The 144,179-nt window shown below is 43.8% G+C and overlaps 2 protein-coding genes across 2 annotated transcripts; one reads left to right on the top strand and one right to left on the bottom strand.

Moving 5' to 3' along the window:
- Positions 1-31,951: 31,951 nt before the first annotated feature.
- trhr2 (thyrotropin releasing hormone receptor 2) lies at positions 31,952-73,274 on the bottom strand. The gene is made up of 6 exons (XM_072386739.1): positions 73,145-73,274; positions 63,159-63,844; positions 55,147-55,279; positions 52,264-52,415; positions 50,005-50,128; positions 31,952-33,103 (listed from the first exon to the last, which is right to left on the bottom strand). The coding sequence occupies exons 2-6, from the start codon at positions 63,539-63,541 to the stop codon at positions 32,522-32,524; spliced, it is 1,374 nt and encodes a 457-aa protein (XP_072242840.1). The 5' UTR covers positions 63,542-63,844; positions 73,145-73,274; the 3' UTR covers positions 31,952-32,521.
- Positions 73,275-83,772: 10,498 nt separating this feature from the next.
- zc3h18 (zinc finger CCCH-type containing 18) lies at positions 83,773-127,273 on the top strand. Its single transcript, XM_072386735.1, has 20 exons — positions 83,773-83,931; positions 84,667-85,601; positions 88,545-88,629; positions 90,496-90,644; positions 90,730-90,825; positions 92,465-92,607; positions 95,897-95,926; positions 96,145-96,259; positions 98,264-98,535; positions 111,064-111,246; positions 115,501-115,626; positions 116,359-116,451; positions 116,660-116,938; positions 120,153-120,269; positions 120,555-120,563; positions 120,654-120,859; positions 121,069-121,283; positions 122,134-122,233; positions 124,242-124,338; positions 126,391-127,273. The coding sequence occupies exons 2-20, from the start codon at positions 84,678-84,680 to the stop codon at positions 126,599-126,601; spliced, it is 3,450 nt and encodes a 1,149-aa protein (XP_072242836.1). The 5' UTR covers positions 83,773-83,931; positions 84,667-84,677; the 3' UTR covers positions 126,602-127,273.
- The last annotated feature ends 16,906 nt before the right edge of the window (positions 127,274-144,179 follow it).

Raw genomic sequence — 144,179 nt, 5'->3', positions numbered from 1 at the left:
TTGTACAGCTTTCTTCATATGACTTCACTTCTTTTGCAGCTCTCTCCACCTGACAGTGATGCGCAGCTTGTATCTTCAGCCATGTCTGCGTCTGAATAATGGATTACATTTACAGCTGACATTTGAATGTGTGCTAAACACACCAGTTGGGGAAGGTATGTCTCTGACACTTCCTCCCTGCAGCCGGGGGAATAATAATAACGACTTCAGCAGAAAAATGTCTCAGTTACACAGAAAATGTCCAGCTCCTCTGCTGCTAATGGTGCCTGTTGTGGCATTCAGTGGTGATGCTTCAGCTTTGAGTCTGCAGCACATAAACACTTAGATCATTTTAGATCATTAGATAACACTCATGCAAGGAATAACCGATTGGAGGAACAGTTTAAGCGGAGGTGCAAAGATTAACTGATGCAAAACGGAGCCTAAATTTAACAATAAAGATGCTATTTCATCTGTATGTGAACCCTGGATTATATAAAGTGCTCTATGAGCCAGTTAATGGCTCAATTCTACCATTAAAATCCGGTTTTTCTGCATCTTTTTTTAGTTTAAACATAACAAACTCATCAGTTTGTTCATTTTCTATCACCTTCAGGGTTGCATTGCTGCAAAAGTGCACTGGTTGCACATCGGAAACGTGACATTTTGGATCCGTCAGCATCTTAAAGGACTGCACCGAGAATAATGACTGGATCGATGTGAACTGCTGAGTTATGTATGTTCACAGTGAGCACGTGCACGTGCACGTGCACACTCGGGATGCAAATAGATTTTGATGACCTGCTGTATGCTGAAGGTCTGGTTCAAAAACGAGAAATTAGGAGAATCAACCACTCTGTTGCAAAGCCATGCTTTCATGGGAACATATTCTATTCAAACTGATGTATGATTCAACATTAGCATGAATTAGCATTAACATTGGATGGCTTTCCTGTGCAGCTGGATAGGGGGGGTCAGGGGAAGCTGCCATATACTCAGGGAAGACATCCAGGATGATCTAATTTCCCATTTCCTAAAAATAATCTGGTATTTTGCAGTAATTTCCAGGGATGTTTTCAACTGTAACATTCAGACAGAAGAGGACACCATGGTTAACTGGTTTCATCTCAGACCTTCTGCTGGTTTATGAAGCTTTAACTGGTTTATGAAGCTTTAACTGGTTTCATCTCAGACCTTCTGCTGCTTTATGAAGCTTTAACTGGTTTCATCTCAGACCTTCTGCTGGTTTATGAAGCTTTAACTGGTTTATGAAGCTTTAACTGGTTTCATCTCAGACCTTCTGTTGGTTTTTGAAGCTTTAACTGGTTCCATCTCAGTCCTTCTGCTGGTTTATGAAGCTTTAACTGGTTTATGAAGCTTTAACTGGTTTCATCTCAGACCTTCTGCTGCTTTATGAAGCTTTAACTGGTTTCATCTCAGACCTTCTGCTGGTTTATGAAGCTTTAACTGGTTTATGAAGCTTTAACTGGTTTCATCTCAGACCTTCTGTTGGTTTTTGAAGCTTTAACTGGTTTCATCTCAGACCTTCTGCTGGTTTATGAAGCTTTAACTGGTTTCATCTCAGACCTTCTGCTGGTTTATGAAGCTTTAACTGGTTTCATCTCAGACCTTCTGCTGGTTTATGAAGCTTTAACTGGTTTCATCTCAGACCTTCTGCTGGTTTATGAAGCTTTAACTGGTTTCATCTCAGACCTTCTGCTGGTTTCTGAAGCTTTAACTGGTTTCATCTCAGACCTTCTGTTGGTTTTTGAAGCTTTAACTGGTTTCATCTCAGACCTTCTGCTGCTTTATGAAGCTTTAACTGGTTTCATCTCAGACCTTCTGCTGGTTTATGAAGCTTTAACTGGTTTATGAAGCTTTAACTGGTTTCATCTCAGACCTTCTGTTGGTTTTTGAAGCTTTAACTGGTTCCATCTCAGTCCTTCTGCTGGTTTATGAAGCTTTAACTGGTTTATGAAGCTTTAACTGGTTTCATCTCAGACCTTCTGCTGCTTTATGAAGCTTTAACTGGTTTCATCTCAGACCTTCTGCTGGTTTATGAAGCTTTAACTGGTTTATGAAGCTTTAACTGGTTTCATCTCAGACCTTCTGTTGGTTTTTGAAGCTTTAACTGGTTTCATCTCAGACCTTCTGCTGGTTTATGAAGCTTTAACTGGTTTCATCTCAGACCTTCTGCTGGTTTATGAAGCTTTAACTGGTTTCATCTCAGACCTTCTGCTGGTTTATGAAGCTTTAACTGGTTTCATCTCAGACCTTCTGTTGGTTTTTGAAGCTTTAACTGGTTTCATCTCAGACCTTCTGCTGGTTTATGAAGCTTTAACTGGTTTCATCTCAGACCTTCTGCTGGTTTATGAAGCTTTAAAGGTTCCATCTCAGACCTTCTGCTGGTTTATGAAGCTTTAACTGGTTTAATCTCAGTCCTTCTGCTGGTTTATGAAGCTTTAACTGGTTCCATCTCAGACCTTCTGCTGGTTTATGAATCTTTAACTGGTTCCATCTCAGACCTTCTGCTGGTTTATGAAGATTTAACTGGTTTAATCTCAGACCTTCTGCTGGTCTTTGAAGCTAATTTCCCATTTCCTAAAAATAATCTGGTATTTTGCAGTAATTCACAGGGATGTTTTCAGCTGTAACATTCAGACAGAAGAGGACGCCATGGTCCCTGCGGTTCTTCTGTATTTGATGCATCACTTTATGGATGTAACACTGACAGCATGCGGTTGTTTGCAGTGGCAGTTTAACAGGCTGAGTGTTGTATTGAGCTGAACTCCGGCAGCGTACTGGAAATGCATCTGTCATTGTGCCACTGCCGGGTCGGCCTTTTAAAGCAATCAATACACGCATCATGTAAAGTGTCACATCATCTACGTCCTGTCGTATCTGCAGTGTTCTGCCTCTCTGACGGCAGCAGACCAACACGCAGAGGGATGACCGAAATAGTCCACAAAAATCCTAAATGTGTCTTTATTCATCACTTCAAGCACAAACAGGAGGATTGTGGCACTAATTCAATGCAACCAACACAAAGCAGAGCCGTCGGAAAAGGGAATATTTACTATGATCTGCAAGAACTCCACATGATGTGTTTCTGTTTGTCTTCTCAGGGCATTTACTCACTCACCTCTTATCGTTTCTTATGCTCAGGGTGCGCTGCTGTGAGCTAAAAGCTGATAAACGTCTGATGGATGAACTGAGTCCACATACAGTTCTACGTCAGCAGGAACCACCCTCAATAATCCCACTGTTATAACGTCTCCTTCTCATGATTCTGATCTATGGACGCCTGTTCTGGATGCTGCACGGCATTTTTCAGGTGGCATTCAGAACCATCCATCCGTTCACTGCCTTTAACCGCCGGCTGGAGCCTATCCGAGCTGCTTTGGGCCAGGGGCAGAGTGGACAGGAGCATCACTTTCCTGTATTATCAGCTGCATCACTGTCAACATCTGGAATGGGGAACGGTTTGATGGTGCAGCTGCTTTATATGTTTTCTTTTTAAAGACATTTTAAAGTTTGTGCTTCTAGTTAGTGGTTAAAAACAAAAAGAAGAATCTGCTCATTTATGTATATTTCATCTCAGACCTTCTGCTGGTTTATGAAGCTTTAACTGGTTTCATCTCAGACCTTCAGCTGGTTTATGAAGCTTTAACTGGTTTCTGAAGCTTTAACTGGTTCCATCTCAGACCTTCTGCTGGTTTATGAAGCTTTAACTGGTTCCATCTCAGACCTTCTGCTGGTTTATGAAGCTTTAACTGGTTCCATCTCAGACCTTCTGCTGGTTTATGAAGCTTTAACTGGTTTATGAAGCTTTAACTGGTTCCATCTCAGTTCTTCTGCTGGTTTATGAAGCTTTAACTGGTTTCATCTCAGTCCTTCTGCTGGTTTATGAAGCTTTAACTGGTTTATGAAGCTTTAACTAGTTCCATCTCAGACCTTCTGCTGGTTTATGAAGCTTTAACTGGTTTATGAAGCTTTAACTAGTTCCATCTCAGACCTTCAGCTGGTTTATGAAGCTTTAACTGGTTCCATCTCAGACCTTCTGCTGGTTTCTGAAGCTTTAACTGGTTTATGAAGCTTTAACTGGTTTATGAAGCTTTAACTAGTTCCATCTCAGACCTTCTGCTGGTTTATGAAGCTTTAACTGGTTCCATCTCAGACCTTCTGCTGGTTTATGAAGCTTTAACTGGTTTATGAAGCTTTAACTGGTTCCATCTCAGTTCTTCTGCTGGTTTATGAAGCTTTAACTGGTTTCATCTCAGTCCTTCTGCTGGTTTATGAAGCTTTAACTGGTTCCATCTCAGACCTTCTGCTGGTTCTGAACCAAACTTTAAGACTTTTCTGCATTTATTGATTGATTTAATAACCTTGTTGTTGAATTCTTCTGTAGAAATTAATGTATATTTTTCTGTTGCAACAGCATATTTCAGGATTATGCTGCAGAACAATTCAACCACCCTCTCTGTTCACTGTGTTTCCTCTGACTGTGTCTGACTGATTTGTTGGTTTTTATAACTTCTCAGTGAAATCAGCCGCCTGCTGCTGCAGGAAACAAAGATGGTGAAAGGCTGAAGGTTGGAAAAGTTTGGAAAACGAGGTTGGAGAACAGCTCAGAGATGCCCAACATAATATATGACCAGTTATTACATTAACTATTCTGCTTTCCAGATTGTTGAAGTTTGTGATCTTGAAGCTTCGTCTCTACTTTTGTTGCTTCTTGATTTGATGATTGAGAGGAAAAATGCTCTCCGACCACCTGGATCCAATCATTGCATCCCTGCTGAAACACCTTTATCCGATTCTCTGATCCGCCGCTTCAGCGTCAGACTGGAGTCCTAAGAGTGAGCTGATGTCTGTAGCCATGGAAACAAACTATGAGGGACACGAACACCCGAGAGCAGCTGAATGTTTGCACAAATCAATCTTTGGTACAAACATTGGAGGGTTTATTTCAGCCATGAGAAATCAGGATTTAAAGCTCAACTAATCAAACGTGAACCCTCCTTTCTCTGCATTATCTGTTTGATTAGCAGATGCAGGGACAGAAATGTATTCATCATCACATATTCAAGATGGTTTTTCCAGTTCATAGCTCCTCCAAGGCTGCCTACAACTCACCAAACTCCTACTTTACTTGTTCTAAAAATAGGATTTTTTACAAATCAACAGGCCATCAGTCTTTATTCTTCAACAGCTACGTTATTGCAAGCTAATACCTGCTTCTAATCAGTTACTCTCCATGTTGGATCCTTCATGTGTAAACAGTGGTTCTTAAGACTGAGTCAGGATCTCAGCTCTTTGTGTTGCCGAGGGACACCGACTGACCGAATGTGTGACACTTTTCAGACCATGTGGACACAGAGTTTGGAGCAATTTAAGGCTAATGTTAGATTTATTAAAAGAGAAAGAACATATTAGAGTAGTTTAGTCTGTTATTCACTTCAATTCAATTCAATTCAGTTTTATTTATAAAGCGCCAGATTACAACAATTTTCATCTCAAGGCACTTAAGTAATAAAGTCCAATTCAAGCCAAAAGGAATTCAATTCATTGTAATCATAATCCAATTAATTTATATGGAGCCAATTCAAAAATAATATCCGAGCTAAGGAAACCAACAGATTGGACCGGAACTTGTCTTCAGTCCAATCTCCCGTCCTGAGCCTGAGGGACTGTGGAAAGGAACGACTCCCTTTAACAGGAAGAAACCTCTGGCAGAACCAGAACCAGGAAGAAACCTCTGGCAGAACCAGAACCAGGAAGAAACCTCTGGCAGAACCAGAACCAGGAAGAAACCTCTGGCAGAACCAGGAAGAAACCTCTGGCAGAACCAGAACCAGGAAGAAACCTCTGGCAGGACCAGGAAGAAACCTCTGAAATAATCTCTGTTCTGGTGTTTTTGGAAGACTTTGCTAATGAGCCATTAAGAAGGGAACCAGCTTGATGTTTCTGAGTTTCTAAGACTGCTCATAAAGCCTCCCTCCTGACCTCCTGACCTCCTGACCTCCTGACCTCCTGCATGGCTGCATACCCAGACTGTGTGCACCTGATGCAGATGAAGCAGGTGTCAGCACCAATTCTGTGGCCCTGAAACCTCCCACAGGTGAAGCTTCTTGTGCAGTGAGTTTAATCTGAATTGACAGCCGTCTAATTGTCGTTGAACAGAGTCTTTGGACAATTGTTGCTGGATCATAAAACTCATCATAAACTATCAGACAATCATAAAACTGTGGCTATCAGCTTCCAGAAGTGGGTGACCTGTCATTTAGACACATATCCAGCTATCCAAATATCCAAATATATCAATCAAATATCACCAGGAATTACACCGGCTTTGAAATCGCTCTGTTATGAATGTTATATAATAGTAAGAGTTATAATCAAGTTATAATCAGTTATAATTACTGATAATTACATAATGAAACCCAGCAGTTTGAATGCTGAAATGTTTGCAGCGAAGCAGGAGGCGTGTGATGTTTGTTTTTCTGCTCAGTAACATCCTCACACTGATAGTAACTTCTTCCTCCTCCTGGTTTTAACAGTCATTGTTTCTGTTGCTGTCATTTCTATAAATCATCTTAATTAACTGGTATTGCTGACATTAAGCAGTGGTTGGCCCAACATTTTCTACATTTAAATGATGACTAAACTGAATACATTGTCTTTGGGGAAACTGTGACGGCTGACTTTAGCACCTTGTCTTCAAAGCTCAGTTCAACCGTCAGAAATCTGGGAGTGACCTTTGACCTTTGACAGTCATCTGAAGTTTGACAAACAAATTAACAATGTTGTCGGGACTAGTTTGCTGTATTTTATTGTTTTGTACTTATTCTTTTCTTTATTTATTATCTGCTGTAGACAAACTTTGGTTACACCGAAATGGATTGTTGTAAAGGGCTGTAGAAATAAATTACATTTACATTTACATTTACTGGTAAGTCATAAGTTAGCAGGTTAGAAGTGGACTGGATGCACACCACACGTGTCTTTGTATTTTTAGCACAAAACGGGAACAGCTTGGACTTAAACCATCATTTAAACGTTTCCTTGACGATTCGTTATTTATGAAATTGTAACGGCAGTTATGTTCAAGTTTCGCCACTAGATGCAGCTTTGATTTTATGACCATAGAGAAGGTCCGTATAACATTAATAATAATTAATAATACATTATTTGTTTTAAGTGTTTTGATGTTTATATTTAATATTTTTAGCAATATTGAGAGGATATAGCTCATAACATTTGGTGTTAGGTAAAAGTCAAAAGTTAAAACTTGATAAGTTTAGTTTAAGGTGACGGTGACGTCACTTCCGGTTTAAAAAAGCGGTCCGATAATCCAATTAAGAAAGACCATAAGCGGTTTCAAGTTTACCGGTTAGTTAGTTTATGTTCGTAAATGATATATTTTCTTTTAGTTGAGGCATGTGTAACGTAATATTTGTTCATCATTTGTGTTTTATCAGCTCTACGGTGTACTTTTGACGATGAAGACCACAGTAAAAATCAGGGAAAAGAACACACAAGTCTCGTATCTGTGAACAAACCGGCATAGACATCATTGTGTAAGTTAAATACAATATGAACCCCCCCCCCCCCCATCCTGCGGCTCATCGCCATCCAGCATCATATCCTGGACAGGCGTCTTCCCCTTAGTTCAGTGGTTATCATCCTGATGTTTCCCTCTGATTGGCTAAAATAATGAGACCGGTGCTGCACGCGGGCCAAAAGTGAATTTATTAATTATCACACTGGCTTCTGTTCAGCTTCAGTCATTTCCTTTGCAGGTCCTGGAACTCTGTGGCATTTTCCATGTTGTTCAGAATAAAGTCTTTTGTTTTATCATCTGAAAAAGTTTATTAGTAAGGTTTCTTGTTTGAGAGTAAAAAAAAAAGACGTTAATCTTTGATTAAAAACAGTTTTAACGCCTCTCAGCTCTCAGGGTTCTGATGCCATCAAAATTTGTTCTGTGGATGGGTTCTATGATTTTATTTGTGTTTATTTTAATAAAAAATGTTGTTAATGTTCTTGAAAAAGGTTGCAAACAAGTATTAATAAATGGTACATCAGTGAAACCTTAATGAAAAGTCTTTATTGTAAATGTAGAAGTTATTGTTTTTAATAGATTAAAACTTAATTAATCATTTAGTGACATTGAAGTATGGTACATTCAAAAAATGTGCTATACTTTAACTTTAATCAGTTAATATATGGCCATATCTGTGCCATATTTGGGCCATATCTGTGCCATATTTGGGCCATATCTGTGCCATATCTGTGCCATATCTGTGCCATATCTGTGCCATATTTGGGCCATATCTGTGCCATATTTGGGCCATATCTGTGCCATATCTGTGCCATATTTGGGCCATATCTGTGCCATATTTGGGCCATATCTGTGCCATATCTGTGCCATATTTGGGCCATATCTGTGCCATATTTGGGCCATATCTGTGCCATATTTGGGCCATATCTGTGCCATATCTGTGCCATATCTGTGCCATATCTGTGCCATATTTGGGCCATATCTGTGCCATATTTGGGCCATATCTGTGCCATATTTGGGCCATATCTGTGCCATATCTGTGCCATATTTGGGCCATATCTGTGCCATATTTGGGCCATATCTGTGCCATATCTGTGCCATATCTGTGCCATATTTGGGCCATATCTGTGCCATATTTGGGCCATATCTGTGCCATATCTGTGCCATATTTGGGCCATATCTGTGCCATATTTGGGCCATATCTGTGCCATATCTGTGCCATATCTGTGCCATATTTGGGCCATATCTGTGCCATATTTGGGCCATATCTGTGCCATATTTGGGCCATATCTGTGCCATATTTGGGCCATATCTGTGCCATATTTGGGCCATATCTGTGCCATATCTGTGCCATATTTGGGCCATATCTGTGCCATATTTGGGCCATATCTGTGCCATATCTGTGCCATATCTGTGCCATATTTGGGCCATATCTGTGCCATATTTGGGCCATATCTGTGCCATATTTGGGCCATATCTGTGCCATATCTGTGCCATATTTGGGCCATATCTGTGCCATATTTGGGCCATATCTGTGCCCATTGTGCAAAACGACACTGGTGGGGATCCGTTTTACCAATTAGGACCGAATCTTTTGGCCCATATCCGGTCCGGATATATTTTGCTGTCTGGGAAAGTTCTCCAGAGTCCTTGAGATGAAAACCTATGAGGTCATGGCTGGTTATCATCTGTGGACAGATGACTGAGGAGGGTGATGAAAGTTAAGGAGCTGGAGGAACAATACGGTGCTTCAGGTCTCCTTTTCCTTCATGTTTATTCTGAGATACACTTGTCTCCCTTCTGATGGGGGCTGTGCAGTTAGCCATTGAGCCCCATCCCAGTTCATTTAACCCTTCAAAAGAGTTGATCCACCGCTCCCATCTTTATATTCTGTTCCTGAGGAGCCAGACTTTTCTATCTCCAGCAGATGAACAGGATCTGAAAGTGATGTCCTTAAGAAAGAGGAAAAAATCCAGCTGTGACCTGACAGGACCTGAGAGATGCATCTGGACCTTCAGCTGATCCATCTACTGTTGGCCCAAGCCTCATCAGAAATGGTCTCCATGGAAGGGTGGCTGTCAAGAAGCCGTTCTTAAGGAAGGGAAACAGGGAGAAAAGGCTGAGCTGTGCCAAATGACACAAGAAGTGGACTGAAAATCAGTGGCAACAGGTCTTATGGAGGGATGAATCCTCCCCAGAGCCCGGACCTCAACATTATTGAAGCAGTGTGGGATCATCTGACAGAGAACGGAACAAAAGGCAGCCCACATCCAAAGAAGAGCTTTGGGATGTCCTTCAAGAAGCCTGGAGAACTATTCCTGAAGACTCCTTAAAGAAATGACAGAAAGCTGGTCTCAGAGGGTTCAGGCTGTGTTGGAGAATAAAGGAGCTCAGACCAGAGATTCACTTTAAAGCTGCTGAGAACTGATAAAAAACTCTGTTTCTGCCTCAGATTCTGGGTTTATGTTCATGTTTCAGTGAATCTCTGCAGCTGCTTCCTGTTTTTATGGAAATATGTAAAGAATTAGGACTTTTTTCTCTGTTTTATATCATTTATTTCATGTTACAGTCTCATAAAAACTTTTATAGATTTATTTTGCATTTAATTTAAGTATTTATTTAATTTTATTTTCAGTAAAGATGAGAACTCTTCCCTCAGGTTTGAGGACATGGCGCCATAAAGTCATGTTAGAACACAGTGAAAGCAACCATTTTCAGCAGAGATAATGATTTACGTCTCTCCAAACTGCTGATATGAGATGTGCAGGCGGGTTATAAACCGACAAATAAACAAGTATTTGGCTGGTGGATTGACAAAGACGTCCATTCTCTAAGTTTTTTGTTGTTCTCACGTTTTTTTTTTAGGTTTTTAACAGTAAAAATGTAATATTTTTTGGTTTGTAAAACCCTTTAAAACCCTGAACATTCACCTCAAAGCATTGATCTAAGACACAAAGATAATCTCTCTGAGATTATTTGTTTCACAGATATTTAAACCTTGTAATCTGTCCCTTAAATATTCATTTCTTTCAAGAAATTGACTGAATTTTTGCACACCTATTGTCACATTTGGATGAGGCCGTACTTATAGTAATAAACAGTGATATCTGTCATGGCTGCAGGGTTTAATTGGGTTTAAAGTTTATTTTGGGGGTTTCTCCTCTTCTGTACTTCCTTTACTTTGCTTTCTGTTATGTGAAGCCACGTGTATCTGCTGCTTTTCCTCCCCTGCTGGGTTTAAAACCCTTATTATCACCCAGTTATCTTCAGTCCTGCTTGTTTCTGTCTGTATTTACCTTCCATTGTTACTCTGTCAGTTCATCTATTTTCCCTTCTTGCTCCCTGACTTATTTGTTCTTTTCTAAGTTTTTTCATCCATTGCTTCTCAGATTTTTCTTTGTATGAATTATGTTTCTGTCCTATAACCGTTATTAAAGTTCAGTTGTGTTTTTTCAACCTCTCCATGTGAGCTCTGAACCCTGCGTTTCAATTAGTCTTCTCTGAAAATAGTTAGAATAACAGCCGGTCCAGTCAGGGCTGCTGGAACTACTCTGTTTTCTTTTTGGGAAGATTTGGGAGTTCTGTAACTGGAACTTTAGCCTTCAACTGTTATCACTATATTAACTAAATATTTGTCAAGTTTTGACTTGATTGAACGAGACGCTTTGGTTTATTAGGAAAAAAACATAAGTTACTGAATATTTCTTCAGGTCATGGTCCTTTTGAAGGTCCAAAGACGGCGGAGAAGCCAAACTCCTCATGGAGCTGGCTTTGAAAACAGTCTTTGGCTCGTCTAATGCGTGGAACTGACTTCTGTGCTGGAGAGATTATGATGACTAAGTCACAGAGTGAATGATGTGGAGAACAACCTAAATGTGAGAACAGCAATCCAGAAGGATAACTGGATTTTATTGAAAGATAAACGATAAAACAACCTGAAAAAAACTACATTCCAGCAGTTAGGTGATCTGGCAAGGACTGAGATAAAGCAACAAGGATAAATACTGAGGAGACTAATGAGGTGGAGCTAAAGACCAGAACAGGAGGAAACTGAGGAGTAATGATCAAAAGCACACTGAGGAACATAGAACCGAAAGAACAACTGAATAAACCATGAAAACACAGAAAAAATAAGGAAAAACTTCAACAAAACTCCAGGTCATGACATACAGTGAATGGGATTATGATTGACTTGAACTGGGTTATGTCTTTGAAGTGTCTTTAGGTGACGTTTTTTGGGTTTTGCTGCTAAATAAAACAGAATTTAGCTGAACTGAAAGGCTTTTATCAATAGTGGTCTTAGCTTTGAGAGTTTAACCCCACAGTCTCTTCATCAGTGTAAAAGCAACCTGCCGGTGCTGCATCCTCTCTCTGGAAACACAATATTTGGGTGTTGGGCCTCTCGAACAGCCACAGAAGTTAGAAATTTAATAAAAAAAAGCAAACTGTCTTACAGTTAAACTAAAACATTTAGTTTGTTTTGTCTTTTTTAAGCTTATTTGTTATCTACATATATATAGTGTATAAAATAAGCAGTTTTATTCTTGTTAGCTTCTTTAATATTACCCAACATGGCTCCTGGAAGCCTCTAAAGCAGGGATGTCAAACTCCAGTCCTTGAGGGCCGCTGTCCTGCAGGTTTTAGATGTTTCCCTGCTTCAAAGCGCCTGATTCAGATTAAATGGATCTCCTCAAAAGATTGTTACATTCTGCACAAACCAGCTAATGAGGCATCGATCTAAATCAGGTGTTGCTGTGCATCTGCAGGGTTCAGACAGATGTGGTTTCACAGCCCACAGCTGCAGGAGGAGCCAACCAGCAAAAAATGGCCAAATCCGCTTTGCTTTAAACATCATTTTCTTCAATTTGATGTGAAAGATGTTTTAAAATGCTTTTGGAAAGTTCTTAATATGATTTAAGTGGTTTATTCAATCTTTTTAGAAGTTTTGTTTACCAAATTTCCACATTCAACAGAGTTGGATTGTGGCTGCTTCATTCTTCAAACATGTTCTCTTTTCATCGTCTTGTTTTAATCTGAAGTGTCTTTCTTGTTGCCTGGGAACACAGATGAGATCTAGAGTCTCTCAGTCTCCACATCTGACCAAGACCTGATTTATTTTAAGCAAACACAGGTCAATGAGAGCTTTGTGCACAATTTACTTCTGTTTTTGTGCAGAAAATATGACTAAAATCATAAAGTTTTGCCTTAGCTGAGCAGCTTGAAGGCCACAAACGGCATCAATATTTATCTGTGCTCCTTTGTGGCTTTATTCCCAAAATCCTGCCTGCAGCCACATGATTGCACAGCAGGAGCAGAAACCAGGGACACCTCTCAGTGCCCATTTTTCTTTTTCCTTTCCTTTGCTACCATTGTTCTCCTGATGCTGAGATTGCTGCTCTCATAATGTTATGATTGGGCAGCTCTCATCGGCTCAGCAGCTGGCTGACTGCTTGCTCGGAAAGCTACAGGAGAGATTTATGTACTTTTAACACTTTTCTGAGAACAACCTCCATCCTATCAACACCTTCAGCTCTTCTGATGGGAGCAGAGAGGATAGAATGAAAGGGGAAGACGAAAGAAAGGGAAGAAATGATCTCCTCCTTGGTGAAAAGGTGCTTTTAAGACAAGTGAAAAATGTTCCCGGCGTGTGCCATTTTAGCGTCAGTTAGCGGCTCATGCTGAGAGTTTTCTGTGTTTGAAACGAGCGCCGCATGTGGGTGGCGAATGTGAAGGTTAGGTGCTGTGACAAATGGCTTTGTGACTTTTAAGGAAACACTCAGAATCAGTCGGAGCAGTCTGGATTCACAAAAGCCCAAATAGCAGAAGATCTGCAGGAGGGTTGTGCCTGCAGCAGCTGTTTGGTGCTCAAACTAAACTGTGAAAAAGCAGAGAAACTCAACCACAACAGCCGTAAATGCTTCGGTTTCAGGGTAATTTGCACATCCCACGTTTATCCAATTAGCCTCCTGTTGCAATCTTTTCTGTTTTCTATTTTTATGTCGGCAACAAATGCCGATATGCCTTTAGAAATGAGATTCATTAGACCACAAATGTATTTAATCTGCTGTAAATACCTTCTGAGAATTAGTCTCAGGTGTTTTTGTGCATTTATTTGAATTCTGCAGCAGCTCAGTCCGTTTTCCCTGCAGGATCAACAAAGTTTCACCTAAAATGACCTAAACCAGCGACCGCGGTCATCACTATCAATTCTTCTTTCTTCTGCTTGCTTGGTTTATCCCTTTTGTTCCGTTAGCAGAGCTCTTTCACAACCTTGTCAGCCCCTCCGGGATTGTGGGAGGTTTTATTTGCTGGCAGTCCAGCAGCTGTTCCATCACTGTCAGAAAGTAACTGCACCTCATTAGCATCATGGTGTCGGTGCTGCCTCCTGACCTGACGGATCTGGGTCAGGAACAGAGAGCCAGAAGTGAGGAGGATGAGTCAGAAATTACATCCTATGGTATTCTTAGGCTCAGCATCAATGTAACACTGCAGAAAGGATGCATTATCATGAGTTTATACATGTGTTAATGCATGAAAGCACTAATTAAATCATGGCAAACCTCGGGAAAGATTCGGCACAGATGTGAATTAAAAGTATCTTAATTAAATTAAATAAATACTTAATCGTATTTATGCCTTTTTCATTATAAAGTCTGCAGCTCAGACTGAATAAAATAAAGCAAAAATAAATGAAGAGGTGTCACAATTTACAACAATGAACAATAGTGTTTAAGGTGTGGAGTAAATGTAATTAAACTACGTTTTTATTCTCGTATTTTATGTATTTCACCCCTAAACCTCCAAATAAAAGGTCAAAAACTGTAAATTACCATGTCTCCATACATGTTTCTACATGATCAGCCGGGTTCATTTGGTCACAAATACTCACAGGAAGCAGAAGGGATTATGGGAGGAGCTAATTCTTTACTTTTCTACTGCACTCGCCAATGAAAATGGTCAAAGTTATGAATGTACAGGAACATGATCTGGAGTTTTGTGTTTGCTTTTCTTGTTTTTTAGTCTTTCTAGTGTTTTCATGGTTTACTCAGCAGTTCTTTTGGTTATAGTGGTTCTTGTTGCTGTTGTTCTTGTGTTTTAATTCTGATCATTGTTCTTCAGTTTCCTCCTGTTCTGGTCTTTAGCTCCACCTCACTGGTTACCACACCGGTCACCTCCCCAGTTACCACACTGGTAACCACACCAGTAACCACACTGGTCACCTCCCCAGTTACCACACTGGTCACCATTCACCACACCGGTCACCTCCCCAGTTACCACACTGGTTACCACACCAGTCACCCCTCACCAGACCGGTCAGCACACCGGTCATCACTCACCACACTGGTCACCTCACCAGTTACCTCACCGATTACCACACTGGTCACCTCAGTGGACACCACTCACCACACCGGTCACCTCACCGGTCACCCCTCACCAGACCGGTCATCACTCACCACACTGGTCACCTCACCAGTTAGCTCACCGATTACCACACCGGTCACCAGACTGGTCACCACACCGGTCACCTCACCGGTCACCTCACCGGTCACCAGTCATCTCACCGGTCACCTCACTGGTCACCTCACTGGTCACCTCCCCGGTCACCTCACCGGTCACCTCACCGGTCACCTCACCGGTCACCTCGCTGGTCACCACACTGGTCACCAGACTGGTCACCACACCGGTCACCTCAACACTCACCACACCGATTACCACACCAGTCACCACACTGGTCACCTCACTGGTCACCTCACTGGTCACCTCACTGGTCACCTCACTGGTTACCTCCCCGGTCACCTCACCGGTCACCTCACCGGTCACCTCACCGGTCACCTCGCTGGTCACCACACTGGTCACCAGACTGGTCACCACACCGGTCACCTCACCACTCACCACACTGATTACCACACCAGTCACCACACTGGTCACCTCACTGGTCACCTCACCGGTCACCTCGTCAGCTACTCACAGCTGCAGTCACCTCCTCATTAGTCTTCTCAGTATATGTCCTTGTTGGTTTATCTCAGATCCTTATTATTGCTTCACTGCTGAAATCTATTTTTTCTCCGCTCTGGTGCTTTCGCTCAGGTTGTTTTATTATTTTGTCTTTTATGTTCTTGTGAAGTTTATGGTTTTCAGGGACATGTTACATGCAAAAATCTACATTTTTATACATTTACACATTTAAATATTCATGAATCCAGTGAACCTCGGCCTACAGACACACATCACCATCTTACAGCTAAGAACCATGGATTGTTTTTTACTTCAAAGAAGGAGCAGGTCACATCTTATCAGAAGAGCCACAAATATCTTCATGATGAAGTCATTAAAATTCTTCTGCTTCATTAATCATGATTACATTAAAATTCACCATATTCCACACACACGTCCATCACTGCTCATCACATAAACTGCTGGCTGGAGTCCTGTCGCTGGACTATGAATGAGACATGGATATTATTAATGACTCATGAACCATGATGATTGAAATACCTTCTTTTTTTTTCATTAATTAACATCATGAAGGTTTACCTCATTCATTGAATTCATGGTCTCCCTTCTCTACATCAAGAGGTCAGAAATCAGCTGATTTTAACCATATTTAATGATTTAATATGACTTGACTGTAGGAAATCTTTGATATCCCTTCTTTTAAAGGCTGTTTTAACTATATGCATGAACCTGAATTACCTGTGAGGAATGATTCACCTTAGTGCTGACCTCACTTTTTCTATAAGCTTTTCCTTAGTTTGCATTAAAGATTTAACTGTAACTGGTTTTCTCTTTGCACCTTCGTGTTACTTGCTGTTTATTTCAGTAGAACTTGCCTCTTTGTGCATTCTTTTGCCCTGAAAGTCACACCTGTTCTTTATCAATCCTCACCTCCTGCAGTATTTCTGCTTCTTGGTTTTCTTCGCTCTGCCAGATCCTCATCAGTGTTGCGTCCATTTTCCTGGGCTGATGGTTGCTCCTTCTCCATGTTTCCTGCACATTTAAACACCTTACATCAGCTACGCATCATGCTTTCAGAGATCCAGACATACGTATTCAAGGCAGAATCTAATCCAGACCTTTAAGGTGAGCAGTGTGACGAACCGTCACAACGAGGATTACAGAAGGGCGTCTTTGTTTGCTAAATCTGCTCCGTGGCTTCCTCAGCAGCAGAAGCAACAACTGCATACGGTCACTTGTCTTGTGTATAAATGTATTACAGCTGCCTTTTCATTCAGTGTAACCATGATCTTTGTACTGAAATCCATTCATGCGTTGACACTGATGTTTGAGACCGTTTCACTCACAGGTTGAGGGCCAGACTCGTGCACTTTTAGAGTTGGAACAGCATCAACGTTTCATAAAACAGTCGGCTGTGAAATGTATTGAACAAATCCATTTAAGCTGTGAATGTTTTTCTGCTTCATGGTGATCCTTAGAGCCTGGATAAGGGCAAATTAACTTGTTCTTCTTGTGGATAAATGTATTATAGCTGCCTTTTCATTCAGTGTAACCATGATCTTTGTACTGAAATCCATTCATGCGTCGACACAGATGTTTGAGACTGTTTCACTCACAGGTTGAGGGCCAGACTCGTGCACTTTTAGAGTTGGAACAGCATCAACGTTTCATAAAACGGTCGGCTGTGAAATGTATTGAACAAATCCATTTAAGCTGTGGATGTTTTTCTGCTTCATGGTGATCCTTAGAGCCTGGATAAGGGCAAATTAACTTGTTCTTCTTGTGTATAAATGTATTACAGCTGCCTTTTCATTCAGTGTAACCATGATCTTTGTACTGAAATCCATTCATGCGTTGACACTGATGTTTGAGACCGTTTCACTCACAGGTTGAGGGCCAGACTCGTGCACTTTTAGAGTTGGAACAGCATCAACGTTTCATAAAACAGTCGGCTGTGAAATGTATTGAACAAATCCATTTAAGCTGTGAATGTTTTTCTGCTTCATGGTGATCCTTAGAGCCTGGATAAGGGCAAATTAACTTGTTCTTCTTGTGGATAAATGTATTATAGCTGCCTTTTCATTCAGTGTAACCATGATCTTTGTACTGAAATCCATTCATGCGTCGACACAGATGTTTGAGACTGTTTCACTCACAGGTTGAGGGCCAGACTCGTGCACTTTTAGAGTTGGAACAGCATCAACGTTTCATAAAACGGTCGGCTGTGAAATGTATTGAACAAATCCATTTAAGCTGTGGATGTTTTTCTGCTTCATGGTGATCCTTAGAGCCTGGATAAGGGCAAATTAACTTGTTCTTCTTGTGTATAAATGTATTATAGCTGCCTTTTCATTCAGTGTAACCATGATGTTTGCACTGAAATCCATTCATGCGTCGACACAGATGTTTGAGACCGTTTCACTCACAGGTTGAGTGCCAGACTCGTGCACTTTTAGAGTTGGAACAGCATCAACGTTTCATAAAACGGTCGGCTGTGAAATGTATTGAACAAATCCGTTTAAGCTGTGGATGTTTTTCTGCTTCATGGTGATCCTTAGAGCCTGGATAAGGGCAAATTAACTTGTTCTTCTTGTCTATAAATGTATTACGGAGAATAAGTCCAGGCTGAATGTACAAGTTGTAGAAAAACTGCCAACATTTCACAATATTTGGACGTGTATTTATATATTCAAACCACAGGCTGTAGGTGGTAGCCTATGAGGCAGGTTGTGTATTGTATGTGTCTGAATTATCAAGCTTCCTTCTGCCGGCTGTGACTGAGGATGAGTGACAGGTGGGCGGCTCAGCGAGTAATAATCCCTGATGGAGAAAGCCTTATGGGACCAACACAGCGTTTTGTTGAGCTGGGTGGGGGGGCAGGCACTTACTTGTAGGGCTGTCATGATTGCACATGGTTGTGTTCTGAGTTCCAGGCTCAGCAGGTATCCAGGAAGTCCAGGACGGAGTCTGGACACCTGAGCTTTCCTCTTGAGGACCTGCAGCAGCCGCAGACTTTGACAGATTGTCTTAGAGTCTCTGTTGTGTTACTCGTAGAACTTCCTATGATTTATTGTGTCTTTATATACCTCTGCACTGTGTCCGGATTACACCACAGCCAGTGTCATCATTACCCCCCTCCCCTGTGTTGGAAACCTTCCTGGAGACATAGAAAGCCCTCACTGTGGGAACTATTATCATTATTTCATTCCTCCTTGGACCCATTTAACCGTTCCTCCTCTCTTCCCAGAAATATTGCCGGACCGGACTCTCTGTGGACCTCCCTTACACCATTAACACTAATAGATGAGTTTCTTTCTCCCATCTCTCTGTTTCAGTCTGCTCTCCTTCTGTATATCACAGCCGTGATGAGGGCACCACCAGGAAATATTCACAGATCACATTAAAAAAAACTCCTGGATTGATGAGTTTTATTGAGGCAAGCTGATTCTTAAAGCATAAAACGAACTAAAACCAGTAATATATCTTGGAATAAAGACTTAGTGCAGCCTCACAGCAAAACAAACTGTCACAAAATAAAATCACTGTTCACAACTTTCAAAGTTTGCATTTAAATGGGAGGTTTCTTTCACGTCTTTGTGTCTTTTATAGATGGACTGGGACTAATCACCCAGTTTTTAACCCTATTTTAAGTTAACTGCACTCCCAAACCCCTCCTATTTCCAAATTCAGACTTTATTCAAATCTTTTAGAACTGAAAACTGCTTTTGTGGCCATATTTATAACTACAGCATCCTTTGGTGCGGTTCATTTAGCTGTAGAGGTTCGGATTAAGCAGAATTATCTAATATTTGTTGTGTGTTTGGGTTGCAACTCTTCACTACTCCTGGCTGGCAGCCAGCGTCACGTTGGCATGAGCTTATCTGAACACCTGTGGCATCACGCTCCGTCACTCGGCCTCGAACACCGGCTCAAAGACACAGATGCTGCAAACAGAAGCCACAGCTATCTGCTGAAACACCAAAATCAAACCCAGGGAACTAACAGGGATTTAGAGCACGTGTGAGAATGTTTATCATGAAGCGAGTATCTTAACAACTGCGGTAAACAAAAAGCATGTTAAACCTAATTAGTTTTCTTTGGGAGTGAACATGCAGAACGGTGCTGCTCTCCAGGAGAGACGAGTGCAGCCTGTCACATAAAGCAAAATGCAATATTCATTCTCATGTACCGGACATAATACCTGTAAGTTATTCATGAGCCATGTAAGGAAAGCATTTCTCTTCACACCTCATGTTTAATATATGATACAGAACCTCCACATGTGTCCTTGCAGCAGCTTGTTGTTGTAGAACCAAGGGGGTTGCCACAAAAAATCTGTAAAAAATGTTTAAATATGCACAGAAATGTGGAAATCTAAGGTTTTTAGTTTAAACTAAATGTCCTTATTTATTACATGTTCTGTCCCATGTGATATTATTCAGGTTTGAACACCAAAAATCTTCTTTAATATTAATCTACGAGGCCTAAATAAGCGTTTTTTTTCCAGAGGAAGCTGACGACCAAAGCGTTTAATTCTCTCCTCAAACATATTCACTAACAGACTTTGAATTAAGGTGAAATAACAGATGAAGCTCAGAGCAAAGACGATTAATTAAAATAACGAAGCTAAAGAGGAAAAGCTTAAATGAAAAGAATAAGAAACAGTAAAGCAATACAAACGTGAATTAGTCTATTTTATGAAGCACATTTAAAAGAGCTGCCAGCTGAAAAAATACATTAAAACAGGTTCATTTAAAGTAAGAAACAATACTGAATAATTAACTATGCTAAATAGCTCATTCTCATTCCATATAGAGTCCTTTTTTTATCTTAACTGTATGATTATGTTATTTTTACAAGGCGTCCCCCAGGCTTCGGTGCTTGGCCCTCTACTCTTCATCCTCTACATTCAATTCAATTAAATTTTATTTATAAAGCGCCAGATTACAACAATTACAGTCATCTCAAGGCACTTAAGTAATAAAGTCCAATTCAAGCCAATTGGAATTCAATTCATTGTAATCATAATCCAATTAATCCAATTAATAATAATTCATGTAGAAAACAATTCAAAGTGCTTTACATCAAATAAAAACATTGCAGCAGGGAGCAGAAAAAACCTTAGAAATATGTAAAAGAATATGAATAGAAAGAAATAGAATAATTAAAATGAATAAAAACAAGCAACAGTCTGGATAAGTTAAAATATATCCTGCAGATTTCATGCATAGACACATGAGAAAAGAACTGTTTTTAACCTGGATTTAAGAAATGTCTCCATTTGGTGACAGTTTAACCTCCTCTGGCAGTTTGTTCCACTTGTTTGCAGCATAGCAGCTAAATGCTGCTTCTCCAGGTTCAGTCTGGACTCTGGACTGGACCAGCTGACCCGAGTCCTTGGATCTCAGAGCTCTGCTGGGTTTATATTCTCTGAACATATCACAGATTCTGGGATTTATAAACCAACAGCAGGCTTTTAAAACCTATTCTGTGACTGACTGGAAGCCAGAGTAAAGACTTTAAAGCTGGTGTGATGTGTTCAGGTCTCTGAGTTCTGGTTAAAACTCCAGCAGCAGCGTTTTGGATGAGCTGCAGATGTTTGATGCTCTTTTTGGGGAATCCAGTTAAAAGACCGTTACAGTAATGGAGTCTCCTGGAGATGAATGCATGGAGGAGTTTCTCCTGGTCTTTTTGGGAGATAAATACTTGTAAAGTGTTTTTTTAACAGCACTATACAAATAGAATGTGTTATTACTGCCATCATTACTGATGTAATTTCTGTTTGTGAATTGGAGCATCAGGGTAAACAGTTGGATATAATAATAATATTATAATAATATATACAACTCCTCCGTTTCTAAAGTTCTATGATACACACAGACGGCTGTTTTTCTTCCTCCTCTCCTCGTAGTTATTATGATGCAGACAAATACAGGCTTCAATCTGCACATGTGCCTCGAGTTATTTCAATTTCCCTGAAATGATGCTGTGAATATAAATGTCCAGGAGTCGGTCTCCCTTAGTCACGGTGCTGACTGGACCAGAAGATGTTCAGATTCTGACAGATTTTTGGGTCTAAGCACCGGGACACACAGGCGCTCCATCCTCTCACACAACATTCATTTATTTCTTATCAGCCCTGAGCCTGTCACCTCGCTGCGTTTTATCTACATCTCTGTCTCTGTGGTGCTGAAAAGCTGCTTTCACTGGCCTCTCGGTCCACAGGGGAGTGAAACCCCACCGAGGAACAACCGGGCCGGGCAAGGTCGCCTGGAAAGAGGGGAGAGATGTTTGTCAAAGGAAATGAAAAGTCATGTGTGCTCAGTTCTTCGTGGGGCATAATGCCGCTCTCCTGGAGGGTTTATTGCATGGAGTGCAAATAGAATAAGTAGGATTTTATATGATAATATAGCTGAAGGCTAATTAGCGAAATAACCTAAAATAAACACCGCAGCTTTTTTATTAAAGCAATTTTTCGTGCTTTTCCTGAGGAACTTTGGTGAGATCTCGACTCTAATTAGGAACAAACAGGATGGAAACCAACGACTGGATCCTGCTGCTGAGGAGCCTCTGAACCCAGAACTCCACATAAAGACAAACCGCTTTAATCCAGAGTGGCATCGAGGGGTCACAGCACTGACCTTTGATCGTCTCACACCTTGAAGCTTTCTGGAGCCTCAGAGATGTTCTCAGAGGATCATGAGTGCTGTGAGGGACTACTTAACGCGGCGGATTGATCACATTAAAATGGTTCAAACATCGCAGTCTGTGGTGTGAATGGAGCTTTTGGAGAAAATGTGGGTTTCTCAGTATTATCTGTTGGCTGCAGACAAATGAAAGTTTCCCTTGTTTGTCGCTGCTGATGTTCTTGGGGCCTCCATCCTCACCTCCACCAGCGAAATGAGACGGACTTACTGTTAATCGTGGTGATAATGCAGCTTCAGAGTAACACTTTGCAGTCAAAAGGTTAAATGAGGTTGAGCTCCAGGACACACGCTGTAGTATATATGATGTTAGAGGGCAACGACCAACATTTTTATTTAAAATGGGAAAAAGTAGAACCATCATTGTATATTCTCCATCCATTCATCTATTATCTTCAGTTTGTGGTCGAGTCTGGGAAGTAACAGGTCCAGGAAGGACATCCAGACCCTCCTCCTGGGGGTCCCGAGGCGTTGCCCGGCCAGACGGGATATATAATCCCTCCAGACAATTCTGGGTCTGCCTGGAGCTGGAGGCTGGCCTCCAGGAGGCATCCTAACCAGATGGACCATCTCAGATGTCTCATCTCATTTCAGCCGCTTGTATCCAGGACCTCCTTCTTTGGGTCAGAACCCAGATCTGTGAGCACAGGTGAGGGTTGGAACAAAGATGGAGCAGGAACCTGAAAGCTTCTCCTTCCGGCTCAGCTTCACCAAACGGACCGGAGCAGCGCCCTCATTACTGCTGACGAAGCCCCGATCCGTCTGTCCATCTCTGATCCAACTCACCATCACTGAGAACCAGGTCCAGAGATGCTGAAACTGCTCCAGCTGAGGCAGAGACTCAGCCCGACCCGGAGGATCAGAACCAGGTCCAGAGATGCTGAAACTGCTCCAGCTGAGGCAGAGACTCATCCTGACCCAGAGGATCAGAACCAGGTCCAGAGATGCTGAAACTGCTCCAGCTGAGGCAGAGACTCATCCCGACCCAGAGGTTCAGAACCAGGGCCTCAGATCTTGAAGAGCCGACTTTCATCCCGGCTGCTTCACACTCAGTTGTGAACCGCTCCAGAGCAGCTGAAGAAGCCAACAGAACCACATCATCTGCAAAAAGCAGAGATGCAACCCTGAGGTTCCCTCCTCCCCCCCGACTACACCTCCAGATCTATGAGAACCACAAACAGGATCTGTGAGGATCTTTGTAGCAAGAATGTGGGCCCAGCTCTTACTTTGGTTATACAGGTCAGAGTCTGGTACTCCCACAGCACCCCCACAGAGTCCCTCCTGCTCTGTAAGCCTCAAAGTCCACAAAACACCTGTAGACCTAATGGTCCAACTCCTAAGACCCCCCCCTTCTTAAAAAAGCCCCGTCTGCCACTCCACAGACTTAGAGGTGATACCGAAGAGGCGTGTCAGCCAAACCAGCCCGAAATGTCCAGAGCCTCCAGCATCTCGAAGTGAATCTCGTCCACAGCCAGCGCCGTGCCGTCAGGAAGCGTTTTAACTACCTCAGTAACCTCTGCCACCTCCCACTGTCCCTCCTTACAGAGGGCAAGCTGGTGGAGATCCTCTAAGTGCTGCTTCCACCACTTCAGCTTCAGCCATTTAACAGCAAATCGGTCTGTTCTCTTTGTTTTTACAGGTGTAGCAGCTGGTTTCTGTTTCTATTTTTGTTCTGTTTCTTCTTCTTTCTTCTTCTTTCCTCTTCTTCTGGTTTTTGTTTCCATTTTTGTTCTGTTTCTTCTTCTTTCCTCTTCTTCTGGTTTTTGTTTCCATTTTTGTTCTGTTTCTTCTTCTTTCCTCTTCTTCTGGTTTTTGTTTCCATTTTTGTTCTGTTTCTTCTTCTTTCCTCTTCTTCTGGTTTTTGTTTCCATTTTTGTTCTGTTTCTTCTTCTTTCCTCTTCTTCTGGTTTCTGTTTCTATTTTTGTTCTGTTTCTTCTTCTTTCCTCTTCTTCTGGTTTTTGTTTCCATTTTTGTTCTGTTTCTTCTTCTTTCTTCTTCTTTCCTCTTCTTCTGGTTTTTGTTTCCATTTTTGTTCTGTTTCTTCTTCTTTCCTCTTCTTCTGGTTTTTGTTTCCATTTTTGTTCTGTTTCTTCTTCTTTCCTCTTCTTCTGGTTTTTGTTTCCATTTTTGTTCTGTTTCTTCTTCTTTCCTCTTCTTCTGGTTTTTGTTTCCATTTTTGTTCTGTTTCTTCTTCTTTCCTCTTCTTCTGGTTTTGGTTTCCATTTTTGTTCTGTTTCCTCTTCTTTCCTCTTCTTCTTTCCTTGTCCCCCGGTCCGGTTCAGTTCTATTACATGTTATATATTGTAAACAGAAATAAATAAATGGGCATCAAGGGGAGCTTTACATTTATAAAACTTCCCTTGGCAAAGCAAATCTGTTCGGCATCAAAGGTATTCAGACTACAATTCTGCTGCCATAAAGCTGAACAGGACGAGGGGCAAATCGGGAGGTTTTCCTGATCATAAATACTTTCCAGTGCCTAAACCTGTGAGTAAAAATGAGTAAAACCAAAGGTTCAGCTTAAAGGAACATTTCTAAAGTGAGACTCTGTACAATGTTCTGGTGTTTTCTACGTTTAAGTGCATGGCAAATAATTTGTGTTATTCCAGATCACACGCTGTTGTTTTGTGTGTAGTTTGGCTTCATGGTTTATTTGTAAAGTGTAACACGCTCTCTCTCCTCGCCTAACTCCAGTCACGGCACAGATGGCGCCTCCATTATTCACATTATCTCACATTACAGGATACATACAAACGGCTTTTGAGACCTGGTTGATGAACAATGATCTGTGAAAGCTGTACATCCAGTATTAGGGATCATTTTCTGACCATCTTCAGATCTGAGTTTGTGTCATTATCTCTTTTTTTAGTCAGTCTTGTGTTCAACTCGCTGTAAGCCTTAAAGTTTGGGGGAAAAGGCATTTATCGTGTTTATTCTCTGTATATAGGTGCACTATATATAATGAAGCAAACATTCAGTGACAATCTGTCCAAGTAAAAATCGTTAGAGCATCTTGAGAAGAACACAGAATGTCTTTTGTGAAGAAGAGCAGTTCATGGTGTGTTTTCTGTGCACAGCCAGCATCTTTGCGGTTCTGCTGGACGTCTTCATCTCTTCACAGAAAGAGAGATTAGCTCTTTACATGTCCCTGGTGACATTACCCCTGCTCCTCTTCAGCTGCAGGACAGAGATCATTTCAGTGAACGCACCATCTGTTAAAAGTCCACATGGAACCAAAGTGCCTTCACTCAAGAGCCCTCTTCACCTGGACACACTTTCTCATGCAAATATGCTCCCATTGGCCGCTGAAATGTCCCGATTTAAATTGTAAATTCGACCACTTGAACAACAAAACAGCAGAAAACAAAAACTTCTCTCAGACTTTACATGAATACTTAAAACGCAGCAGGATTTTACATGCTCTTCTCTTTGTACAGCAACTGTTCTCTTAGGATTCTGCTCAGGGGAAACGGCTGCAGCACAAGACGTTTGCTTTGGCTGCTTTTTTAATTACAGACGTATAAAATCAATGCCGTGCGCTCTGAGATGCATCCCTGCTGAGTAATAATAAGACAGAAATAAACCAGACAGCTGCCAACGAGGAGCAGCCAGCCCTCTTGGTAACCTGTGGCAAAAATGCAGATGATGCAGGGAAAAAGACACACGAGACCACAAGGGACAATATAAATATATGCAAATATATGCAGTAAATAATTGTGATTGTTAATCATGGCTGAATTAATCGTATCCCCCTCAGGGCAGAAGACTTGTTTTCTGGCTGTAAAGAGAGGCTGAGAGGGCAATTAACTGTTTTTATTCCACACAGTTTGTGTAATGTTTAGTAAAACGCACAGAGCCTCGAGCTGTTGGACCCCATCATGCTGTTTAAAGCAAGAAAATGTGCTGAGCAGGGATTTACCCGATGAGTTTGAGTCCCGCTATTTGTAATAATCTACACATCATCATACAGTTACAGGCAGTTCCCCTCATTTTGAGAAAGAAGATGAATGAAGAGGGGGAGCTTGCTTCAAAAGAACTATGAAAAGGTCTGAAACGTCTCAAGGAATGTCTCTGTAAAGCACTTTGAATCACCTTGTCGTTGAATTGTGCTATACAAATAAATTTGCCTTGCCTTGCCTTGCCTTGCCTAACAGCTAACTTACAGCTAACGGCTAACGGCTAACTTACAGCTAACGGCTAACTTACAGCTAACGGCTAACTTACAGCTAACTGCTAACTTACAAATAACGGCAAACTTTCAGCTAACATTTGGTCTTATTTCTTTCTTTTGTTTAAATTTTAAATCATGCTTTTTATTTCTTCTGTTTTAATATCTCTGTAAAGCACTTTGAATCACCTTGTCGTTGAATTGTGCTATAGAAATAAACTTGCCTTGCCTAACTGCTAACTTACAGCTAACGGCTAACTTACAGCTAACAGCTAAATTACAGCTAACGGCTAACTTACAGCTAACTGCTAACCTGTTTCCCTCTGGGATCAATAGAGTAACTTTCTGTATCTGTATATAGAGCTGGAGTGTTTCTGACTGGAGGAACAGCTTCATTATGTCTGTGTTACTGCATTAAATCACACAGCAGATGTCCAGGTGTGGATGACAGGTGACGTACGTGAACACAATGTATGATGTAAACTCGTATCCTTAGCAAGCGTTCAAATATTCAGAAAAACTAACCCTTCACCAACTTTCTATTGAAGCCTTGGTGGTCGAACCTCTCTGGGAGCGCCGTCTTGTTCAGGGTTGCTGAAGGTTGAGATGATCTTACTGTCTCCACGCAGCTAGCTTAGCTGTGTCTTAGCTATAATCGTCACGGTTAGAAGCAAAGGTTATAAACTCAGGTACTCGCTCAGATCCCTGAACAGTGTTAGTTTTACTCTAACAAAGGATCTGAGGCTGTTTGAATGTCAGGAACTGGCTCAGATCCTAACATTTCCCAAGCCTCACAGCTAAAAAGGTTCCTGGTTCAACTCTCGGCCCGGTTCCTTCTGTTCCTGTACCTGTGTGGACTCTCTCCAGGTGACACTGCCTCCCCTCAGAGTTAAAGATTTTTGCCGTTATGATGCCACCTGCCAGTGCAAATCATTTTCTGTTAAATTTCTCTCTTCGTTCTGAATTTATTCACTTTTTTGTTTCACATTTTCTTCTATTTCCTGTATTTTTCTGCCTTCATTTAGCTCAAGATGGCTTAAACATTCACATTTTTCTGCATTGTTTATCATATTTCAGATTTTTTTCCCTTTTAGTTTAGCATTTTTCTTCTCTTCCCTGTACTTTTCTGCCTTCATCTAGCTCCAGGTGACTTAAATATTCACATTTTTCTTCAGTGTTTCTCTTCTTTTTGAATTGATTAATTTTTGTTTAGCATTGGTCTTTTCTTTCCTGTACCTTTCTGCCTTCATACAACTCCAGGTCCTTTCAAAAAATATCTTTCAACTCCTTGGAAGCTTCAGCTAATAACTTTCTGCTAACTTTTCAGCTTTTTGTGCATGTTCAACTAATCCCATTCAACTTAAAAAGCATTCTCACAGCTGTTTTGCAGGAACAGCTTTTTTTCCAGAGGATAAAGTATGTATAAAAAATTAATGGATGGATTAAAAATCCATAAACAATCTGGCTCCCAGCTGAATGGATTACACTGAACTGAAATGTATATAATCAGAATAATTCAATCTACTATAAAGAAAGATTATTACAAAATGTAAACAGCGTAGCTATTAATGAACTATCAGTGATATCCAGCTTTGAAAAAGGGTTTTATCACATGTTTATCACAGTTTGACAGACACAAGAACTGAGAAATACGTTAACAAATGCTTCTTTATTGACTTTTACAAAGATGCTGAAAGAAAGCCACAGTACGGCACATGCGTACCACGAACCCACAGAGCAGAGCACGTTGCGTTTTTCTTCCAGACATCATCTCACTGCAACAATACAGATAAAAGCTACATTTAAAACCAATGCACGTGAAAATCTGTGATTACAACACACTCAAGAACACGAACCAGCAGCTCTCCAGGGCCGAATAATTACAGAACACACACAGTCATCCTCACACACACATAAGCTTGTTGAGGGAGATATAAATCACTGCCACTATCCAATCCACAGAGCATAATTATCCAAAATGAGAACATGTAATATCCAGTGTATTTTCAGGGCTATTAACACTTTAAAAATCATTACTGTCATTCCACTGCTGCTCCCCCCGATGCTGTCAGACTCCATAAACCATTAAGCTAACCTCCCCTCTGTTCATGCCTCCTGATCATAGCCTCCCTGTAAGAAATGCACACACACACACACACACACACACATCCAGTACACCAGCACAAAAACATTTAAAAGTACATCGACCAAAGAGTCAAAGAACACATCACAATTCACAAAGAAAAGGTCGTTTTCAACTCAGAACATCATATCTAATTTAGCAGTGAATTATTTTCTCCAGCTTTACATCAAGCAGTCATGCTGAAGCCATGAGTTTCCAACACCTGCAGCTCATATATGTTATTCAGCTCGATTTACAGCCTCCATCCAAAATCTGCACATCCAAAACGTGCATGTTGGGCGTAAAGGGAATGCACTGAAGTGCTGGAATGATGGGCTGGAAACAACAAGCTGGTGTCACCCTTAAAGCTGCATTTATCTTGTAAATGTCACGTTACAAGCGAAAAAAACCCCAGATCATTTCCATGCATCATTCAACAGTTTCTGTTGTGATGAACCAAAACCTAATTTCATGTGCAGGCAGCTGCTGAGATAAAGTCGCCACCACAAGGCGGGATTATCTGTTGGATAAGTGGGTGAAAATCGTTAAATGCAGCTTTAGGTTTTAATTAGCCAGCAAACGTTTTTACACATTTATTCTTATAAATATAAAGTCATGCAGCACATCCTGGAACTTTCTCAGCTGTTTTAAAGCAAGCTTTTGGGAGCATGAAACCACAAATTAAATGATTTTGTAGCAGGATCAGTGTGTTTTAGATAAAGTAAGTGAACCCACACCCTGACATCACAATCCAGTTAACAAAGAATTAATTAAGTATTTACACTCTGTATATCTACATGAACATCTTCATACTTATAAGATGATTTTTTTTCCCTATCTTTTGCAAACAAACCAGAACAGGTGATTAAAAAAGGTTGTCATAGCAACCGTGATGGGAAAAGTTGCACAATGAGCACTGAACACGTCGTTTGCAAAGTACATGCTAACTTACAAACGTACCAGCATGGCAGAATCAGTTAAAGGGAAAGCAGACTTACAGGTTCGTGGAAGCAAATAATTCCCTTAAATATTTATTTACACGAGAAACCGAATACCTCATCACACAATGAGCTCAAACATGGAAAGTCAAGTGTTCAAACTGAATTTTACTCGGTGAAATAATCTAAACCGATGGTTGAAATCATCACAAAATAAACCATAAATTCAACGTTTCTAACTCAACGCGATGAAATACTCAGTTTCTCGTTAAAAAACAAATATTTGCTTCATTATTTGCTTCCATACAAGTTCTCCAACAAAGTTCTGATAAGAATTTACAACTTAAAAAGTGGCGCTGTTGCAGTTCTACACTTTTTAAAGGATATTTACATTCTCAGGTGGTGCAGGACCTGGTCTGTGAAGCTTTTTGTTGCTTGCTCTAATTCACTGGTTTTAAAAAGCAAAGCAAAAGAAACCCTAATATATATACAAACCTAATTAAACTAAATGTTTTTATAATTCCTCATCAGTACAAAAACTAAACTATTTCTGGTTATGAGACGGCTTTTCTTTTTCTTTACAATCATCACGTGTTGAAAATTATCAGAACAAACAGACCATCTGAACATTTCGAACACCTACCTGAGAGTCTTTTTACTTAAAATATGGACCTTTTTGCTCAAGTATGACACATGTTGCTGTTCCTTTTCTTAAAGCTGGACAAGGAATGACTAGAAAGCATCAGCAGAGTCTCTGGATCCGTGGAGCCCCTTTAAGACCTGTAACTGGGACCTAAAGTATGTCCGACTGACGCCTCAACAGATTGATGAAGTCATAAATGTTCCATATCTCATATCTGAAAGTGCTAATTTACACAACAAATAATTATACCTTTGCATTTAATGCACAGAAGCCAGTGCATGAGCTCACTGGTTCAGCTCGACACTGTTGTATGCAGCTCTTATGAGAAAACGTAATCCTTGAGGTGGCATTTTCTTGTAAAAATTGATTTTTACTGCTGGAATTTATATTTTTGTGCCTGAATGGTTTATTTACTGATTTATTTCTTCCTTTAGCAGCAGCTAACGCTAACAGCTTAGCTAATGAAGATGACGTACACAAACTTCTAAGGAGTTATTGCTGTTCCTTTCTGAAAGATGAACATTATTGTTCCCACATTACTCTGTTAGCTGAAGCTAACGCTAACAGCTTAGCTAATGAAGATGACGTACACCAACTTCTAAGGAGTTACTGCTGTTCCTTTCTGAAAGATGAACATTATTGTTCCCACATTACTCTGTTAGCTGAAGCTAACGCTAACAGCTTAGCTAATGAAGATGACGTACACCAACTTCTAAGGAGTTACTGCTGTTCCTTTCTGAAAGATGAACATTATTGTTCCCACATTACTTTGTTAGCTGAAGCTAACGCTAACAGCTTAGCTAATGAAGATGACGTACACCAACTTCTAAGGAGTTCCTGCTGTTCCTTTCTGAAAGATGAACATTATTGTTCCCACATTACTCTGTTAGCTGAAGCTAACGCTAACAGCTTAGCTAATGAAGATGACGTACACCAACTTCTAAGGAGTTACTGCTGTTCCTTTCTGAAAGATGAACATTATTGTTCCCACATTACTTTGTTAGCTGAAGCTAACGCTAACAGCTTAGCTAATGAAGATGACGTACACCAACTTCTAAGGAGTTACTGCTGCTCCTTTCTGAAAGATGAAAATTATTGTTCCCACATTACTTTGTTAGCTGAAGCTTTCTAGCTGAACGGTTCCGTTCTGTAACTCAGACAACCTGCAGCTGTGTTTAAGGTGTGTTTCCAACACAACACCGGTCCTCTCCTCACTCTCGCTGTGTTAACGTTACATTATCGGCATGTTTCTGATAAAGATGTAGGTCTCCAGGTACAATTGTTTAATGAGGTATTATATAGGTATTATATTATATATTAAATATGTTTAAACGCAGTTATTAACGGTTCACATGCATTACTACGAGTTACGCTGTGCACATCTCCGGCTTGGTCCATTACTGTTGATGAGAAAGCATTGTTTGCTTGTTTACTTTCAGCTAAATGCTAACTTTCAGCTAACATTTGTTCTTATTTATTTCTTTTGTTTAAATTTGAAATCATGCTTATTTCTTCTGTTTTAATGTCTCTGTAAAGCACTTTGAATCACCTTGTCGTTGAATTGTGCTATACAAATAAACTTGCCTTGCCTTGCCTACCTGCTAACTTACAGCTAACTGCTAACTTACAGCTAACGGCTAACTTACAGCTAACGGCTAACTTACAGCTAACTGCTAACTTACAGCTAACTGCTAAACTGTTTCCCTCTGGGATCAATAGAGTAACTATCTGTATCTACATATAGAGCTGGAGTATTTCTGGTCTGACTAGAGGAACAGCTTCATTATGTCTGTGTTACTGCATTAAATCACACAGCAGATGTCCAGGTGTTGATGACAGGTACGTGAACACAATGTATGATTGTAAACTCATATCCTTAGCAAGCGTTCAAATATTCAGAAAAACTAACCCTTCACCAACTTTCTATTGAAGCCTTGGTGGTCGAACCTCTCTGGGAGCGCCGTCTTGTTCAGGGTTGCTGAAGGTTGAGATGATCTTACTGTCTCCACGCAGCTAGCTTAGCTGTGTCTTAGCTATAATCGTCACGGTTAGGAAATTCATTGCATTTGTCAACAACAATCCCAGGAAGGACGTCAGGACAATGTTGCCCACAGTCTTCACCCCTGAACAGCCGGTTCTCAGCAGAGCTGTTGCAGGAGGGAAGAGCCACTGTGCTTAAACCAACACATATTTTGACCAAAGCCTGTCTCATACACCTCAATAAGACCTCATAAATGGTGTCAAATTGATTAAAAAAAGGCATAATACGTCACATTTGAATTAAACATGTTCACCTCTCTTAAAGAAAACCGTGAGACATGAACATTTTCAGAACAACACTCCCAAAGAAATAATCTTTACATCGACTTTCGTCTCTGTACATGTGACCTTTTGTCCATGCATTTCCGTGGTATTTGCACATTAATATTTATACACTTTTACACAGTATTTACATGGTTTCCTGCTGGCTGTTTCCTGTATGTTTGTCTGCAAAATAAACTGTGGTTTTATGCATCGTGGGCTGATCTAACTCCTCATGAACAGCTGGCGACGTCTCGTTTGGAGCCTCTTCTGATCTGAGGGCACATGGGTCAATATCAGTACGAAAGTCAGCCGTCGTGCCGTTAACCATCGCCGTCTCCTGATGTCCACTTCCCTTCTGCTTTGTGGTTAGATCAGGCCCCAAGATGGCTCCCCTCGCCTTTTCATCCGTTCCATTGCTATTAGCCTGGGCGGGGCGCAGGTCTCGGATGGTGCCGAAACCAGACTGGGTGGTTGACAGAGTCCGCTGATTTCCATCGAGTCGCTGGCAGCTGTAGAGGCCACGAAATGCCGAGCGGAACTTCTGAGACATGGCGTTGTATATCACAGGGTTTATAGCGCTGTTTGCGTAGATGCACGTTCGACAAAACAGGAGGAACCAGGCATCCAGATAGGGTGTGGACACAAAAGAGTTGATCAGAACTAAGGTCCGGTAGGGCATCCACAGCAGAGCGAAGAGGATCACCACCACAGCAAGCATCTTGGTTACCTGCAGGGAAGAAGCAGAGACAAAGCTCATTAAAACTCAGCTGGGAGAAGAGAATCAAACTTGGACTTAAAATCAGTTACAGACACAAACAGGGGGCATAATGGATGCTTAATGGTTTTCTTTATACACTATACTGCCAAAAGTGTTCACTCACCCATTCACATAATTAAATTCAGGTGGTACAGTCATTTCCACGGCCACAGGTGTATAAAATCAAGCACCTCGGGAAGCAGACTACAAACATCTGTGAAAGAACGGGTCGCTCTCAGGAATCAGCGAATCCCAGCGTGGTACCGTGATGGGATGCTACCACGGCAACACGGTACCATGGGCAACAAGTCCAGTCGTTGCTAAATATTCCACAATCAGCTGTCAGCTGCATTATAACAAAGTTATAACAAAACGGCAGCATCTCAGCCACATAACAGAGCGCACAAAGCAAGGTCCATAAAGACATGGACGAGCCAGTTTGGTGTGGAAGAACCTGACTGGCCTCGGCCCGATAGAACACCTTTGGGATGGATTAGAGCGGAGACTGCGAGGCTCACAAATGAGCTTCTGGAAGAATGGCCAAAAAACTCCCATCAACACACTCCTGAACCTTGTGGAAAGCTTTCCCAGAAGAGTTGAAGCTGTTATAGATGCAAAGGGTCATGGTAAACCCTCTGGATTAAGAACGGGATGTTACTGAAGTTCATGTGTGTGTAAAGAAAGATGAGCCAATACTTTTGGCCGTATGGTGTGTTTGCAGAGGTCTACTCACGGCCCATCGAGTCTGTTAAAGGTGAAAACCCTCTGATCTGTCATTAAAGCGCCTGTTTTACGGTCATTTACAGAATCTCTTGGGCTGAAACTCTGGTTTAGCTCCTGTTTCGTTAACCCTGAAAACCGCAGTCAGCTCTGAAAGATGACCTGGGTTTGAGAGCAGAAACCGAGAGCAAAACTCTGCAGGGTGCAGCCACTCCAGCGTCATCTCAATTTCAAGTTAGGTGGAGCTACAGATGGAGGAGTCTGGATAAGTTTAACGAGTCTCCTGCGAATCAGAACAACTCGCAACAACTTGTTGCATGTTGTCAGTTATCTTTAAGTGTCCATATTGCTGCTACCTTTCATAGCCAGGACACAAATATAGATTTAATGATGAAACCAAATGTTTCAGAAATGTTGAGCTGGTAGTGAATAAATGCTCTCAAGCACAGATCAAAGTGATTTTCCATAATTGGGCTCTTTTAAGTTGAACATAAATCAGGAACAGCTCATTTACATATTCACAGATCCAAGAATATGAAATTAGAGCAAAACGCAGAAATGTAGAATCAAAGCCCAAAAGGATTACTTTCATGAAAAACTCTAAATATGAAATTGAAGTTTAATTAATGGCAGAGAAAGACTGAAGGCAGCTGCTCCAACCCCACAGACTCTCCAGCTGAAAGGATGCTTCCTGCCAGCAGCAGCAGGGTTTGACATAAGCAAATAGTTGGTGATTAAAGCTGAGCATTTATACGAGAAAGTAAGAGGCAGCGAGCTTTCAGTCCAAAGCTTTTGAAAACTGTAGAGGCACTAGTAGCAGATCCACAAATAAGAAGGAAAGCACATCATCGATCTTCCAGTGACCCGCATTAACTCAACCAAAGGAAAAGTGGAGAGAAAGGGAAAAAATGAATGTGTTGAGATTTCTAAAGATTAAAAGTCCAAGCTGGTCAGTCCAAAAGGAGAATGACTCCAAAAGGGAATCTCTGCTAATCAGAATCACTCGTTAAAAAGCGTCAGTTAAACTTCACACATCAACTCAGTTGGGAAGTTAAAGTTCCAAACGTCCTCAAACAAAAGCCCTCAAACCGAGCCCTCTAACGGCAGCATCTCAGCCATGTAACAGAGCGCACCGGCGCACAAAGCAAGGTCCATAAAGACATGGACAGGGAGCCCTCAAACCGAGTCCTTAAACCGAGTCCTGAAACCGAGTCCTGAAACCGAGCCCTTAAACCGAGCCCTTGAACCGAGCCCTTGAACCGAGCCCTCAAACCGAGCCCTTAAACGGGGCCCTCAAACCGAGCCCTTAAACCGAGCCCTCAAACCGAGTCCTGAAACCGAGTCCTGAAACCGAGCCCTTAAACCGAGCCCTTGAACCGAGCCCTTGAACCGAGCCCTCAAACCGAGCCCTTAAACGGGGCCCTCAAACCGAGCCCTTAAACCGAGCCCTTGAACCGAGCCCTTGAACCGAGCCCTCAAACCGAGCCTTTAAACCGAGCCCTCAAACCGAGCCCTTGAACCGAGCCCTTGAACCGAGCCCTCAAACCGAGCCCTTAAACGGGGCCCTCAAACCGAGCCCTTAAACCGAGCCCTCAAACCGAGCCCTTAAACCGAGCCCTTGAACCGAGCCCTTGAACCGAGCCCTCAAACCGAGCCTTTAAACCGAGCCCTCAAACCGAGCCCTCAAACCGAGCCCTTAAACCGAGCCCTCAAACCGAGCCCTCAAACCGAGCCCTTAAACCGAGCCCTCAAACCGAGCCCTTAAACCGAGCCCTCAAACCGAGCCCTTAAACCGAGCCCTTAAACCGAGCCCTCAAACCGAGCCCTTAAACCGAGCCCTCAAACCGAGCCCTCAAACCGAGCCCTTAAACCGAGCCCTTAAACCAGGCCTTAAACCGGTCCTTAAACCGAGCCCTCGAACCGAGCCCTTAAACGGGGCCCTTGAACTTACATCTAATCAGTTTAATGAAATAATTATGGTATGTTTAACTTTCTCATTCGGACACCACTTTGGATCGGACTCATCTTTCCGGTGGATTACATCCACATTCAGAGTTTATTGTTTGACTGGAAACAACTGATGAGTCACGCTATTTCAATCTCTGCAGGTCAGATGAGTTTAAAAGAGTTGTTTTCAATCCCCTAATGTGCATCAAGTCTCCTCAAATTAAAGTCTTTAACAGTTTCCATTCACCTTTTCCTGTTGTCATGCTCTCAATGCAAATAAAAGATGGCAATGGAAGCCCAGATAATAGAAATAAAGACCTGGCCCTCATAAAGGCACTTGTCCTTGGTCTTTTCCTGAGGATTACATGTTATGCTAATCGGTCCTGCTCCCATCCACTCTCTTTTCAGCTTCACAGTATTTCCAAACAGCTGACATTGTGCAACATAATTCCAGGTCTTTAACTTTGCAGGACTTGTTTACGTCTGAATCATCGGCTGCTGTTAGTTCCCTGCTGGTACTTATCAACTTCTCTTCTCTTTGCTTTTGTGCTGATCCGCTAAACTCCAACAGTGCATTATAAATGCAGTGTAGATACTGAGGGTGTTGCCAGGTAACAGTGACATTTGCCTGTGTTTGTAATAATGTGTCATGATTATCTGATGTGACAACCACCAGCTTTCTCAGAGAAAGACACGGCCAGAGGCACAAAAGGTTTACAGCCTATAATTGGTGAAAACAAATACACAGAGATCTGGAGATAGTCTCCACAATGATCAGAAAAGAGCAAGGAGCTGCTCATTCATGGCAAACCTCAAAGGCCCAGTGCAATATGGCCGCGGCGACCTTATAATTTGTGTGATTAGCTGTGATTGCTTCATGATTATTGGAGTCAGCAGCATGTCACGAGAAGCAAAAGCAGGCAGAGTTCTTGTCTGTGTGAAGAAGTTTGACACCAATTATTGATGTCCTGTGTGTGTGTTGAGAGGTGGTTAACTGAGGTTTATTGGTTAATTGAGTCATTTGGAAAGCTAAAGACAGCAAAGAGGTGAGGTCAAATTTGAGGGCGATAAAGTAAATTAAATTTAAATAACAGGTGCGAAATGAAACCAAGCATCTATGAAAACACACTCATTTATCATCAGAAGAAACACCAACAGGTATTTGTTTTCTGGGGTCTAAAGAACCTCTCAGTTTCTGGAGCTTGCAAAACCTGACAGGTGTGCATGAATCTCTGATGACCCTTCGAACCGAAGCCCACAGGGGCCTCAGAAACACAGACAGATGTCAAGATGGTTGTTCCAACAAGACGAGGAGGCATTGCACTAATGATTTGGGCTGGAATACTGGGATGGTTGCTCCCATTAGGGCCACAGCACGGATGAATTTCACAGGAACTAAACTAAGATCGGAAAAACAAACTGATGAAGGAGAACAATAAGGCTAACGGGCTCAAAAAGCAAACATTTTGGATCAGATTTCATGCACATAAGGGTTGATATAAGGCCTTATAACAGCTCATTTGAGTACCAAGGCCTTGAACCGGTCCTTAAACCGGGCCCTTAAACCGAGCCCTTAAACCGAGCCCTTAAACCGGGCCCTTGAACCGGTCCTTAAACCGGGCCCTTAAACCGAGCCCTTAAACCAAGCCCTTGAACAGGTCCTTAAACCGAGCCCTTAAACCGAGCCCTTAAACCGAGCCCTTAAACCGGGCCCTTAAACCAAGCCCTTGAACAGGTCCTTAAACCGAGCCCTTAAACCGAGCCCTTAAACCGAGCCCTTAAACCGAGCCCTTAAACCGAGCCCTTAAACCAAGCCCATGAACAGGTCCTTAAACCGAGCCCTTGAACCGGGCTCGTAAACCGGTCCTTAAACCGAGCCCTCAAACCGAGCCCTTAAACCAAGCCCTTGAACAGGTCCTTAAACCGAGCCCTCAAACCAGGCCCTCAAACCAGGCCCTCAAACCGAGCCCTCTAACCGAGCCCTTAAACCGAGCCCTTAAACCAGGCCCTTAAACCGAGTCCTTAAACCGAGTCCTTAAACTAGGCCCTTAAACCGAGCCCTTAAACCGGGCCCTTAAACTAGGCCCTTAAACCGAGCCCTTAAACCGGGCCCTTAAACTAGGCCCTTAAACCGAGCCCTTAAACCGGGCCCTTAAACCGAGCCCTTAAACCGGGCCCTCAAACCAGGACCATAAACCGAGCCCTTAAACCAAGCCCATGAACAGGCCCTTAAACCAAGCCCATGAACAGGTCATTAAACCGAGCCCTTAAACTGTTTCCACAGGCTGGACAGTTTAAAAATCCATGAACATCACATCTACGATACTTTAAGTACATCAGAACCCCTGATTGGATCAAATGTGCAACAAACTGCTCGATGGTGTAATTCTAAAGTCAAACTGAGATTTCCTCATCAACGTCAGAATAAAACGGTTCTGACCCATTTGTACCCAGAGTGAGAGTAGTCTGGCTGCCATTTAAACAGTGTTCCAGCCCCCCAAAGGTGCCCCACTCAGATCAAACAAGGACAGCAGCATATAAGCCTTCAGCAGTTTCATTCAGATTCTAATTTCCATCAGAGATCTGTGCTAGAATGAAATCAGAAAAGTACCTGAAATACTGCTATCCTTTGGTGAGGATCATACTTTATCTCCTGGGTTTGTTCAGCTGAAACATTTGAGTTCATTATCTGTTCATGCTTCTAGCGGAGTCCCCCAGGGTGCTTTACTGGGCCTCCTTATGTTTACCCTCAACCTTTTCATCACATTTTCAATAAACCTGTTTTTTAATATAATTTCTAGACAGATGACACCCGGCTCTCCCTCTATAAAGCTCACCTACAGAACTGTTAATTCCACCACAGCTAAATCCTTCTGTTTAATCTTGAGGGCCGCCATGTTCTTCCTCATCACTGTACCTCCACCTGCACAGCACCCCCTGCTGGTATTGATTAACTTCACACGACTGGGACCAGTGTCACCACGTGAAAAGCAGATAAGAGTGTGGAGCTCATTCTTAACAGCTAGCATGAATCATCCATCTATAAAGAATAATAGTCTCTGCTTTCGTCTAACAGCACCATCATTCTCACACATGCACTGATTACATCCTGTATTGATTATTGAAATTCTACCCTCCAATCTTCCGCTGTCAGTACCTTTATAAACATCCTCTGTATGGGTCATAACCCTTCCACACCTTTCCCTGCTAAACTCTATATTGAATTGAGGATTCAGCCCCTCCATAACTGAGGTTCTTTACATATCGATTCACTTCTTCATGTGTACTTGTGCTCCTAAACTGTTCTTCTGTAATATTAACTCATTGCGAACCTTCAAATCTTGTGTCAAAATGCACCTTTTTGAAAAGTCTGAACCAAGTTTCATACTGGTCTTGGTTTTAAACCCCTTTTTATTATATTAGGTTGAGAAATACTATGTGTTTTTTATATTTAGTATGAAAAATGTTGTGTTTGACCTCTATGGGATGCACACGAGTGTCTTAAAATGCACTGATAACTTAATCATATGTGTTATTATCATTATTAATGATAATAACAGATAAATAATGCACAGTCCAGTGGAATAACACGGCTGCTGATCCCTGAAAGTAAGAGACAATATCTCCAGTCACAAGTGGCCTTTTTGAATGATGTTTGATGGTGTTTGAGATACCACAAAGACCAAAAACTAGATCAAAAGGCGATTTTATCATCAAAGATGTGATTGAGGTGTTACATTGAGCCTTGGCTCAAATACGGTGCAACATAAACCTGTTGATGGTTCAGTTTTATATCTAAAAATCAGCTCGTTTATGCTAGCATGTAGCTACCATCTGCCAGTCTTCCCCCGTGCACAGTGAAGGATTGTGGGTATCCAAAGCATGTTTGTGAAGCACCAACGCAGAAATGTGCTGCTGATCATCTGTCGTGTCAACAGAGTGAAAACAGAGCCGTTACTGCACGAGATGAGTGAAGATCTCTGGTGGATAATACCCCATGAGGTATACAGGTCCATGTTTCCCACTGTGCAGCAGCCCCTCTTCTTCTAACAACATCTGCAAACATCTGGAGCTGAGGAGACCAGACCAGGGGACCTTTGGGAGAGGAATGTTGTCCCGGGTCTCCGGGCTGTAACCATGTTCGTCTTTGTGTATGAGCGAGATTAAAGGGGCTAAAGCTGCAGTTTGGCTTATGATGTCAGCACAGCGCCATTAGGCTGTTTGCTGCGTTGAAACATCTGGACTGCAGGCAGGTCAGTGCAGCACCTGGACTCTTCTGAGGAATAGATGCAGGACGTGGTTTAACTTTGTCCTGCTGAAATATGCAAGGCATGGCGTCTGGCTGGGAGCAGATGTCGCTTTAAAACCTGTTTATACCTTTCCAGGTGTGCAGATTATATACCACATAATCTCAGGTAAAACTATTTTCTTTTATATTCCTGGGAAACATACACAAACAGGAACATTTGCACCTATAAATAGTGATTATTTTGGGACAAAAGCCAAGCAGCAGCCGTCAGCTGTCAGCAGTAAGTGGACAGCAGAGTGACAGCACATTACATCGCTCTGCGTGCCATGACCCTCCTTCTGGTCCTGCATCTCCGCTGCCCGGTGACCATGGTAACGGCGAAGACATTTCTGAACTCCTGCGAGACAGTGGAGGGCAGAATAGAGCCAGTCAGCCGGTAAGACTCAGGTGATTAGTCTTATCAGCTTCCAATAATGCAGCACACCTTCTCCCTCCCATCCCCAGCTCCCTCCAGCCTCCCTCCCATCGCTCTGTGGATATTTCTACTGCCTAACAGCTCTGTTTTCCACACAAGAGCAGGGAAAACAGAGTTTATTCCAGGTATCATGCACACACCTCTCGGCAAAGTGCTGTTTGAGATAAGGTCCATGCCGAAAGCTGTGAGCCAGTGGATGGAAAAATTGAATCTCTGCGCAACAAACCGTTTAATTGCTAAGGAGGCGGAGAGGACAGGTTCCTAATTATCTCTGTGCTGCGACAGTGAAGCAGTGATGGCATTTTCACTGACATACTTGACTCCAACATTACAAACAAGTTTGTTGCCCCGCTGAGCCGGAGATTTAACCCTCGGATGCGATCAACTCACCCCGTGTTACAGCTGATAGCATCCATCTCTATCAAGATGCATTTAAGGAGATCAGAGACAAGCAGAAACTCCCAGAGATTAAAAGTGTTCAGTAATCTCACACCCCGCTGTATTAATCTACCATCATAAAAGAGCCATTCTCTGGCAAACACAAGTTTATCAATCTTCTATCAGATTTAGTTGCTTTATCAAAAGAGTCTGAGAGGCTGAAATCATCCGCTGCATGAAGCACACTTCAGTGTAAATCCTGGAGCACATTATGCAAATCTTTTGCTCTTAGATGGAGCCCCTTGAAGAGCCGAGATAAGGATCTTCTCTGCTCTCGAGTTCGGTCTCAAAGACGCCGCGTTCAAGCCGGCAATCACACACAGAAACAGCCCTGTAGTAGTTTGTAGGCTGTGGGGGAATGTGAAGCACTCAAGGCCCATTAGAGTCAAGGACTGCTGGTTTTAATGTGCCCCTGAGCCACAGACGCAGCTTGTATTCGCAGTATATGACGGATGCTAATTGTGTTTTCAGCGAGAACATTTCTAAGGATCAGCTGAGGTTGTTTCATATGTGCTGGAACATAAAACTCACCCAGCCGGACCGAAAAGCTGCCGCTGCAGCATCTGCTGTGTTCAAGCCCTCATCAAACTCCTCATTCAGCACTGATTCGGCCCCTGAGTGTGGCGGAGATCTGAGATTTAAATCTGGTGTCTGTGATGGAACTTTGCTGCTGTTTTCATTCAGAGAGCAATGATGGGAAGAAGCATTATAAATCAGAAAAAGACACATTTATATGTACATTTGAGCAGGTTTTGGCCAATAATTCTCACTGCCAGAAGGGTGGAAATAGTTCTATAGCTTTGAATTTAGGTTTGTAATATTTCCAGCATATTAAACTCTCTCCAAAAGCCATGAACGGCACTGTCCTTCAACCAAATGGCACCGCATTGTGTGCTGCGTTCACTGCTCCAAGGTTGCCTAAAATGGAGCCTTAATGGCATAAACTTAAACGTTCAATGCGTTTTGAGCCAAGCCAGAACATTTCTGATGAAGTTACAGCGGTTAAATACTGCTTATTATTTATTCTAAATCTGGGTGGAATAGACCTGATATTGTCTTTCCTCGTTGGAAAGGACTTGAGCTGCAATGAGAATGAGAATAAAGTGCTTTGGATACTTCTAATGTCACATTATCATACCGTTACACAAAGGTTATCTCATAAATTGGAGATAATGTAGAATATTACCTTATCAAGGCTTGTAATTAAAATGAAAAGTGAGTTCACACAGTGAAAGATAGCATTTCCGTGGGTTGCTCACCCTCCTGTGCTCACATGAATACAAATGACATTAATCACATTTTGTTCGACTGGATTAAAATAATCGAGTGTTGCCATGAAAGTTACAGCCACAAGGAATGGAGGGACGGCTTTATCGCCTTTCTTTCACAAAGGATTGTCCGCTGTGCTCATTCCACATGCTGCAGGACACATTTGGAGGGTTCAAACAGCTCTTATCTTGGCTGCTGCCCGGAGGAACGTTACTCTGATTCCTCAACGAACAGAACATTCGACTGGACCCCATCTTTAGCTTGTCTACGGGCTTTTATTTTGGTGGTGAAACCGTTAACTTCCTGTCAGTGTCTGGGGCTCTTACATTGAAAATAAGAGGAAGAGGAATAAATAAGAGGAAGAGGAAGAGGAGGAGGAGGAGGAGGAGGAGGAGGAGGAGGAGGAGGAGGAGGAGGAGGAGGAGGAGGAGGAAGAAGAGGAGGAAGAAGAGGAAGAAGAAGAGAGGAAGGAAGAGGAGGAGAAGGAGGAAGAGGAGGAGAAGGAGGAAGAGGAAGAGGAAGAGGAGGAGGAGGAGGAGGAGGAGGAGGAGGAGGAGGAGGAGGAGGAGGAGGAGGAGGAGGAGGAAGAGGAAGAGGAAGAGGAGGATGAGGAGGAGGAGGAAGAGGAGGAGGAGGAGGAAGAGGAGGAAGAGGAAGAGGAAGAGGAAGAGGAGGAGGAGGAGGAAGAGGAAGAGGAAGAGGAAGAGGAGGAGGAGGAGGAGGAGGAGGAGGAGGAGGAGGAGGAGGAAGAGGAAGAGGAAGAGGAGGAGGAGGAGGAGGAGGAGGAGGAGGAGGAGGAGGAGGAGGAGGAGGAGGAAGAGGAAGAGGAGGAGGAGGAGGAGGAGGAGGAGGAGGAGGAGGAGGAGGAGGAGGAGGAGGAGGAGGAGGAAGAGGAAGAGGAGGAGGAGGAGGAGGAGGAGGAAGAGGAAGAGGAGGAGGAGGAGGAGGAGGAGGAGGAGGAGGAGGAGGAAGAGGAAGAGGAGGAGGAGGAGGAGGAGGAGGAGGAGGAGGAGGAGGAGGAGGAGGAGGAGGAGGAGGAGGAGGAAGAAGAGGAGGAAGAAGAGGAAGAAGAAGAGAGGAAGGAAGAGGAGGAGAAGGAGGAAGAGGAGGAGAAGGAGGAAGAGGAAGAGGAAGAGGAGGAGGAGGAGGAGGAGGAGGAGGAGGAGGAGGAGGAGGAGGAAGAGGAAGAGGAGGATGAGGAGGAGGAGGAAGAGGAGGAGGAGGAGGAAGAGGAGGAAGAGGAAGAGGAAGAGGAAGAGGAGGAGGAGGAGGAAGAGGAGGAGGAGGAGGAAGAGGAGGAGGAGGAGGAGGAGGAGGAGGAGGAGGAGGAGGAGGAGGAGGAGGAGGCTGATTCCAGGTCAGATGGAGCCATTATTAACTGCCCACAGGATTCTGATGGCTCCATTTTGAAACATTTCAGATGTTTGGCTCCTTTGAACACTGAATATACTGAGCCGCTCCCTGGAGCCGCTCCCTGGAGCCGCTCCCTGGAGCCGCTCCCTGGAGCCGTCTCTGGAGCCGCTCCCTGGAGCCGTCTCTGGAGCCGTCTCTGGGCCTCTTCTTCCTGGGATCTGTTGGAGCTACACTCCCAGAGTGCTCAGATTACCCCCAACTTCCTCCTCCGGCCCTCGGGTTTTCTTGAGCTTCTCGTCTTCTTCTTGATGTCTCCGTCACGTAGAATAACTCCATCTATCACTGCTGCCCCCTTCCGGCTGGTCGTTCTTCACTTCCTTTGTGACTGTCTCCTATTTGACTTTGGGATACTCGGCACAGATGTTCCTGGACAGTATTCCTGCCTCTTGGTTATGCCCGACCTCTCTGGTCTTTGTGCTTTGGCGTCTTATCGGGTGTCATGTGTCTGTTTATCTCATTTAAGCGGTCTTAGCCTGCCTACCTTTGCTGCTTACACTTTTAATCCACCTCCACTCCATTTCCTCTTCCCCGTGCTGTTTCTGACCGTCTGTCATCATATCTGCCATCAGTGCCTCCCTGCTTCCTGTCCCTGCCTCTGACCCCGAGCTCATGGAGGTGCGAGCAGCTCCCAAAGCAGAGAAAGAGCACCAAATGTTTTCTTCTGCAAACTGAAACGTGTCGAGGACTCACTCTGTGCCGCTTATATATTTTTCTTTTAGTTCAAACAGGAACTCGTGAGGAAAATATTTGGTATTTAAATGTTAAAGCAGCAGCTTCAAAGCATCGTTTGGTTCAGGGTCAGAACTCTTTAATCCAAAGAGTGTCCTGCTCTTTATTATTTCAAAGGTGTGCAGGGAAGCATCTCCACTTTCATGGAATAATGTGCAGAATTCACCGTGTTTACCGGCCCCCTCTGGGTTTATTATGGCAGACATGAAGAAAAACACAGAAGGAATGTGCTGCAGCTCAGGAGTTGGGTTTCTACCGACTCCCTGCCATCGGGTCGGCTTTAAAGCTGTGGTTTGAGGTCATATCTGCCCTTAAATTCAAACAGTTCTTTCAGCCACTCAGCAGGTGGAAATGTTGAGGAAACCATTATATATTCATAACTTATAATACCATTTGTGAACAACTTAACACTGTTAAGTGTGTGAAACTTCCTGCATTTATTATTTCCCCTTTAAGCATCATTTAATCTCCTGAATCGCAGGCTGGTTTCTGCAGGACAGGAACACAGTGATGTGCACTGTAACTAATTGCTGTAAAAATACTGGATTTTTTGCACAGTAGTGTACCGTTTTCCATTAATACAGTTGAATACTGTAAATTCTGCAGGACAGGAACACAGTGATGTGCTCTAAGATGTCTCTGAGCTAACATTGGGGTTGGTTTGCTGATGTTTTTATGTTCTACAGGACAGAGTGAAAGGTTTTATCTAAGTAAATGTTTGTCAGGTCTCACAGAGGCTCTTAGGTTTTTGTACCTTGTCTTGTCACTTCCTGTTTTATTTTGAAATTAACAACTCCTCTCGTTTCAGGTATCTTGCTCTTCCTCCTGTGTCATGCGTCTCATTGTCTTCCCTGATTCCCAAAGTGTTTCCACCTGTTCCCCTTGGTCCCTCAGGTGTATTTAGTCTGCGTTTCCCGTGTATTTAGTCTGCGTTTCCCTTGTATTTAGTCTGCGTTTCCCGTGTATTTAGTCTGCGTTTCCCGTGTATTTACTCTGCGTTTCCCGTGTATTTAGTCTGCGTTTCCCGTGTATTTAGTCTGCGTTTCCCGTGTATTTAGTCTGCGTTTCCCGTGTGTTTAGTCTGCGTTTCCCATGTATTTAGTCTGCGTTTCCCGTGTGTTTAGTCTGCGTTTCCCGTGTATTTAGTCTGCGTTTCCCGTGTATTTAGTCTGCGTTTCCCGTGTATTTAGTCTGCGTTTCCCGTGTATTTAGTCTGCGTTTCCCGTGTATTTAGTCTGCGTTTCCGTGTATTTAGTCTGCGTTTCCCGTGTATTTAGTCTGCGTTTCCGTGTATTCAGTCTGCGTTTCCCGTGTATTTAGTCTGCGTTTCCCGTGTATTTAGTCTGCGTTTCCCGTGTATTTAGTCTGCGTTTCCCGTGTATTTAGTCTGCGTTTCCCATGTATTTAGTCTGCGTTTCCCGTGTATTTAGTCTGCGTTTCCCGTGTATTTAGTCTGGGTTTCCCGTGTATTTAGTCTGCGTTTCCCGTGTATTTAGTCTGCGTTTCCCGTGTATTTAGTCTGCGTTTCCCGTGTATTTAGTCTGCGTTTCCCTTGTATTTAGTCTGCGTTTCCCGTGTATTTAGTCTGCGTTTCCCGTGTATTTAGTCTGCGTTTCCCGTGTATTTAGTCTGCGTTTCCCGTGTATTTAGTCTGCGTTTCCCGTGTATTTAGTCTGCGTTTCCCGTGTATTTAGTCTGCGTTTCCCGTGTATTTAGTCTGCGTTTCCCATGTATTTAGTCTGCGTTTCCCGTGTATTTAGTCTGCGTTTCCCGTGTATTTAGTCTGCGTTTCCCGTGTATTTAGTCTGCGTTTCCCGTGTATTTAGTCTGCGTTTCCCTTGTATTTAGTCTGCGTTTCCCGTGTATTTAGTCTGCGTTTCCCGTGTATTTAGTCTGCGTTTCCCGTGTATTTAGTCTGCGTTTCCCGTGTATTTAGTCTGCGTTTCCCGTGTATTTAGTCTGCGTTTCCCGTGTATTTAGTCTGCGTTTCCCGTGTATTTAGTCTGCGTTTCCCGTGTATTTAGTCTGCGTTTCCCGTGTATTTAGTCTGCGTTTCCGTGTATTTAGTCTGCGTTTCCCGTGTATTTAGTCTGCGTTTCCCGTGTATTTAGTCTGCGTTTCCCGTATATTTAGTCTGCGTTTCCCATGTATTTAGTCTGCGTTTCCCGTGTATTTAGTCTGCGTTTCCCGTGTATTTAGTCTGGGTTTCCCGTGTATTTAGTCTGCGTTTCCCGTGTATTTAGTCTGCGTTTCCCGTGTATTTAGTCTGCGTTTCCCGTGTATTTAGTCTGCGTTTCCCATGTGTTTAGTCTGCGTTTCCGTGTATTCAGTCTGCGTTTCCCGTGTATTTAGTCTGCGTTTCCCGTGTATTTAGTCTGCGTTTCCCGTGTATTTAGTCTGCGTTTCCCGTGTATTTAGTCTGCGTTTCCCATGTATTTAGTCTGCGTTTCCCGTGTATTTAGTCTGCGTTTCCCGTGTATTTAGTCTGGGTTTCCCGTGTATTTAGTCTGCGTTTCCCGTGTATTTAGTCTGCGTTTCCCGTGTATTTAGTCTGCGTTTCCCGTGTATTTAGTCTGCGTTTCCCTTGTATTTAGTCTGCGTTTCCCGTGTATTTAGTCTGCGTTTCCCGTGTATTTAGTCTGCGTTTCCCGTGTATTTAGTCTGCGTTTCCCGTGTATTTAGTCTGCGTTTCCCGTGTATTTAGTCTGCGTTTCCCGTGTATTTAGTCTGCGTTTCACTTGTATTTAGTCTGCGTTTCCCGTGTATTTAGTCTGCGTTTCCCGTGTATTTAGTCTGCGTTTCCCGTGTATTTAGTCTGCGTTTCCCGTGTATTTAGTCTGCGTTTCCGTGTATTTAGTCTGCGTTTCCCGTGTGTTTAGTCTGCGTTTCCGTGTATTTAGTCTGCGTTTCCCGTGTATTTAGTCTGCGTTTCCCTTGTATTTAGTCTGCGTTTCCCGTGTATTTAGTCTGCGTTTCCCGTGTATTTAGTCTGCGTTTCCCGTGTATTTACTCTGCGTTTCCCGTGTATTTAGTCTGCGTTTCCCGTGTATTTAGTCTGCGTTTCCCTTGTATTTAGTCTGCGTTTCCCGTGTATTTAGTCTGCGTTTCCCGTGTATTTAGTCTGCGTTTCCCGTGTATTTAGTCTGCGTTTCCCGTATATTTACTCTGCGTTTCCCGTGTATTTAGTCTGCGTTTCCCGTGTATTTAGTCTGCGTTTCCCGTGTATTTAGTCTGCGTTTCCCGTGTATTTAGTCTGCGTTTCCCGTGTATTTAGTCTGCGTTTCCCGTGTATTTAGTCTGCGTTTCCCGTGTATTTAGTCTGTGTTTCCCGTGTATTTACTCTGCGTTTCCCGTGTATTTACTCTGCGTTTCCCGTGTATTTAGTCTGCGTTTCCCGTGTATTTAGTCTGCGTTTCCCGTGTATTTACTCTGCGTTTCCCGTGTATTTAGTCTGCGTTTCCCGTGTATTTAGTCTGCGTTTCCCGTGTATTTAGTCTGCGTTTCCCGTGTATTTACTCTGCGTTTCCCGTGTATTTAGTCTGCGTTTCCCGTGTATTTAGTCTGCGTTTCCCGTGTATTTAGTCTGTGTTTCCCGTGTATTTAGTCTGCGTTTCCCGTGTATTTACTCTGCGTTTCCCGTGTATTTACTCTGCGTTTCCCGTGTATTTACTCTGCGTTTCCCGTGTATTTAGTCTGCGTTTCGAGCGTTCTTCCTCCAGCCTCCAAAGTGACCAAAGCCTAAGTACCAAAGATCTTGTTTATTGTTGATTTCCTCCTTGAGATTGATTTTCTGTTGTAAGTTTTCCCATAGATTTAGCTCAAGTGAAGTTTTCTTTGTCTTTGTTATTTATTCAGTAGTATCTCCGGTAGAGGAGTGTCTTTGATTTATAATTATAACTTTCATAGTAACTCCATTAGAAGGAGTCTCTTTCTGTTTATTGATTTGTTAAATTTCTATAGAGCCTCCGACAGTTCGGAGAGGAATAAGTTTATTTGTAAGATTTATATAAGATTTATATATTTGTAAGATTTATATTTGTAAGATTTATAATAATATAATAATAAATGTATATATTATAATTTATATATATGTATTTATATATATATAATAATTTATATAATTGTTTTTTCCTCCTAGAGTGGAGAGAACTTTCTTTTGATAAGTTTTATAGTCTCACTCTCCTCTCCATAGGTATCGAGGAGAGTGAGTTAGGAATTTATAATCTATTATTTTGCTCTTCAGGTGACTATCATTATATAAATAAAATCTGATTATTGATGCTACCCTGCATCTGAGTCCAGTGCTTTCAGGGATCGTGACGCTGTTAACCCGTAAAATGATTCATGGTTCAGTATCACATTAAAAAAATCTCTTTGCTTGTAAACTATTCAGAGTTCTTCGAATTGTTCCTTCAGATCCACGATGAAGCTCAGTCTGACCACTGCCTGCTGGGATCAGGCCTGGTTTTAAAATAAAAAGTCATAAAGTTTTAGTTTATCCTGCCATCAGCAAAAAGCCAGGACTTTGGTGCCAACAACAACAACCAGAAGTGGCTCTGAAGCAGAGCTAGAAATCCATACAGTTCACAGTTCCAGGGTTTCTATATCAGGACATAATAACCAATTATCTGGTCCTTTCCAGGTCTCGAAATCATGTAAATCCAACTTCATATGAACCACAATGACACATCCCACTGTGTCGGTATTTATTGAACAAAAAATTAGACCAAATACAGAAGCAGTGTGTGGAAAACTGAGTGAAAACTGTGTAATCTGAGGTTGGATTGACTGAGCTGTTTGCTTTTCTTTATAATATCCTGTAACAACCACAGAATTTAAAAGAAGGTGTTTCTCTTTATATGACTGTAGGTCCAAAGGGAATCACAGGGAAGCTCATCAACCACAGTCAGAACAGAAAGCAGGTCACTGCACAAAACTGAGGCACATCCTTCATTTCTCAGAGCACAGAATCAACAACTGAGACTCAGCAACGTTTCCCGCTCAGAAACCTGATGAACTTTCTGCCAAGACTTTTAAATACAGCATGAATAATCATTCAGAAGTTCTGTTGGAATAACACATGACTGAAGTCTTTATAACTATTCAGCTGAATTCACTTCACTTTTCAGCTACTTATAAAAGGAAATTTTAATTTAAAAATACATACAAACATATAAAAAATGTCGTGGAGCAAAACGTGGATCCCTTCTGGATCAAAACCCTCTGAACCCAAAGTGTCTAAAGGCACATGATGGCAGATGCTTTCAAGAGCAAAAAGCCTGAGAGAATAAATGTATTCGAAATGCAAGAGACAAAGCAGCACTGCAGAGCAAAACCAAGCAATCTGCAAGAGAGAGGGCTCTCTCCGTGAAAAGCCTCTTTCAGTGCTATCCAGACGAAAAGAAGCCATTAGAACCACGACTGCCTTCAGGGTTCAGAACAGCTGGGACAGAGTGCTGACGACACAGCACTTTTCAGGGGGAGGGACATCGTCCACGTGCTGTTAGGAGGAAATTATGGCCAAATTTAACTAAAGGCAACACAAAGCAGTTACTCGAAGGCTCAGGCGAGATGGGACAACAGGAAAGAGGGCACAGAGGGAAGCAGCGGGAGATGAAATGAGACTCAGACCTGTTTCCTGGAGGAGAGCGCGCTCTTCGGCCGACCCTGGCGACCTGTCCTCGCTGCCTCAGAGGAGTCCCGACAGCTCCGGCGAAGTGTGGTGGCGCTGGTGTCCGGGTGGGTGGAGAGAGGGCTGGGGGGACATGTTCGGATTCAGCAGATGAGTTATCTTTAAGTCCTGAAAAAGCATCTCTAAAATCTCTGTAATCTGTAGTAAACATCTGTGAAAACATCTGTGATGATGAAGAGCCATGAACAGCATCTCTATAATCTCTGTAATCTGTAGTAAACATCTGTGATTAATAAAATACATGAACAGCATCTCTATAATCTCTGTAATCTGTAGTAAACATCTGTGATGATGAAGAGACATGAACAGCATCTCTATAATCTCTGTAATCTGTAGTAAACATCTGTAGTAAACATCTGTGATGATGAAGATGCATGAACAGCATCTCTATAATCTCTGTAATCTGTAGTAAACATCTGTGATTAATAAGATAAATGAACAGCATCTCTATAATCTCTGTAATCTGTAGTAAACATCTGTGATTAATAAGATAAATGAACAGCATCTCTATAATCTCTGTAATCTGTAGTAAACATCTGTGAAAACATCTGTGATGATGAAGAGACATGAACAGCATCTCTATAATCTCTGTAATCTGTAGTAAACATCTGTGAAAACATCTGTGATGATGAAGATGCATGAACAGCATCTCTATAATCTCTGTAATCTGTAGTAAACATCTGTGATTAATAAGATAAATGAACAGCATCTCTATAATCTCTGTAATCTGTAGTAAACATCTGTGATTAATAAGATAAATGAACAGCATCTCTATAATCTCTGTAATCTGTAGTAAACATCTGTGAAAACATCTGTGATGATGAAGAGACATGAACAGCATCTCTATAATCTCTGTAATCTGTAGTAAACATCTGTGAAAACATCTGTGATGATGAAGAGACATGAACAGCATCTCTATAATCTCTGTAATCTGTAGTAAACATCTGTGAAAACATCTGTGATGATGAAGAGACATGAACAGCATCTCTATAATCTCTGTAATCTGTAGTAAACATCTGTGAAAACATCTGTGATGATGAAGAGACATGAACAGCATCTCTATAATCTCTGTAATCTGTAGTAAACATCTGTGAAAACATCTGTGATGATGAAGAGACATGAACAGCATCTCTATAATCTCTGTAATCTGTAGTAAACATCTGTGAAAACATCTGTGATGATGAAGAGACATGAACAGCATCTCTATAATCTCTGTAATCTGTGAAAACATCTGTGATTAATAAGATAAATGAACAGCATCTCTATAATCTCTGTAATCTGTAGTAAACATCTGTGATTAATAAGATAAATGAACAGCATCTCTATAATCTCTGTAATCTGTAGTAAACATCTGTGATTAATAAGATAAATGAACAGCATCTCTAAAACGGAAAATGAATCAAACGGCATCAAATTAATTGCTTTGGTTCATGCCGAGTGGATATTTTAGAAAAAGTTTTGGGCCTGAAGGATATGATGTTTTGTGCCGCTACTTCTCTGAATATCCTCCGTATTTCATCTTTGGGAACACACTCTGAATTAGGAGGAGAAAAACTCAGCATCTCCAGCTTAGTTCTGTAAAAGCGTCACTTCAGATAAAAACATCCCTCAGTTTAAGACTTTCCTGCATTCGGAGGCCTGTGACAGTCAGACAGAAATGAATATTCAGCACCAAGCAGCCTCTGCCACAGGAAAATAGTCTTAAAATACGAGACCTGCCGACACTGGCAGGGTGAACAGATGCGACTACAGCAAGAGAGGAAAGTGTGTCTGCAATTCACCTGAAGAGTTTCAGATCAATGGTAGATGAAAATACACTTTTGCATACTTTTTTTAGTGGCAAAGGTCGTGTTTTAGTTAGTGATGCACCCAACACAGTCTTTAGAAATGATTAATCATGCAGAAATACAGGAGGAGTGGTAATTCAGGCCCATTTTGTGATGGCCGAAACCCCTAAAAGAGAATCCCAGCTTTGTAAATTTGGTGATTTTATGCTTTTTTTGCATCTGTTCTTCATAAATGTGTTGGTTGCTTGATTCATCGTGTGTTTTAGGAGCAGCAGAAAGGTGAGTGACACTGCTGCCGCTCCAGCTCTCTGCTTATTTCTTCGGTGAACTTAAAAACCTCCTAAAAACCACCCAAACAGCCAAGAATTCATCAGCTTATCATACTGAATCCACAGAAGTTTCACGCTGTACCTGAGGTAGAGGATCCGCGCTATCAGAGCGTACAGCACGATGGCGAGGAGCAGCGGTATGACGTAGAAAATGGCGAAGTCGATGAGGTAGATGGGCAGGTAGAGCTCCCGTTTCACTTTGTAGCCACACAGCACATGACCGTCCTGTTCGACCTGAACATCACAGACATGGAGAGGTAATGATGTGTCACATCTCAGCAGAATAATACGGCAAAGAGCTCCTAAACACCCTGCAATTTAGGCAGTGTTTGTATCAAACAGGTCCTGGAAATCACAAATGTTTCACACGTCTGCTGTAATAACTGAGTTTAGTCTGGAAAGCACAGCAATTCAAAGCACATCTTGTTTTTTATCGAGTTATATATGAAAGACTGAATTGGTCTGAGTCTGAATGTCAGATTTCTTCCTTTTTTTTAGAGGAAAGTTTTCTTTCTCAGTTATTTCCTCTGAAGTTTTAGCCACAGTGAGTGAGTTGGGGTTCACAGAAGGGAACAGGAATGACTTGGACCTGAGCTTTTAGAGCTTTTAGATCAACAAACAGATCCCAAGATCACTAAAACTCTGCTCCAGACATTAACTTTCTGCTGAGCTCATATATTCTATATTACTCTCATGACTTTTGGCTAAATCGCTTAAAGACTTACTCAAAAGATTTTCTGTTAAATACACATTTTGAGAGGAAGCAAATAGTTTGTCCCTCTTGGGCTACAGTAGAAAGATGGCAGCTCAACACGATGGGCTGTAAGAAGGAGGACGTGTCTATGGACAGAAAAGGCTCGTTTAATTCTAATTTGACGTAATTTTACACTAAATTCCCCAAAATACTACACACTGGAACTTTAATGTACAATAATGTACGTCTACTTTTAACCCATTGTGTGTCTTCACATGTCATTTCTTAAAGGGGAACTCCGGTATTTTTAAACCTGGACTTTATTTCTGACATGAAATACGTTCATCTGCTCACCGAGAACAGTTTGGTGAAAGTCGGCGTCCTTCGGAAGATATTTAGATAACTGGAGATCCATATAACGGAGTGAACGGGGCTTAGAGGATGCAGCCTCTAAATAAGGCATTATCTGTCTTTATTTCACCAATACTTTAAGAAGAATGAATGAATGAACGTGTGCTATAGCTCTGTTAGCTCATAGCTGCTGTTATGTGGCTACTTGCAGCTATAGGAGAGCTAACGGAGGGATTTCTACACAGGCACTCTACTGGGACCACTTCATCCACACGCCCCCCTGCAGCACAGTTTATTCACTCCGTGCTCTGTGGCAGTCGGCTAACTTCACACAGAGTTTGCTGCTGATAGTTTTGTGCAACATGGCAGGATATTTATCAGATTTTGACAAAGTGAACGACGACTTTGAGTAAGATGGACGTTCTTACCGGAGTGAATGAGCTGTGCTGCAGGGGGGCGTGTGGATGATAGCCGCCAATAACAACAACACAGCAGCTATGAGCTAACAGAGCTATAGCACACGTTCATTCATTCATTCTTCTTAAAGTATTGGTGAAATAAAGAACGTATTTCATGCCAGAAATTAAATCTAGGTTTAAAAATACCGGACTTCCCCTTTAACTTTCAGAGTAACACCAGCTGTCACATTAACTGCAGTAAAAAGTACAACATATTGTATGTTTGGTTGACATTTATGATGAATTAGAGTAAAATAGTTGAATGTTGAGTGTTTTCCTGTAAGTAGATATTTAAATATTGTGTTGGTTCAAAGAATGTTTGACATGACAAGAGAATATCGTCATGTTTAAAGAGGTATTTTCGACAGTGAGAGTTAGTGAAATGCTGTCATACAAGCTCACGAAAGAGAAAAGGCCTTTTTTCTGACGGCAAAGTTTTAAAGGACTCACAAAGGCAGCGAACTGGTAGATCTCAGCTGCCCAACCTGTGGCCCTTTCATCAAGTCATTATGAAAAAAAAAGCATCCCCTCAAGAAATCATCTATATTATGTGGAAGAAAACAAAAATACCTCCAAAGAACATGTTGAACATGTGAAAACTATATTAACTAAATGATGATATTACAGCTAACAGTGGCTCTAAAGTGCAAAACATTTCACTTTTATGGAAAAGGCTGGATCCTGGTTCCTTTAAGGCAACAATAAAACCGTGTTTCTGACTTATTTTGAAGCTCACTGAGTTTTCTTAAGCTGGTTTCAGGTCCTAAAACCTGCTCTAGAGTCCCCGGGGGGCGAAGATACTGCAGTTTACAACTTTGGTTTCCAGCCCTGCACGACACTATTTTGTTTTACGATCACTTGACATTTTTGTGGGCTTTTAATGGTGTCTTTGTGATCGCTTCAAACGTGACACCAAGCTCATGTGAAAGGCTGTGCGAGTACAGGGCTCACACAGACCTTTTTGTTTGTTTTACGCTGGTGTTACATCCCACAGTGGCCAAATTCTCTCGGGTTACTTGGAAAACACTTCCCTTGAGCCGTTGTTGTCATCTAAGATTCTACCTTGAATCTGGCTTCATATTCACAGCTTTTGATTGGACAGTTAAGGCAGAAAATGGCGATTATGCAGCAGTACTCAGACTTAGACCATCTCAGAGGAGGTCCAGTTTAAAACCACCAAAACCACAACTGGAGATGAGCACAAACGTACCTATTTCACATTTTCTAAAGCAGGGATGTCAAACTCCGGTCCAGGTTTTAGATGCTTCCCTGCTTCAATGCAGCTGAATCAGATCAATGCATCATTAGCAGGCTTGTGCAGAACTTAACAATCTTTCGAAGAGATCAATTTCATCTGAATCAGGTGTGTTGAAGCATCTAAAACCTGCAGGACAGCGGCCCTCGAGGACCGGAGTTTGACATCCCTGCTCTAAAGGGGCCGGGCTCATTATTATCATCTTACTTGAATGTCCACCAGGAAGAACCACTGCATGCAGTAGACACAGGTGAAGATCCAAACCCCAGCAATGATCCGCTTGGCGCGTGACACCGTGCACACGGTGTGAGCTTTCATGGGATGGCAGATGGCGATGTACCTGACGAGGAAGCAGGAGAACATTTTTATATTTCAGTTTCACACCGGTGAGCTGCTAATGCTAATGTGGTGTTGTGTGAAAAGTGTTTCATCTATTATTCATCCACACGGGAGGCATGAAAAACTAAAATGTACAGAGAGGTCAGGTCATTACGGTGGTGGTATGAGGATTTCTCTTTAATCTCTTCGAGTTCCGCTCACACAGAGACAATCAGCATGGAAACCGATTGGATATGTGAGGTGTTTCATAGTTTAATCATTTCTTATACTTTCCAGACTGGAGCTGTTATTCAACCGTTCAAAGATCGTAGGTGAGCAGATGTCACTGACCAGCTCTGGAGAGCCGTCACGTTTCAATGTGCATTTTTAAAACAGCAGTATAGGGCTTAAGAGCTTAACCTGCCATCAAATTAACAGGAAGGTTTAGTCTATAAAAAGCCTGCAGAGTGTGGAATACGATGTTCCTTTGTCATAGATACGATTCAGATTGGATTGTTGTTCAGTGGCCAGTCATAAGATTTGTTTTTAGTGGTAAAGCCGGATTTTTAAGGACATGACTGGTATTTTTTCATGTTGCTGCATCATGGAAAATGTTCGGCCCTTAACACAGACATTCATAATAATGAATACATGGATTAATAATAATGTATTTACCCTAATCTCTTCACCACAGATATCATGGCTGCTTTCTTTACTGTCAGTATGAGCTGATATGGCAGAAATGCAGCAGTACACACAAATACTCAGCTGTTTACAATGTTCTGGCTTTTTAAAACATACCTAAAATAACTTCTATTCAAATTAAACTGTTGCAATATGTTTTATTTTCTGATAACTCAGTTGATAAAAATCTGGGAAACTTTGTTTTAGATCTTCTGGCTTTTATTAGAAACAATATTCTCCATCACCGACGTTCCAACGTTGTTGTTGAGCAGCTGATAGATCGGCTCTCTGGTCCTTTACATCAGCCCATATCATCAGAGATGGAAGGAGAACAGAGTCCACCTGAACACCTCCTCTGGTCCTTTACATCAGCCCATATCATCAGAGATGGAAGGAGAACAGAGTCCACCTGAACACCTCCTCTGGTCCTTTACATCAGCCCATATCATCAGTGATGGAAGGAGAACAGAGTCCACCTGAACTCCTCCTCTGGTCCTTTACATCAGCCCATATCATCAGAGATGGAAGGAGAACAGAGTCCACCTGAACACCTCCTCTGGTCCTTTACATCAGCCCATATCATCAGAGATGGAAGGAGAACAGAGTCCACCTGAACACCTCCTCTGGTCCTTTACATCAGCCCATATCATCAGAGATGGAAGGAGAACAGAGTCCACCTGAACACCTCCTCTGGTCCTTTACATCAGCCCATATCATCAGTGATGGAAGGAGAACAGAGTCCACCTGAACACCTCCTCTGGTCCTTTACATCAGCCCATATCATCAGTGATGGAAGGAGAACAGAGTCCACCTGAACACCTCCTCTGGTCCTTTACATCAGCCCATATCATCAGAGATGGAAGGAGAACAGAGTCCACCTGAACACCTCCTCTGGTCCTTTACATCAGCCCATATCATCAGTGATGGAAGGAGAACAGAGTCCACCTGAACTCCTCCTCTGGTCCTTTACATCAGCCCATATCATCAGAGATGGAAGGAGAACAGAGTCCACCTGAACACCTCCTCTGGTCCTTTACATCAGCCCATATCATCAGAGATGGAAGGAGAACAGAGTCCACCTGAACACCTCCTCTGGTCCTTTACATCAGCCCATATCATCAGAGATGGAAGGAGAACAGAGTCCACCTGAACATCTCCTCTGGTCCTTTACATCAGCCCATATCATCAGAGATGGAAGGAGAACAGAGTCCACCTGAACACCTCCTCTGGTCCTTTACATCAGCCCATATCATCAGAGATGGAAGGAGAACAGAGTCCACCTGAACACCTCCTCTGGTCCTTTACATCAGCCCATATCATCAGAGATGGAAGGAGAACAGAGTCCACCTGAACATCTCCTCTGGTCCTTTACATCAGCCCATATCATCAGAGATGGAAGGAGAACAGAGTCCACCTGAACACCTCCTCTGGTCCTTTACATCAGCCCATATCATCAGAGATGGAAGGAGAACAGAGTCCACCTGAACACCTCCTCTGGTCCTTTACATCAGCCCATATCATCAGAGATGGAAGGAGAACAGAGTCCACCTGAACACCTCCTCTGGTCCTTTACATCAGCCCATATCATCAGAGATGGAAGGAGAACAGAGTCCACCTGAACTCCTCCTCTGGTCCTTTACATCAGCCCATATCATCAGTGATGGAAGGAGAACAGAGTCCACCTGAACACCTCCTCTGGTCCTTTACATCAGCCCATATCATCAGAGATGGAAGGAGAACAGAGTCCACCTGAACACCTCCTCTGGTCCTTTCCATCAGCCCATATCATCAGAGATGGAAGGAGAACAGAGTCCACCTGAACACCTCCTCTGGTCCTTTACATCAGCCCATATCATCAGAGATGGAAGGAGAACAGAGTCCACCTGAACATCTCCTCTGGTCCTTTACATCAGCCCATATCATCAGAGATGGAAGGAGAACAGAGTCCACCTGAACACCTCCTCTGGTCCTTTACATCAGCCCATATCATCAGAGATGGAAGGAGAACAGAGTCCACCTGAACACCTCCTCTGGTCCTTTACATCAGCCCATATCATCAGAGATGGAAGGAGAACAGAGTCCACCTGAACACCTCCTCTAGTCCTTTACATCAGCCCATATCATCAGAGATGGAAGGAGAACAGAGTCCACCTGAACACCTCCTGCTGAGGTGATGCTGCCATCTCCTCTGGTCCTTTACATCAGCCCATATCATCAGAGATGGAAGGAGAACAGAGTCCACCTGAACACCTCCTCTGGTCCTTTACATCAGCCCATATCATCAGAGATGGAAGGAGAACAGAGTCCACCTGAACACCTCCTCTAGTCCTTTACATCAGCCCATATCATCAGAGATGGAAGGAGAACAGAGTCCACCTGAACACCTCCTCTGGTCCTTTACATCAGCCCATATCATCAGAGATGGAAGGAGAACAGAGTCCACCTGAACACCTCCTCTGGTCCTTTACATCAGCCCATATCATCAGAGATGGAAGGAGAACAGAGTCCACCTGAACATCTCCTCTGGTCCTTTACATCAGCCCATATCATCAGTGATGGAAGGAGAACAGAGTCCACCTGAACACCTCCTCTGGTCCTTTACATCAGCCCATATCATCAGAGATGGAAGGAGAACAGAGTCCACCTGAACACCTCCTCTGGTCCTTTCCATCAGCCCATATCATCAGAGATGGAAGGAGAACAGAGTCCACCTGAACACCTCCTCTGGTCCTTTACATCAGCCCATATCATCAGTGATGGAAGGAGAACAGAGTCCACCTGAACACCTCCTCTGGTCCTTTACATCAGCCCATATCATCAGAGATGGAAGGAGAACAGAGTCCACCTGAACTCCTCCTCTGGTCCTTTACATCAGCCCATATCATCAGTGATGGAAGGAGAACAGAGTCCACCTGAACACCTCCTCTGGTCCTTTACATCAGCCCATATCATCAGAGATGGAAGGAGAACAGAGTCCACCTGAACTCCTCCTCTGGTCCTTTACATCAGCCCATATCATCAGTGATGGAAGGAGAACAGAGTCCACCTGAACTCCTCCTCTGGTCCTTTACATCAGCCCATATCATCAGTGATGGAAGGAGAACAGAGTCCACCTGAACACCTCCTCTGGTCCTTTACATCAGCCCATATCATCAGAGATGGAAGGAGAACAGAGTCCACCTGAACTCCTCCTCTGGTCCTTTACATCAGCCCATATCATCAGTGATGGAAGGAGAACAGAGTCCACCTGAACACCTCCTCTGGTCCTTTACATCAGCCCATATCATCAGTGATGGAAGGAGAACAGAGTCCACCTGAACACCTCCTCTGGTCCTTTCCATCAGCCCATATCATCAGTGATGGAAGGAGAACAGAGTCCACCTGAACACCTCCTCTGGTCCTTTACATCAGCCCATATCATCAGTGATGGAAGGAGAACAGAGTCCACCTGAACACCTCCTCTGGTCCTTTCCATCAGCCCATATCATCAGTGATGGAAGGAGAACAGAGTCCACCTGAACTCCTCCTCTGGTCCTTTACATCAGCCCATATCATCAGAGATGGAAGGAGAACAGAGTCCACCTGAACACCTCCTCTGGTCCTTTACATCAGCCCATATCATCAGAGATGGAAGGAGAACAGAGTCCACCTGAACTCCTCCTCTGGTCCTTTACATCAGCCCATATCATCAGAGATGGAAGGAGAACAGAGTCCACCTGAACACCTCCTCTGGTCCTTTACATCAGCCCATATCATCAGTGATGGAAGGAGAACAGAGTCCACCTGAACACCTCCTCTGGTCCTTTACATCAGCCCATATCATCAGAGATGGAAGGAGAACAGAGTCCACCTGAACACCTCCTCTGGTCCTTTACATCAGCCCATATCATCAGAGATGGAAGGAGAACAGAGTCCACCTGAACTCCTCCTCTGGTCCTTTACATCAGCCCATATCATCAGAGATGGAAGGAGAACAGAGTCCACCTGAACACCTCCTCTGGTCCTTTACATCAGCCCATATCATCAGAGATGGAAGGAGAACAGAGTCCACCTGAACACCTCCTCTGGTCCTTTACATCAGCCCATATCATCAGAGATGGAAGGAGAACAGAGTCCACCTGAACACCTCCTCTGGTCCTTTACATCAGCCCATATCATCAGAGATGGAAGGAGAACAGAGTCCACCTGAACACCTCCTCTGGTCCTTTACATCAGCCCATATCATCAGTGATGGAAGGAGAACAGAGTCCACCTGAACACCTCCTCTGGTCCTTTACATCAGCCCATATCATCAGTGATGGAAGGAGAACAGAGTCCACCTGAACACCTCCTCTGGTCCTTTACATCAGCCCATATCATCAGAGATGGAAGGAGAACAGAGTCCACCTGAACACCTCCTCTGGTCCTTTACATCAGCCCATATCATCAGTGATGGAAGGAGAACAGAGTCCACCTGAACACCTCCTCTGGTCCTTTACATCAGCCCATATCATCAGAGATGGAAGGAGAACAGAGTCCACCTGAACACCTCCTCTGGTCCTTTACATCAGCCCATATCATCAGAGATGGAAGGAGAACAGAGTCCACCTGAACACCTCCTCTGGTCCTTTACATCAGCCCATATCATCAGAGATGGAAGGAGAACAGAGTCCTCCTGAACATCTCCTCTGGTCCTTTACATCAGCCCATATCATCAGAGATGGAAGGAGAACAGAGTCCACCTGAACTCCTCCTCTGGTCCTTTACATCAGCCCATATCATCAGTGATGGAAGGAGAACAGAGTCCACCTGAACACCTCCTCTGGTCCTTTACCTGACATCAGCTGCTTCTCTTCAGCCGCTGTGAGCTGCTTTTCTTCTCTTCAGGTGTTACTGATGCTTTACTTTGGCTTCTCTGGATGGAAATCCCATTTCCTTCAGCTGCTTTCTTACAGTTCTAACACAAACATCGACTCTTTTCTGTTTTTAGACATGTTGCTTTGAGTTTCCTGTCCTGAATCTTTGACCTGGCACAGCAGACTGGGAACAACCAACATCTGTTGCCACACTGCTTCTTGAAGGAGTTCCTTTCCATTGTTTCCACTGACAGCTTTCTTTCTGAGGCCATTTTTCCTGTTAGTCAGCAGCAGCTGCAACACAATGCAGCTCATTCGGCTCTGAATTAACTCTCTTTTAACTGCAAAATCGTTTGCATATTTAGACTTAGCAGGTATTTGTTTTTGAGATGTGATTACACAGGGATTCCATCTTTTTTTCTTTCTATTTCATCTGAAAAAAGGATATTAAAGGTACATTTTACAAAGCTCAAGTGTGAAAGTATTAAATTATTTTGTGTAGACCTGTTTTTGGTTTATTTTTACTAAAAAAGAAAAGCTGAATGAACATCCTCAGACAGCAGTGATTCCAACATCTGTATCCCACGGTGAATTACACTTAAAAACCCTGTTATACTGTGGTCATTTTGGGGGAAACCGTGACAGTCCCACAGCTACAGTTTTCCCCTTTCAAAGCAGAAGGAATCCTACACTGACTGCGCCTGCATGATATTTGTAAGATACATTGACAGTGAACACTTTCATACTGAAAGCTAAATCTAAAAGAAGTATGCAGCAAAGTAGATTAAAAGCTTCTGTTCTGTAAGGATCTCTCAGTGTGACGCATCAACGCATCGTTAGCTTTAAGCTGGGAGGAAAAGGAAGCTGCATATTTGTAGCTAAATTAGAACAAAAAGCAATTGAAACCGGAAGCAAACACAGTGGAAATGAAAATAAGGAAGTGAAAAATGGCGGTCCGAAGTTGGTTGCCTCATGGACTTCCTCGTGAGGGTGTTGGTCACAGCTCCAGAACCCTGTTTGCTTCATTGGTGTCATGGTTGTCACTGAAGTATATCTTGTGCTTACTCCCAGATGCAGACGCCAAAGGCTTATGATAAGACAGCATCTTCACCAGGGGAATGAGAACCTATTGCAGTGTTTCTCCCTGTACTGACATCATCATTTTTTGACAGACATTTAGGGGTTTTGGTCTCTCAACATAAAAGTGTATCGCTCACAGCTCTTCTTCAGCCTCGTGGTTCTGCTAAGTCATCAAATCATGCAAAAACAATTTTAAAGGGGAACTCCGGTATTTTTAAACCTTATTTCTGGCATGAAATACGTTCATCTACTCACCGAGAACAGTTTGGTGAAAGTCGGCGTCCTTCGGAAGATATTTAGATAACTGGAGATCCATATAACGGAGTGAACGGGGCTTAGAGGATGCAGCCTCTAAATAAGGCATTATCTGTCTTTATTTCACCAATACTTTAAGAAGAATGAATGAATGAACGTGTGCTATAGCTCTGTTAGCTCATAGCTGCTGTTATGTGGCTACTTGCAGCTATAGGAGAGCTAACGGAGGGATTTCTACACAGGCACTCTACTGGGACCACTTCATCCACACGCCCCCCTGCAGCACAGTTTATTCACTCCGGTAAGAACGTCCATCTCAATCAAAGTTGTCGTTCACATTGTCAAAATCTGATAAATATCCTGCCATATTGCACAAAACTATCAGCAGCAAACTCTGTGTGAAGTTAGCCGACTGTCACAGAGCACGGAGTGAATAAACTGTGCTGCAGGGGGCGTGTGGATGAAGTGGTCCCAGTAGAGTGCCTGTGTAGAAATCCCTCCGTTAGCTCTCCTATAGCTGCAAGTAGCCACATAACAGCAGCTATGAGCTAACAGAGCTATAGCACACGTTCATTCATTCATTCTTCTTAAAGTATTGGTGAAATAAAGACAGATAATGCCTTATTTAGAGGCTGCATCCTCTAAGCCCCGTTCACTCCGTTATATGGATCTCCAGTTATCTAAATATCTTCTGAAGGACGCCGACTTTCACCAAACTGTTCTCTGTGAGTAGATGAACGCATTTCATGCCAGAAATAAGGTTTAAAAACACCAGAGTTCCCCTTTAAGAAATTCTTATCTTGATATTTGCAATGGTTTAAATAGATTATTGGCTTGTATCAGATGACAGGTTTGACATTTATACTCATGGATGTGACTGAATCAACTGTTTTATCTGTCAGTGATCGCGTTGCTTCGCTCTTCAGCGTATTTTCCAGGCCTAAACACTTACCCTATTACATGAAATTACAACTCAGAACATTTCAAAATGAACAATAAATGCCGACTACTCTGAGCCAGTAAAAGCTGAAGCAGCTCCATCCTCACCTCTCCACGGTGAAGGCAGTGATGGAGCAGGACGACACGTTGATTCCCAGGTACTGAAAGTAGGTGATCCCAAGGCACCCGGCATCTCCAAATATCCATGTGCCGGTCAGACTGTCGGCCACATTTGGCAGCCCAGCCGCTACCAGCACCGTTAGGTCGGCTATGGCCAGACTCACCAGGTAGCAGTTGGTAGGCGTCCTCATGTGGCGTGTGGTCAGGACCACTGCGACCACCATGATGTTGCCTATGATGCCCGCTCCACATACCAGCAGGACCAGGAACACCGACACCGTCTTATACTCGAGGGAGTCGGAGACGGCGATGTTGGAGCTCAGAGAGATGTTGGTTGGGGTGTCAATTCTGGAGCTAGCGTTGTCGGTCATGTCTGCTGTGTTTCTTAGTCACAGGTGAGATTCATTTGATAAGCGATGAGGGCCCTGACCTGTTTTTTCTTCTTCATTTAGGACTATTTTTCTCATTTAAAGTCAGATTATGAATTCGATTGTTGGGAGCTTTAATGTGTAGCAGATAATATCTGATGTATTCCAGCTCAGGAAGCTTGGGATCGCTGCTTGATCAGTGGAAAAGTCCTGTTCTGGTTCTCTTGTCTTGCTCCATCACTTGCTTTCACTGGACCCCTCGAGTCGATTTATCCCAGAACTTCCAGGCTTAACTCAGTCTGCCACCTAGAAATAAAAAAGGAGTTTAATTAATTCACACAGAAAAACAGTGGTTTCTTTGGCCTTGAAGGTCTCTGGGTTTAAGCCTCTTTTGGAGAAGCACAAATGGATGAAAATGTTACATAAACAAAGGTTTATCCTGTGTTTTCAGATCCAAAGCGCTGAAATAAATAATTTAATACAGTAATACTCCAACAATATTCAACTTGTGTGCACAATATTTGTGGCTCTGTTAGCTGCACTAAAGCAGGAGAAAAAAGCAAACAAACAAAGCAAAAACTGAAAGTTCAGGTTGAGAAATATGTGGAAGTCTTCAGATGAAGAGGAAACAGATCTGAGGGCAGTTGCATTCAGGGGCGTAGCACCAAATTCTGGGTCCTATGCACAAGCCCCAAGCCCCCCCAACGCTGAAAGCATCCAACAACAAGGGCTCACTACCAGTCCAGTTGTCTAACCACACATTAATTTCTTAAATGTACAACAAGAATATTCTAATCACACAAGACTTCACTGAAGTTTTGTTTATTTGCAGGATGATTAAAAGCTGTAACAGTAAATGCCACCAAAGGCTGCCTAAAAACTAATTAGGCTATAGCCAAACATAGGATACAGTAAAACACAGAGCATGACTTTGGTGTTGTCTGACGGGGCTTGTGGTGGTTTATTACTATTAAGTTACCTTTTTAGTCCAAGAAAAGGTTTATATTTGTCAGTTTCCATTTGATGCTGTAGCCGAAACGTCGGGCTTTAACATGGGGGCTCGTCCAGGATCATTTGAAACTTCTTCTGTTGGTTTATTAAAAGTTGACATGGTAGCGTTCATCACCCTTTAACTTTGCCTCCTTCAAACACTTGTTACTTACTTGTGCTTTGTCTCTGCTCATCACATTTTTCTAATCATCCCAGCTGAGGTTTCGCTTCAGAGTTTGTTTGTGGATTTTACTTCTGATCTGCTGTTTCCTCTCGAGTTTCGTGTCTCTGGTGGCTGTGAGCTCGGGTGGGTTTTGTACCTTATCTTTAAATTCAGACATGCCCAAAAGGCCGAACCAGTGCCAGTCTTCCTTGAGCTGTTTCAGAATTAGGTTTTATATCCACCTTTGAATTTTTGGGGGGTTTTAAGCCTTTATTGTCACTGTATGATGAGCTCAGAGCTCTTTCAGGACCAATTTCAGGGAGTTAAAATCTATCCAGAATCTACAGAATTCTACATTCTCTTGTCAGAAATAGTTTCAACGGTATGAAAAGCATCATCGGTTCTTAGATCTACTTTGACTATTTCCTCTCAGACAGTAAGAAGCCAAGATGTTTCATGTTTTGTCTCATTAATTTTTCTTAATTTGCAAATAAATATCATTTCTACACCTCAGACCTGCAGCATCCCATAAAGTCAGTGAACCTTTTCCCACTTTGTTTCCTTCTGCCAACACTTAAAGCCGTTCTGACTCTGAGGAAACCAGGTGATGCAGAGTTCCAGCTGTTATTTTGAAATTAACTCAAACTCAGGTGAAATTACATCTTATCGAACTATTTGTTCTGTCTGAAACTGAAATAATTTACTCTAAAATATTTAGTTTTTTCCAGAAAAAAAAAAATCTCACATTTAGGTGAAGATTTTGGTGGTTTTATTGGGAAATGACTGGATATAAAAACATGAAACAAACCATCTGTAAATTCATTAATGTTCATATTGTTAAATAAAACCTTCATTATGGTGGTTTATTTTAATTTAAACTTAATGGAGAAGCTGATTGATAAATTACAAATCAGAAAATAATGGAACAGCATAGAAAATACAAATAAAATGAATAAATAAATCTTAGACTTTTACTTCCTGTTCAGCTTCATTTAATCTGTGAACAAACATAATTTCTACACCTCAGTCAGTGAACCTTTTCCCACTTTGTTTCCTTCTGCCAACACTTAAAGCCGTTCTGACTCTGAGGAAACCAGGTGATGCAGAGTTCCAGCTGTTATTTTGTCCCATTCCTCCTTAAACAGGTCTTAAGGTGTGCAGCAGTGCGGGGGGGTGGTTGTTTCTCTGCTGGGGACAGGTCAGGACTGCAGGCAGCCAGTCCAGCACCCGTACCTCTTCTTCCTCAGCCAGGCCTTTGGAATGTGGCAGAATGTGGTTTTCCATGGTCTGCTTGAACAATGCTGGGACGTCCCAGGAAAAGATGTGGCCTTGAAGGCAGCATATGTTGCTGTAAAATGTCAGGGAACTTTTCTGCATTAATGCTGCCGTCACAGAAGTGGAAATGAGCTTTGCCCCCTGATCCAACCCCATACCATCACAGAGCCTGGCTGCAGGGACTGGTTGCTGACAGCAGGCTGGATGCTGCTTTTGCTCTTTGCTCCATTTCTTCCAACAAAGATGTGGAATACTGATGGGTCTGACCACAGCACACGTTTCCACCGTGTGACGGTCCATCCCAGACGCCTCCGAGCCCAGAGAAGTGGACGAGGTTAACATCAGGCTTCTTTCCTGCACAGTAAAGCTTGTGAATGGAACTCTGTATTGTGGTGCTGGACAAAGGTTTCCACAGTAATCCCTTGTCCATGTGCTTCTATCAGCTGCTGATGAATGACGGTTCCTGATGCAGCGTCTGAGGGGTCAGAGGTCACGGGGTCCAGCTTAGGCTTGCTCCCTCGTCCTTTACACTGAAACTCCTCCAGATTCCTTGAATGCTTTAATGATATTCTGCTCTGTAGAGGCAGAAATATGCAGATCCCTTCCAGTCTTTCTCTGAGGAACATTGTTTTAAACACAAACTGGAGCTCCTCTGAACATCTTTGCTGCTCAGACTCAGTCATGGAGGCTGCTTTAGGACCAGATCAGGGTCACAGTCACATCTATATCTTTTTAACTTCAGTACTAACCCTAAATCCCCCGTTCCAACTTATCTTGGAATGTGTGACAGGCCTGAAATGGAAAAATTGATCGAGTTACTAAATTAAATTAAGTTGTTAAGAAAAAAACACGAACCGTCGGATCCATTTCCTCTGAAATGAAATAAACGTAAATCGTCCCAACATTTTCTGATTTGTTGCTGTGTTTTTCCCCCTCTGGTGTAATAAGTTATTATGATTGTGACATGAATACAGCCTTTTCATTCTGACCCGGGTTAAAAAGTGTCTCAGTTCTCGGTTGGGAACCTTCCTTCATTCTGCTTCATGTTGACCTGATTTGGAGCATTTCAGCACATTCCTTCACGCTGCCAGTTCCCTGTTCTGACACGCACCCGAAGATATTTAAGATCAGGTCCTTGGCATGTTCCTGCTCGAGGAGGCAGCCATTACAGGATGGTAAACAGCATTCATGAAGAAACATGTGGTGACATTTAAAGGATGATTGACTGTTATTGACGATCTGTCAGCTTCAGCCGGTCAGTGCACTCTTAATTCTCATCAACAGCGTTTCCTTCTGCAGAGAAAGGCTTTAGTTTCCTCCCCACTCTGTGTGAACTCAGGAGAACATTGTGGTTGAAGTTCAGGGGATCGGATTCTGCAAACAATAAGATGCCGCTCAAATTAACAGAGATAATAAACCTCTTGACCTGCATCTGCAGGCAAATGACTACAATAGCTGTACAATTCTTCTCAATCTGCAGGTGATATGTTGCTCTGAAGCGTTAAACTACAGAGTGCACGAAAGGAAAGGAAAGCTTCGTCCAATTCTGAGTCTGTACGTGTTAAATTTCACGGTAATCTGACAGAATAATGGTGCATAAAGACGAGGAATTCTCTCTAATCAGTTAAAAACATCAGGACACGATGGAAGTCTCGTCATTGCATTTGAATCTGTATTTGGCTCCATTCTTTGGGCCACAATCCATCATTAAACAGAATCTGAATCATTAATCTGAACAACTTTTTCCTCCTGATAAGACACCACTCAGAAGCTGGGATTAATGCTCGTCTAAAGAATCATTTCAACACTTTACCGACATGAACATTCAGGCTAAAAGGTGGCGTGAAACCTTCTGTTTGTGTTCTTCTGTTCATCTTCTGAGTCATGGTGGAAATCCCCTAATGGACTCCTGAAACACCTGCCCTGTGGAAATGTGCTGGAGGACTCTTATTAATATTTACAACTACTTTAATGGAGCGCAGGGTTACTAATGTTCCTGTGTTTCTAAATTTTCTACAGCATTTAGCAAAGGAAACACTAAGCAAAAATGAGGGGTAGGACCTTAAGTAGTAACTCAGGCTTTGATTGTGCAAAAGAGTCCTGATCAGCCCTCATTTCTGTCTGTTTCCTTCCAAGCAGCCAGACTTTCTTTAATATTTCAACTTTCCAGCTTTCTGAAGGTATTTCAGAGTTTTTCTTTGGACATTTTCTGCTTTTTCACTCATTTTTTCCACTTAACTCTGAGCTATGAAGCATTCAGGCAGGAAAAAGGCTCCTAACTCAAGGGATGAACCAGTGTTGTGTCGACACAGAACAGACAACTTAGTAAAGAAGCCATTTTAAACTGGATCTTTAGGCACTTTGTCACAAAGACACATCATTTGTTCCCATTTCTTTAGCTGCATCTATGAAAAATAGCAAAGAAAACACAGTTTGACAGACAGAAAATAGGATTTCTGCAGCAACAAGGTGATTCCCAAAGAGCTATTAGCTGAAAACTTGGCATATCTCATTTGAAAAAGCTGGAAATATTGCCTATCAATGCAATAAAGAAATGAGGAATGAGGAAATCATCTTTTTACAGGAATCCTGCAGAGCTCAGATTCAGAACCAGAGCAGAAACTGGCTTTAATGAGATCTGGAGTGCTTATTTATTAAGATGCAATATTCAAATGTGGCTTTTAGGCACCCCAAATAGTGCACTCAGGGTATAATCAAGCTCCTTTTGACATAATAATCTGACAAAACACAGAAAGCGTGTGATAATTTCTCCTCTCATGATGCACTTATGATGCCTCCTAGTGCATTTCTCATACAGTTACAGCCACATTTCTGAAATCCTGGATGGCAGGAAGAGAAACTCCTGAAAGCCGTTTCTCACCCTGTCACTGCTGGAAATGTTTCTCAGGTTACTGGGGAACAAAGTGTTGTCGTTTAAAGACGTTTGTGTGGAGGTTTTTACGCAGCTGAAAGCGAGTTAACCAGGATGCGTTGCACTTTTCTTCCAGCCAAACACAGGCACTGGACCTGCCCTGCTCAGGGCTTCCTTCAATAAATTAAGGTGGACATGAAATGAAAAGTAATCTACTTCCACAACCACTCTTTGTTCCATTATACGTGCACACAAGGTGATTTCCTCTCTATTTCTAACCAGCGGAGGTGCTTCAGGAGCAACGATTGGCTCCTGTGGTTCAGCAGTTTACACACAGGAGAGAGGGCAGCTTCATTTATGGATCTCACATAAACCTACGCTGTGCTTATTGATGGCTTTATGTCTCATTGTGAAGGCAAAGATTGTGAAGATAATTCCACTGGGAAAAGAAAAGCAGCTTCAGGAAAAGTCCTGCCAGAGGAAGGCCGTCTGGTCATGTCCCACAGGACCAAATTCGGCTCAAATTCGGCTCAAATTCGGCTCAAATTCGGCTCAAATTCGGCTCAAATTCGGCTCAAATTCGGCTCTTTACAGGGAATAGACAAAAAGCTACTGACAATCAGAGATCTGTGGCAGTGAGGCACAAAAAGGGAAGTTAAACTACTGATTGGGCTCATATTTACGATGCTGTGATGTCATTTTTCGCCTCCTTCTACCTCTCTATAAGCAACAACATGTTGTAGTCGAGCAATAAAACACTGGAGACACTTTATGCTAAAGAATCTGCAGAGATGTTAATGTTACTGGAGCCGTTAAAATGTAGTAATTTACGATCTTTCATTGCGTGTGACAGTTTAAAGCTGCACTAAACATCGAATGTTTCAGTTTTATAATATAGGTACGAAAGGAGGATTTTTTAGCCCATTTTTCACCGGTTTGTGAACATGTATTAACTCTTAAATCTGCACCCGACTCCCTGAGGTCGAGCAGCAGAAGATGAGAGACATCGTGTGACGCCTGCTGGACCATAGCAGGGTGAACTGAATGTGTCAGAGTGGTTCGTGTCACTGTTTATGAGAGCGGCTGCTTGTTCTTTGTTGGACACACAGCAGGCTGCAACTTAAACCTGATTAACGGGGAGAAACAAATCTGAAGCCATCTTTTGGAAAGCTGAAAAGAAAATAAATCTGAATCAGCCGAGTGGCTCTACCTGGTTTCCAGAGAATAAATATGTAAAATATGGGGTGTCATCAGAGAGCTGAAGATGTCAAACAAGCAACTGTGGTGGATGTCCATAAGAGGAATATCTGGAATATTATATCATATCTGAAATATTGTATCATATCTGGAATATTGTATCATATCTGGAATATTATATCAGATCTGTAAAATATCTGGAATATTATATCATATCTGGAATATTGTATCATATCTGGAATATTGTATAATATCTAGAATATTGTATCATATCTGGAATATTGTATAATATCTGGAATATTGTCAAATATCTGGAATATTGTAAAATATCTGGAATATTATATCATATCTGGAATATTGCATCATACCTGGAATTTTATATCATATCTGGAATATTGTAAAATATCTGGAATATTGTATCATATCTGGAATATTGTATCTCATCTGGAAGATTATATAATATCTGGAAGATTATATCATATCTGGATTATTGTATCATATCTGGATTATTGTAAAATATCTGGAATATTGTAAAATATCTGGAATATTGCATCATATCTGGAATATTGTATCACATCTGGATTATTGTATCACATCTGGAAGATTATATAATATCTGGAAGATTATATCATATCTGGATTATTGTATCATATCTGGATTATTGTAAAATATCTGGAATATTGCATCATATCTGGAATATTGTATCATATCTGGATTATTGTAAAATATCTGGAATATTGTAAAATATCTGGAATATTGCATCATATCTGGAATATTGTATCATATCTGGATTATTGTAAAATATCTGGAATATTGTATCATATCTGAAATATTGCATCAGATCTGGAATATTGTATCATATCTGGAAGATTATATCATATCTGGAATATTGTATCATATCTGGAATATTGTATAATATCTGGAAGATTATATCATACCTGGAATATTGTAAAATATCTGGAATATTGCATCATATTTGGAATATTGCATAATATCTAGAATATTGTATCATATCTGAAGATTTTATCATATCTGGAATATTGTATCATATCTGAAGATTTTATCATATCTGGAGTATTGCATAATATCTGGAATTTTATATCATATTTGGAATATTATATCATATCTGGATTATTGTATCAGATCTGGAAAGACTCCGGTGAGTCACAGAGTTTATTGTTTGTTATCTGATGATATTTTAATCTTTGCCGGTCAGGTGAGATTATTCCATTTATTCTAACATGCATCAAGTCTTTGAAACAAAGAGAGTATGAAGGTTGTTTTTTTCTCATTTCAGTTAACTTTTTCTTATTGATATCTTCTACATGTGAGTAAAAAATGGGGATGGGATCCAGTCCACTGCTGTCAAAGGCTCAAAGTGACCTAACCCAAGACCATTCAAATGATTGTATTTACTCAAAAACTGTGTTGCCTGTAGGTCTTGGACTTTCTCTGCGTAATTCCCTGAGGCCACGCCTCGTAATCTATAGCCTCTTTCACACATTGTTGTGCCTTACAGGCCAAAATGAAGCCAACTGCTGTTAATCTAAGCAGAGGAAGCTCATCCCCGCACCACAGATGCAGCATCTGGGAATCAGCTGAGTGACCACAGCAAACTGTTTCTACCTTCCTCACCATCTCAGAAGTGTTTCAGGACAGGATGAGCAACAGCGGGGCACCAGTTCTGCCTTGAAAAGGCGCAAAGAAACATGTGGAAGAGGCCAGTAATTAACCCTTTACTGTCACTGTGCTAATCAGAAAAGATAATGAACTAATTCACTGTTTTTTCCAGAAACTTTCCTGTTAATGCCGGTCTTTACTGGAAAGCCTCAGCAGGCACAGATGATCACTTATTGCATCTCTAACTCTCAGAAACCTGCAGCTGAGACCAAGAAAATGGTTTAATTTCTTTATCCAGCCCTTATTTCTTTATGTTTTGCTTCCAAGCAGCCAGCCAGGCTTTGTCTAATCTTTAAAAGTTGTCTTAAGGAATAGGTCGAAAAGCCTTCTGAATTTCCCTCAAGAAGCCTGGAGAACTATTCCTGAAGACTCCTTAAAGAAATGACAGAAAGCTTGTCTCAGAGGGTTCAGGCTGTGTTGGAGAATAAAGGAGCTCAGACCAGATATTCACCTTAAAGCTGCTGAGAACTGATAAAAAAACTCTGTTTCTGCCTTATAAAGTGCATCCATATTTATTTCAATAAATCACAGCATCTATTTCCTGTTTCCCTGGAATTATATAAAGAAATGAAGGCTGGATCAGGACCCCTGCATCATTTTATCAGGTTTTCATCCATCAGAACCAAATTCAGATAAAACACAACGATGAAAGATCATGAGTCATAACTAAACTGCTCCGTAACACAGTCATTAAAACACTTTAATACAAGAAATAATAACATGATATGTAGGATATACACACAAATTCCCCGTTGATTGATGAAATCTGAGCTTTTCTGATAAACATTTGCAGGTTACAGCATATTTCAGCAAAGAGGGGACACAGACTTCTTCTTCATTGTTTGGTGAAATAACCAAAATTACACAAATACATCAAACTGGGAGGAAAGACTTGTTCTCTTCCTTTAGTTCCCAATTCTTTCCTCCTCGCTGTGAAAAATGAGACTGAAAATCATCACTCGGCTGCACTGTTTCCTGCCTGAGTTGAAATAAGATTCACTTATCTCCTCTCTGGAGAGGGTGATGGAAAAGAAAAGAAAATTAGAGGCGCAGCAGCCCGGGGTCAGCAGCCAGGCTGAGGAGTCAGAAGCAGGTTACCGAACCTGCAGCTGCTGCACTGATCAGCCGGAGTGACAGAGAGGCAGCTGTGTGCTCGATGTTTAGTGAATTTCACTGAATCAGCATGGAATCAACAGGAAGATTTGGGCTGAAAACTTACAGCCTTTGGGGGGTAAGTGGGTAGATCAGCTAAAACTAACCCTCAGAATAAAAAAAACTCTTTTTTTTTTATTTTACTAATAAAAACTTATCTGAAAGAACAGATATTTTTAAATAAAATCATATTTTTTCCTCCGCAGAGGCAGGAGATCAGACCACCAAACACTGCAAACTTCTTCTTTCTCTTTCAAGGGAAATAAAAGCAACTTACCTTTGCAGCAGCTCCATCCAGGATCTGTTTTAATCCCCCTCGTGAGGTAAATCTCTCCAGCGTGGGAGTGAGTGTGTGGCTTCAGTGGCTGTTTACAGCCTGGTCGGCAGCAGAGCCATGCTTTAACTGTGCAGAGCGCAGCTACTACAGACCGTCACACTCACTCTGGAGGCAGCACTGCTGCCTTCAAGATAAAAGCACGCCAACACGGATTTGGTGATGTCACATAAATCATGCTCTGGAAAGGTGTCGCACCAGTGGCTGCAGCCTTGGACATGTTGTTTACTTCTCTGTATCTTTTTAAATCTTTCTAATGAGGTTGTTTTTCTGTGGAAACACACATTTTTATCTTATAATGCTGGTTTGGCTGCTGTGCTGCTGGATTTCTGCTTGTAAATATGAAAGTGGACTCAGCTAACTGAGCTTTCCAAAGCCTAAGCAATGACTGGAATAAGAACCCAGGTGCAGATGAGTTGAAGAGGAGACGTCTGGGATGTAGAGTAGGAACAAAATGGAGAAAAATGAGGAGGAAGTTTAAAGCATTTCTTCCTTTGATCATCAGGGGAAATGTGAGATCTCTGGTGGATAAAATGGACGAGCTTGGAGGAAACAACAGGAATATCAGGAAGAGACGTTGAACTGCTGGCTGTGCGTTTCTGTCCATGTTGTCTGCTGAGAGTTCACCTGAGTTACCTGCTGACGCTGTGTGTGACATCATCAGCTGAGCTGTTGCTAAGCAACAGAAACAACAGCCCAAGCCACTGATGGAGACCTCTGAAGGTTTCTACCTTCCTCTCTGCTGCACTTCAGCTTTCTACATGTTTGTCAGCTGATTTATTTTATTTAGTTGTCTACAATCTGTAATAATATATATCATATATGTTATATATTTATATGTTTTCACACACTTCACTCACAAAGCAGTGAGCTGGAACATGTGATCACTTTATCGTGATATATTTGCTGAAACTCAGCCAGTCTCACAGCGCAGGGACGTTAATTAGTGGAAAATGTGATGAAATACAGCTTTAGTGTGGCAGAGCTGAGAGCAATAAGGTGGAAATACTACAGATGGTCACGTATGGATGCATGGAAATGTCTCATCTCTGTGGTTAATGCTCATCCAAAGACACGAAATAGGTGTGGAGGTGGACAGAGTGACACGTAAAAGCAGCTGAAAGCTGCCTGAAAGCTGCTCACGCTTTCTTAGCTCTGGTCAAGAAAGGCAGAGCAGCTCCAGTCATCTCCGTAAACATGCTCCCGTCAGACTTCATCCAAATCAGAATCACACGCGTATCTGTCATGTCGAATCTGTTCAGTAAAGCCTTCCAGCCTTTCATCAGAGTCCGCTGCAGTATGTGTGACCTCTTGTTTCCGTTTCATTCGGAGGATTTTCTGCAGACAGGTTTTTCACCCCACTGGACAGGGTTGGAGTCCATGTCTCACTTTGCATTTGGGTGACTGTGGAATCTGTTTTCATGTGCTGTGGTTTGAGTTGTCACAGCTCTCTGATCTGCCTGTTCCTGTGGATCGCTCCATGATCCTTTACAGAAGAAATTAAATCTTCCTCTGTTTTTAGACGCCATCATAAAACAGTTAAAGGGGAACTCCGGTGTTTTTAAACCTTATTTCTGGCCTGAAACACGTTCATCTACTCACTGAGAACAGTTTGGTGAAAGTCGGCGTCCTTCGGAAGATATTTAGATAACTGGAGATCCATATAACGGAGAGAACGGGGCTTAGAGGATGCAGCCTCTAAATAAGGCATTATCTGTCTTTATTTCACCAACACTTTAAGAAGAATGAATGAATGAACGTGTGCTATAGCTCTGTTAGCTCATAGCTGCTGTTATGTGGCTACTTGCAGCTATAGGAGAGCTAACAGAGGGATTTCTACACAGGCACTCTACTGGGACCACTTCATCCACACACAGTTTAAAATAGTTCAATCAAAGTGGAATTTAGTCACATTTTATATGATTAAAACACACATTCAGAGTCACAACAGTTCAAAGCGTAAGAAGTGAACACACCACATTAAAGTTAGTTTCCTTCTGCTTCACTCGGCTCTAAATCGAGGCGACGATCACAGAGATTTAAAGGAAACGCATTTCTGAAACGTGCAGCATCTTTGGGAAAATTAGAGTATTAAATAAAGGTTGCAGCCTGATTCATTTTAACTAATGGAGGAGACCTGCCTCAAATCTGCTCTAAGTTACAAAATAATTCTGTAAAGTCGAATCACTGCTTAAAAAGGATCATTTGAGGTGCTGCTCACTCCGGTAAGAACGTCCATCTTACTCAAAGTCGTCGTTCACATTGTCAAAATCTGATAAATATCCTGCCATGTTGCACAAAACTATCAGCAGCAAACTCTGTGTGAAGTTAGCCGACTGTCACAGAGCACGGAGTGAATAAACTGTGCTGCAGGGGGGCGTGTGGATGAAGTGGTCCCAGTAGAGTGCCTGTGTAGAAATCCCTCCGTTAGCTCTCCTATAGCTGCAAGTAGCCACATAACAGCAGCTATGAGCTAACAGAGCTATAGCACACGTTCATTCATTCATTCTTCTTAAAGTATTGGTGAAATAAAGACAGATAATGCCTTATTTAGAGGCTGCATCCTCTAAGCCCCGTTCACTCCGTTATATGGATCTCCAGTTATCTAAATATCTTCTGAAGGACGCCGACTTTCACCAAACTGTTCTCAGTGAGCAGATGAACGTATTTAATGCCAGAAATAAGGCTTAAAAACACCGGAGTTCTCCTTTAAGAACTATTAAATGTTGGTGTGTTTTACTATGGAAACCCAGAGACAAAGATGAGGCTTAAACAGTCGTAATATGTGGTTATTTATAGTGTTTCATTTGTCTTTTTTACAGACAAGCAGGTATTCTGAATATATGTCTGCTGAAGGGAGGATTAAGCTTTTCTTTGGCAGTGACAACATTGTTCTCCATCATCAGTAAAACAAAGAGGACTGACTGCAGACAGGAGCCCGGATCAGCAGGGGCCCAGAACCTCATAATGAAAAAGGATGGGAAGGGTCAGCGACTCCTTTCCTTTTCCTTTACTTTGGTGCTGGCACTCCTCTTCTCTTTGGGAGGCACACTTCTTTTGTCTTAGATTTTTCATCATTTTTTTGTGGAATGATCCACTTTTCTGCCACATTTCTGCCCATCAATCTGCTTCTGTTACTCAAAACCTGAACTTATGGCTCAAGTCTGGTGACAATAATGCTGAATCTTAATAAACAGCTGCAGCATAAACAGTACTGAGGGAGAACAACACCTCACATGTCTCATTTTAAACGTCTTTAAGCTGGACATGAAGTTCGTGCAGCCTCACCTGCACAGAACCTCACATTCCTCTCTGAGCTGAAGCGTTTCTGAGGCGAAACAGAGGTCATCACGTTTTTTTCCTGCTTTCAAATGACCTGGAACACAAAGACACGGGTCAGGATGGAGCTGCTATACAGTATCTTCACAGTTAGACTGAACAAATGAGCACTGTGGCAGCTGCTGTTAGATAATGTTGATGATGCCATCTGTCAAATGCACCCTCAGACTGAGGTAATTAGGATGTTTGCTGTTAAAACCAGGCCATACCTCCACAATCCACTGAAGGAGCCTTTGTCTCACTTTGCCTCTCGGTGGGTTTACAGAACTTAGCCCACAAACCGTGGGCTAAAATAAAGGTTCTGTGTAACTCTAGCTGGAAATGTGAACCCCTCTGCTCATCAAGAGTCAAAACTTTAGGCTGATATCCCACATGCAGATGCACTGCTGAGCAGCAGTAATCTTTCCCAGCCCAAGAACCGGTATCAAATGCTCCTGTGCAACCGGCTATTTCCTGACAGCAACAATCCCAGACAGACGGACGCCACTGGCTCTGTGTTCGTCCTTCTTTTCTTTCAAAGAAAAACAACAATCCTTATCACTCAGAAGATGTCATGAGAGAAGAACGAAAGGACTGAGGAATGACTGATGACAGAGCGGGTTAGACCCATCGATATCCAAATATTACTTCCAGAAAAATCTCAAAAATCCAACAAAAACTTGAATCTGAAAGTTGGTCATTTGTTTAAACTTGTAACAGGCACAAGTCCTCATTTTATTGAGAAAATCACTCAGTGAAAGTTGTTCTGGAGCCAAAGAAAGACAGAAAGTTTATAGAATCTACAGCAACAGCTTCTGGAGCTTCTCCAACCAGCAGGTTACCTGCAAAAAACTAAATATGTCATTAGTTTATCAGTTTGAACCTTTATTTAACAGACACAAGACCAAAAAAATGACCAAAATGTTCAGTTTCTTTACTGATAAACTGCTTTCTGTTTAGAAAATCACTCAGTGAAAGTTGTTCCAGAGTCAAAGAAAGACAGAAAGTTTATAGAATCTACAGCAACAGCTTCTGGAGCTTCTCCAACCAGCAGGTTACCTGCAAAAAACTAAATATGTCATTAGTTTATCAGTTTGAACCTTTATTTAACAGACACAAGACCAAAAAAATGACCAAAATGTTCAGTCTCTTTACTGATAAACTGCTTTCTGTTTAGAAAATCACTCAGTAAAAGTTGTTCTGGAGCCAAAGAAAGACAGAAAGTTTATAGAATCTACAGAAACAGCTTCTGGAGCTTCTCCAACCAGCAGGTTACCTGCTGACAGGTGAGGGTGTCAGGATTGGGTATAAAAGCAGCTTCCACCAAAGGTTCAGCCTCTCCAACAAGGATGGGTCGTGGCTCACCGCTTTGGGCCAAACTCCATCAGAGAATCATCAATAAGTTCAGGAAATATTCCTCAGAGTCAGACTGGAAAGAGCTTTGGTCTTTCAGCATCTACAGAGCAGAATATTGGGAACAGATTCAGGGAGTCTGGGGAAGTCTCAGTGTGGAAAGGCCAAGGACAGAAAGCCCTGCTGGATGAGCTCGGAGCCCTCAGGCAGCACTGCAGGAGAAACCGTCAGGCCACCATGATCCATACAGCCACATGGGCTCAGGAGGAGCTGGGAAAAGCATTTCCACTCAACACAGTCCACGGCTGCATCCAGAAATGTGAGCTGAAGCTGCATCACACCAGGAGGAAGCCATATATCAGCTCTGAGCAGAACCACGGCCCAGTTCTCTGGACTCCAGCTCATCTCAGAGGGACAGAAAGACAGTGGACACGTGTTCTGTGGGCAGATGAGTCCACGTTTCAGCTGCTTCTGGGGAAAACTGCTGAGAAAGAGCATCCAGCTGTTCTCAGAGGAAGGTTTAAAGCCAGCGTCTGTGATGGTCTGGGGCTGCAGCAGAGTCCATGGCATGGAGGGCTTCATCTGGGTGAAGGTACCACTGATGCACAGCTGGATGTTGGAGTTCTGGAGAGACAGATGCTGCCATCAAGGTGCCGTCTTTTCCCGGGAGGTCCGTGGTTATTTCAGCAGGACGATGCCAGACCTCATTCTGCAGGACTTCCAGCAGCTTCAGACACACAGAGTGTGTGAGCTCGGCTGCCTGCCTGCAGTCCACATCTGTCTCCTGCTGCAGATGTTGGAGCATCATGAAGAGGAGAACCAGACAACCAGGGACTGCTGAGCAGCTGGAATCTGGGATTCAGCAGGAATGGACTCAGATTCCTGTGAAAAACTCAGTTCAAAGCATTAAAAAGAGTCATTAAAGGAAGCTGAAGGATGGAAACATGAGTCTGGAGCAGCTTTTACTGAGTGTTTCTGCTGCAGATTCGAGATGATAAACTGCTCAGGAAATGATCAGCTCCACTGTTTCCCACTTGAATGAAACATCTACAGAGACTGTTCAACGGTCATTAAGTCCTTTTTTCCGCAGAGCTGAACACATAAGAAGGTTATTTCATGTTCATATCAATTGATTGAACTTTTAAAGTACTTCTGATTACTCATCATTACGTTAAGGATATTGCTTTATTGTAGAATCTGCCAATATTACATTATTTATTCCTTAATTATGGCGTTTTAAGCTGCTTTCTTCCATGTTTGGATCGATTTAGACAAAAGAAGTCAGTCAGCGATGAAACTGAAGGTCATTTTGTGTCTATTGAATAAAGTTTTAAACTGATTTTCGATGTTTAGATGGGTTTCCTGTGAAGAAGATCTGCCAATATTACATTATTTATTCGTTAATTATGGCGTTTTAAGCTGCTTTCTTCAATAGTTTGGATCGATTTAGACAAAAGAAGTCAGTCAGCGATGAAACTGAAGGTCATTTTATGTCTATTGAATAAAGTTTTAAACTGATTTTCGATGTTTAGATGGGTTTCCTGTGAAGAAAATCTGCCAATATTATATTACATGCCAATATTACATTATTTATTCATTAATTATGGCGTTTTAAGCTGCTTTCTTCCATGTTTGGATCGATTTAGACAAAAGAAGTCAGTCAGTAATGAAACTGAAGGTCATTTTGTGTCTATTGAATAAAGTTTTAAACTGATTTTCGATGTTTAGATGGGTTTCCTGTGAAGACAGCTCAGGCTTGAGCGATGTTTCCTCCAGAATCTATGTGAGAATCTGTGAAACTGTTGACAGGACCGGCATCGGGAAGACTGATGAGCCTGCATGGAAGCAACCCCAGAGTCAAGAAACACGAGAAGTCACCACCTTTGAGTCCGGTGTCCAGTTCTCCTCAAACACATCATCGCAGGTTTTCTGCCCTTCAGACATAAATAGAGGTGTCGTCACTCGTGCTGCAGGGTGAGGAGTTCTATATCCGTCAGGGATCAGCTGCAAGGTCCAACAATGGGTCACGTTTCCCTCAATGGAGGGCCGTGACAGTTGGAGGCATGAGGGAGATGCAGGCCGTAATTACGCTCCATGTTCAAGGTCAAGTTTCATGGAAAAATAAGTATTTAGAATAATTACAGATGTGATTTTGAATAGTACAACAGCTGCAGAAGCCTTTCTGATAACTGGTTAATTACTCAGATTTGACATCTTTGTCCTCTCGACTCTTTTAATCAGCAGAATACTTTGCTTTGTTCGCCTCTGTGGGTTTAAGATGATAATTATTTTTAGCTTTACATCTACAGTTGACTTAAAAGATAACAGTTTGTCCAGAGGTGAGTTTTTTCCTGAAGTTGAAAGAATATTTACATGCTTTATTGTGAAATTTGTGACAGGAAGTCATGTTCTGTCAGTAAAGAGATTGATGTTTTGCCACTCCTTCCTTTTGGTTCTCATTCCTTCACTGCTGTCGGGGCTCAAATGTTCAGGGGAAGCAAACTCTTTTACGACTGAGACCCAAAAACATCGAGAGGAATGGAAGAGGTGCGTAGCTGTGGTGAAACGCAGACCTGACAGCAGCTGATGAGCACACTGAGACCAGGTCACTCTGAGGAATTCCTCAGTCATGTCATCATCTACATGCCGGTCAGGCTGAGTCACCTGCTTCATGTGATGCTTCCTGCATATTTCACACTGCTGAGCCACAACTCCGGAGCAAAGTTCTGAAACAAACAAACAAAAAGTGTTTCTACTAAAATAAATACAATGAGTAAAATGGGCTCACCAGGAACTTCAAACAAAATTAATTCACTCAGAGGAAAAATCTTACGAAACTCGTGTGTTTGAGACACAGAACTGAACAAAAATGAGGGATTTCCTCAAATTTCCAACAAAAGAACGATTACAGTTCAGTTAAAAAGTCCTTCCTGTCTTTCTGTTTCCTTCCAAACAGTCTGACTGTGTCCGGATCAACAGTTCTGCAGCTTTCTGAAGCTCTTTCAGAGTTTTTCTTTGGACATTTTCTGCTTTTTCACTCATTTTCAGTCCAGTTTTTCTTTGTTAAGCCACTTAACTCTGAGCTATGAAGCATTCAGGCAGAAAAAAGGCTCCTAACTCAAGGGATGAACCAGTGTTGTGTCGACACAGAACAAACAACTTAGCAAAGAAGCCATTTTAAACTGGATCTTTAGGCACTTTGTGAACAACCTTCAGACATTTTTACGCACCGTATTGTTCAAAAGTCTTAATCCACCTCTCAGTTCATTACATTTTCCTTCCAAGCAGCCAGACTTTCTTATAATCTCTGCTTTCTGAAGCCTTTTCAGAGTTTTTCTTTGGACATTTTCTGCTTCTTCACTCACTTTCAGTCCTTGTACCTGATGTTTTTTTCTTTGTTCAGCCACTTAACTCTGAGCTATGAAGCATTCAGGCAGAAAAAAGGCTCCTAACTCAAGGGATGAACCAGTGTTGTGTCGACACAGAACAGACAACTTAGCAAAGAAGCCATTTTAAACTGGATCTTTAGGCACTTTGTCACAAAGACACATCATTTGTTCCCATTTCTTTAGCTGCATCTATGAAAAACAGCAAAGAAAACACAGTTTGACAGACAGAAAATAGGATTTCTGCAGCAACAAGGTGATTCCCAAAGAGCTATTAGCTGAAAACTTGGCATATCTCAGCATGGTGTGCAGTGTGTCCTTAAAACATTTGAGGAAACTGGACAAGTGGAGGACAAAAGAAGAAGTGTCAGGCCTAAAAAACTATCTGCAGCAGATGAACAGGATCTGAAAGTGATGTCCTTAAGAAAGAGGAAAAAATCCAGCTGTGACCTGACAGGACCTGAGAGATGCATCTGGACCTTCAGCTGATCCATCTACTGTTGGCCCATATATATAGAAATATGAGGGGTGGATGCACTTTTGTACAGTTCTGTCAGAGTTTCAGTGTGTTTGTCGGTATTTGTGTTGTTTTCAGACGCAGAACATTGTCGTTCTATAATATCCTATTATAAACAGAAAATATGTTTATTTGTTTATTCTGAGATGATATTTGGGCTTTTCTGTGCTGCAGGGAGGGAAGGAAGGAACTCAATCTGATACTTTTACCATGATGTTAGGCTGAGAAGTTATCTAAACTATCTAAATATGGTTTTAAATTCAAACTTATGTAATGTCACAGTGATTAATTATCATAACTGTATGACTGTCTCATGAAGATTAAGAGAACTTTGTCGACAATGAGCATTTATGAACTATATTTCCACTAAAAATCACTCAAACACAGTCATCGGGTCACTGCTGCCATCTAGTGGTCGGAAGCTGGAACGAAGCAAGATTTGAAAGTGCCATAAACTACTGAAACTATACAGTTAATGTTTATTAATTATAAATATATGTATTGATGTTCACTCTGTAAAGAGCTTTGAAACAGTTAGTATGAGATAGTGATGTTCTTACAGTACATATTGATGAATACTGATGAAAACAGCATCTTTAACATGCAAAGTGTGTATTCAGAGGCCGAAAACGTTCGATAATGTGATTGTTGGTTGCTAAATTGGTTTATATGGTTTATATCTGGTTTGATGACTTTCAAACAGTCTTCACTCAGCTTGCTTTCGTTAGACATTTTGATGATAAACATCATCAGATCACATCATGAGCTCCTCTTTTAGGTAGAAATAATCAGCTTTTTTATCTCAATTTGTCTCTTTTACAGCTACAAAAATGAAAAGAAGCATTCCTGAATATCTTATTCAAATGAATGCGAGTAATAACATTCAACATTGATTTTAATTATTATTATTATTATTATACAACACCGATTAAAAGATGCACAACACAAAATGATGAAATATATGTAAAGAATAAATAAACATACATGAAATTCTTACACTTACTATATTTCCTTGTTTAAAGTTTGTTAATAAACATCCATATTTTCATCAGGACAATGAATCTTTTCCCTTAAAGACGTTCTGACTCTGAGGAAACCAAGTGATGAAGAGTTCCAGCTGTTATTTTGTCCTGGAAAGCGACAACAAACAAAGGTCCATTTAAATCACAGAGCGTAAGCAGAACAGTCAGAAGTCCAAAGTTGGTGTGTGTTAGGTGTGTTCGAGGTGTCATGGGAGAGGAGGCATTCTCAGAGGAGTTGAGTCTGCAGAGGTTCTTAAAGGTAGAGAGAGTTCCTACCAACAGTCTGGACTGAGAGCGCCATGTTTGTCAGGATTGCAGTATCAGACAAGGTTCCTGAGAGGAATACAGAGGTCCAGAAGGAGCATCAGCCTGTGTGAGTTTAAGAAGCTGCTGCAGACCCAGAAGTCTCTCTGTAGGCAGCATATGGGACTGGATCTAAATCAGGCAGCCATGAGCAGCCAGTGGAGGTCCACAAGGAGAGGAGGGTCATGGGACCTTTTTGGTTGATTGACACTCTCCGTGTTCTGGACCATCTGTAGGGGGTTCACTGTGCATGCTGGGAGACCTGCTGGAATAGTACTTCAGTGGCAGATCTGAGAAAATAACCATCATCCGTACCAGAAGACTGAGTCAGATGCAACCTCCTTATTAGATAGCTGAAGTGCTTTTATACCACATGACCTGTTGGTAGCACTTGTTTGAACAAGACTAATTCATTACGCCACTACTAGCCTAATATTGCCCCCATTCCAACTGTTTTTCTTAAAAGTTGCTTGCCTTAAATATAGAAAATAACATATTTTCCCAAATTAAATCAAGGTGATCCCATCCATACTCTTGGACATTCAGTAAAAGTCAAAAGAATTAATGAAAAATCAACACATTCTGACCAGCACTGATCGCAGATCTCCCCCTGACCTTTGACCCCTCCCCTCCCTTACGTGGTCGTCCTATGTTGATGACGTCGAGGTAATGGCCGCTCTCGCTGCGCCGTGCGGGGTATTTTATTTTCTCCGCCACAGCAGCTGAAGTAAACCGTGTAATAGTTTCTGTAGACCGTAAAAGCCACTATCAGCGGGAGGGGGTTGTTGTTAACGCAGCAGCGCCGTCATTAAAGAGCTCCGGGTCCGAAAGGTGAATGAGAATGTGTGATTGTTAGTGGTTAGCCGAGTGTAGCTGCGCTGTTAGCTTAGCTTCAGGGAGGCTACATTGTTAACGGAAAGATGGCGAGTGTGCAGCCGCGTCGGCTTTCAGCTAAAGCAACAGTGTGTTTGCGGTATTTACGTCGTTAAGCTCACCGGGTCGCACGTTTATTAGCGTCGAAGAAGTTTGCGGTTCGTTGCGGACAGTCCGCGGTTGGTTAGCCTGCACTATGCGTGTCGCCAAGTTCGGGGCCTAGTTGCCAACTCGCGCGACCGGCTATTGTAAGTGTTACAGCCACCTTATGCTGCAGGTTAACTTGTGTAGCATTGACAAACTGTTGTGTACTTAAGTACTAAGTAAGTGCACCAGGGAAATCATTGGAGACATGTGATGGGGCTAAAGCTTTTAGCTAGTTTCTCTGTGCTGGTGTATTAAGAACGCTGGAAGTTGTCCTTCATAATGGAAATCATGCTGTCAGTTATCAGCTAGAAACAAACATTTTTGTCTGATTGCTGTCATATATAATCTGATTAAATTAAATATATGCTGCACTGTTTTATCTTGAGTCAACGCCTGCAACAACCCTGCATAGATGAGTAATCTGGAGAGAGCTTAGATCTTAAATCAGTCGGCTTTTTAATGTGGCATTATGCATATTTACTCCCAAAGTGAGTACTTGTATCACTCGTTGAGTTGTTCTTACATGGTGTTTTCTTTTCAAATCAGAATATTCTCCAATGGATACTCCAGAAAGCCCAACGCAGTCCCCTCAGTCTCCAGATGAGGAGGAGAGGGGTCTGTCTGACAGCGAGCTGCTGCAGTCCCCTGATGAAGAGGCAGACCAAGACATCTCAGACAGCGAGTTGCTCCAGGAAGAGAACGGGGGCCTGCTGGAGGAGGACGAGGAGGAGGAGGAGGAGGAGGAGGAAAGCCGAGGAAGAGGTTTGGAATTCGAGGATGAGGTTGTCCCTGACTTTGTCTCCGATCCTGAGGATGAGGAAGCTGGAGATGCAGGAGGAATGGGTGGAGAAGACGAGACCATTGTGCTGATGGAGAGGGATGATGACGGTCCGCGGGGGGGGCAGTTGGACGAGGGAGAGGATAGAATTTTGGACACGCCGCAGTCTCCTGACTCAGAACCAGAGCGGGTCCAGAGCCTCGTAGAGCCTGAAGAGGATGGAGAGGACGGGGAGGAAGGATATGATGACTACAGCAAAGACATCTCAGCAGGTCGGGGGGCAACTGAGGTGGATGATGATGATGAAGAGGAGGAGGAGGAGGAAGACAAAAACAAGTCTGAGGAGGAGGATCGGAGGAGGCGAGCTGTTGTGAGGGAGATGAAGGATGACTCTGCATCGGTTTCTCGTGAGCTGGATGAGCACGAACTAGATTATGATGAGGAGGTCCCGGAAGAGCCCAGCATCCCTGCACATGATGAAGATTATGATGAAGACGACACCAAAGTGGAGGGAGAGGAGGAGGAGGAGGAGGACAAGAGCAGTAAGAAGAGGGAAAAGAAACCAATCCTTCCGCCGTCTCCTAAAGATGGCGAGTCCAGGAGGACCGACGAGTCCAGAGGGCCGGAGAGGATGCGCAGAGATTCCTTCAGGGACAAGAAGAAGGAGGAAGATGATGGAGAGATCGACGAAGGAGAGATTGATGTAAGTGATTGAAGTTTTATCAGTGTGTTAATTGGCTGGTGAGTGATTCCAATGCTTTGCATGTTGTTTGGAGTGTAAAATGGGACATTTTAAAGGGTTTATTTGGTCAAACGGTGACTTTATGATGATTTTATCATCATAAATGATGATTTTATCTGGAGAGCCTCTGGTTAGAAATGACCCGAATGAACTGTACAAAGTTATTTTCATAAGCTCTTATTTTATTCTCTGTGTGAGCATTTTAAAACCCTTTCCAACAGCTTTAACGTTTAATGGGTTTAACAATAAATAACTTAACTGCACCAGATTACAGGCACTTCTTTCTTTCACTGGAAATCTAAAGATAAAGTTCCCCAAAACCCAATAAATGCAACAGTGACCCAGGAAAAAGACTGATCCACTGTTGGCTCTTTTTAATCTAACTTTGTTATAATACATATTTAGTCAAACTTCTAATCTAGTTTCTCTGTTGTGTCTGTGCAGTCGATGCGTTTCTTAGTTCTTGTTTTGTTTGAAGCTGACTCAGCTTTCAGGACACAGTCTTTAAGTCACAAACATTCACACGTGCAGGGCAAAGTTTCTTATATTGTTCTTAAGCTGAGGCGACTGCATGTGACTGTGCCCGTGGCGTGCTACAAATTGATAATCGTAATTAATATTAAGCTATGAAATCACTTTAAAGTAAAGAGCTTGATTTAAACGAGTAGAGAGCGCTGTTTAAGTTGTTGCTGGTGCTGCTGGAAAACTCTGTATTAGCTCTATATTAGCTGTGTATTAGCTCTATATTAGCGCTCTATTACCTCTATATTAGCTGTCTATTAGGTCTTTATTAGCTGTGTATTAGCTCTATATTAGCGCTGTATTAGCTCTGTATTAACTGTTTATTAGCTCTGTATTAGCCCTATATTAGCTCTATATTAGTGTTGCATTAGCTCTGTATTAGCTGTGTATTAGCGCTGTATTAGCCCTATATTAGCTTTTTATTAGGTCTATATTAGCGCTGCATTAGCTCTGTTTTAGCTCTATATTATCTGTGTATTAGCTCTATATTAGCTCTGTATTAGCTGTGTATTAGCGCTGTATTAGCCCTATATTAGCTTTTTATTAGGCCTATATTAGCGCTGCATTAGCTCTGTATTAGCTCTGTTTTAGCTCTATATTATCTGTGTATTAGCGCTGCATTAGCTCTGTATTAGCTCTGTTTTAGCTCTATATTATCTGTGTATTAGCACTGCATTAGCTCTGTATTAGCGCTGCATTAGCTCTGTATTAGCTGTGTATTAGCGCTGTATTAGCTCTTTATTAACTGTTTATTTGCTCAATATTAGCTCTGTGTTAGCCCTGTATTAGCTCTATATTAGCGTTGCATTAGCGCTGTATTAGCTGTGCATTTGCTCAATATTAGCTCTGTGTTAGCCCTGTGTTAGCCCTGCATTAGCGCTGTATTAGCTGTGCACCTCCATCCTCTGCGTCGCTGCACCTCGCAGTCAGATCTCTGACGTTATTTTTCAACATCTTATAGGTATTTAAAATTTGGCTTTGGGTCTTCCTCACTCGGTAAAGACTTCCACACAAAATACAAGCTCTGCTAAAGTGAGTTTGTCCAGCTGTTGCTATTGACAACAGGAAAAAAAGGATTTCTGCCGGCCTGATCACTGGTCAGGGTGAAAATGTCCTGTTCTGGTCATGATCTGAGCAATCAGTGAGTGTCTGAGCCCTGAAACCTGTTGTCCTACAGTGAGTCTCTGACTTCCTGCACAGTTCCATGCATGTTTTAAAGCAGGCAGCATGAATAAACAGTCAGACCTTTTTGTTTCTGGCTAAATAAACCCTGCATACGAAGCATAACTCAACATTTAAATGTTACAGAACCCTCTTTCTCTGTGACTCCATCATTCAGCCGTTACAGTAACACACAACTCCCAAACTGCACTGCTTTCCATCACTCTGAGGGCGACTGAACATGTGGGTGTCATGTCTGAATGAGCATCCTGCGATCTGACCAGGTCCAACCGCTCAACATTTACACTTTGAGCACAGCTGCTGCAGATTGAGTTATTTTAGATTGTGTTCAGCTGTGATGCTGGACCACACCGGGGGGGGTGAATGTGCTGTTTCTGCTGCTTTGAAAGCACCGATGAGCACCTGCAGCATGATGGGGGCTGCAGTCTGTAGCCTCTGAATTTGGCCAGATTTGTTCAATATGTTCCTTTCCTTATGAAATAGTTTCTGATTTAAATCGGAGCTGCAGAATATATTGAAAGTGCATCGTTATTATAATATGAAAACACACAAAATCGATTTCACAAAGACGATATGACTTGAAATGGGACGCCAACAGGTGTATTAATAAGGGCTTCTGTGCATGTTCTGCATGCACAGAATGAGATTAGCTCCATATGTTGGAGGATTTGTTAGCATCACAAGTTCTATCATCTCAACACTCAACAGTGATGTCACATTTTTCACATTTTCTTCCTAATTTAGATGAAGGTTTTACTGTTTTTCTGCCTGTTTCTGATGGATTGGATTCAGCATCATGAGTTATTAGCATTTATTCTGTGCCCTTTTCCATGGGTCTCTGTGGTATTTAGTGATAGAATTTTAAAAGTTGGGTATTATGGAGCAAGAAAAACTCTTCCTTCATCAAAATGGTGACACCAAACGCTGCTTTGTTTTCATGCGTTTCTTATTTAGCTTTCATGTAGCAAACAGGAATGTTCATGTTGGCGTGTCCATCTGCCATTCTGCCTCCAGGAGGCGCCACAACCTTAGAATAAACCTTTCCTCTACAGAAAACCGCTCTCTATCTCCTTTAAACTAGTTTCACTGCAGTTAGAACACACCCAGAGGACCAACTTCTGAATATTTGAGAGGGAAAAAGAGCAAAGTTTGTTGGTAAAGTTAGGCCGGACTCAGACTTTGTTTCGTTTGTGTGAACAGGATGACGACCTGGAGGAGGGGGAGGTCAAAGATCCCTCGGACAGGAAGATCAGACCGCGTCCCATCTGCAGGTTCTTCATCAAAGGTAGGTGCTGGCCTGCAGAACTCTTCGATGGATGCTTTAGTCTTCCTGAGGGAAGCTTTTACAGCTCATACAGGCAAAGGGAAGCACTGACGGTGCAAAGATAGTTCAGCAGATGCTTGATTTAGATAAAGAACATTAAACTTTACACCAGAAACTAAACTCACAGGAGACAAAACAAGGAGTCTGGGGACATGGATCTGAGGCCAGAGCTCCAGCAGAGTGTCAGCAGGGCTGCTTTATCAGCTGATTTACACTTCTGTAAACATATGACGCTAAATAACAAGACCTGACATGTTTTAAATGATTAGGAAGGACAGCTGTGGGTAGAAGGTCTTCCTCACAGTCCTACAGTAATAATTAAAAAAGTAGAGTTTCTGTATGAAGAGAACCATTAAAATAAGAAGCTGTGCAGAAGAGTGAAGGTGGAAGCTTTGAGTTTGTGTTCAGATGCACAGAAATCCACACATATTTGTAATATTTCACCAATCAACTCCCCCTTTCCAGGTTTTTACATCATTTCCATGACTCCTGGACTCTGATCCAATAGTAAAAGTTAAAAAAAACAACTCTTTCTCTGCCTTGTTGGATAAAGTCACAAGATTAAAGAAAAGTGGTGCAAGAAAACGCTTTGTTTTCAATGTTGGCCATTTAAAAAGAAAGAAACAAAAGGGAAAGATACTCCCTTTTCCCCCTAAAGGATCCGACAGTGTTTCCTTTGCTCCAGGAGATAAAGAAGTAGCTCCTTCCTTAGTAGTTTAGATCATTTGACCAGCTGTTTTCATGGCCGCTGCTCAGGTATTTCTGGGTCATTTCACTCCTCAGCGGAAAAGAAAGACTTAATAAACTGGTCTTTCACCTCTTCAGTCCCACCAGAGGAGCTGTGGACAGGTGCACAGCGGGAGGAGTCGAGGTTACGGGACACTTTTCAGCTTGAATTCTTTCCTCAGAGCCGTCAAACCATCAGTTCAACATCAGCAGCTGTTGCCAGATGAACTTTATTCTATATTTACATTTAAGTCAGTTACCTGAATGGGATTAATGGGTTCTTTGATCCTCATTGGAGGTTGGTCACTCTGGGTAACTCTCACTGGTGACTGGGGCTGCACAATTAATCGTATTTTGAACGATTTTGGTGGCCACAATTAAATTAACATGATTGTCAACGATATTTACATTTAAAACGCAGCTCTGCTGCCTGCATCTGACCACATGTTCTGAACCAGTAGTCCACCAACCACCAGGGGGCGCCAGCACGGTTAAGGCGTCATTAAGCTGCCTGAATAACACAGTCAGACAGCCTGCAGGCAGCTGGTCTGTGAGTAAGACTGATGAGAATAAGTTATGTTGAAAGCTGAGAAGAATCCGAAGCATCTGGGGACGGCGAGGAGATTTTACCTCGAAACGGGGCGACTTCCATTGTCCGGACTTGTTTCGAATTCAGGGAAAGTGACGTTAAACAAGAGCAAGTTATCTGCAAAGAGTGCAACAAAGAAGTGTCTGCCCCAGAGTAACACCCCTAATTTATTAAATCACCTGAAAATGCATCACAAACCTAAATATGAGGAATGAAAGAAGGCCAAAGCTGAAGTTAATTCACAAAATAAGAGACGCCACATCTTTTTATTTGGCCAAAGACGTGTCCGATCAGTACAGTTAGTGCTTTAAAATGTTAAATTATTGGGTTTTTGTTTTTATTTTGCATTATTCATCATTTATTCTGATTTAAAGTTGAATTTTTCACTAAAATTGTTGCCACATTGTTTGTTTTTATGTAAAAATCCATGTTTTTCCAGATGATTTTGGCCCTAATGGTGCAGCCCTCCTGGTGATTAATGAAGAGCCCTGCTGTGTTTTTGTTTCTTTCAGGTAATTGTACATGGGGCATGAACTGCAGGTTCATCCACCCTGGAGTCAATGACAAAGGGAACTATTCCCTCATCAGTAAGCCGGACCCCTTCTCTCCTAACGGAGCTCCTCCTGGGGGGCCACACCCTCTCATTCCCAACAACCCCTGGGTGCGTCTCTGAAACCTGCCTGAGACTCATGCCTGAATGAAAGGATGTGCTCAGACACTGATGCAATAATGTTTCCATGTTGTAGGCTGGTCCAGCAGTGGAGGAGCTGCCCCCACCGCCCCCTCCGGTGGAGCCTCCCGTGGAGAGCGCCTGGGAGCGAGGTCTGAGGCACGCCAAAGAGGTAAACAGTCTGCAGGCGGTGTGTAAACTAACTGATCATCGGAGAGAGTCAGTTTTATGTGTTTCTTCCTTTTTCTGGTCATCTGTTTGGAAGCTGTTAGCTGGTTTTATTTATGAAGACAACCTCTCACTTCTTCCTGTTTCCTTCCTGGAATCTTTAATCAACAGTTCTGCAGCTTTCTGAAGCTCTTTCACAGTTTTTCTTTGGACATTTTCTGCTTTTTCACTCATTTTCAGTCCAGTCCTTTTTATTTAAACCACTTAACTCTGAGCTATGAAGCATTCAGGCAGAAAAAAGTAACATAAATCAAAATAAAATAACATAAAATACTTAAAAATCATCAATTTTTCCTTAAAATCCAGAGCTGAGGCAGTTTGTTCATTTAGTAAATGATCAATTATCAATCAGCCAAAGTAAGATTATGAATATTTGCGAATAAACTTTGAATTAAGTGGTTTCAAAGCTAATAAATCTGAGGGGTTGACGGATGATTAAAGATTATTTAATCTTTTCTTCTGGAGGATTGAAGCCTGAATCAGATCCTCAACCATCACAGAATCTGCTCCGTTTGGCTCCGATTACAAACTAAATGTGAACAAAATAAAATAAGAACCTGAGAGATGAGGAGAATCTGTAAGTTTAGTTGTGGATAAATATGTTTACGGCTGATTTAAGTTCAAATATAAAATAAGAGCAAAGAAACAGTTCATCAGCTGAGGTTAGAAAGCAGAATTATCTGCTGGTTGCAGGAAGGTTTTCACATGTATGAAAATATTATAGAAGTGTACAGAAGTCCTGATCAGCCTCATTTCTTCCTGTTTCCTTCCAAGCAGCCAGACTTTAAAACAAGCCCTCATTTCTCTCAGACTGGAACCTTTAAAGTGTCCTGATCAACAGTTCTGCAGCTTTCTGAAGCTCTTTCACAGTTTTTCTTTGGACATTTTCTGCTTTTTCACTCATTTTCAGTCCAGTCCTTTTTATTTAAGCCACTTAACTCTGACCTATGAAGCATTCAGGCAGAAAAAAGGCTCCTAACTCAAGGGATGAACCAGTGTTGTGTCGACACAGAACAGACAACTTAGCAAAGAAGCCATTTTAAACTGGATCTTTAGGCTCTTTGTTACCAGCAGCCTGTCACAAAGACACATCATTTGTTCCCATTTCTTTAGCTGCATCTATGAAAAACAGCAAAGAAAACACAGTTTGACAGACAGAAAATAGGATTTCTGCAGCAACAAGGTGATTCCCAAAGAGCTATTAGCTGAAAACTTGGCATATCTCAGCATGGTGTGCAGTGTGTCCTTAAAACATTTGAGGAAACTGGACAAGTGGAGGACAAAAGAAGAAGTGTCAGGCCTAAAAAACTATCTCCAGCAGATGAACAGGATCTGAAAGTGATGTCCTTAAGAAGTGTTTTTGCACCTTACTGCATGAGTTGTAAGAAATTGTTATTCTTATAACCTTTATTGCAGTTTCAGGGTGTTACAAACTGCCTTCTCTTCATCATTGTTTCCGTCTCTAATGCTGAAAACACTCGTTCAGTCAGTCATCTGTGACTCTTGTGCTTCGCAGCGAATGAACCGAGCTGCTGGTGTCTCATAAAGCTGCGGTGTGTCACTCCTTTGGTTGTGTGTTTCAGGTGCTGAAGAAGGCCACCATCAGGAAGGAGCAGGAGCCCGACTTTGAGGAGAAGCGTTTCAACGTCACCATCGGAGAGGACGAGAGAGAGTTTGACAAGGAGAACGAGTTCTTCAGAGAACGCAGCTACCGCATCATCAGAGAGTATGAGCTGCGTTTGTTTACAGCTGCTCAGCAGCCTCATGTGCTCGGTTTTAGACTCAGAAACATTTAAAGCAGGGGTCGGGAACCTATGGCTCGCGAGCCAGGTGTGGCTCTTTTGATGATTGCATCTGGCTCACAGATAAAACTAAATATTCTCACTTGTTTTAATCCATCCATGGATTTTTCATGTCCTGCTCAGGGCTGCAGGAGCATTATTTTAATTGGATGATACTGGACTACGTTGGCAGCGTAAAACAGGTAAACGCCCCCTTTTGAATCAGTCTGCTCGGTCATTAGCTCAAAGCTAACCCTTCGACGAAGAAAAAAAGATGACGAGTATCGTACATTTCAGGCCGAATGGACTGAAGAATTCGCCTTTGTGGAGAGAGCAAATTCTGCGGTGTGTCTAATTTGCAAAGACAAAATTACATCGATGAAACGGTCTAATGTAAAGCGGCACTTCGACACGCGCCATGCTACCTTTGCATCAAAATACCCGGCAGGAGACAGCAGAAAGAAAGCGTGCCGAGAGCTACTGAGCAGGGTACAAGCCAGAGCTACTGAGCAGGGTACAAGCTAGAGCTACTGAGCAGGGTACAAGCTAGAGCTACTGAGCGGGGTACAAGCTAGAGCTACTGAGCGGGGTACAAGCTAGAGCTACTGAGCGGGGTACAAGCTAGAGCTACTGAGCAGGGTACAAGCTAGAGCTACTGAGCAGGGTACAAGCTAGAGCTACTGAGCAGGGTACAAGCTAGAGCTACTGAGCAGGGTACAAGCAGCCAGCAGCAACCCGGCAAGGTGACTATAATTCTGCTAGCTTTGCTGGATCTTTAGCAATAGTGAGGAACGGAAAACCATTCACAGATGGCGAGTATGCTAATAAATAATATGCTAATATATGCTAATATAATATGCTAATAAATTCAGAGGCTTATTATACTGACATTTAGTTGAATTCACTTTTAAAATATATTATATGGCTCTCATTGAAATAAATTTCCAAATTTTTTGCTTTCATGGCTCTCTTAATCAAAAAGGTTCCCGGCCCCTGATTTAAAGCTTGCAGAACACATGCTGATTCCTGCCGTCGTTTTAAGGGTGTCTCATCATGACATCACAGGCAAACTCTCCAAAGCAAAAGAGAAGAACCGTAAAACATGTTTAAATGGAGTTTAACAGCAGATCCTGAGGGAGTCTCGCTGGTTCTGGTCCGTTCTCCTCTTGGCTTTATATGGATACCAGATGCTCTGGTATCCACACCTGTTCTGTGTGGTACTGGTCTTTGATTTAAAGAGTTTTATCCCAGATCTCAGGACTCTTTGTGCTGTTCCTGTGTTGGACTTCTCTGATCTCTGCTGCTTCTGTCTCCAAAACAGAAAACAAGCGTCCGTTTTCAGTGTCTGACGCTCATGAAACGTCTGACCTGCAGACAGAACACTGAGCGGCGGTGGCACTCGTGTTCAGCTTACAGACACGCATATGGATTGAGTATTGATCAGACAACTGCTGAAGTTGCACGTTACTGGTTCTGGGTCAGTGAGAAAGTGAATGAATGGGCCAAAAAGCTTTGCAACAGTGGATTTTGCTACTACTCTGCGAAAAAGAAAGACAGGAGGTGATGAGAGGGAAGCTGTGCAGGCAGCTAATAAAAGGTGATATGGACCATATTCTTAAGTACTTGGTCATTATTACGGGGATCGAACTATTGGATCTAACAGCCCATAATAAAGGTCTTACTCCGGGTGACAAATAATTGCTTTTAGTGCAATCTGTGCATTTTTTTAGCAGGCCTAATTTCTTGACAACATGACGAAGAGAGGGAACTTAGAAGCCAAAATGTAGTTTGATGATGCAATTTGCTTTTTTTAAATTTCATCTGAATCCATAAGAGGGTTTGCAGAGATACCTAGATATAACAAGCCCAAAGAAGCCCAAAAACAAGGCTCCCATTGGCTGATTCATCGGATGAAAGCCGATGGATTCCCAGGTTGGCCTTTGCATAATCTGCAAAATGATTTTGTCCATTTTCGTTTATACAGCTGCCTTCGATGTGGTCTCATGACAATGATGCCCCGGTCTGCTCGAGTCGGTCTTCCCTTGTGTGACACAATGGCAGCACCAGCTTATTCACGAATAAGTCATGAATATCAGCCTGATGTAACCTCGCTGTGGCTCACTCTCATCTCCACTCATTGAGTCATCCTGAATAAGTTCAACTCTCATTGGGCCTCATGCACCAACACTTTCGTGTTCTTATTCTAAATCTCTCACTTTTTTCCGTAAGAAGGCCTTCAAGGTTCAACAAACGCTCTTAACTTCTGAAAAGTGTGTAAACGACCTGCGGAAATGATGAGTGCCAGCCGTGCACGCTTTAATGCACGTGCACGTGATAAAGTTTGCATACTCCTCGCCCAAAATAAGGCGATGCTTCCTGTTCAGTTAGTGGAAGTGGGAGAAACCCTCCTTCATGGCAATATGTGCAAAACGCAGCATGCCAGGATAATCTGGGATGCCTTCTCTGGGCTATAGAGCAGTTTGCCCCCCCTGCTGTATCCAGACACCCATCTGGCCTGCAGCTCAACAACAGCACGGCTGCTTTGATGCGTATATGTGTGCAGACTATTGCTCTGATCATGTTTGGCAACCCAGCCATGGCATGGAAGTCCCTCTTAGGTTGTACCTGTTGGACAGCGGTGGATGAATCTCATGTGTTTGGGTTAAACTGAGGAGACACAGAAGACTGGGACACAACCGATCTGTCGCCAATCTCCCTCTGAAAGGTTCCCGCGGCCAAAAATCCAGGGTGGTGAGGTCCTGGTTGTGTGCTGGAATGAGTTGTGGCTGCAGCCAGCTGCATATTTGCAGCAGCACAGTCGATCTAAATCGAGATGTCAGCCTTTCGTCTGCCTCTGTAAGGATATCTGCACGGTCTTTAGTGCTTAATTTAAGTCAAACAGAGCAATGTCAGCATAAGAATGAGGTATAATGTATCTATTTACTCTAATAACGGACTATTTTGACTCCTACGACAGGTTTGGGTCGTAATTTCTGTTCATACCTGAAAGAAAACGAATGAATAAAGTTCTCTTAAAGCACGACTTCAGAACAGATCTGTTCACACGAGTGGTTCTTGCATGAGGCCCAATAAGAGGATTCCTGAAGTAACTGGAAGGGGAAACTAAACAGAAAAGGCAGGGATGAGTCAGAGCTAATCACAGCACATAAAGATAACCCTGACCTGCACAGCATCCGTAAATAAAGCTTCTGATCAAATGTTTTCCTCTTTCAGGGAGATGGACTTCAGAGATCCTATTTATGGGTAAGAGAGAACAAAGCAGCTTAATGATTCTTTTTTCCTGCAGCATCCATCAGCTTCATATCCTCCTGATTCGTAGAAACTTTTGATTATTTGGTTAAATAGTCATTGAGTTATTTTCACAGGGATCATTGTTGCCTTCAGTATTATTTAAGGGGTCTGATTTTGTCGGATCCTTAGACCTTTTTCCAAAGTATCACCCAGTTTCTTCCCCTCTGCAGCGATCCCTATGCTGACCCGTACTATGACTACGAAATGGAGGCTTTATGGCGCGGTGGCCAGTATGAGAACTTCAGAGTTCAGTACACGGAGGCTCCTCTTCCCTACCACTACACTGTGAGTATCCACACTCCTCTGCAACATTCAGAGTTTCTGATCTCTAGGCATCACTCATCTCATGAGGGGTCAGCTTTCCGTTCACTGCTGCTCAGCTTAAGTTATTAAGTTAAGTGGATTTTCACTTTAACAGCTTCTGCAGTCGCACATGATCCAGTGAGGGATCCTGCAGTGATGGAAACCAGTTGTAGGTATCGCAGATGATCCATGAGGTTTATAGGGGCAGATGTCACGGGGTGAAGGAGGGGGGTGGTCAACCAGCTCAACTCTCCACCGACTGCAGCTCCCTCCTTAAAGCTACGATGGGGAGCGGTACTGATGAGCCACAGCTTAGAGGCACAATTAAAAACTACATTTATTAAAAGGAGCTGGGATATGTTCAAATAAAAACACCACTCCAGCCAATCCCGTCGCCTGGTTAGTCGGCTCAGCTGGTCCCCGGTGCTCCCAGCAACGGACGTGGACCTAAAAAAAAGCAAAGAACATGGCGGCAGACAACTATGCAGACAGGAGGGTCCAGAGAGGGCCTGAGCCTACAGCTAACAGTGCATCAGGGACTCACAGCTTTCTGCCACTGCGTCCCAACAGCTGCCAATGCACTGCTCCAGCGTCTCTGGCCAGCCCAGGAGTCCCTACTGCCGCCTCTCGCTTGTCCACGTCTTTTTTTCCCCTCGTTTTGGCTACCTGGGCTCCTTAAAAACCATCCAGGCGCCAGTCCCAGCACCTGATTGGCTGGCGCCGCAGTCAGCCAATCAGGTGGATCCACTGACTTGTTAACAGAAAAAAACAAAACTCAAATCATAATAAACACAATTGTAACAAAAACAAAATATAAATAAAGATGCAACTTAAACCAAATGCATAACAGAACCAAATATAACAAGCAGTGGATCACAGACATGAGGCCAAATTCGGTTAAAGGAAGGAAAAATGCCTTTTTATGTCGCACTTTAAGCTGTTTTTCATTAATTATGGTAAAAAGAAGATATTAGGCCTTGTGCACATTTAATCTGATAATTTAAAAGTGTTGATAAACAAAAAGACTAAAACAAATCTTGCTGACCCGGAAAATGATCCGATCCGTGAGTTTTTGATCCGTTGCAGCTCGAGTTATTCTGACAGTGAGAGAAACTGAAAACCATCATGAATATTCTTCAGTATTCTTCAGTATTCTTCATTATTCTTCAGTATTCTTCATTATTCTTCAGTATTCTTCATTATTCTTCAGTATTCTTCAGTATTCTTCAGTATTCTTCATTATTCTTCAGTATTCTTCATTATTCTTCAGTATTCTTCATTATTCTTCAGTATTCTTCATTATTCTTCAGTATTCTTCATTATTCTTCAGTATTCTTCATTATTCTTCATTATTCTTCATTATTCTTCAGTATTCTTCAGTATTCTTCATTATTCTTCATTATTCTTCATTATTCTTCAGTATTCTTCATTATTCTTCAGTATTCTTCAGTATTCTTCATTATTCTTCAGTATTCTTCATTATTCTTCAGTATTCTTCATTATTCTTCAGTATTCTTCATTATTCTTCATTATTCTTCATTATTCTTCAGTATTCTTCATTATTCTTCATTATTCTTCAGTATTCTTCAGTATTCTTCATTATTCTTCATTATTCTTCATTATTCTTCATTATTCTTCATTATTCTTCATTATTCTTCAGTATTCTTCATATTGCGGCTTCTGTACACGTAACGTTTAGTTTCTGAGTTTTAGTTTCACAGCCGGCGCATTAAACGCAGGGAGCAGCCGTGTTAAAAGGCCGCCGATTTCCACTCTGACTGTGGAGCAGAAATCTGAGGTTGCATTAAACGCAGTTTCACCGAAACAGGCTGAGACTCCAGCTGTGTCAGAGCTGCACACGATTGGTCCAAATCAACTGTTTTGGGCGTTTTTTACGTCCTGCAGGGTCGGTGACAACAACCGTGGGTGTTTAGGACAAGAAGAGATCAGTAAGCAGCTTGTTTCCTTTTTCCTTTTCTTCCGTAGGAGCGTGAGCGCGAACGCGACCCGCGGGAGCGCCACCGAGACCGAGAGCGGGAGAGAGATCACCGCGAGAGGGAGCGGCGGCAGCGGGAGAGAGAGCGGGAGCGCGAGCGGGAGCGCGAGAAGGAGAGGATGCGGCGGAAAGAGGAGTGGGAGCGGGACCGGATGAAGCGCGACGAGAAGGAGAGGCCAAGGATGCGTCCTCCTCGGGACCCCAGAGAGAAGAAGGAGGAGGACAAGCTGAAGCCGCGCTCCCCCCTCAGCATGCCACCAAAGTAAGAGAAAGCCGTTTTATTTCGACCCTGTTGGTAAACCAGAGAGGGAAGAAGGTGAAAGTGCCTAACTCCTGGGTTTGGGTGGTCCAGACTACCTCAGACAGACGTTGTTGTTGTGTTAATGTCGAAGACTTTTTGTAAATAAAGGTTTTAACAACTCACTTCTCTGTCGGAGTTTCCGCTCTCCGCCATCTTTGTAGTCCAAAATGGTCGATCACCGAATGAATGGACTCCAAAGGACGAAATCCCATGAAGTTACTGCAAAGAAACGCGTGACAGCTGAGCCTTTCATGGCTTTATCTGTTCAAAGAATTGTTTTGTCCTTCGTGGAAAAAAAAAATACTATCCTTGTATTTGACAATTGAAACAATATTGAAATCAATAGCCGGAAAAGTCGGGGATCGACTGTTTTGGACTACAAAGATGGCGGAAACTCCGACAGCGAGAAGTGAGTTGTTTAAAACCTTTATTTTAATAGACTTCTTGGACACAATGTTACCCACGTTTGGGTTCCCGGGTCTTTACCTACGGGGAAAGTTACGCCTTAATCTCGAAATTCTGCTTTTAAAAGGAATGTTTGAAAGTGTTTAAAGTTTAATTCTGGGGCTAGCATGTTTTAGGCTAAATTGTGAGTTTATAAGCCAAATATTTGTCCGTAATACTGTTGATATGTGGTCAAACGGCAGCTCCTTCTTTACATTATGGTGGGATGATCTGGTTTTATTGATCGTCTATCAGATGCTGCACCCCCCAAACGTTTTGCATCATGCTTTTTTTTAAATTTGCAGCATGTGATTTGCATCATATTTTTTAAAAACTGTAGAGCTGCTTCATGTTTGAAGGTAAGGAGATCAGCAGCTGATTGATTTAGGACTTAAGATTCATCTTAAATGTAGCAACAGTTCAGAGCCTTTGAGTTTCCCATGAAACTGAGCAGGAGCGGGCTGCTTATTGACAGGATGCAGGAGGAAAACAACCTTCTCAAGCCGCTGTGACGACATGCTTAAATAAACTTTGTCTTTGTTCTGTTGCACACTCACACCTGCTGGTTCTTTCTGGTGTTTCATAAGCTCTAAGATGACGATATCTAACTAAAATTGAGTCGCATTAGTTCATAAAACGCAGTGCAGTCTGTCATTCTGCTGCAGAAACGTCTGTTTTTATGAGTGAACAAAGGATCAGGAGACATCAAACTGAGGTATAAGCTGCTGCTTTATTAGAATTATCTGCTCAAACTGTAATTATCCGGTCAGTTTCTAAAGTATTATCTTATAGCTACAACATTTGACTCCACCTGAAATTTCCTCACATTTCAGCTGATACTTTAGTTCAAGTGGAAAATTTAAGGCCCATTTCACCTTAAGTAAAACACAGCTTTAGTCAAGCCTGAATCATACAAACCTGATCTAAATGCATTCACATGGTTAATGACTTAATGCCAGTGGTTGCACATCTCTCCTGTTTTCACATACAGTCACAATCTGGTTTTGAAACGCTGGAACTTTCCATTCCACCGTTGGCTTCTCATCAGCCTTCAGGGCTCAAACAATAACGATGACGTTTCAGGCCCACATTGTTTTCTAACAGTGGCCAACGCCCGCTTTGTCCAGCGCCGAGTGACGGAAACGGCTCTTTCAAAGAATGTTTTCAGGTGGGTTTCAGGTCAGCTGGTTGAATATATTAAGAAAACAAAGGCAGAAATGTCAGGTTAAGATGATTAATGCTTTATTCTGCATTGCAGCAGAGGTTTACACCTTTTCTTTGCACTGGGGGTCATTCTGAGTTCAGCTTGTCATCCGAGCAGCCTCCCGCCAGATGAAGCTGTGCTTTCCAGTCATGTCAGCTGGGTTCATTAAAGCTACGTGTGCCAACATCCTGTTACCTTCTGTCGTGCTCCACCGCCTTTCTGACATTGTTTACTCCCTTCTCTGGCCAGTCCTTCCTCAAATGAAGTAATGGTTGATGAGAAGAGGGTTAAAAATAGCTCGGATTCTATTTTTACCTGGTGAGGTAACATGTTTGCTCTTGCATCACACCTGTGGAATCATTCACTGCGTGAGTTAAGCTGATATGTTGCATTGCACGGCTTAATTATGCAGCTTTTTCAGTCTCACTTCACTGGGAATATCCACTCCTACGGTTAATTTCCTCCAACAAATATTTGTCACACACAGATAGATAAACAGTTGAATCTTGAGCTCATTTTCACCAAACGAAATACTGATATGACTGCTGGGGAAAATCCCACCCCCCCCCAATGTTGTTGGTAAACTTAGCCGAGTGTAAGTGGAGCAGACGGCTAATGACTTCCTAAATCTGTCTGAGGTAGGAAATGTTTATCCAGAGCCCAGGAGTGGACGTGACACTCATCCTCATTTAGGCTGAAGGTTTGCATTTGATATCAGTCCTGATATAATCCTTCATTTAGTTGTAAATACAGAGGCATCTCTGGCATATTGATTGCCATAAACAGTCATTTCTGCTGAAACTCTAACTTTTATGAACCTCCTTTTGTTCACACCTCACCGTCCTTCAACATTTAACAAAAATAACCCCAAAACTATTAAAGAAAAGAGCTCATTGCCATCATTTCTGCTTCAAAAGCTCATAATTATCTGCATTCAGCTGTATAAAAACAACAATCTTCAGGGTTTGATTCAGTTAATTAACACGTTATTATACCAGAAGGGGCGTTATGTTGCTAAGTATGAATTAATTATAAAGATGTGCAAAAAAAGAATGAAAATGAAAATCAGCTGAAACATTTAGACAGTTGTCTGCAGTCTCTGTCTGCCCCGATAGTCTTAAAGCTGAGCAGAGAGCTGTTAGAGCTGTTCCTGCAGCCAGGTCCAGGATTCCACCATCTGTTGTTAACCAGCTCTGTGATCCTCCTCCTTTACTGTTAGCGCTCTGTCTGCAGTCTCTGTCTGCCCGGATAGTCTTAAAGCTGAGCAGAGAGCTGTTAGAGCTGTGCCTGCAGCCAGGTCCAGGATTCCACCATCTGTTGTTAACCAGCTCTGTGATCCTCCTCCTTTACTGTTAGTGCTCTGTCTGCAGTCTCTGTCTGCCTGGATAGTCTTAAAGCTGAGCAGAGAGCTGTTAGAGTTGTTCCTGCAGCCAGGTCCAGGATTCCACCATCTGTTGTTAACCAGCTCTGTGATCCTCCTCCTTTACTGTTAGCGCTCTGTCTGCAGTCTCTGTCTGCCCGGATAGTCTTAAAGCTGAGCAGAGAGCTGTTAGAGTTGTTCCTGCAGCCAGGTCCAGGATTCCACCATCTGTTGTTAACCAGCTCTGTGATCCTCCTCCTTTACTGTTAGCGCTCTGTCTGCAGTCTCTGTCTGCCCGGATAGTCTTAAAGCTGAGCAGAGAGCTGTTAGAGCTGTTCCTGCAGCCAGGTCCAGGATTCCACCATCGGTTGTTAACCAGCTCTGTGATCCTCCTCCTTTACTGTTAGCGCTCTGTCTGCAGTCTCTGTCTGCCCGGATAGTCTTAAAGCTGAGCAGAGAGCTGTTAGAGCTGTTCCTGCAGCCAGGTCCAGGATTCCACTATCTGTTGTTAACCAGCTCTGTGATCCTCCTCCTTTACTGTTAGCGCTCTGTCTGCAGTCTCTGTCTGCCCGGATAGTCTTAAAGCTGAGCAGAGAGCTGTTAGAGTTGTTCCTGCAGCCAGGTCCAGGATTCCACCATCTGTTGTTAACCAGCTCTGTGATCCTCCTCCTTTACTGTTAGCGCTCTGTCTGCAGTCTCTGTCTGCCCCGATAGTCTTAAAGCTGAGCAGAGAGCTGTTAGAGTTGTTCCTGCAGCCAGGTCCAGGATTCCACTATCTGTTGTTAACCAGCTCTGTGATCCTCCTCCTTTACTGTTAGCGCTCTGTCTGCAGTCTCTGTCTGCCCGGATAGTCTTAAAGCTGAGCAGAGAGCTGTTAGAGCTGTTCCTGCAGCCAGGTCCAGGATTCCACCATCTGTTGTTAACCAGCTCTGTGATCCTCCTCCTTTACTGTTAGCGCTCTGTCTGCAGTCTCTGTCTGCCCGGATAGTCTTAAAGCTGAGCAGAGAGCTGTTAGAGTTGTTCCTGCAGCCAGGTCCAGGATTCCACCATCTGTTGTTAACCAGCTCTGTGATCCTCCTCCTTTACTGTTAGCGCTCTGTCTGCAGTCTCTGTCTGCCGGGATAGTCTTAAAGCTGAGAAGAGAGCTGTTAGAGCTGTTCCTGCAGCCAGGTCTCAGTGAAATGAATATTTCCTTCCTGATGCTCCTGCTGGATGGTTATCAGAGCTCCAAACTGCCAGCGATCACACACTTCCTCCTCATTTCTTTCCATTTTGTTCCTGTTCTGCATCCACAACTTCTGGTTTTGGGGTCTTATTCCAGGCATTACTTATAATTACAGTCATCTGATGCCATGGTTGAGCATCATAAGAGATTTCCAGAGATAGGAGATGTGTTCCTGGCTAATATCAGATCAGATGTGTCGAGTAGGGTTTGGCCGACAAACTACTGCTTTATCTTTCGACAGATTAATAATAAGAGGTTTGTTTGTATTTCACTCAGTGGCATTTTGTTTGTAAATAGAACAAATTAATTCTGTTTATCCTATTTTTAGTTTGGAATCTTGACTCTCTTAAGAAAACATTTCATCCTGTTTTTTCTTGGGTGTGAAATTCAGGACATTTACAGAGTTTAGATTCTTATCATCCTCTGACACGACATCGGTCTGAGGTCATGAAGAAGCCTCTGTCTGTGGCTCATAAGTCTCTGATTATGAAATAAATGAAACGATAAACAAGTTAAAGGGAATTCCTACATCCTCTTGTTACAGTGACTGTGTTCACCTGTAGTTTCATCCAGATCATTGGCAGCCAACACGGTTTCTGCAGCTTCCACAGGCAAAAGATGAATGAATAAAAGCAGATGGATTTCAGTTGACCTTTGACCTTTTGGCCTTTGAGCCTGATTAAGCAGAAAAGTCGACGTTGAGGACACCTTAATCCTCTGTTTGAGGGGAATGAGGTGGCGTTTAGGACACATGCAGATCAGATATACTGCACCTAAGTCTGAAAACTCCTATTATGGCCAGTCGGGAATAGCTGTTCAGCAGAGATTGACCATCAGTTTCTGAACAAATGTTGATTTAATTTGAGTTTAACAGAGAGGCTGCTTAACCAGGCTTAGCTTAAATACTAAATTACACTGAGAGATGAGACATAAAAACAATCTGAGCGTCTCAGACGAATGATCTTAGCCCACAAAGAAAGCTAATATGCTGATGAAACTTGTTTAATTTCTGCATTAGTCAGACGGTGTAGCATGTAAATAACAGGGTACTGGTGACCTAATGCTGCCTTAAGCTTTGTTTATTCTGGCTGAAGGAGGAAGTTTATTTACCTCTACCGGCTGTGATTTTTGGTAAGAAACTAACCGTCACTGTGGGTGAGCCTCAGCTGAAACTGAACTGTTACTTTATGCTTTTACTCATAACTGAATCGGGCTGAATTGTGTTCGGTGTTAATGGAAAACATTTAAAACAGGGCATAAGTTTATGGTTAAAAAGGAGATGAACAAGTGTGACGGCTGCATTTCTGCACTGAAACCCTTCCTGTTGAGTTTCCAGTTGTCTTACTGAGGCTCTCATCCTTTCCAGTGAATTCTTTACAACCGGTGGAGGCGCTTTCAGGCAGGAACCGTCAAACGCTTTGGGTTTTTCAGAAAGGGCTCCAATAGGAGCTGATGGCTGATGTCAGATCAGTTGTGATGTATCTTTAAGGAAACTGCGATGACAAAATGTATGACAGGCTTTTATTCAACCGAGCTGCATTTAGAAATGTTTTATTATAACTCTTTACATGCATGATGTAAGCAGGAGCTTTTAATTAACTTCTTCTTCCACAAATTGTTAAAATTTAGAAACAATATTATGTGCTAAACCAAATCAAAGTTCTACTTTGTCAATACAAAGTGAAAATAGTGCAAACAGAGCCTGACCGAGGATGTCACTCTGCTGCCATTTATCATTTATAACCCAAGATGCTGCCAAACAAACCATTTGAGAGTGTCGGGGGCAGCTATTTCTATTTTCCTCCGTCATTCTGGCTGCTTCTCCTCCTCTTCTTCTTCTTCTTCTTCTTTAGGTTCCGGCAGGCTACATGTAGCAAAGGCGCATTACTGCCCCCGCAGGTCACAAAAGGAACTTCCTGGTTTTTACAGATTTTTAACGAGATGAGTTTAATCTCACGAGATCTCGTCACTTGGGCTGCGACGGATAAAATAAGCAAAAAATAAATGAATAAGACAAATAAACTAAATAATGAATAATAAACTAAATAATAATAAATAAAGGCAAATAAATAAAATATATTAAAATACATAAAATCATCTTAATGTGCACAAGGCATAATATATCTTCTTTTTACCATAATTAATGAAAAACAGCTTAAAGTGCGACATAAAAAGGCATTTTTCCTTCCTTTAACCGAATTTGGCCTCATGTCTGCACCTATAAACACGCCCAGAGCGTCTGTGATGCTTTAACCGCTATTAAGGACGGATTAATAGAAAGAGGCTTGTTTGGATTTCACTCGGTGGAATGGAACAAATGATTTTCTTAGATTCTTATCATCCTCTGACACGACATCTGTGGCTCATAAGTATCTGATTATGAAATAAATGAAACTGTGACGATAAACCAGTTAAAGGGAATTCCTGCATCCTCTTGTTACTGTGCTCACCTGTAGTTTCATCCAGATCATTGGCAGCCAACACGGTGCCTGCAGGTGTGTTCTAAAGATATCATTCATGGAGCTTTGAAAACGCTGAATCATGATCTGTCATGACAAGTAAATGAAGTAAATGTTCTGTCTGTCGATGCGACCACATATGATGCATCCGTCTTAAATTACACACCCCCTTACATCACCTCCTGAAGGATACCGAGGTGCATGTGATGAGTCTTTATGGGAGAAATTTAGTAATCTGAATGTCTTGACATGTTTAACTGCTGCTTGTTGAGTCAAACCACAACAAACATCCTCACACACATTTTTTACCTGGGGCTGCACCACGGTGCTGAAAGATATTTATGCGTCACTCCAAACAGTAGCTATGAGATCAGGTGGTGTTTCCAATGTTTATTACTGTAGCTGAAATTAAATTAAATTTTATTTATAAAGCGCCAGATTACAACAATTACAGTCATCTCAAGGCACTTAAATAATAAAGTCCAATTCAAGCCAATTGGAATTCAATTCATTGTAATCATAATCCAATTAATTCATATGGAGCCAATTCAAAAATAATATCCGAGCTAAGGAAACCAACAGATTGGACCGAAACTTGTCTTCAGTCCAATCTCCCGTCCTGAGCCTGAGGGACTGTGGAAAGGAACGACTCCCTTTAACAGGAAGAAACCTCTGGCAGAACCAGAACCAGAACCAGGAGGAAACCTCTGGCAGAACCAGAACCAGGAAGAAACCTCTGGCAGAACCAGAACCAGGAAGAAACCTCTGGCAGAACCAGAACCAGGAAGAAACCTCTGGCAGAACCAGAACCAGGAAGGGTGGCCATCCGCCTCGACCAGCTGGGGTTTGAGAAGACAGAAAAGAGGGAAAAGAGGGGGGAAAACACCATAACACCATTCAAAGGATACCTGCTGGAACAGGGAAACACAAGTTAATAACCACAATAATGTCACATGGACAGAAAATCATTTAGAAATTAAACAGGGGGGAAAAGAGAGCAAAGTGAGGAAAGGTGAGACAGATGAGCTCCCCCAGCAGGCTGGGCCTATAGCAGCAGAACTATGGGATGTTTCAGGCTCACCTGAGCCATCCCTAACTATAAGCTTTATCAGAAAGGAAAGTTTCAGCCTGATCTTAAAGGTAGAGAGGGTGTCTGCTTCCTGAAGCCAAACTGGCAGCTGGTTCCACAGAGAGGGGCCTGATAACTGAAGGCTCTGCCTCCCATTCTGCTTTTAGGGGCCTGATAACTGAAGGCTCTGCCTCCCATTCTGCTTTTAGGGGCCTGATAACTGAAGGCTCTGCCTCCCATTCTGCTTTTAGGGGCCTGATAACTGAAGGCTCTGCCTCCCATTCTGCTTTTAGGGGCCTGATAACTGAAGGCTCTGCCTCCCATTCTGCTTTTAGGGGCCTGATAACTGAAGGCTCTGCCTCCCATTCTGCTTTTAGGGGCCTGATAACTGAAGGCTCTGCCTCCCATTCTGCTTTTAGGGGCCTGATAACTGAAGGCTCTGCCTCCCATTCTGCTTTTAGGGGCCTGATAACTGAAGGCTCTGCCTCCCATTCTGCTTTTAGGGGCCTGATAACTGAAGGCTCTGCCTCCCATTCTGCTTTTAGGGGCCTGATAACTGAAGGCTCTGCCTCCCATTCTGCTTTTAGGGGCCTGATAACTGAAGGCTCTGCCTCCCATTATGCTTTTAGGGGCCTGATAACTGAAGGCTCTGCCTCCCATTCTGCTTTTAGGGGCCTGATAACTGAAGGCTCTGCCTCCCATTCTGCTTTTAGGGGCCTGATAACTGAAGGCTCTGCCTCCCATTCTGCTTTTAGGGGCCTGATAACTGAAGGCTCTGCCTCCCATTCTGCTTTTAGGGGCCTGATAACTGAAGGCTCTGCCTCCCATTCTGCTTTTAGGGGCCTGATAACTGAAGGCTCTGCCTCCCATTCTGCTTTTAGGGGCCTGATAACTGAAGGCTCTGCCTCCCATTCTGCTTTTAGGGGCCTGATAACTGAAGGCTCTGCCTCCCATTCTGCTTTTAGGGGCCTGATAACTGAAGGCTCTGCCTCCCATTCTGCTTTTAGGGGCCTGATAACTGAAGGCTCTGCCTCCCATTCTGCTTTTAGGGGCCTGATAACTGAAGGCTCTGCCTCCCATTCTGCTTTTAGGGGCCTGATAACTGAAGGCCCTGCCTCCCATTCTGCTTTTAGGGGCCTGATAACTGAAGGCCCTGCCTCCCATTCTGCTTTTAGGGGCCTGATAACTGAAGGCTCTGCCTCCCATTCTGCTTTTAGGGGCCTGATAACTGAAGGCTCTGCCTCCCATTCTGCTTTTAGGGGCCTGATAACTGAAGGCTCTGCCTCCCATTCTGCTTTTAGGGGCCTGATAACTGAAGGCTCTGCCTCCCATTCTGCTTTTAGGGGCCTGATAACTGAAGGCTCTGCCTCCCATTCTTCTTTTAGGGGCCTGATAACTGAAGGCTCTGCCTCCCATTCTGCTTTTAGGGGCCTGATAACTGAAGGCTCTGCCTCCCATTCTGCTTTTAGGGGCCTGATAACTGAAGGCTCTGCCTCCCATTCTGCTTTTAGGGGCCTGATAACTGAAGGCTCTGCCTCCCATTCTGCTTTTAGGGGCCTGATAACTGAAGGCTCTGCCTCCCATTCTGCTTTTAGAAACTCTGGGAACCACCAGGAAACCTGCAGCCTGAGAGCAAAGTGCTCTGTTGGGGAAATATCCAACTGTGAGATCTTTAAGATGTGATGGAGCTCGGTCATTAAGAGCTTTATATGTGAGAAGAAGAATCTTAAATTCTATTCTGAATCTAACAGGGAGCCAATGAAGAGAAGCTAAATGGGATGAGATGGGGCCAAGAGTCGGAACCTTTCTGGTCAAACAGAGAGAACTGGTTTTAACTGGGGCACTGGCCATTTTCCAGTCGTGGTTGCACCTTATCTGCCTAAAAAATGCGATGTTTTTGTTTAGCTTCTGCTGTTTCTCATCTGCACAAACCAAAAAGGCTGGGAATCTAGTTCAGAGCCTGTGCCCAAGTTAACATTAGATCTAATCTGTTTCAAACAGCTCTGGTTACGCCACCAAAAAACTCCAGAGACGGAACAAAAGCAGCTTATGTCAGGGGCTGGGGTGCAACCACGGAAATAACATGCTTTGATGTTCAAAGATTCAGTCCCTGAAGGGACCAGGCTGCTGCTTTTAGCCCTCCGGGCATCTTGAGTGCTGCTCCACATAACCAAAACTTTTAAAATGCTTGAAATCCTGAACTCTTTAGCTTGTAAAACCGGACCGACGCACCCAGATGATCAGCTGGGTTTGAATCCTCCTGCATGGAAACACTCAGCTGCTCTGTTCAGGCTCCAAAGTTTCAGTGAAAACAGTTCATTAATCCAGCTGAAGTCCCCGTAAAGCTGCTCTGTTCAGGCTCCAAAGTTTCAGTAAAAACAGTTCATTAATCCAGCTAAAGTCCCTGTAAAGCTGCTCTGTTCAGGCTCCAAAGTTTCAGTAAAAACAGTTCATTAATCCAGCTAAAGTCCCTGTAAAGCTGCTCTGTTCAGGCTCCAAAGTTTCAGTAAAAACAGTTCATTAATCCAGCTGAAGTCCCCGTAAAGCTGCTCTGTTCAGGCTCCAAAGTTTCAGTAAAAACAGTTCATTAATCCAGCTGAAGTCCCCGTAAAGCTGCTCTGTTCAGGCTCCAAAGTTTCAGTAAAAACAGTTAATTAATCCAGCTGAAGTCCCCGTAAAGCTGCTCTGTTCAGGCTCCAAAGTTTCAGTAAAAACAGTTAATTAATCCAGCTGAAGTCCCCGTAAAGCTGCTCTGTTCAGGCTCCAAAGTTTCAGTAAAAACAGTTCATTAATCCAGCTGAAGTCCCCATAAAGCTGCTCTGTTCAGGCTCCAAAGTTTCAGTAAAAACAGTTCATTAATCCAGCTGAAGCTGCTCTCAGTCACATGTTTCCCTGTTTCTTTTGTCAGAAACTGGGACTAAAATCAGCCCATTAAGACTACGTGTTAAAGCGTTTTCAGACTGTCGCTCTGCTCTAATAAAATCCTGATTTTATAACCACAGAATCACCGTTAAAGTAGCTGAAAGACGGCGTCTGAGCAGTGAATTCAGCTGAATTAGATGGACCAGGATCTCCCACAGAGGAGGTCAGAGGCAGCAGGACGTCTCTTCGCTTTTAATATATATTTGAATATATATTATAATATATTATAATATCGCAATTTTTTTTCTTTTTCTTTTTTTAAATCTATCTTATCTAGCACATTCGTTTGTTAATTACTAAATTACAAAACTCATTGCAATATGTCCTCTGAAACATGGCGCTTACACATTTAAAAAAAAAAAAAAAAGTTACTGTTAGGCGTTTATCATTGTCTCTGCTGTACTTGTCGACTCCGAGCGGTCGGCTGCTCCGTGATTCTGTGTGGCAGGAGGCAACGGCAGGAGGCAGCCGCGTTTCAATAACTGGATGGTAGCTTGCTAGGTGAGCCCTTAAATTCGTTGCGTTTGCTCGTTTTAATTGAACCGTTTTGCCGCAGATTTTACAGATGGCCTCATTAAAATCCCCCTTTTCATTTGGCTGAAAGCCGAAATGCTCCCAAAAGACCGAAGTAACATTTGGTTGTGATACCAGCCAATTGGCTGCGTTTCCCAGATTCGCTAAGAAGCTCTAAGTTAGCTCTTAGCACTAAGAGCTTCTTAGGAGCAGTCTAAGTTAGCGCTTAGCTCTAAGAACTCTGTGTTAGATCTTAGCGCTAAGAGCTTCTTAGGAGTGGTCTAAGTTAGCGCTAAGAATTCTGTGTTAGCTCTTAGCGCTAAGAGCTTCTTAGGAGCGCTAACTCTTAGCGCTAAGAGCTTCTTAGGAGCGCTAACTCTTAGCGCTAAGAGCTTCTTAGGAGTGCTAACTCTTAGCGCTAAGAGCTTCTTAGCGAATCTGGGAAACACGGCCAATGTCTCCTTCTCAACGTGTGTTGTGGTGAGATCAGGTCAAATGCGGTGATGCGGTGGCCCTCTTAATATCGCGATATTTAATTTTTGCGGTTTTCCGTGACTAGTCAGTAACTCGATTCCACTCCTGTATATACACTGGGACAAGGACAGTGGACTGTTGTAACTTTACGGGTTGATAATAACAAACCTGTCCACGTCAACCGTCTTATTATGAGCTACCTCTTCAAAGATGGAGCTAATCCAAGAAATACTGCAAAACTAACATTTAGAACAAGCTTTGCGTGGCATAGCCTTCATTTATGCCTGCTTTGAGTAGCATAACAAAGTTGTTTTTATACTTTAAATAAGATAATAAAAACGAGTTTCCTACCGTTTCATATTGTTTTGTTAAACTTCTTTTGAATGGGGATGATTAAAGCATTACTCCTTCTTACTGGAACTTTATTGAACTGTACAAAGTGTCCATGTAGCAACAGTATGACATCACAACAGTTTCCATGTTTCACCTACTGTGTCAGACTACAATCACGCTAAAAGAGTGGAACATTTTGTTCATCATCAGCACCTTGGATGACTGATTATTGTTGTCTTTCTTTCTTTCGTCATCTGTGTTTTTGATGGACGTGAAGCTCTTCAGACATATTATATGAGCAGATATGTTGTGTGGAGGCATGTTTGTTGTAGATTTTGTAAGGAACCATAGTTCCAGATATGTTCTGTTGGTTGGTTGGTGCTCATACGGTATAAGCAGCCGGTTCTGGTTCTGCACTTCCAGCTAATTTATTGCACATAAATTATTTAAGACTTTTGATTGAAACTGTCGATCACATCTTCCCAGCAGGCCAATGGAGCCTCCCTCAAAGAAGGAGGTGCTTCCAGTCATGAGGCGACCAGATGAGTGGAAGGACCCGTGGCGGCGGTCCAAATCTCCCAGGAGACGCCCCTTGATGGGCTCCCCACCACGAGGCCGCCGGCGCCATCGCCCCTCAGGCTCCTCAGTCTCTCTGTCCAACTCCTCCAGGTAAGAACTTTTTCTTTAACTTTACTCCGGTGAAAATGTAAAACAAGCAGCACTTTACGCAGCTTTTGGGTTTAATGCTAGTTCTGGACACTCGTTTCCTGCCTGAATCCTTATGTGGATTAAATTCAAATGATGTTGGACTTAAAGACGCAGCAGTTGTGAGTTCACTCCGTCACGCTGTGTACGAGAGGTTCTAATAAAGTTTCTTCCGAGCTTACGGTGTTCAGCAGGAAGGGGCTAAATCACCACTTTTTCCCTTTTCTTTTCTTTTTATTTATCTCCTGATATTTCAGTAAGAAACCCCTGAAGTGCAGAAGGTTTTATTTAAAACACAGAACCTCCAGAGAAACTACATCTTAATGTTCAGGAAGTCATTCAGACCCAGTGTCTGTTTAAAGCTCCTGGTGCAGGCCATGGTCATGCAACGCTCTCCTAACTGGTCTTCCAGCCTCTGCAGATGGTCCAGAACGCGGCGGTGCGTCTGGTCTTGGATCAGCCTAAAAGAACACGTCCCCCCTCTGTTCATTGAGCTCCTCTGGCTGCCCTTAGCCGCCTGCATCAGATTCAAGTCCCTGATGTTAGCTACAAAGTGCTTAATGGAACGGTTCCCATCTACTTGAATGCTCTCTCAAAGTTTTTTATCACTCCGGTCGTTATAGATTCATAGTCTAGCGGCGCCTACACCACGCTTAAGACAATCCAAACTCTTTTCATGTGTGGCTCTATGATGGTGGAATGAGCTACCGAGCATCCCTGTCTATCTTCAAGAAACTCATCTCCTATCCAAGGACTTACCCTGTACTTCCCTCCATGCCTGCACTCCATCTCTGCACCGTCACCTCTGACAGGTGGTGTCCTTCTATGTAGCTTATTGTTAGCTTTGATGCTAGCTTTGATGTTATAGCCCCATTTGTCAGTCACTTTGGATAAAAGCGTCTAAATGCAGAAAAGATGGATTTTTAAGAAGAGACTTAAAGGAGAAGTTTGTTTGTTTGTTTGTCTGTGCAAACACAGTCAGTAGCTGATCTGAGACTGTTTATCTTTGGTTCATTTACTGAAGAGAGCAAAGACTCCTCAATATCCTTGTTCCCTCTAATAACCCTTTAAAGGGGAACTCTGGTATTTTTAAACCTTATTTCTGGCATGAAATACGTTCATCTGCTCACAGAGAACAGTTTGGCGAAAGTCGGCGTCCTTCAGAAGATATTTAGATAACTGGAGATCCATATAACGGAGTGAACGGGGCTTAGAGGATGCAGCCTCTAAATAAGGCATTATCTGTCTTTATTTCACCAATACTTTAAGAAGAATGAATGAATGAACGTGTGCTATAGCTCTGTTAGCTCATAGCTGCTGTTATGTGGCTACTTGCAGCTATAGGAGAGCTAACGGAGGGATTTCTACACAGGCACTCTATTGGGACCACTTCATCCACACGCCCCCCTGCAGCACAGTTTATTCACTCCGTGCTCTGTGGCAGTCGGCTAACTTCACACAGAGTTTGCTGCTGATAGTTTGGTGCAACATGGCAGGATATTTATCAGATTTTGACAACATGAAAGACAACTTTGAGTAAGATGGACGTTCTTACCGGAGTGAATGAGCTGTGCTGCAGGGGGGCGTCAAACAGCAGCCTCACGCTGCCCATATCTGCTGCAGGTGAGAAGGAGCTGCGATGCATTGTGGTTTCCCAATATGATGAGAACGTGAGTGTGTCCAAATAAAGGAGCACCAAGGATTTGTCTCTCACGAAGCAGCACGACAGGACGTGAATGTGAGTGAGACGGGAAACACAAAGGCTAGCTGTCTGCTTCCGTCTGTCTAATGTAATGATCGCACATGGAGATATTACCCTTTAAGTGAGGAGAATAATCTGTTTTTCGGTATAATTTGTGTTTGCACATGGAAGTATTGGTATAATTTGTTCTTATTTAAATTGGTTTAAAGTGGTTTATTTGCAGAAAGAACATGTATAAGAAGCCCAACTATGTTGCACGGATGTGAGATGTGAAAGAAATTTGACTTTGTTGCACAAGAATGACGCAGCAATGCGTGACAAGAACCAGAAACAAGGAAACATGGCTGAACACAACCAAATTTAGAAATATTTCATCACATTGCATATCATATCACGCCTGTAATGCCAAACTTCCAGCAGATAATCACCGTTTCCTGCATGTAATCACGCACACGTTATCTGCCTGGCTGCATTTAAAGAACAGGAGACTATTTTTGGAGTCATTGGTCTATTTTTAATGTGTCAATATTATTTTTTCCTCACCTGACAACAACACTGTGTCATGTCGGGCGGTTGCACAGTGGAAGAGAAAAAAATCCTGTTAATACAGAAAAGCCTCATATCAGGCTTAAAGGTTAATTATTTGTGAGTCTAGCTTAATAATAAGTCTTTGCAGCGTCTCTCCTCAGCCTCTGATATCTACAGATTTTACTGCCTTCCACTCAAAGCTTGTTCAGGAGTTTAACTCCAACCTCTTGGTGTCATCAAATGTTAACAGTCTCTATCTGGGTTCAAGTACACCGCAAATGATAATCATTTACAGATAGTTTTGCTCTTCTGAATGCTCGGGATGACATCAGCAGGCGTTGTTCTTAGATGGTTGTCACATATTAATAATTAGATACAAAAAATAATGATTAATCTGCAGGGTGTGAAGGATTCTCTCAGCCCAGTAAATATTTGACACTGCCCTGTTCTTCTTTACCACTCGATGTAACAATTAATCGGATTGATTATCCACAGTTAATTCATGATTAATCGCTAATTAATACAGTATTTTCTGGAGTATAAGTCGTGCTTTTTTCATAGTTTGGCTGGTCCTGCGACTTATAGTCAGGTGCGACTTATATATCAAAATATATGTAATTTAAAGGGGAACTCGGGTATTTCTAAACCTGGACCTTTTTGACCATTTTGAGAGAAAGCAAATAGTTTGTCCCTCTTGGGCTACAGTAGAAAGATGGCAGCTCAACACGATGGGCTGTAAGAAGGAGGACAAGTCTTGTCTATGGATAGAAAAGGCTCATTTCATTTTAATTTGATGTGATTTTAGACTATATTCCCCGAAATACTACACACTGGAACTTTAATGTACAATAACGTACGTATTTAACCCTTTGTGTGTCTTCACATGTCATTTCCGGGGAACTCCGGTATTTTTAAACCTTGACCTTATTTCTGGCATGAAATACGTTCATCTGCTCACTGAGAACAGTTTGGTGAAAGTCGGCGTCCTTCTGAAGATATTTAGATAACTGGAGATCCATATAACGGAGTGAACGGGGCTTAGAGGATGCAGCCTCTAAATAAGGCATTATCTGTCTTTATTTCACCAATACTTTAAGAAGAATGAATGAATGAACGTGTGCTATAGCTCTGTTAGCTCATAGCTGCTGTTATGTGGCTACTTGCAGCTATAGGAGAGCTAACGGAGGGATTTCTACACAGGCACTCTACTGGGACCACTTCATCCACACGCCCCCCTGCAGCACAGTTTATTCACTCCGTGCTCTGTGACAGTCGGCTAACTTCACACAGAGTTTGCTGCTGATAGTTTTGTGCAACATGGCAGGATATTTATCAGATTTAGACAACATGAACGACGACTTTGAGTAAGATGGACGTTCTTACCGGAGTGAGCAGCACCTCAAATGATCCTTTTTAAGCAGTGATTCGACTTTACAGAATTATTTTGTAACTTGAAGCAGATTCGAGGCAGGTCTCCTCCATTATCGGTTTGTTTGAAATGAACTGTGCAGCATACTGGCTTCAACTCCCCTCGCCGTCTGGATGTTGGCGGTATGAGCTCATCGTTGGGGTCAGTTACACCTCGGTCAGAGGATGGTTGTGATAGTTAAAATGAATCAGGCTGCAACCTTTATTTAATACTCTAATTTTCCCAAAGATGCTGCACGTTTCAGAAATGCGTTTCCTTTAAATCTCTGTGATCGTCGGCTCGATTTAGAGCCGAGTGAAGCAGAAGGAAACTAACTTTAATGTGGTGTGTTCGCTTCTTACGCTTTGAACTGTTGTGACTCTGAATGTGTGTTTTAATAATATAAAATGTGACTAAATTCCACTTTGATTGAACTATTTTAAACTGTTTAGTGGTGTCAACACTGTTTTATTTAGTCATATTTTGTAGTTTATGTGCACGGTTGCATCTTTCCACTTTGATTCAGGGGACATCATCTGGTTTCAGGCTCTTAAATTAAACTACATTTTGTCTGTTGCAGGTCTTCGTCTCGCTCTTCGTCCTACACGGGCTCGGGGTCGTCTCGTTCCCGCAGCCGCTCCTCGTCCTTCACCTCTTACTCCAGCCACTCCTCCCAGCACAGCTCCTTCAGTGGCAGCCGCTCGAGGTAACTCAAAGCCCACGACTCAGTTTGACTCAGTACACACTTTCCAAGCTGCTTCCCTAGGTTCAGGATCTCCTGTCAGCTGTTGAGTGAATCAATGTTCAACTTCTATGACATCACTGGTGGGTGATCTCATCACGGTTATCTTCCTCAGTGTTTGGGCAAAGCGGCTCACTCAAAGATAACGGAGAGTAAGAGTAACTGAGCAGTTTTAGCACAGGTTCTGTCTCCACTGCATCTCCTGTTGCCACAAACAAGCCTAAAACCCCCGCTGCCCTGTCACCATGACAACTCTCTGAGTTTTTTTTCTGTCTATGTGTATGTGGTGCATCATCTGTGGGAAACTTTAAGACTTTTTGTTGACTTCTTGTTTTAATTTTCTCTTTTTTTCCCCTGTCATTTCAAACCCTTTTGTTTCTATCTTGGACTTTTTCCCTTTCTCTACTTTCTCGTGTTAATACTTCACTACTTTATGAAGTGTTGTTCACATCTGTGTCGTTTTAAAGTTTAAATGAAGCTGAGTACGACCATGAGCCAGGAGGCCCTGCCCAACAGAACCTCTTGGTTCATCTGGTTAACATTTTAAACTCGTTTAAATCAAACAGGAGCAGCTGAAGTGACTTGAAATTAGTTGGAATAATTGACAAAACTCTGTGAATATATTCATAATTGGGTAAAACAGCATCGTGTGTTCCTTAAATTTCATTATGAAACAACAACTCCTTCTACTTCTAGATCGAGATCATTTTCCAGCTCTCCCTCACCGAGTCCAGCAGTGCCGAGGAACCCCAGGAACAAACCGGACCTTCCACCAGTGTCGGCTAAAGGGTAAATCTGCAGATCCAGAGTCAGCTGGCCTTATTCGATCGGTTCCATTTCATATTTCTCCTTCTTTGGGTTTTACTGGCACCATACTGCATGTTTGCAGATTATCATTTGTTTATGAATAGCTGAAATATTGCATGTGTTCTGCTGGCATGCTAGCTCCTAGCATCACATCTGCATGTGTGAAAAAGTTGCCTTTTCCCTCCCCAAGCATGCCGCCGAAGCCGGGTGCCATGCCCCCTCCTCGCAGGGAAAAGCCACCTTTGAAGAAAGCTCCCAGTCCGCCTCCACCTGGTGTACCACAGGGTAGACCCTCCAAGCCTGCAATGGAGGGAGGCAAGCCTCCAACCAACCCCAGGGAGGGGGGAGGTGCAGGTGGCGGGGCAGGAGCCGGTGGAGCAGGCCGACCACTGCCACCACGGGAACCTGGGAGGCCTCCGAACCCGCGGGAGGGCAGGCAGAGAGAGCGGCAGCAGCATCCTCCTCGCAGGTAAGACCACGCTCTGTGCAAAGGGTCAGATTACATCACAAGCTGCCTCTGAATCTGTTGCAGAGGGTTAGGTTCCTCAGGCACGCAGCCTCTCTTTGGTGTGCAGAAAAATGTCACGACTGGGTTAACCTGCGCAGGAACATGACTCAGCAGCCTAATGGTTTTTAGAGAATAAATATTTGCAGACAGCCTCTCTAAAAGGAAAAAGCTTCTCCTTAAAGGCATATTTATCCATGTCAGATATGGGTGTGGCACATTGCTCTGTGTGACACTCCAAATTAAAGACATTACAGTTTCAAGCGGTCTGAGAACAGAAGTAAAGCTGATTATTCTAAACGTCTCAGACCCGTTAATGATGGTCGTTTAACTGAGTTGGACAATTACACGTTTTCCACCAAACATATCCTGGGTGCAGCTTCTCTCTGGACACGTTTAGGTCAGAGATGACTTCATTCAGTTCCCACAGTTGTTTGTTGTAAGAGTGAAAGCATTAACTGATAATTGTTCCCTTTTGAATGTCTCCATTAGATGTCAGTAAGTAGAGCAGTTTATGTACCAGGACCAGAAATCCAGCACTTATTCCTCAATGAAACTGGTGAACTCTGGTGTGAATCTAACAATCGAACCAAAGCCACTCCAAGGTGCTCCATAGGTGCATTCCCACTGTAGGAACCTTTTGCAGTTCCTAGAACCTTCTCAGAAATAGGGCCGTTTTTTTTCATGCATTCAGACATACAGGAACTAGGGACCACTGCCCTCAGGAAAGAGTGACGGCTGCCCTCAGGAACTAGGGACCGCTGCCCTCAGGAACTAGGGACCGCTGCCCTCAGGAAAGAGGGACCGCTGCTCTCAGGAACTAGGGACCACGACCCTCAGGAACTAGGGACCGCTGCCCTCAGGAACTAGGGACCACGGCCCTCAGGAACTAGGGACCGCGGCCTTCAGGAACTAGGGACCACGGCCCTCAGGAACTAGGGACCGCTGCTCTCAGGAACTAGGGACCGCTGCCTTCAGGAACTAGGGACCGCGGCCCTCAGGAACTAGGGACCACAGCCCTGAGGAACTAGGGACCGCTGCTCTCAGGAACTAGGGACCGCTGCTGTCAAGAACTAGGGACCGCTGCTGTCAAGAACTAGGGACCGCTGCTGTCAAGAACTAGGGACCGCTGCTGTCAAGAACTAGGGACCGCTGCCCTCAGGAACTAGGGACCACGGCCCTCAGGAACTAGGGACCGCGGCCTTCAGGAACTAGGGACCACGGCCCTCAGGAACTAGGGACCGCTGCTCTCAGGAACTAGGGACCGCTGCCTTCAGGAACTAGGGACCGCGGCCCTCAGGAACTAGGGACCACAGCCCTGAGGAACTAGGGACCGCTGCTCTCAGGAACTAGGGACCGCTGCTGTCAAGAACTAGGGACCGCTGCTGTCAAGAACTAGGGACCGCTGCTGTCAAGAACTAGGGACCGCTGCTGTCAAGAACTAGGGACCGCTGCTCTCAGGAACTAGGGACCGCTGCCCTCAGGAACTAGGGACCGCGGCCCTCAGGAACTAGGGACCGCGGCCCTCAGGAACTGGGGAAGACTCAGGAAGAAACCTCTGGCAGAACCAGAACCAGGAAGGTTGGCCTCCGCCTCCACCAGCTGGGCAGACTTCTTACTTTCTTTGTAACAGAATATGATCAGGCTGGTTTTTGGAGGTGAAAACAGTGTCTCTGGGGGAAAAAGCGTGGCCCTGTCGGAGATCTTATCCACTCTGAATCCTTCTCTCGTTGGAGCCCTGCGGGGTCGTACAGAAACGCTGGTGTCGGGTGTAGTTTCAGGTGTGTGGGCACACTGTTTGCAAGGAAGTATTCTGACACAAATCACCTGAACTGAGCTGTTAACACGCTGAGATTTGCATGTTTGTGTGTGGCATGAAGTAGAGCTACAGGTGTGCTCCGTGGCTGCAGTCCGGGGGAAGACCGTGGAGATAAAACTTCCATTAATCGTGCTGCACACACTGTGTTTGTGTGACGGAGGAAGAAGAGTCAAAGGGCAGGGAATAACACAGTGTGTGTGCGCTTGTTCTCCTTTTTGTGTAGGTGTGTGTGGGCAGCACGGGTTGCACCTGGAAACTATCCTGGAAAACCACAGGCTGTACCGGTTTGTTGTTCTTTTCATGAAGTACTTCCCTTCGGTGGACAGATGGGTGATATAACGCAGGGTGTTGGACTTTTAGCGCCGTTTATGGATGAGGAAGAAGTTCCCATCAAAGAGGAAAAGGCTCTGCAGAACGCCAGCGCCATAAAAGTGTAAACACCTCTGCTCAGGTGCTGTCGCAGTAAATCATCAATCAGCAATAAGCCCAGCGGCTCCTCCGCTGTGGGCGTGAAGCCTGAGCATTCAAATCAGTTTGTTTGTGGAGCAGGAGCGAGCATCCCATAATGTCTGTGTTGGAAAGTGTTGAAAACAAATATGAGGAGAGTGTTTGCTGTCACCTCTGATTCATCTGCTGATGACTTGATGCATCTGTTCCACCCTGAAGTGACTCTGGAACCAAATATAGCTGCTTTTTCTTTAACAAACGAGTGAAATTCCTCTTTTAATGTTTTCAGATGCATTGATTTGACAGAAAAGCACGTTTTCAGCACTGTACATACTGTATGTAGCAGTGACCTCTGACCCCACAGAGTGCTTTACGAGGGCCGCAGTTTGGCCCCAGAGTGGGCCGCAGTTTGGCCCCAGAGTGGGCCGCAGTTTGACCCCAGAGTGGGCCGCAGTTTGGCCCCAGAGTGGGCCGCAGTTTGGCCCCAGAGTGGGCCGCAGTTAGGCCCCAGAGTGCATGTAAAGGTGGCTTTATGATGGGAACCCAAACTGCAGCTCATCAGCTGCTGTTTTCTATGGCTGAGTCTTCTCAAGCAGAGTTTACAGTAAACACCCCCCAGCTGCTGCTCTCCACAGCCTGAATCGGACTCTGGCAGAGATCATGTGTCCTCCTTCCCTTCTTGTAGTAAACACAGAACAACTCTGGTCCTGGTGATGTAACGCTGTGTTTAATGATTGATGGAGTGTCAGACTTTCTCCTTCAGAGGACTGTAACACAGACAGTTATTAGGCAGTTATTACACCTTAAACCTGCTTGTAACACAGAGATTTGACATGGGGATGTGGGATAAGTCCTTTATAAGACTGCGTGTGTGTATCTGAACAGATTTGACATCTTAAACATGTGTTTCAGGCGAACTGTGAGTGGGAGTGTGAGCGCCAGTGGCAGCAGTTATACCGGTTCTAGCTCCAGATCCAGATCCTCATCAAACTCGCTGTCACACTCGCGCACCGGATCCAGAAAATCCAGGTGCACACCTTTACTCTCAACACAAGCACAGTCTGCCAGAAGCTAGATTTAACAGACACGTGGGTGACTTTATGTTGAACCCAGGGTTTGTTTGTGAAGATGAAAGTCTTTCTAAAGTTGGATTTAGCTCAGTTGAGCACATAGTTCCTGTGACCTGAGCTTTAATTAAGCTCTGAGCTTCACAGGATCGTGACACAGTTTAGGATCTTTAATTCCCTTTCATTGTATTCTCTGACATCCGTCTCTGTCTTCTTCTTCCATGTGCTGCCTGCTTCTGTGCTGCAGGAAATCCAGGTTTGATGATTGCTGTGGGATAGTTTGAGCACCGCTGGTTGGCGCCTTGCTTTGTGACTCATCACCTCTGTCCTGTCGTCTCTTGTCCAGGTCGCTGAGTGTGAGCAGCGTGTCGTCGGTGTCCTCGGCGTCCTCCAGCAGCAGCTCCGTGCGCAGCGCCGACTCTGATGACATGTATGCCGACCTGGCCAGCCCCGTGTCGTCAGCCAGCTCGCATTCGCCAGCGCCGAATCAGCCCCGGAAGGAGCGGGCGCCGCCACGGGACCGGTCCCCGCCGGGCAGAGACAAAAACAGGGGTGAGTTCTGTTTATCGGCCGCCCAACTGGGCCAGAAGGGAGTTTCCATGCTGTCCAGGTGTCGGCATCTGCAGGGAAAGCTTTACTTTACTGCTTTACTTTAATCTAATCGTGTTAAAAAGGTCCAAAGTGGGTTTTTTTGGGGGCGAATGTGGAAATCTCCACCTTAGAGACACATATTCAGACTTGAATTTTTTTTCTACTCGCAGAGAGACCGTCGAAGAAAGATGAGCCTTTCAGGGAGGAGCGCAGGAAGATGGACCAATCTGGTGCCCCCCCCAGAGGAGGCAACCCCACGCCCAGATCAGGGCCTGGGAACAGGGGTGGCCACCCTGTGCACCCCCCGCCCGGCGCCATGGGCCCCCCTGGAAATTACGGAGGCTCGGGTTCCCACAAAGACATCAAGCTCACCCTCCTCAACAAGGTAGCTGTGACAGATGAGTTCATCCGTGCAGCATCTTCACAGAGTTCATAATCCGATCCGGTGTAAAAGCGTTAAAAGACGGCCTCTTCTTCTGTGGTTTTTCACACATGCCAAACGGGCAAAACTGGGGCATCTGAATCAAATAAAACTGAACTCAAACCTGCACTAATTCAGTGATTTTGGCGAGTTGCAGCAGTTGTAATTATGCAAGCTGAATACTTGCCGTGTAAATATTATTCATGACATTTGGGGAAATGGTTTCATAATACCCGTCTGTGCTAATATGCTAATTAGCCATGTGCTAATTAGCCATGTGCTAATTAGCCATGTGCTAATCGCATTGAAGCCTGGCTGAGATAAAACAACAACCACTGGGAGTTGAGGTGACCTGAGCCCAGTTGGTCTAAAGATACTTTGGAAGTCCTGGTCAGACACTTGAGATCCTAACATCCCATCAGTCATGCTCCTGATGACATCAGGTGCCCAACAGGGATGGATGTAGCTCGCATTCGGCCATTTTGTTCCGCTCGGGTTTGGGTCGTGGAGGCAGCAGGTCAGTGCCTGACCACCGGGAAGCTTTTTAACCCCCTTGGAATCTGCTTCTTCAGTAAAGCACATCCTCAAAGTTGTCCTTCCTGAGATCGTTAGTTCTCCACTCACACCAAGGCACAGATCCTGGTTTCCCTTCGTGTGTCATCACCATTCAAACTGTACATTAGTCTGCAGGATTTGTCTGAACACTCATTTTCTCCCACTCACTTATGTAATAGCTCAGCTTGAACATGATACATTGAATTGACATCTTTACCTGTCCCCCAGTTTCATTGATGTGTTTAAACTCATTTCTCAGCAGCAGGCAGACAGAGGAAACAGAAAGAGGTACCTGCCCTCAGACAAAGACCGGCCCGGTTCCCCCGTCAGCAAGAGGATGGCCCTGTCTCCTGAGAGAGGTGAGACACACACTCCCAGCACAGCAGGTACCGCCACAGCTTTCATCTGATGCACGTCAAATTGGTGCTCAAATCATTTCAAATTGGTGCTCAAATCATTTCAAATTGGTGCTCAAATCATTTTTTCATTAATGGCAGTGAAAGACATTTAATAACCGTTAGATGTTCACACATCTGTGACCAATTAGAAGCTGGTTTCAGCCTGTTATTTCTCTCTGATCCTTTTGCACAGCTTCACCAGTGTTCTTTTTTCTTTGTTCAGCCACTTAACTCTGAGCTATGAAGCATTCAGGCAGAAAAAAGGCTCCTAACTCAAGGGATGAACCAGTGTTGTGTCGACACAGAACAGACAACTTAGCAAAGAAGCCATTTTAAACTGGATCTTTAGGCTCTTTGTCACAAAGACACATCATTTGTTCCCATTTCTTTAGCTGCATCTATGAAAAACAGCAAAGAAAACACAGTTTGACAGACAGAAAATAGGATTTCTGCAGCAACAAGGTGATTCCCAAAGAGCTATTAGCTGAAAACTTGGCATATCTCAGCATGGTGTGCAGTGTGTCCTTAAAACATTTGAGGAAACTGGACAAGTGGAGGACAAAAGAAGAAGTGTCAGGCCTAAAAAACTATCTCCAGCAGATGAACAGGATCTGAAAGTGATGTCCTTAAGAAAGAGGAAAAAATCCAGCTGTGACCTGACAGGACCTGAGAGATGCATCTGGACCTTCAGCTGATCCATCTACTGTTGGCCCAAGCCTCATCAGAAATGGGCTCCATGGAAGGGTGGCTGTCAAGAAGCCGTTCTTAAGGAAGGGAAACAGGGAGAAAAGGCTGAGCTGTGCCAAATGACACAAGAAGTGGACTGAAAATCAGTGGCAACAGGTCTTATGGAGGGATGAATCCTCCCCAGAGCCCGGACCTCAACATTATTGAAGCAGTGTGGGATCATCTGACAGAGAACGGAACAAAAGGCAGCCCACATCCAAAGAAGAGCTTTGGGATGTCCTTCAAGAAGCCTGGAGAACTATTCCTGAAGACTCCTTAAAGAAATGACAGAAAGCTTGTCTCAGAGGGTTCAGGCTGTGTTGGAGAATAAAGGAGCTCAGAGCAGAGATTCACTTTAAAGCTGCTGAGAACTGATAAAAAACTCTGTTTCTGCCTCAGATATCTTTACCTTCCCCCCTTTTTCACGGCAGTATATAAAGAAATTGAGACTTTTCCACATAACTGAGTTTAAGGTCATTCTAACTTCATTTTCAGTTTTTTTTCCTTCAACCTGAGATGCAAATACTCGGGTCACTGGGTTTTGTTTGCATTTGCCAGTTCCACTGATTCAAATGTATGTGTGATAACAAGTTAAGTTGATGCACAATGTTCCACAATAACATGAGACATGTAAATTAGAAGTTTATTTATTGTCTCAACATTTAAAAAAGTCGATTTTTCCCTAATCTGCTGCGGCTGCAGAGCCTGCTTCCATCTGCCTTTAGTCATTTGTTCTTGAAAGCACTTGAATTCATGTTTTTTTACGGTAAAATGTGGGAACTTGATGGTTTTGTTTGGGGAAGGCTTTGTGTTTAAATGCCATCACAGATAAATTGGCACCTGGCACTGCTCCGTTTGGACTGTGCTGTTGTTTTAAAGGCTAAAGCTCGGCTAACAGCAGATTTGATTGAACCCCCTGGTGACATTTTGCAGAGAAGAACCCGACTTCTGCCTCCAGCTTCAGGCTCGGCGTGCTCTGGGTTGCTGTTGGCAACGGTCGGAGGTTCAGACACGTCACCCAAGTCTTCACTCTCTGAATACTTCTTCTTCTCTTTATGATTTGGAAGTTCACCGCTGTTAATGAATAGAATTTCTCTTTATTAGCTCTAAATAACATCCTAATTTGCATGACTCAAAGTGGAAGTTGAGACATTTCATGAAAACTTCTCACTTTCTGGGTTTTTTTACGCTCCAACAGCTTCGATACGTCCAGCTTTTTAACCGCCAAACTGGTGTTTTTCAGGTCGGGATAAAAGGATGCTTGGTCGACCCCCGCTGTCCCCCCGAATGGAACGGCCCAGAGGCCAGGGGACTCGACCCTTCCCCCCCCAGGGAGACAGGTTGGTGCACCCTTGTGGTTTTTTCCCCTCTGACAGCAGCTGGAAGTGTGGAATTTCTCCTTTTATCAGACCCGTTCTTGTTGATGTCTGCAGCCGTCAGGCTTTCTGTGACCGAACCCATCAGGGTTTTCAGAGAAAGAAGTCTGCTTCACCACAGGAGTTTAAGCTAAATGAGGAACACGCCGCGAAAGTGGAAGTGTGCATGTAATAAAGCACGGATCCTGCACAGAAACAAAGCAATCGAAGCCAAACGGTTTCTGTGCAGAGGGAAGAAAGCCTTTGAACGTCTGAAACACGTTTCAAACACACAATCATCGTGACGGTGCAGTTTGTGACGAGTCGATCGAAGGAGCTCAGCACACACCCAGGAGTGTGAGTTCAGATGGAGCAGCCTTGAAAATCTTTGCATGATGACTGTAAAGTTGCTCTTTGGCTCACTTTCAGCGCCTCAAACTGCCAAACCACACAAAACTACAGCCTCCAAATGTGTGATTCCACCTAAGCTGCTTCCAGAGTGTCTCCTGCTGCCTGTGGGGTCGTTTCTTTCATTTCGCCCCGCTCCACTGCAGGCCTCCTGCTGACATCACATGACGTCATAACCAGCTGTTTCTGCTGCCTGGAGTAAACTTCTCGCCATTTTCTCTTCCTGCGTGAGCCACATGACCAACTATAAGCTGGTTTCAGCCTCTTCAATGTCAGCCTGTTATTTCTCTCTGATCCTGTTGCTGAATGTGTTCTTTTTGTCTTTGTTCAGCCACTAAACTCTGAGCTATGAAGCATTCAGGCAGAAAAAAGGCTCCTAACTCAAGGGATGAACCAGTGTTGTGTCGACACAGAACAGACAACTTAGCAAAGAAGCCATTTTAAACTGGATCTTTAGGCACTTTGTCACAAAGACACATCATTTGTTCCCATTTCTTTAGCTGCATCTATGAAAAACAGCAAAGAAAACACAGTTTGACAGACAGAAAATAGGATTTCTGCAGCAACAAGGTGATTCCCAAAGAGCTATTAGCTGAAAATCTCTCTTTGGCTCACTTTCAGCGCCTCAAACTGCCAAACCACACAAAACTACAGCCTCCAAATGTGTGATTCCACCTAAGCTGCTTCCAGAGTGTCTCCTGCTTCCTGTGGGGTCGTTTCTTTCATTTCGCCCCGCTCCACTGCAGGCCTCCTGCTGACATCACATGACGTCATAACCAGCTGTTTCTGCTGCCTGGAGTAAACTTCTCGCCACTCTCTCTTCCTGCGTGAGCCACATGAACGGTTCTGTTGGCGTCTCCGGTTGGACTCTCCAAACCTGCTGAAGGAAACTATTATAGAAAAAGATTTTTGGAATGTTGCTCAGCAGAAAAATGTGTTTCTGTTGAGCAACATTCCAACAAACTGCATCAAAGTCGGATGAAAACAGTCTTCCAGTTTCTCTGGAAGCAGCGTTGTGTGGAGCTGCAGCACCTGTCAGCGACTCAGAGGCACGTGGAGCTCCATCCTGCTCTCTAAAAGCCACAATTTCTAAAATATCTTGAATAAATAGGTTCGGTTCCTGCATGTTTGTCATTGATGATGTGAAGAAACTGAAGGTGAAGCAGAGGAAACGACGGTTTGGTTTTAGCTGCAAAGTATTTGGCAGAAAATAACGCAGGTGTTGCTTATTCCTGACGTTTTAAGGTCCAGTTTTAGCTGGAATGAAACTCTGGTGATGATGCAGCTTTTAGACCAGCTTCATGATGATTTTCCTCTGGAGAAAGAGCCGCTTTGTGCTTGATTTTCTCTGCAAACTAAACTAAACTAGTGAATATAACAGAAAGAAGGCGTTTTACGGGGGCTGAGGTGTGATGAAGGGATGTGTTTCTGCACCACAGCGAGTCACTCGTCTGTTTGTAATGTTTCCGAGTAACAAAAGGACACAGAATACGATCAGTTCAGGTGTCGCTGAGCCAGAAAAGGCTGAAAAAATGAAAAATGGACTGAAGCGGCGAGATAATGTGGGTGAAACGAAGCCAAATGATTGAGATTTATTCCTAAACTTCTCCTCTTGTTGGTCTTTCTTAGAAAACGCCCTCTGTCTCCTCCTGCCAAGTCGTCTGGGAAAGGCCCGGCCGCCCCCTCCAGCAAACCGCCGCCTCCGGCCGCCGGCTCCAGCTCGGCGTCGGGCTCCGGCAAACCCAGCAACACGCTGTCCCGCCGCGAGGAGCTGCTGAAGCAGCTGAAGGCCGTGGAGGACGCCATCGCCCGGAAGCGAGCAAAGATCCCCACCAAATAAACGGAGGGGGGTCGCCTGCTCTTCTGCCTGCCTGCACGGCCTCGTCGGGGCGAGGGTCGGGGGGTGGAGCCTTTATTTCCCCGCCCTCCGGTGGACCTGTAAAAATGTTGTATGGTTGATGTATAAAAGGCTGTTGTGTAAGTGAACAGGAAGTGGCCGTGGTCATCGGAGAGGGTCGACTGTCCCGAATAACAGGGCGCCAGGCCTGTGGCGAGGGGGGGGGGCGTCTCAGACACAGAGTGAGGAAGCTGGACGCTCATATGAGATGAAAAGCAGGTTTCTGCACTCTGAACCCACCCATTCTGCCCCTCTCTGCCCCCTTTTAGCATCTCGTTCTCACCTTTTCTTTTATGTCCTGTGGGGGGGCCTCTCTGTAGAGATGTCCAGGCGTAAGCGTTTGACTCGGGGGTCGTGCCCCCCCCTCACACATGTACAGCAGCAGCAGCCCATCAGATTGTGTGCTTATAGACGACAGTGATGTGAAGTATTGCTTCTTCTTTCTTTTTTTAAGCCTTTTCTTTTCTTCTTAGCTCTTCAGTGATGAACCGGTGTGTTTTCTTTGTGTCACACTTTTAGTTGGAGGAGTAGGAGAGGTGGAACGGGGACATTTAGAGACGAGCAATGTCTTGCTTTTGTGACAAAAGCCTTGGAAATAAACTATTTTGATAAAGAGCAGCTTGGTTGTGTGTTTTTTCTCTGCTGGTGGGGGGGTTCTGGTGCTCAGCCATCAGTTTACTGATGTTCCACCTCACAAATGTCATCTGCTGCTCCGATTGTCAGCGTTTCACTTCCTTCTTTTGCAAGTTTAACGACAGATCTCATCTAAACAGATGTTGAGCCACAGCTGGAAGGCTTTTATTAGAAGAAAAAGCAAATGCTGATGTGCAGAAAATAGGAGGTGAGTATGTAGAAGTTCAGCCTCTTTCTGAGGTTTTATGGATCAGGACAACTTGAGTAAATCATCTGAACGTCACATATGTTTCAGTCGGGTTTTCCACAGTGGCCAGAACCACCAGAACCAACCAATGGTACAAAAAGCTGACTCATTTATCACTGTTAGAGGGGGATTGTTTGTATTTCTCATTAATATGCATGTTTTGTGTCCTCGGGTCCTTGACCTTGTGAAAACCGTCGCAGGTTGAAGGAAAGATGGTGGGAAAAATGTTCAGGGCTCAGGAAAAGACGAGCATCTGCAGCTCTGAAACCCAGATGTTCAGGAATTACTTTAGATACTACATCTGTTATAATACATACAGACAGTGTGTGTAAACCTGTTGCTTTTATCAGAATTTGTAACTGAAAAAGAAAAATAGCGTGAAATACTGTGTTTTTACAGGCTGCTCGTCCTCCTGTCCTCATATTTATGAATCAGTTAGTGCGACTGGATGAAGGTAATGAAAAGCTGCAGCTCCTTTCTCTCCTAAAGGACGGTCTGGTGTTTCCTAAAGGAGATCCTTAAGGAAGCGTCGGAGCTCCTTTCTCTCCTAAAGGACGGTCCGGTGTTTCCTAAAGGAGATCCTTAAGGAAGCGTCGGAGCTCCTTTCTCTCCTAAAGGACGGTCCGGTGTTTCCTAAAGGAGATCCTTAAGGAAGCGTCGGAGCTCCTTTCTCTCAGGAAGGACGGTCCGGTGTTTCCTAAAGGAGATCCTTAAGGAAGCGTCGGAGCTCCTTTCTCTCCTAAAGGACGGTCCGGTGTTTCCTAAAGGAGATCCTTAAGGAAGCGTCGGAGCTCCTTTCTCTCATGAAGGACGGTCCGGTGTTTCCTAAAGGAGATCCTTAAGGAAGCGTCGGAGCTCCTTTCTCTCCTGAAGGACGGTCCGGTGTTTCCTAAAGGAGATCCTTAAGGAAGCGTCGGAGCTCCTTTCTCTCAGGAAGGACGGTCCGGTGTTTCCTAAAGGAGATCCTTAAGGAAGCGTCGGAGCTCCTTTCTCTCATGAAGGACGGTCCGGTGTTTCCTAAAGGAGATCCTTAAGGAAGCGTCGGAGCTCCTTTCTCTCCTAAAGGACGGTCCGGTGTTTCCTAAAGGAGATCCTTAAGGAAGCGTCGGAGCTCCTTTCTCTCAGGAAGGACGGTCCGGTGTTTCCTAAAGGAGATCCTTAAGGAAGCGTCGGAGCTCCTTTCTCTCATGAAGGACGGTCTGGTGTTTCCTAAAGGAGATCCTTAAGGAAGCGTCGGAGCTCCTTTCTCTCATGAAGGACGGTCCGGTGTTTCCTAAAGGAGATCGTTAAGGAAGCGTCGGAGCTCCTTTCTCTCAGGATGGACGGTCCGGTGTTTCCTAAAGGAGATCCTTAAGGAAGCGTCGGAGCTCCTTTCTCTCCTGAAGGACGGTCCGGTGTTTCCTAAAGGAGATCCTTAAGGAAGCGTTGGAGCTCCTTTCTCTCATGAAGGACGGTCCGGTGTTTCCTAAAGGAGATCCTTAAGGAAGCGTCGGAGCTCCTTTCTCTCCTGAAGGACGGTCCGGTGTTTCCTAAAGGAGATCCTTAAGGAAGCGTCGGAGCTCCTTTCTCTCAGGAAGGACGGTCCGGTGTTTCCTAAAGGAGATCCTTAAGGAAGCGTCGGAGCTCCTTTCTCTCATGAAGGACGGTCCGGTGTTTCCTAAAGGAGATCCTTAAGGAAGCGTCGGAGCTCCTTTCTCTCCTAAAGGACGGTCCGGTGTTTCCTAAAGGAGATCCTTAAGGAAGCGTCGGAGCTCCTTTCTCTCAGGAAGGACGGTCCGGTGTTTCCTAAAGGAGATCGTTAAGGAAGCGTCGGAGCTCCTTTCTCTCCTGAAGGACGGTCCGGTGTTTCCTAAAGGAGATCCTTAAGGAAGCGTCGGAGCTCCTTTCTCTCATGAAGGACGGTCCGGTGTTTCCTAAAGGAGATCCTTAAGGAAGCGTCGGAGCTCCTTTCTCTCCTGAAGGACGGTCCGGTGTTTCCTAAAGGAGATCCTTAAGGAAGCGTCGGAGCTCCTTTCTCTCAGGAAGGACGGTCCGGTGTTTCCTAAAGGAGATCCTTAAGGAAGCGTCGGAGCTCCTTTCTCTCAGGAAGGACGGTCCGGTGTTTCCTAAAGGAGATCCTTAAGGAAGCGTCGGAGCTCCTTTCTCTCAGGAAGGAAGGTCCGGTGTTTCCTAAAGGAGATCCTTAAGGAAGCGTCGGAGCTCCTTTCTCTCATAAAGGACGGTCCGGTGTTTCCTAAAGGAGATCCTTAAGGAAGCGTCGGAGCTCCTTTCTCTCATAAAGGACGGTCCGGTGTTTCCTAAAGGAGATCCTTAAGGAAGCGTCGGAGCTCCTTTCTCTCAGGAAGGACGGTCCGGTGTTTCCTAAAGGAGATCCTTAAGGAAGCGTCGGAGCTCCTTTCTCTCATGAAGGACGGTCCGGTGTTTCCTAAAGGAGATCCTTAAGGAAGCGTCGGAGCTCCTTTCTCTCATGAAGGACGGTCCGGTGTTTCCTAAAGGAGATCCTTAAGGAAGCGTCGGAGCTCCTTTCTCTCAGGAAGGACGGTCCGGTGTTTCCTAAAGGAGATCCTTAAGGAAGCGTCGGAGCTCCTTTCTCTCAGGAAGGAGGGTCCGGTGTTTCCTAAAGGAGATCCTTAAGGAAGCGTCGGAGCTCCTTTCTCTCCTGAAGGACGGTCCGGTGTTTCCTAAAGGAGATCCTTAAGGAAGCGTCGGAGCTCCTTTCTCTCCTGAAGGACGGTCCGGTGTTTCCTAAAGGAGATCCTTAAGGAAGCGTCGGAGCTCCTTTCTCTCATGAAGGACGGTCCGGTGTTTCCTAAAGGAGATCCTTAAGGAAGCGTCGGAGCTCCTTTCTCTCCTGAAGGACGGTCCGGTGTTTCCTAAAGGAGATCCTTAAGGAAGCGTCGGAGCTCCTTTCTCTCCTGAAGGACGGTCCGGTGTTTCCTAAAGGAGATCCTTAAGGAAGCGTCGGAGCTCCTTTCTCTCATGAAGGACGGTCCGGTGTTTCCTAAAGGAGATCCTTAAGGAAGCGTCGGAGCTCCTTTCTCTCAGGAAGGACGGTCCGGTGTTTCCTAAAGGAGATCCTTAAGGAAGCGTCGGAGCTCCTTTCTCTCATGAAGGATGGTCCGGTGTTTCCTAAAGGAGATCCTTAAGGAAGCGTCGGAGCTCCTTTCTCTCAGGAAGGACGGTCCGGTGTTTCCTAAAGGAGATCCTTAAGGAAGCGTCGGAGCTCCTTTCTCTCCTGAAGGACGGTCCGGTGTTTCCTAAAGGAGATCCTTAAGGAAGCGTCGGAGCTCCTTTCTCTCCTGAAGGACGGTCCGGTGTTTCCTAAAGGAGATCCTTAAGGAAGCGTCGGAGCTCCTTTCTCTCATGAAGGACGGTCCGGTGTTTCCTAAAGGAGATCCTTAAGGAAGCGTCGGAGCTCCTTTCTCTCAGGAAGGACGGTCCAGTGTTTCCTAAAGGAGATCCTTAAGGAAGCGTCGGAGCTCCTTTCTCTCCTGAAGGACGGTCCGGTGTTTCCTAAAGGAGATCCTTAAGGAAGCGTCGGAGCTCCTTTCTCTCCTAAAAGACGGTCCGGTGTTTCCTAAAGGAGATCCTTAAGGAAGCGTCGGAGCTCCTTTCTCTCCTAAAGGACGGTCAAGTGTTTCCTAAAGGAGATCCTTAAGGAAGCGTCGGAGCTCCTTTCTCTCCTGAAGGACGGTCCGGTGTTTCCTAAAGGAGATCCTTAAGGAAGCGTCGGAGCTCCTTTCTCTCCTAAAGGACGGTCCGGTGTTTCCTAAAGGAGATCCTTAAGGAAGCGTCGGAGCTCCTTTCTCTCATGAAGGACGGTCCGGTGTTTCCTAAAGGAGATCCTTAAGGAAGCGTCGGAGCTCCTTTCTCTCATGAAGGACGGTCCGGTGTTTCCTAAAGGAGATCCTTAAGGAAGCGTCGGAGCTCCTTTCTCTCCTGAAGGACGGTCCGGTGTTTCCTAAAGGAGATCCTTAAGGAAGCGTCGGAGCTCCTTTCTCTCAGGAAGGACGGTCCGGTGTTTCCTAAAGGAGATCCTTAAGGAAGCGTCGGAGCTCCTTTCTCTCAGGAAGGACGGTCCGGTGTTTCCTAAAGGAGATCCTTAAGGAAGCGTCGGAGCTCCTTTCTCTCCTGAAGGACGGTCCGGTGTTTCCTAAAGGAGATCCTTAAGGAAGCGTCGGAGCTCCTTTCTCTCAGGAAGGACGGTCCGGTGTTTCCTAAAGGAGATCCTTAAGGAAGCGTCGGAGCTCCTTTCTCTCAGGAAGGACGGTCCGGTGTTTCCTAAAGGAGATCCTTAAGGAAGCGTCGGAGCTCCTTTCTCTCAGGAAGGACGGTCCGGTGTTTCCTAAAGGAGATCCTTAAGGAAGCGTCGGAGCTCCTTTCTCTCCTGAAGGAGGGTCCGGTGTTTCCTAAAGGAGATCCTTAAGGAAGCGTCGGAGCTCCTTTCTCTCCTAAAGGACGGTCCGGTGTTTCCTAAAGGAGATCCTTAAGGAAGCGTCGGAGCTCCTTTCTCTCAGGAAGGACGGTCCGGTGTTTCCTAAAGGAGATCCTTAAGGAAGCGTCGGAGCTCCTTTCTCTCAGGAAGGACGGTCCGGTGTTTCCTAAAGGAGATCCTTAAGGAAGCGTCGGAGCTCCTTTCTCTCAGGAAGGACGGTCCGGTGTTTCCTAAAGGAGATCCTTAAGGAAGCGTCGGAGCTCCTTTCTCTCAGGAAGGACGGTCCGGTGTTTCCTAAAGGAGATCCTTAAGGAAGCGTCGGAGCTCCTTTCTCTCAGGAAGGACGGTCCGGTGTTTCCTAAAGGAGATCCTTAAGGAAGCGTCGGAGCTCCTTTCTCTCATGAAGGACGGTCCGGTGTTTCCTAAAGGAGATCCTTAAGGAAGCGTCGGAGCTCCTTTCTCTCATGAAGGACGGTCCGGTGTTTCCTAAAGGAGATCCTTAAGGAAGCATCTGAGCTCCTTTCTCTCCTAAAGGACGGTCCGGTGTTTCCTAAAGGAGATCCTTAAGGAAGCGTCGGAGCTCCTTTCTCTCATGAAGGACGGTCCGGTGTTTCCTAAAGGAGATCCTTAAGGAAGCGTCGGAGCTCCTTTCTCTCCTGAAGGACGGTCCGGTGTTTCCTAAAGGAGATCCTTAAGGAAGCGTCGGAGCTCCTTTCTCTCATGAAGGACGGTCCGGTGTTTCCTAAAGGAGATCCTTAAGGAAGCGTCGGAGCTCCTTTCTCTCATGAAGGACGGTCCGGTGTTTCCTAAAGGAGATCCTTAAGGAAGCGTCGGAGCTCCTTTCTCTCCTGAAGGACGGTCCGGTGTTTCCTAAAGGAGATCCTTAAGGAAGCGTCGGAGCTCCTTTCTCTCAGGAAGGACGGTCCGGTGTTTCCTAAAGGAGATCCTTAAGGAAGCGTCGGAGCTCCTTTCTCTCAGGAAGGAAGGTCCGGTGTTTCCTAAAGGAGATCCTTAAGGAAGCGTCTGAGCTCCTTTCTCTCCTGAAGGACGGTCCGATGTTTCCTAAAGGAGATCCTTAAGGAAGCGTCGGAGCTCCTTTCTCTCAGGAAGGACGGTCCGGTGTTTCCTAAAGGAGATCCTTAAGGAAGCGTCGGAGCTCCTTTCTCTCAGGAAGGACGGTCCGGTGTTTCCTAAAGGAGATCCTTAAGGAAGCGTCTGAGCTCCTTTCTCTCCTGAAGGACGGTCCGATGTTTCCTAAAGGAGATCCTTAAGGAAGCGTCGGAGCTCCTTTCTCTCCTGAAGGACGGTCCGATGTTTCCTAAAGGAGATCCTTAAGGAAGCGTCGGAGCTCCTTTCTCTCATGAAGGACGGTCCGGTGTTTCCTAAAGGAGATCCTTAAGGAAGCGTCGGAGCTCCTTTCTCTCCTGAAGGACGGTCCGATGTTTCCTAAAGGAGATCCTTAAGGAAGCGTCGGAGCTCCTTTCTCTCAGGAAGGACGGTCCGGTGTTTCCTAAAGGAGATCCTTAAGGAAGCGTCGGAGCTCCTTTCTCTCATGAAGGACGGTCCGGTGTTTCCTAAAGGAGATCCTTAAGGAAGCGTCGGAGCTCCTTTCTCTCAGGAAGGACGGTCCGGTGTTTCCTAAAGGAGATCCTTAAGGAAGCGTCGGAGCTCCTTTCTCTAAGGAAGGACGGTCCGGTGTTTCCTAAAGGAGATCCTTAAGGAAGCGTCGGAGCTCCTTTCTCTCCTGAAGGACGGTCCGGTGTTTCCTAAAGGAGATCCTTAAGGAAGCGTCGGAGCTCCTTTCTCTCCTAAAGGACGGTCCGGTGTTTCCTAAAGGAGATCCTTAAGGAAGCGTCGGAGCTCCTTTCTCTCCTAAAGGACGGTCCGGTGTTTCCTAAAGGAGATCCTTAAGGAAGCGTCGGAGCTCCTTTCTCTCCTAAAGGACGGTCCGGTGTTTCCTAAAGGAGATCCTTAAGGAAGCGTCGGAGCTCCTTTCTCTCCTGAAGGACGGTCCGGTGTTTCCTAAAGGAGATCCTTAAGGAAGCGTCGGAGCTCCTTTCTCTCAGGAAGGACGGTCCGGTGTTTCCTAAAGGAGATCCTTAAGGAAGCGTCGGAGCTCCTTTCTCTAAGGAAGGAAGGTCCGGTGTTTCCTAAAGGAGATCCTTAAGGAAGCGTCGGAGCTCCTTTCTCTCCTGAAGGACGGTCCGGTGTTTCCTAAAGGAGATCCTTAAGGAAGCGTCGGAGCTCCTTTCTCTCCTAAAGGACGGTCCGGTGTTTCCTAAAGGAGATCCTTAAGGAAGCGTCGGAGCTCCTTTCTCTCCTAAAGGACGGTCCGGTGTTTCCTAAAGGAGATCCTTAAGGAAGCGTCGGAGCTCCTTTCTCTCATGAAGGACGGTCCGGTGTTTCCTAAAGGAGATCCTTAAGGAAGCGTCGGAGCTCCTTTCTCTCAGGAAGGACGGTCCGGTGTTTCCTAAAGGAGATCCTTAAGGAAGCGTCGGAGCTCCTTTCTCTCAGGAAGGACGGTCCGGTGTTTCCTAAAGGAGATCCTTAAGGAAGCGTCGGAGCTCCTTTCTCTCCTGAAGGACGGTCCGGTGTTTCCTAAAGGAGATCCTTAAGGAAGCGTCGGAGCTCCTTTCTCTCCTAAAGGACGGTCCGGTGTTTCCTAAAGGAGATCCTTAAGGAAGCGTCGGAGCTCCTTTCTCTCCTGAAGGACGGTCCGGTGTTTCCTAAAGGAGATCCTTAAGGAAGCGTCGGAGCTCCTTTCTCTCCTGAAGGACGGTCCGGTGTTTCCTAAAGGAGATCCTTAAGGAAGCGTCGGAGCTCCTTTCTCTCCTGAAGGACGGTCCGGTGTTTCCTAAAGGAGATCCTTAAGGAAGCGTCGGAGCTCCTTTCTCTCCTAAAGGACGGTCCGGTGTTTCCTAAAGGAGATCCTTAAGGAAGCGTCGGAGCTCCTTTCTCTCCTAAAGGACGGTCCGGTGTTTCCTAAAGGAGATCCTTAAGGAAGCGTTGGAGCTCCTTTCTCTCCTGAAGGACGGTCCGGTGTTTCCTAAAGGAGATCCTTAAGGAAGCGTCGGAGCTCCTTTCTCTCAGGAAGGACGGTCCGATGTTTCCTAAAGGAGATCCTTAAGGAAGCGTCGGAGCTCCTTTCTCTCAGGAAGGACGGTCCGGTGTTTCCTAAAGGAGATCCTTAAGGAAGCGTCGGAGCTCCTTTCTCTCCTAAAGGACGGTCCGGTGTTTCCTAAAGGAGATCCTTAAGGAAGCGTTGGAGCTCCTTTCTCTCATGAAGGACGGTCCGGTGTTTCCTAAAGGAGATCCTTAAGGAAGCGTCGGAGCTCCTTTCTCTCAGGAAGGACGGTCCGGTGTTTCCTAAAGGAGATCCTTAAGGAAGCGTCGGAGCTCCTTTCTCTCAGGAAGGACGGTCAGGTGTTTCCTAAAGGAGATCCTTAAGGAAGCGTCGGAGCTCCTTTCTCTCATGAAGGACGGTCCGGTGTTTCCTAAAGGAGATCCTTAAGGAAGCGTCGGAGCTCCTTTCTCTCCTGAAGGACGGTCCGGTGTTTCCTAAAGGAGATCCTTAAGGAAGCGTCGGAGCTCCTTTCTCTCAGGAAGGACGGTCCGGTGTTTCCTAAAGGAGATCCTTAAGGAAGCGTCGGAGCTCCTTTCTCTCCTGAAGGACGGTCCGGTGTTTCCTAAAGGAGATCCTTAAGGAAGCGTCTGAGCTCCTTTCTCTCAGGAAGGACGGTCCGGTGTTTCCTAAAGGAGATCCTTAAGGAAGCGTCGGAGCTCCTTTCTCTCCTGAAGGACGGTCCGGTGTTTCCTAAAGGAGATCCTTAAGGAAGCGTCGGAGCTCCTTTCTCTCAGGAAGGACGGTCCGGTGTTTCCTAAAGGAGATCCTTAAGGAAGCGTCGGAGCTCCTTTCTCTCCTGAAGGACGGTCCGGTGTTTCCTAAAGGAGATCCTTAAGGAAGCGTCGGAGCTCCTTTCTCTCAGGAAGGACGGTCCGGTGTTTCCTAAAGGAGATCCTTAAGGAAGCGTCGGAGCTCATTTCTCTCATGAAGGACGGTCCGGTGTTTCCTAAAGGAGATCCTTAAGGAAGCGTCGGAGCTCCTTTCTCTCAGGAAGGACGGTCCGGTGTTTCCTAAAGGAGATCCTTAAGGAAGCGTCGGAGCTCCTTTCTCTCAGGAAGGACGGTCCGGTGTTTCCTAAAGGAGATCCTTAAGGAAGCGTCGGAGCTCATTTCTCTCATGAAGGACGGTCCGGTGTTTCCTAAAGGAGATCCTTAAGGAAGCGTCGGAGCTCCTTTCTCTCAGGAAGGACGGTCCGGTGTTTCCTAAAGGAGATCCTTAAGGAAGCGTCGGAGCTCCTTTCTCTCAGGAAGGACGGTCCGGTGTTTCCTAAAGGAGATCCTTAAGGAAGCGTCGGAGCTCCTTTCTCTCAGGAAGGACGGTCCGGTGTTTCCTAAAGGAGATCCTTAAGGAAGCGTCTGAGCTCCTTTCTCTCAGGAAGGACGGTCCGGTGTTTCCTAAAGGAGATCCTTAAGGAAGCGTTGGAGCTCCTTTCTCTCAGGAAGGACGGTCCGGTGTTTCCTAAAGGAGATCCTTAAGGAAGCGTCGGAGCTCATTTCTCTCATGAAGGACGGTCCGGTGTTTCCTAAAGGAGATCCTTAAGGAAGCGTCGGAGCTCCTTTCTCTCAGGAAGGACGGTCCGGTGTTTCCTAAAGGAGATCCTTAAGGAAGCGTCGGAGCTCCTTTCTCTCAGGAAGGACGGTCCGGTGTTTCCTAAAGGAGATCCTTAAGGAAGCGTCGGAGCTCCTTTCTCTCAGGAAGGACGGTCCGGTGTTTCCTAAAGGAGATCCTTAAGGAAGCGTCGGAGCTCCTTTCTCTCATGAAGGACGGTCCGGTGTTTCCTAAAGGAGATCCTTAAGGAAGCGTCGGAGCTCCTTTCTCTCCTGAAGGACGGTCCGGTGTTTCCTAAAGGAGATCCTTAAGGAAGCGTCGGAGCTCCTTTCTCTCAGGAAGGACGGTCCGGTGTTTCCTAAAGGAGATCCTTAAGGAAGCGTCGGAGCTCCTTTCTCTCAGGAAGGACGGTCCGGTGTTTCCTAAAGGAGATCCTTAAGGAAGCGTCGGAGCTCCTTTCTCTAAGGAAGGACGGTCCGGTGTTTCCTAAAGGAGATCCTTAAGGAAGCGTCGGAGCTCCTTTCTCTCATGAAGGACGGTCAGGTGTTTCCTAAAGGAGATCCTTAAGGAAGCGTCGGAGCTCCTTTCTCTCATGAAGGACGGTCCGGTGTTTCCTAAAGGAGATCCTTAAGGAAGCGTCGGAGCTCCTTTCTCTCATGAAGGACGGTCAGGTGTTTCCTAAAGGAGATCCTTAAGGAAGCGTCGGAGCTCCTTTCTCTCATGAAGGACGGTCCGGTGTTTCCTAAAGGAGATCCTTAAGGAAGCGTCGGAGCTCCTTTCTCTCAGGAAGGACGGTCCGGTGTTTCCTAAAGGAGATCCTTAAGGAAGCGTCGGAGCTCCTTTCTCTCAGGAAGGACGGTCCGGTGTTTCCTAAAGGAGATCCTTAAGGAAGCGTCGGAGCTCCTTTCTCTCATGAAGGACGGTCAGGTGTTTCCTAAAGGAGATCCTTAAGGAAGCGTCGGAGCTCCTTTCTCTCAGGAAGGACGGTCCGGTGTTTCCTAAAGGAGATCCTTAAGGAAGCGTCGGAGCTCCTTTCTCTCAGGAAGGACGGTCCGGTGTTTCCTAAAGGAGATCCTTAAGGAAGCGTCGGAGCTCCTTTCTCTCAGGAAGGACGGTCCGGTGTTTCCTAAAGGAGATCCTTAAGGAAGCGTCGGAGCTCCTTTCTCTCAGGAAGGACGGTCCGGTGTTTCCTAAAGGAGATCCTTAAGGAAGCATCGGAGCTCCTTTCTCTCCTGAAGGACGGTCCGGTGTTTCCTAAAGGAGATCCTTAAGGAAGCGTCGGAGCTCCTTTCTCTCAGGAAGGACGGTCCGGTGTTTCCTAAAGGAGATCCTTAAGGAAGCGTCGGAGCTCCTTTCTCTCAGGAAGGATGGTCCGGTGTTTCCTAAAGGAGATCCTTAAGGAAGCGTCGGAGCTCCTTTCTCTCCTGAAGGACGGTCCGGTGTTTCCTAAAGGAGATCCTTAAGGAAGCATCGGAGCTCCTTTCTCTCCTAAAGGACGGTCCGGTGTTTCCTAAAGGAGATCCTTAAGGAAGCGTCGGAGCTCCTTTCTCTCCTGAAGGACGGTCCGGTGTTTCCTAAAGGAGATCCTTAAGGAAGCGTCGGAGCTCCTTTCTCTCAGGAAGGACGGTCCGGTGTTTCCTAAAGGAGATCCTTAAGGAAGCGTCGGAGCTCCTTTCTCTCATGAAGGACGGTCCGGTGTTTCCTAAAGGAGATCCTTAAGGAAGCGTCGGAGCTCCTTTCTCTCCTAAAGGACGGTCCGGTGTTTCCTAAAGGAGATCCTTAAGGAAGCGTCGGAGCTCCTTTCTCTCATGAAGGACGGTCCGGTGTTTCCTAAAGGAGATCCTTAAGGAAGCGTCAGAGCTCCTTTCTCTCCTAAAGGACGGTCCGGTGTTTCCTAAAGGAGATCCTTAAGGAAGCGTCTGAGCTCCTTTCTCTCCTGAAGGACGGTCCGGTGTTTCCTAAAGGAGATCCTTAAGGAAGCGTCGGAGCTCCTTTCTCTCATGAAGGACGGTCCGGTGTTTCCTAAAGGAGATCCTTAAGGAAGCGTCTGAGCTCCTTTCTCTCCTGAAGGACGGTCCGGTGTTTCCTAAAGGAGATCCTTAAGGAAGCGTCGGAGCTCCTTTCTCTCCTAAAGGACGGTCCGGTGTTTCCTAAAGGAGATCCTTAAGGAAGCGTCGGAGCTCCTTTCTCTCAGGAAGGACGGTCCGGTGTTTCCTAAAGGAGATCCTTAAGGAAGCGTCGGAGCTCCTTTCTCTCATGAAGGACGGTCCGGTGTTTCCTAAAGGAGATCCTTAAGGAAGCGTCGGAGCTCCTTTCTCTCAGGAAGGACGGTCCGGTGTTTCCTAAAGGAGATCCTTAAGGAAGCGTCGGAGCTCCTTTCTCTCAGGAAGGACGGTCCGGTGTTTCCTAAAGGAGATCCTTAAGGAAGCGTCGGAGCTCCTTTCTCTCAGGAAGGACGGTCCGGTGTTTCCTAAAGGAGATCCTTAAGGAAGCGTCGGAGCTCCTTTCTCTCAGGAAGGACGGTCCGGTGTTTCCTAAAGGAGATCCTTAAGGAAGCGTCGGAGCTCCTTTCTCTCAGGAAGGACGGTCCGGTGTTTCCTAAAGGAGATCCTTAAGGAAGCGTCGGAGCTCCTTTCTCTCAGGAAGGACGGTCCGGTGTTTCCTAAAGGAGATCCTTAAGGAAGCGTCGGAGCTCCTTTCTCTCAGGAAGGACGGTCCGGTGTTTCCTAAAGGAGATCCTTAAGGAAGCGTCGGAGCTCCTTTCTCTCAGGAAGGACGGTCCGGTGTTTCCTAAAGGAGATCCTTAAGGAAGCGTCGGAGCTCCTTTCTCTCAGGAAGGACGGTCCGGTGTTTCCTAAAGGAGATCCTTAAGGAAGCGTCGGAGCTCCTTTCTCTCAGGAAGGACGGTCCGGTGTTTCCTAAAGGAGATCCTTAAGGAAGCGTCGGAGCTCCTTTCTCTCCTGAAGGACGGTCCGGTGTTTCCTGAAGGAGATCCTTAAGGAAGCGTCGGAGCTCCTTTCTCTCAGGAAGGACGGTCCGGTGTTTCCTAAAGGAGATCCTTAAGGAAGCGTCGGAGCTCCTTTCTCTCAGGAAGGACGGTCCGGTGTTTCCTAAAGGAGATCCTTAAGGAAGCGTCGGAGCTCCTTTCTCTCAGGAAGGACGGTCCGGTGTTTCCTAAAGGAGATCCTTAAGGAAGCGTCGGAGCTCCTTTCTCTCAGGAAGGACGGTCCGGTGTTTCCTAAAGGAGATCCTTAAGGAAGCGTCGGAGCTCCTTTCTCTCCTAAAGGAGATCCTTAAGGAAGCGTCGGAGCTCCTTTCTCCTTCCTTTCTCCTTTCCTTCCAGCATTTAGGATCACTTTGCAGTGATGAGCAGCAAATGTTTTGCAGGAAGTAAGCAGCAGAGTCCACTTCAACAGAAATTGCATAACGTGGATCTGGCCTTCTCACTTCTGCTGACATGAACCTTTTCAGTCAAATGTTAAGAATGAGTCATGAAAATGGAGCTTTTTCGGGAAACATTTAGCGTGACTGAGTCAGGGTCACGAGAGAAGAGGCTGAATATTTCTAAAAGCTCCATCATCTGCGTCACCCGATATGTTTTTACTCCACTGCTGTAAAATAGTCCCCAGAAATCCAACCAAGTGTGAGACTCATCCTCTGAGGACTGACTCATGCCTTCGGTCATTAATACTTTGTGATGATGATGTAAAAACTGTCTGATTGAGCCTGCAGCACTGCTATCCGAGTGAGTTCCTCTTCTTCTTCTTCTTCTTCTTCTTCCACCTGATTAAAATCTAGATTTCTAAAATTCGAGGTTTGTTGAAAGAGCAAAAATAGTTTTTAGCAGAACGATTTTTGCAATCAGGAAGTCAGAAATCAGTTTAGTTCTCCACAGTGGAGCAAACAACAAGCTCTGCTTACAATAGGCCGGTTTGGCCACCGTGAAGATGATAAAATAAGATGAAAAATAGTCGTTTCAGTTACTTTAGAAGAGGCCTGCAGACAGATGTGTGCTGTGTCGAAAGGTAAAGGTTCACAAGAGCTGCAACTGCCACAGATATATGAGAAATAACGACTGTCCCATGTTCCCAGGCAAAGAGACTTTCCTAAAGTCCGATAAATACTGTTATTATTCCGAGTTTTGAGCCAGGGTTTGGGATCCTGGGCCCATTTCTGTGGTTTCAGTTCAAAGTAAAGTTTGTTTCTGTGAAAAACATCTGGATTCAGGCTGAGCTGGATGACGTAAAGCCGAGTGTTTGGTAATAAATCATCTTTCATTAACCATAACGAGGTGTTTTTGGTGTGAAAGGAACACAAAGGAAGGACGAGTCCAAAGAAATGGTTTTCAGTGTCTTCACAGAACAACTTTATCTGGAAAGAAGAAACAAATTTATGATTTAATGCAGTTTCTTTACTGATAAACTTCTTTCTGTTTAGAAAATCACTCAGTAAAAGTTGTTCTGGAGCCAAAGAAAGACAGAAAGTTTATAGAATCTACAGCAACAGCTTCTGGAGCTTCTCCAATCAGCAGGTTACCTGCAAAAAACTAAATATGTCATTAGTTTATCAGTTTGAACCTTTATTTAACAGACACAAGACCAAAAAAATGACCAAAATGTTCAGTCTCTTTACTGATAAACTTCTTTCTGTTTAGAAAATCACTCAGTAAAAGTTGTTCTGGAGCCAAATAAAGACAGAAAGTTTATAGAATCTACAGCAACAGCTTCTGGAGCTTCTCCAATCAGCAGGTTACCTGCAAAAAACTAAATATGTCATTAGTTTATCAGTTTGAACCTTTATTTAACAGACACAAGACCAAAAAAATGACCAAAATGTTCAGTCTCTTTACTGATAAACTTCTTTCTGTTTAGAAAATCACTCAGTAAAAGTTGTTCTGGAGCCAAATAAAGACAGAAAGTTTATAGAATCTACAGCAACAGCTTCTGGAAGCTTCTCCAACCAGCAGGTTACCTGCTGACAGGTGAGGGTGTCAGGATTGGGTATAAAAGCAGCTTCCACCAAAGGTTCAGCCTCTCCAACAAGGACGGGTCGTGGCTCACCGCTTTGGGCCAAACTCCATCAGAGAATCATCAATAAGTTCAGGAAATATTCCTCAGAGTCAGACTGTAAAGAACTTTGGTCTTTCAGCATCTACAGAGCAGGATATTGGGAACAGATTCAGGGAGTCTGGGGAAGTCTCAGTGTGGAAAGGCCAAGGACAGAAAGCCCTGCTGGATGAGCTCGGAGCCCTCAGGCAGCACTGCAGGAGAAACCGTCAGGCCACCATGATCCATACAGCCACATGGGCTCAGGAGGAGCTGGGAAAAGCATTTCCACTCAACACAGTCCACGGCTGCATCCAGAAATGTGAGCTGAAGCTGCATCACACCAGGAGGAAGCCATATATCAGCTCTGAGCAGAACCACGGCCCAGTTCTCTGGACTCCAGCTCATCTCAGAGGGACAGAAAGACAGTGGACACGTGTTCTGTGGGCAGATGAGTCCACGTTTCAGCTGCTTCTGGGAAAAACTGCTGAGAAAGAGCATCCAGCTGTTCTCAGAGGAAGGTTTAAGGCCAGCGTCTGGGATGCTGTGGGGCTAATTATGGCCAGAAATGTGAGCTGAAGCTGGATCACAGCAGCAGGAAGCCATATATCAGCTGTTTTCTGTCCAGCCGGGCGGCAGCTCCACTTTAATCAGTTTTAGTTCAAATTTCATTCATTCTATTTTCCATTCACCTACTTTGGTCTGTGATTAAAACTCAGTCGAGTCATTGGGAAATGTCCATGGCGAGTTTCCTACTTTCCCAGCTTATTATGCATTAATGTGTGTAACAGATTAATCTGGTTTTTCTTTGCTGGAGCTAATCAGCTCAACAGACTCCTGTCCAGGAGCAGCAGTGCTGCCGAGGTGCCTTCAGGGCCGGAGGCAGTGACGTGAAACTGGAAGATCTTGTTTCTCCGCTCAGTGAAATCTTATTTCCTGTCTGGATTAATCTGAACACGCTGATGATTCATCGGTTTCATCATCGGTGGCAGTCCACAGTTTAGACTGAGTATTTAGTGCTTCTACTTCATGTTTTTATGCTTTCATTTAGTTCTGCTCTGATTTTCTCCCTGAAAACGGACTTTATTTGTCGCTCGTGATACATTTTGAGTTATTTGGACTCATTAAAACGCTTGTTTACGACCTAAAATGAACACCAAACACACACTTGCTGATGTCTTCAGTCTGAATCGTGCACTGCCAGACTTCCTTGCTGCTTTGGAAGTTATTATTTGTTGCTTTTAGTGCTGCAATAAAGACCATGTAAGAGGGCTGACGCTCGAACATTATATCAACACATCTGCAGGGTTGCATAAGCAGAGCAGTGTTTGTCATCGTGTCCCACAGAAGTCCAAGGAAACCAAGATGATGGCATTCGCAGCTTTAAACAGCCGCTGACCTTCAGGCGGTGAAGCTGCTGTTCCTTCTCCAAGAAAACTGAAACGTAGTTAGAAAATCCCCACTTCTCCCTCTAAAAGTAGATGTTCTTTGTTTTATTGTTTGTCAGCAGCAGCGGTTCGTGTTGATTTGACTCGTAACTGTGATTCATGATCAGTTGTCAAGTCACAATGAGCCAGTCAGAACCTTCTGGGTACTTTACTTTACTTTTCATGTGCTTAAAGCCACATTCATCCACAGTCTTTACCCTTTAAAGAAGTCCAGCGTCATTGGCTCCCTGTTAGATTCAGAATAGAATTTAAGGTTCTTCTCCCCACATATAAAGCTCTTAATGACCGAGCTCCATCACATCTTAAAGATCTCACAGTTGGATATTTCCCCAACAGAGCACTTTGCTCTCAGGCTGCAGGTTTCCTTGTGGTTCCCAGAGTTTCTAAAAGCAGAATGGGAGGCAGAGCCTTCAGTTATCAGGCCCCTAAAAGCAGAATGGGAGGCAGAGCCTTCAGTTATCAGGCCCCTAAAAGCAGAATGGGAGGCAGAGCCTTCAGTTATCAGGCCCCTAAAAGCAGAATGGGAGGCAGAGCCTTCAGTTATCAGGCCCCTAAAAGCAGAATGGGAGGCAGAGCCTTCAGTTATCAGGCCCCTAAAAGCAGAATGGGAGGCAGAGCCTTCAGTTATCAGGCCCCTAAAAGCAGAATGGGAGGCAGAGCCTTCAGTTATCAGGCCCCTAAAAGCAGAATGGGAGGCAGAGCCTTCAGTTATCAGGCCCCTAAAAGCAGAATGGGAGGCAGAGCCTTCAGTTATCAGGCCCCTAAAAGCAGAATGGGAGGCAGAGCCTTCAGTTATCAGGCCCCTAAAAGCAGAATGGGAGGCAGAGCCTTCAGTTATCAGGCCCCTAAAAGCAGAATGGGAGGCAGAGCCTTCAGTTATCAGGCCCCTAAAAGCAGAATGGGAGGCAGAGCCTTCAGTTATCAGGCCCCTAAAAGCAGAATGGGAGGCAGAGCCTTCAGTTATCAGGCCCCTAAAAGCAGAATGGGAGGCAGAGCCTTCAGTTATCAGGCCCCTAAAAGCAGAATGGGAGGCAGAGCCTT

Source organism: Leuresthes tenuis, unplaced genomic scaffold, assembly GCF_036924035.1.
Source record: "Leuresthes tenuis unplaced genomic scaffold, fLeuTen1.0.hap1 SCAF_5, whole genome shotgun sequence".
Lineage (NCBI taxonomy): Eukaryota > Metazoa > Chordata > Actinopteri > Atheriniformes > Atherinopsidae > Leuresthes > Leuresthes tenuis.
The sequence above is the reverse complement of the archived record's forward strand: the minus strand, read 5'-3'. Positions and strand labels throughout refer to the sequence as shown.

Bases quoted from the DNA above. Each gene is read 5' to 3' on its own strand.
- trhr2 (XM_072386739.1), bottom strand. From the start codon at position 63,541: ATGACCGACAACGCTAGCTCCAGAATTGACACCCCAACCAACATCTCT. The intron at 50,129-52,263 runs GTACAGCGTGAA...ATGTCCCCCCAG, and splicing joins GCGCGGATCCTCTACCTCAG to CCCTCTCTCCACCCACCCGG. The intron at 33,104-50,004 runs GTCTGAGTCTCA...TCTTCCCTGCAG, and splicing joins CGCTCTCCTCCAGGAAACAG to GTAACCAAGATGCTTGCTGT.
- zc3h18 (XM_072386735.1), top strand. From the start codon at position 84,678: ATGGATACTCCAGAAAGCCCAACGCAGTCCCCTCAGTCTCCAGATGAG. The intron at 115,627-116,358 runs GTAACTCAAAGC...TTCTACTTCTAG, and splicing joins TTCAGTGGCAGCCGCTCGAG to ATCGAGATCATTTTCCAGCT. The intron at 124,339-126,390 runs GTTGGTGCACCC...GGTCTTTCTTAG, and splicing joins TTCCCCCCCCAGGGAGACAG to AAAACGCCCTCTGTCTCCTC.